The sequence below is a fragment of the Nymphaea colorata genome, chromosome 4, assembly GCF_008831285.2.
Source record: "Nymphaea colorata isolate Beijing-Zhang1983 chromosome 4, ASM883128v2, whole genome shotgun sequence".
In the NCBI taxonomy this organism is placed as follows: domain Eukaryota; kingdom Viridiplantae; phylum Streptophyta; class Magnoliopsida; order Nymphaeales; family Nymphaeaceae; genus Nymphaea; species Nymphaea colorata.
In genome coordinates, this window is record NC_045141.1 from 17,606,541 (window position 1) to 17,723,310 (window position 116,770).

The following is a 116,770-nucleotide window of genomic DNA, read 5'->3' on the forward strand; positions in this document are numbered from 1 at the left end:
GAAATGAATTAAAATACGAAAAAAATTTCAATAGAAGAGGACAAAGTTAAGTGCAACGTATTGGTGAATTTAAGGACGTCATTTCCGCTGATCATTAAAAGACGTCGCTATTTTCAATTTACTTCAAGGAATTTCATCCATACTTATTGTAGGAAGAAAAACATGTGAAAAATGTACGTGGGCGTCCTGAATCTTGATTTTCTCTTCCACTTTTTTGAGGGACGCGCATTCGCTTTGAGTCCCATCACAATGTTCTAGAACCTTTCTGCAAATTAATTTACTTATTTAGCTCCTTTTCACATGTGTTTACAAGTTTTTGAGACATTTGCGAGCAATGAAATTGATGATCATGTATATTTTGTTTTGGCTTCATATTTTTGTAGTTTTATTCTTTGTAGAAAAGGGTCCCTTCCATTTTCTAGCATGCATGTGGGCGTCTTCTTGTTCAGATTACAAAGCAAAAGAAAATTTTTGTATGAAAGCACGCCTCAATCTTGAGTTGGGATATCAAATCCTGTCAAATCGCTGTTGCGAGTGGCTGAGCCACATGTTTGGTAGGTTTGGGCAGTTGCCTACACCAGCCTCACAAAATTTCTTTATTTTCGTATACAGATATTCAAATATTTGCTGGTTTACGTAAATTAGTGTCTCTAAAAGTATGAAAGCTTTTGGATTGGTATTCCTCGTTGGGTACACTTGATAACTTCTCTCTCTCTCTCTCTCTCTCTATCTATATATATATATATATATATATCAACTTCCCATTACCGAGTATTGGGTATCGAGTTGGAGTTGTCAATACCAAATTAACCATTTGAAAAGCTAATTAAAGAAGAACAAAAAATTATAATATTGTTATGCAAATAACACAACGACCCACTAAATTTTTTTCAATAAAATTTTAAAGAAATCACCTTCATCCTATTTAACATTATATATTTTTAATCACATAGTAAAGTGGTAAAAGCAAAATGTGACACTTAGTAAAGTGGTAATAGTTTTTAAAATTTTCAACATTTGAGAAGACGCATTGAGTTTGAACTTATTTTCAGTCAAAACTTGACAGCTACTCCTAAATTTTCATAGGAGCAACAACGTCGAACATTTTTTTAGTCAAGATTTGGGAGGTACAAAGATTTCGTAGGAGCCTCAATAAAAACCTAGGTGCCTATACCTCTAATTTGGACATTTTTTGATTTCGATAAAAAGAACTAATCTAAAGGGCACAATATTTTTTTACTACTCTATAGTTTTATTTGTACATAAACATGTTTCAACCTTAAAGAAAGAGGATCGCCCCTCTTAGTGGCGTAGCATAACTGGTTTGACTAGCAGATTGGTAGAAGAATGGTCGTTAGTTCAATTCTTGTGGGTGTTATTTCTCTGCACTATAAAAGGGTAAATGTGTGACACTCTGATTGATAGTATATTGTTCTCCACTCTAGTCTTAAAGCAATCAATCCTGAACCCCGGAGGTAGAGGATGAGGCGCTGGAAATTTGATTAAAGATGAGTGCAAAAATGTAAATCAACAGACAGAAGCTCTTATATGTAAAGATGGTACTTGACTCGATATATTTCAAGGTTTGAACCCTGCATTGCTATGAAAGAAGAATTAGACTCAGACTCGCTTGCTTAGCATTTAAAGGTCCTGTAAACAGTAAAAATAACTTCAAATGAGGATTATTGAAGCGATCAAATACATGCAGAGAGTGGCTTTACCTCTGCTTTGCATAAACAACTACGTATATGAAAAATTGAACGGTGCCAGTCCATCTGATCAGGGGTGGAGGGAGGAGGAGGGCCACCTTAGGCCATGGCCCCACCTCAACCAATCGAAAAAAAAAAAATTACATTGAAAAAATTAAAAAAATTTAGTTGCGCCATATATTGTTTGGATTCAAATTCAGTTGGGTACTACCCGAATCCAGAAGTTGAACTATTGGGCTCGCATGCATATGATTAATACAACCAGCCCCACTATGGCAACTCCTCATGTCTAGTGCACAAGCTACGGAAATCTCATCATCGAGCCCTAGTCTAGCAACATGACCACATGTTAATGTGTCATTATAGTGATGGTGATGCACAAAAAGCGGGTGTGATTAGTTACCATCTTGTTTATCATCATCAACTTTTCTCATAAAGCAAGCTTAGAATTGACTTACATGTGGTCATAAAAGCGCCTTTATGTCAAGACTGCAGCTGCTGGTGGTTTGGTCAATGGTTTCAGCCACACGCTGTTGCAGCAAGCTTTCACCAACTAGGGTACAGATAAATGAACCTTTCCTTGTGACAAATAAATGTATAAGCCAGTTTTAAGCTTTCACTTTCCAAGGATGTGGAGAGAAGAGAGAGCGGTAGGCTGCATGTCTAATAAATGTAAGTGGGGATGCAAATGGACCGGATTCAGAATTCGATCAAGATTTAATACAGTTGAAAGTGACAAAATTATCTTATTATACTAATTGGCCTGCCTATTGATCTTAGCTTTATATAGCCGTTTGATGTAGAAAAAAAAAATTAATAAAAAAGGTGGGTTTGAAGTTTTTTGACTTTTTATGCAATATATTTATTAAATTTTAAACGTGCCAAGAAATTCAGGATTTTTCTTCCACAAGGCTCTATTGCATTTAATTGCCTTTGCTTCCCTTCGAGAACCAAGATTAATTGGCCTCACTGTTTATGACAACGCCCCCTTCCTTTCAAATAGTCTTTGGTGGCTTGGAAAACTTTTCTTCCGACGACAAAGTTATGTATCTTTAAAGTACGAACAGGTCATCAATGAAGAACGGAGTTGATGAGCTTCACCTTCCTAACACTCCTTTACTTACAATTACTAAAGGGATCCCAAGGAATTTTCCGGTGCATCAAAACACTGTGCTTAGGAATGAAGGAAAAGATTTTCGTTTCATGATGCTTTGGATGGTTGATTTTAAGGTGTTTATGAAGGAAGGGATAGATTTGAATTGGATATAATTTCACCTACCGCTTTTGAGGAAGATAAATTTTCGCCCTGCAAAGAATGTATGACACAATTTTACCTACCACTTTTGAGGAAGATGAATTTTTGCCTCGAAAAAAGTAGACGGAAACGACGGTGCAATAATTGGGCGAGGTGTATTTGTAGCTATATGGTGAGGGCAAAGGATAGGGAGGGGGCGATAGGCGGCCCCGTATTCATTTTAAATAATCAAGACATCAACTCACCATACTGCAAAAAAGGGGTCACCAACAAATAAGTTAAAGCATGGTGGAAGGAAGCGGCAGGTAGTTTGATGCATTAAAAGCAGACCATGTACCCTACAAGGACGAGGGATTGGATGAAGGCTTTGACCTTATGTTGGGTGGTGGTCTCCCCATTTACTCGAAAAAACTCAACACATTGGCGTCCACTCTAGTTTAGATTTGTAGGCCGGCCTTTGTCGCGGGCTTATCTTCAATCCTCCACCTTATAAATAAGGCATGGCCTTTGTCCAACCAAGGAATGGGCACATAAACTATGGACCTAATTTCAGGGGGGCCGGAGGAAAGCAGTGGAGAAATTCAAATTTTCCATCACCAGCATCCGGTGGCTTGTATGTATTCAGTATTCGGATGGGATTAAATGGGAAAAGAGGCCATGTGAAAGTATAGGGCATTCAATTTTGACATTAAGTTTCAGCAAAAGGGCAACATGTGCCGTTTTCTCTTGTTTTCCTAAACACTTTTTAAGGGTTTGCTTACTTTTAATTACTTTGAAATTTCAACCCAAAAACTCCCTTTTTTTTATTTAAATAGAAAAAACAAATAATAATAAATGACGTTTTTTTTATTAGTGAATACATAACCATGTTCTATTAAACAGTTATCAAAGATGAAAATGTGGGGGCTCGATGATGTGACTTGAATGGTCATGTGAACATCAAAAGAGGCGGAGGGTCACAGAATTTATAACATGTAATAAAAACTGAGTAAGTAATGTACATTTCGAAGCATTAACTTCTTCCAGGCTTAGAGGACGGCAGCCCGCCCCAAACTAAAGATGGAGGTGGACCGGTTGAGCTCAGGTCAAACCCTTGCGGTCAAGCCGGAGCACAACACCGGTGAGCATCAACACCGGTGAGCATCAGCAAGAGGGATAAAGGTCGCCAGGTGGGTAGTTGGAACACATAAAGGCTTGCACAAGGGAGGCGGACAGTTCTCTGCTTGTAATATTTTTTCAACTTCACTTCAAACTCGGGCTCGACTCAAACTCGCTCAGTTAACCTTGACTCGGAAGCTAAATGAGTCAAGTTCGAGCTTAACAGATAACTCAAGTTTGTAAATGAATCGAGTTCGAGTTGGATGAATTTGACTCGATGAAGCTCGATTAGGCTTGTTTAACGCTAATCCTTATTTTTTGTAATTTCAAAAACTTAAAATGACTTAGATAAAAGCATGAAAATTATAAGTAAAAAAATATATATTAAGAGACACAAGCTTAACGAGTGGAGCTCGAGCTCGAGCTCACCTCATGAAGCTTGAGTCGAGCTCGAGCCGAGATATAAGTGAGCGAAGTCAAGCTCGAGCTGTAGCTCGGCTCGCTCGTTGTCCATTTCTATGTAAAACCTCAGGTCTATCTCCACTTTCTCTGAGTCATGTCATGGGCCAACAAGAGCAAGATTTAACTGAAAACCAGCTGCCTACTAGCCACTGGCCGGAACCCCTTGAAGTTTCTTCCTCTTATTCCATCTGATATGATTTGATAGACTAAACCATTCTCTTGGCTTGAAGTCATCCTATGCGTCCAATCTCCTTCCATAACCAAGCTCTTGTTGTGCCATAACATTTTGTTCGGCAAATTACCAAAAACGTTTCCTAGAATAAATTGAAAGTGGAGCGAGCAGATTCACATAATACCTTGTTTCATGAAGCTACATCATTTTAATACACCAATTACATACTCATCAACAAGTCAAAAATCATATATATATATATATATAGCGAGAAAGAGAGGAAGAGGGGCCAAGGTAGGTATGCGTCCATCCTGAGTTAAGAATTTAGAATAAAGAATTCGAATTCAGAGTGGGCCTTACACACCATAAATTCAAAGCTAAAGAGATTTATGATATCCCTGTCTTGAATTTGATTCCTTACCAAAGAATACACGATGCACATATACAATGTCATACAAGTTTGGTCTTAACCGTCTATTTGCGAAGAAACTGATCATACAAAATCGAGTGGATACGGATACCCATTCAAGAAGAGGTTTTGCTGGTGTTTTCTAATATTTTCAAACTTTTACTCTATTTTTTTCTTGCCTTTCTTTTCTAGTTAAACTATTTAAAAATATTATTTTATCAATTTCTAAAATAAATGTGTGTGTGTGTGTACATGCCAAGTAGTATTATATATTGGGGCAAGAAGTGGAGGCAGTTTCAAGTGTCAATCTTTGGAAGGTAGCTAGCGATGGCCCACTTCATGAAGTGGATAGAGACAGAGGCAAAAAGGTAGTGTGGGCAAGTGGGGGGCCATCTCCATCTCCATCTCCATCTGCACCGCCTTGTTTTCATGGTGTTGACGACAAGGCCATATCTATCGCCCTCGCCATTAATGGCTGAGAAAGAAGAGCCTTCACCGGAATCAGACATGATGAAACGCGGCCGGGGAGGAAGAGGAGGAGGAAGAGGAAGAGGAAGAAGCCAAGGAAACTGAAGCAAACACCATCACAATAATAGTGTCAAAAAAGGTGAGAGGGGGTCCATGCGCACCAACCATCCATGTGCCATCATTCATTGCCTTTTCCATCACGCCCAAAACGATTTGTCCAGAAACTCCGATCCGAGACCGTAAATTAATTTCGCTAAACTTTCGCACTGCAAAAAAAGAAAAGAAAATGCAAATGAGCAACTGCTTCAAGTACGTGATTGGGTCTTATTTGAATTTTCTTTACTCTCGTCACCTTAATCATGAGAGTAGGGGTGTACACGAGACGAGTCGAGGCTGCTCGAGCTCGGCTCGATCGAAGCGGTTTGAGTTCGACTCAACAGTTACATGTTGAGTTTCAGCTCAAGTTCAATTAAGGTTCGACAAATTCGTTTGAATAGAATTGATATTCATCGTTACGTGTTGATCTCGAGCTCTACTCGATTGAGGCTCGACAAGCGCGTAAACTCGTTTGAATATATCGACTTGATTATGACTTGACAAACTTCATTAAAGCTCGAGATTGACTCGGCAGTTACGTGTTGAGCTCGAACTCAACTCTATTATTTGAACAAGTCGACTCATGAACTCGAGCTCGACTTGTTAAGCAAATGACTCAGCTCGAACTCATTCACACAAGCTGAGCTTTAACGAGTCGAGCTAGTGTATACCGTCAAGGGCGAAACTAAGGTAGGGTCTGCATGGGCCTTGAAACCACCTCAAAAACTTTTTTTTTAATTACATGTAAATTTTAAAAAAATTCACTAATTTTATATAAAAATTTTGAAAAATGATATTTCGGCCCTAATTAAAATTTAGAAACTTTAATTCAGCTTCGTTCATGAAAAATTTCTTGCTCCGCCATTATATACCATTGTTTGCAATTTAAAGAATGAATGATCATAAAAAATGAATTAACAAACAACCAATGTTTCATGGTCTCATCAATTCGACCAACTACACTACACTTTTCTCATCCACATTCTCATTGGGGAACTTCTCACCAAGATTGGTCGAGAAAACAAAATTGCCCGAAATACTTCAAATACGTATTCATAATGAAATTTTTGTTTGGCGTGATTTTGGCAATAAGCTTCTCATTTGTGGATTTTTTTTTTTCTTTCTTTTCTTTACCTATGATTTATGAAAAATTGTGAACGAAAGCCTCAATTTTTTGTAAATTCAAGCCTCAAATTTGGAAAATCAAAAATGCCAACCGTGTCCCTAAGAGCAAGAATAAGACCCGCCATCTTAGAAAACTTTTTCTGAATTTGTATATTATCCTCGAAACCAAAGCCAGCTGGAAGTTAGGCCTCCTTCCCATCATTTCAAGAATTATCAGTTCCAATATTAAAAATAAATCTTATTTTTAATTACTTTTAAAAGAAACCATTTATTCAAAAATGTTTTTTTTTTTTGTCGTTTCCACCGATTCGTAACCGAGTCAGTGGAACGGTGAATCGGCCGAGTCGACACCTGAATCGGTTCTGACAATGCTGTGGATCCGTTGGCTTTGGATCGATCGTTTCGTTCCTTGTTAATTTGTCATCTTTCGCAGGAAAGAGGGTGGAGATATCCAGAAGGGATGTTTCTGGGCAAATGATGTACTTGGGAACCAAAAAAGAAGCAGCTGCTTTTACCTTTTTGAAATACGAGGCATGCACGGTGCCGATTCACTTGTCCCTTTGCGTGGAAACTAAAAAGAAAGGAAGAGGAGGAGGAAAAAGTCGAGGGTCTTCCTTTTTCTAGACAACTTTTACCTCCATCCAAATCCAACTTTTTCACATTCAAACCAAACCCCACCCAACCTTTATTGAGGAGATAGAAAGGAGTTGGTACAATGTGTTGGTGGACAAACATGGGCCTAATGGCCAAGGGCATTTTATTATGCACATTTATTTTTTAAGAAGCAAAAGATTAACAATCCATCACTAAGTGAGAAAAGTTCGAGACTTTTTCCTACCTCTAAGGTCTTAAAGCCGAGTTGGGGACCTAGGTGGGGTACGATACACTGTCATGATCCCACCATTTGCGGTGTGAGAGGAATAAATAACACCCATGAACTGCTATGCACTCTCTGACTAGTTATGCTACGCTCCTTAAAGCTACTACACACGTTTCAAGGGCAAAAAACATTGGTGAGAAATTTTTCCAACAAAAGTGCAAAGGAAACTTGGAATTTAGCTGTTTTGGAGTAGGTGTAAAAACTTTTGAGCTTGTTGTATATATCGGTGTCTCATGGAGGTGTCATCCGTTCATTTGCATAAGATGAGGGTAGTTCATGCCCATAGAGAAATAGGAGCTGCACCCAATTCTATGTCTTCTTATACAAAAAGTTGCAACTATGACATTGATGGATAAGGGAATCCTTCTAAGCCAAGCAACTTTTGTTGAAAAATGCTTCATGTCTAATGACCTCAAATCTAGAATTTGTCTTCGACCCCAAATTCTCTCCGATTATATATATATATATATAGCCAATGGGTTTTATTGAGGTCTGTTGTTTATGCAATAAGTGTATTAGTAACAAATTTTGTCCAGTTATGTTTTTTCAAAGCTTTTAGCAGCATTCTTGGGATGTTTAGTGACAAATTTTTTTTAAAAAAATATTTAGTAATACTTAACAGGAGACCGCTTAGACAAGGAAGAAAAACTAGACTTACTAAAATTAATTATTAAAGTTTATTTTGCAATGTAACATTATGGATATGATCTTAACAACAATTTGGTGAGAAACATATTTAAATCAATCGCTTTTTACTTTAATAATATGTGTTTAATAATAAAAAAACTGAACAGTTCTTATAACATAAAAAAGAAAGATCAGTTTTGTTTTACTAAATTAAGTTAAACTAGAACATGATTTCTATTAAATTAATATTTATGCAAAACATTAGAAGGTTTACATTTTGTTTAAAATTCTTTTTAACATAAATTTATGAGGCTTGATATCATTTACCGACATGGTCTGCTATTTATCAATTACTATATATGTATATTGGATTCCTTTGGCCATCTAATGTAGAGGATGTTTTAAGCTGAGTGGCGTTTGGCGCAAGGAAAGAGAGGGAAGAATCATGTGAAGGCGAGAAAGGGGAGTGACGTGATGGCTCGCTTTCGACTTTTTGCTCCGCCAGCTTTTTTGGGGCCGTTGCTCTTCTTTACTCATTACTTAATATTATTCCCTTACGCCAAAGGCAAACTTTTGGAACCATCCGCCAGCCTTTCTTTTCTTTTCTGTATTATTTATACTTTTCCGAGGCCAACACGCCACCTCCCGCCTTTTTAGTCGCTTATTTTACCATTGTTGCCTTTTTGTTTGTTGGATTCTGGCTCTGCTTCCTCTCAGAAGATGCGACCCATTGTATAATAAACAACGAGAGAGAGATCCTTTGTATCTTTTCTTTTATTTAATCGTTGCAATGCCGAAACATTTGAAATTTATTTGGTGTTTTTCGTTCTTCAAGTATAAGCGCTTGTGGTACATCAACCCCGAGTTTCCGTTGCCAACAAAATTGACTGTTTAACGAATGAATGTATGCAAAAATGACAAAAGAAAGTTAGTTGAGTAGTATCGCTTTTTATTGACTTTCTCTTGCTACTCATTATAATCATTTAATTTGCATATCAGATTCATAAGATAAGATTGGTGAATACAAGTGCTTTGAGTTTGACAGTGTGATCCAAGTAGTACAACTATTTAAGTCAATCACGTCTCCCAAAGCTCTCTTCATTTGTCAACTTAGTGTATAATACATGATTCCTAGCAACTGAACTCCTTAACCTTCCCTCCCGTAGAGTAAGTAGGGTTTCACACTTCTTCCAAGCATGCTTTCCATGTTATGTGCTAACATCACAAGATATATTGTCATGTTTTGTTAAAGGGTGTTTTGGTAATTTTATAAGGCAAAAAATTTGCTCAATGATTGGGGATGCAAATGACTAGATGGTGATAGAAATTATATTATATATATATGCACTTATATGTTTAGTCGCTGCACCATCGTACTGCACATTATACATGCATTGCTTTCTGCTTGATTCAGCGTTTGATTAGATCTCACATGCTTCTCAAGTAATGCCCAATCAAACCAAGCAGCATCTCATACTACTGGCTTGACTGAGCTAGACATAGTCGGTCCACAACATTCTCCCACCACCAAATCGTCGCTGCCCTCAATGGAAAACTATGTTGTCATCCCCTTTATTTCCTTTAATTGAGCCAACATTCGTTTGATTGACGCACCCACCATGTTGCGGCTACCATAAACTATTGCTTGCGTGAGTATGCCATTGGACATTCGAAAGAAAGGCTAAATAGGAGACGTTAGCCTTCACCAATTCTTACTGCTGCGAAGGTTGAAGTAACAGGGATGGCTGTTCTTTTAGTGTTGAGGGCAAAGAAACAGTCGAGAGCCTTCCCCCTCGCCGTCCGGGACAAAAACGTCCTCATGTTGTCCGTCCGTTGTACAATGCAAGAAAGACAACGCAGAGAACAAAGTTTGCCCCCATCAAAGCGGGACACTTGTGGAGCGACAGGTCGTGTCGGGCACGGTACGAACGATTTGAATCCATACAACCTTCTTGGATATCTGGAAGAGAAAATAGAAGGAGTGAGGTACGCCTTTGTGATCCACAGGGCGCCAGATATCAAAAGCTTGGTGCTCTGGCAAGATGGTGTCCCATCCAAGGGACCAACTCGGACGAGAACCCGAGTTCCAGTCTGAACACGAGTTCTAACGCATGAGTAGAGTGGGGCCATCTGGTTCCCCACATTGACTAGTCCGATCTCTTGGGACAGCATTGCCGTCTGAGTTATGGCCAAACCATTTCCGACCAACTTTGTGTTCAAACGCCAGATGTTTTTGTACAAAACAGCCTTGCACACTGACTAGCGAAGAGGACATCGGATTCCTTTCAAAGCAAGAAACCAGATCTTAAGCTAATTACGTCGCTTAGATCTGGACTCCAACATGAACTGGGTATGGTCCTATTCAGTAGGCCTGCACACGAGCTCAAGTTGATGGACTCCAACATGAACTCGAGCTTTACTCAACTACACAAAATTGAGGTCAAAACTCGAGCTCCAACATGAACTCGGCTCAAAAAACTCGAGCTCAACTCGGCTCTAAAACTCAAGCTTCGAGCTTTTTATAACAAGCTCGAGCTTTATTCAACTACACAAAATTGACTCGTTTAACTTCGTGTAACTTGTAAAACCAATTTTGACAATATTATACAGAGTACCGGGTTGCGAGTCGATTCAAGTATAAACGAGTTGAATTCTTCAAACTCGAAAGCAACTTGTTTATCGCTTTGAGTATCTTTGTATTGAATGTAACACGATTTCCTAGTCAGATGTTATATATATATATATATCATATTTAATGTTTTCAAAATGGTTCAATTAGATATCAAATCCAATCCATTGACGTCTGTATACATAACTCCAAAGCCGTTGACACCCAACTTTCCACCCTATCCTTTTTTCTTGTCCAAAAGAGCATCGTTGTGTAGCGTTTTCGTCAAATCTTTCGGCATACGGCTAATTTCTTCCTCTTCAGGTAAACGATGGTGGTACATTTTATATGGAGAAAAAGTTTCTCAGGAATAGGGAAAAATAAGTCCCAAGTTATGACGAATCCTCTCGTATTCAAAGCATTTCATAAGGTGCCACCAAAAAGGGGGAAATCCTTGATTGAAACGTGAGACTTTATTAAGGGCCCGTTTGTTTCACCCAACCTTCCGTCACAATCTATAATTTTGTCATAGAAATAATTAAGTTTTTTAGTATGTTCAGGCCAATATATTGGTAGGTAGGATAAAATCAACTAAGTAAAAATTTACACCAAACATAGACAGAGCCTTGAAACTTATGGGATAAAGTTTTTTAAAAAAAAACTTCCACTCGTACAGTGGGACAGTCCTACCACTCACACTAATATATATATATACATATATATATATATATCTTATAGATGAGTGCATCAAAATGGTTATTTGGTTTATAAAATCTGCAACCAAATAAATACACTACTTAATAAGGCTATACGCTGATCTCCCAATAAATAAAATTTTTTCCGAATCAAACAGACAAGACGTGACAGAGGTGGCAACTAAAAGCCACCAAAACACATCCGGCGACCGAAAGGCCTTCTTCTCACGCTTTAGGAAAAATATATCTATCCAACTTTTGTTGGCGCAACAAAAAAGCTCTTTAAGCATCATGTTTAGATGAACGCGTGGCGAAGAGGTGAGGACAAAAAGGGAGGAAGGAATACTCGCTTTCTCGAGAAGCGTGTGGATCATTGATTAGCACCGACGCGCGCGGACCTACTTTTGGGTTTTAAAGTCTTACCAGATTTCAACGCGCCTAGTTTGGTGCATGTTGGCGTGGCGTTGACTTGACTTGGCTCACCTTGACCGCAGTTACCTGTTGATGGCCATGTGAGCTGGTGCCTAACTTTTAGTTAGTTACCAGGAACGATGACTAAGGATGTGTATGTTGGAAATACACCACTCAACAACAATATGGGAAGGAGAAAAACTCAACAGGAGGTGGGTCCGAATTCGGTATTTGTCTTTGGATGTATCTTTTACCATATCTAATTTATGTAGGGCTACACATAGGCCGAGTCGAGCTCAAGTTCAAGTTGGGCCAGCTTGATCGCTACTCTACTCAAAAAACTCGAGCTCGAGCTCAACTCGAACTCTCAAGTTCCATGGTGTGGGCTTTAGATCCTCTCAACTATACAATGTCAGACTCGAGCTCGACTCGCTTACTTTGTTTAGCTTGTATATGTTAACCTGTGTTATTACTTTTAGGTCACTTAACTCGTCAACCTGTTTAACTAATTCAAGTATGATGAACTAATTTTACGTAGTCGAGTCGAGTTGAGTTCTTGCAACTCCAGCTCGACTCGTTTATGAGTATAAATTTAAACTCGAATTCAACTCGTTTATAAATGAGTCGAGCTCAAATTGAGTTTTTTCCAGCAAGTTCGAATCGAGAACTTGAGTTGGCTTGACTCGTTGTGCAACCCTAAATTCATGAGATGTTCATTTGTTGAGATTTCAACATTAATTGATCGAAAAAGTTTATGTGTATCTTAATATAATCTATATTAGACTTTCATTTTCAAATACACAACCGAGAATTTAAATCGAGTCTAATTTCTTAATCTAATCGGATATTAAATTCTTTTCCGCCTCAAAGCATTTCAGCTAGATATCCGCACTGATTATGATCTACTGACAACCCCGTCAAAGCCATCCTTTGTTTCTTATGTTTATTTGCGACTTCAATTTCAATCCATGAAGTATTATTCATTGAAGAGAGCTCTGATGGTCGATCAACTACAGGTGCTGCCAGCTTCTGGTAATTTCTGAATTACCCCACGAATAGTAAATGCGTTGAAGTGCATATATACTGTTTCATACAAGTTTTGAGGAAAGATAAAAGTTCATGATCGCTAGAGCCATGATTTCTTCGAAACCCATCACATTCTGTCTCCTTAAATTCTATGCGACGGTACATTTTTGTCTTTCACACAGTTGAATCGCCAAAATGTCCTAAAGTTAGGAAAACTTCAACATCAATTGAAGGATCTCATAAGAGATGTAAAGTTGGATGCTTAATTACGCTTTTATTTTTCGCTTCCAGTCAAAATCTCCATCTCGGTTTGCGCACGTATACGAATTCAATGCAATGTATGAATTCGAGGAGATCATATCTTCAAGGTCTTTAATTCGTCATAGGAATTCAATAATTCTAAAATCTTAGGATATGATAGTACCTAAAGTGAAGATAATTCTCGCAAACAATGGACAACAGACCGTAGTTTTTGGATGTTTATGTTATGCCTACAATGTTTACAAAAATCACAAGTTTGACTCGAATGAAAGTCATTGCATATTTCTCAGCGATCAATCAACTTACAAGGTTTATGATTTTGAAAGTAGGTTGTTGTTCACCACTAGCGACGTCAGATCTTTTAAAAATCGTTTTTCATATAAAATGAAATGCACACTGAACAAGTGATTCTTCTGTTACCATTCAATGATTACGTTTAATGTGAGCATGAGTTTCTTCCAAACCCAAGCAAACCTCTTGTCAACCTTCAAAATGGAAATACTCAGTTTGAACCTCTAAACAATAACCAATCCAATCTAGATGATGGGACCAACCCTAACCTCATTCCTCAAATCAATCGAGCCTACTCATGGTGATTTGGTCAAGTTTCAACCTTTGTCAAAGTCATGCACGACCCTAAATGGTGTGATGCCATGAAAGCCGAAATTAATGCATTAGAAGCCAATCATACCTGAACTATCACGAACGGCAAAACTCCTATAGGCTGCAAATAGGTGTTCAAAATCAAATACCAATCTAATGGTTCTATCAAATGGTACAATGTCTGCCTAGTTGCAATTGATTACAATGAAACTTTTGGTTTGTCCCCCAAGGTCTCTATTATTTAATGCCTTTTGACCATTGCAGCTATTCCAAAGTAGCACCTCTTTCAAGTGGAGGACGACATTCTCTAGATCATATGCAGAGCTCAAGTATATGGCCATGGCTCTCGCCATGTGTGAACTTATTTGGCTAAAGACATTACTCTACAAAGAGCCCAGGACTTTATTCTGTGACAACCAAACTGTTTACAGTCAATCTAGTGTTCCGTGAAAGGACAAAACACAACGAGATTGATTGTCATGTGGTTAGAAATAAGATTCAAAATGGAGTCATTCAAATTCAATTTGTCCCCACAACTAAGCAAGTTGCAGACATGTTCACCAAGCCCTTGTGACGAAAAGCATCCACAATTTAAGAAAGCAAATTGGTGCTCGGCAAAATGGCAGTGTTGGAAAGTTGTTACATTGAGTTTTTCATAAGGAAAATCAATCTTCTTGTTGAGGAATCCTATCTAAGATTAGTTGTTGCTTGATTTTAGGCCAGTTTGTAGGCTTCAAACATATATAGCTGAAGCCAAAGAGATTATATGTATCATAAATTGACAATCAATATAATCAATCTCTCTCTCTCTCTCTCTCTCTCTCTCTTCTTCCACAGAATTTAACAAAGGAAAGCACAAGCATTGAAGTTTGAAGTAGAAATTCGTGACGGTGAAACCGTGAAAGGTAGAGGGCAAGACACATAGATGCTAACACAGCTCACCTATGAGTGCTCCTGATTCCTTCAGAGTTCAGACCTGAGGAAGTGGTTGCCCACCGGCCGGCGATAGGTGACCTGTGACCGGAACGGCACCGGTGGGCAGAGGACCAGCCAAGCCGGCAAAGGGCGTCCTCGCTAGGAGGAGGCTAGGGTTCCAACCCTTTTCAGTTTTTTTTTCTCTTTCAACACTCGCACTGCTCACCTTGTTTTTGTTTTGAAAAAGTAGGTCCAAAAGGCCTTTCCCTCCTTATCAAAGAAAATTCATTTGTGAAAGATTAATCACATGGAGGATGCTGTGGACCCTCTTAATTGAAGTGAAGCCAATGGATTATCAATTTGACGTTTTGAAGTGGAAGAGTTCAAATTTTCGAGTAATGGCTGCAACAATGTTGCCAATAATTTTCACGTGATTTTGCACATGCAGTTCCTGTTTATGCACGTTTACAAGCATGTTTGGCACTTGCTTCTTATTCATATTTCAGACATTCAATGCCTATTCAGTTGAGATTAGGGCCACTGGGCATATGTTGTCGGTAATTGCTTGGCAAACAGTCAGTATCAACAAAATGAAAGGCCTTATCTTTCTTAAGAAAATTTTAAGTTTTGAAGTTCAGTTCAAAATTTGAGTTCAGTTCAAAATTTGAGCATATATAACATAAGATATACAGAAGAAAAGAAAATTAGGAAATGCCATTTTCAAGTTTTCGATATTGTTTTCTGAAATCTTAATATGAATATCGCGATATTTTCGGGAAGAACCCATGTAACTTTTTTGCCAGCCTATGCCTCGTGCAAAATAAAAATATAATCCACATTCATCGTTATACTAATGTTGTGTTTGTTTCACCATAGATATGAGATCGGCGGTCTGAGATACCTAAGATCTAAGATCCATGGATTTAAGATCGAACCTCCTCCCCATCCGACCTTAAATAATCTATGGTGTTTAAGATCTACCATAGGTTTAAAATCCTTGCTACTCAGGTCCTCAATTTGTTTGAACTAAGGATTTCTCGAAACACATCTTTTATGCAGCCTTAGATCTAATATCCGAGGCTATCTAACATAACCTAACGACACAATAGAGAAGACTAAGCAAAACCTTGTCATATGATAAAGGGTTTATACATCTGGACTGACCTAGCCGATGCAAGTCTGTTCCCTTAAAATGTTTAGACTTGGGTTTAGGTTCGCCCTTTATCATATCTAATTCAGTCATGTATGCCTTCATAGTACCTGACTCAGTTGTATTCAAACTTGAGATTTGAAACCGAATCCAGATCCAGCAGGGGTAAGACCTAAGTTTTGTATAATCAAACCAAATCCCTGTTGTAGGTAACGGTATACAGATACAGATACCATCAAATATATCAAATCCAAGTCCATGTTCAAATTTTACCCACCCATTTCCATTCCCCACCTATGGATGACTGCAACCAACCATAGCGGAGACAGCCATTCAATGTTTCTTTATTTTAACATTAACATCCTTGAATATTTGCTCAGTTAAGTGCCCCTTCATATATGAAAATCTTTACCAAAAAATTTTTCTAACTCCGGCACTATATAGAACCATGCAGAACCAGTCAGACTACAGGAAAATTGACCATCCACTATGATCCATACATATACAAACAACTGTTTCTGAAATCTAGAGGGTTTGTTTTGTAGTCTTCTGAATCATGTCAGCCCACCCCTTAGCCTATTTTAGTTCAGCACCTAAAAGTGTTATGGTGTGAAACCGGAATAAGACTCATCGAGAACTTAAATAATCCATTGCTCTCAAGCCCTTCTCAAACATGAAGTGTTCCAACAAATTTAGACAAATCCTTCAGAAATATCAGGATTTGTTCAACTAGTTCATGCTGAATTATTTTTATTTTTCTGTCCCCAACAAACGTTTAGTTGAGGAAAAAAATATCAAAGAAATGCAAGTGTCTGCAAAAAATCTTGTGAGTATTTTATGAATCTACCCTAAATATTGAGATAGATTCATGAACTAGTTGAACAAATATTCCATATAAATTTATATGAATATTTGAGGTGGATTGATGAAGCATTCACACAACATATGAATTCCATGAATCTATCCACATATTTAATATTTAAAACCGAAGCATTCACATGCACAGCCTGCCAAACAGTCCACAACCAAACCGACACTTGTGGCGTTATAAATGAAGTATGGCGAGAGAAAAATATCTCCCATTAATGTGGACAGCCGAGCCAAGATGCCTTTTTTGGTGGTGACTTGCATTCATCGAAGACTGAAGAAATGAAGGCGACGGATTTGAGCTGCCGAAGGAACTCATTCACTTCTGCCATTAAATGTCACCTGCTTCGCCCTTCCTTTCGGGCCCCAGAATCGACACCTCCGTTTTTTGACCGAACACGTGAAGTGAGGAGGAAACGGAAACCCAACTGGCCCGGCCAAGCCAGCCGGCCAGGTGGGGTTGCTCGTCACTGTCCGTCGTATTGTTGGCCACCGTTTCATTCTCGTCGGCGATCATCGCTGCAATCCCGATCGTCACTCACGATTTCGTTCTCGTGGAGCAACTCTTTAAGAACACCTGCCTCCTTTGAGGGACATTTTAGTCCCTCAATAGCCCAAATGTTTAAGTCTGCTACATATCGGGTCTGGTAGCTGCCTGTTTTCTTTTATATATCATATAAACTAGATACGCTAGATCTTGCCATATGATAAAAAAAATTAAAGTCCAAAAACACTACAAACCGTTGCTACAATCACTGTGAATCATTATTGCATCATAAGATGAACCATCGTTTATGATCGTCACATCTCTCATTCCAATCAATTGCTTGTGTTTTTAAAAATGTTTCAAACACAAAAGAGGGCTATGCTTCCTTCAAGTCCTTTCCCGTTTCAAAAAGGGAAGATGCAAAGGAAAAGTTCAGAATTCGCATAAATTTTTGCATAGAAATAATATTTGGTCACACTCCCATAATTCTGACGGTTTCTTTTAAATATTCTAGATAAGAAATGGTTTTGTTTTTTTTAAATCTTATATTTATAGAAAATGGTGTAAGCCCCCGATTCCTAGATCATCTTGGAGATTGAAGTAGTGACATGGTGTTCTCTGGGCATTCGTGCAAAAATGCAAACAGTTGTTGCTTGAGTTTGATCGGGGAATATCAAATTCTGCTTAAATTGGTCTTGCTTTCCAATGTGGGGACTGAGAAAAATGTCTTTGGAGATGAGCCAAATCCAAAATTTGCATGTAATCTCATTTGGATGGGAACTTAACTGGATGATCTGGAACTCAAATTCACATGCAAAAGTTGCAACCTATGCCCATGCATTCAAGTTATAATTTATTAAAGTTTGGCCAGCATGCCGACCATATCTATCGATCCAAACAGGATCTACAAAATAAAAAAGTCATGGTCGAAGCTTTTACAGAGGATCATATGGGTACAGTTCATCAAACAGTAACACCCTATTCCTGTTTCTGTAAAGGCAAACAATAAATTTATTTCAAACCATGTGATATTAATAGTCATTGTTTCATAACATGAACATGTATCATTACCACAAAACGCTACATACTAGATGTTCTCATTAATTAAAACGTCCGATCAACCAAGTAAAATGCTCTGACATCCAAGGCATACCTGCCCATGAAAGAAAATATATAAATAAACAATGCGTTAGAATCATTTTTTCTTCCTTGGAACATTTTACATGCAAAAGAAGGCATGCTTGGGATTTGATCCACAGTCTCCCAACTCGACATCTGTCCCATTCACCTATTTACACTTGTAGTTGTTGGAGTAATTGTCATCATACTACTTTTGTGTATTTAATGGCTACCTTTCTGCTCCAGACCTGTGGATTTCTGTAGTAGTACAGAGATATCGATATTTTTCATTGAAGTTCTGGAATGGCCCATTCCATAAGTGTCTGCTACAGTTTATACATTTGTGATCTTCTGATCTTTCTAGGGCTAAGTGGACAGTTCGTCTAAAGATCAGGTTGCTATAACTCATTTTCCTTTATTGGGTTACCTAACTGTAAGGGCTTATAAAGGAGGGAGGCCTGGCCTCCAGCAGGTGGATTGTAGAACCTAACTGTTAAGGGCTTTCCATTTGATTGACAACCCACAGTGACAACTTTGATTCAATCCATATTTAAAAGTCCAAACATTTACTGGGTGACAGAAAGAGGCGGAGGTTAACATGAGGGCTCATTTCACTTCTTATATTTTTGGGGTCTTGGACTGTGTTGGAACATGAATGAAGAAGTACTGTGTAGCTTTCAACTTGAGTGTTGTGATCCCACTTTTTAGAGTACAAGAGAATAACAGCCATGACAACCGAACGGAGATGGTGTCTTCTGCACACCCACCTGCCAAACCAACCATTATACGCCCTTAAGGCGGTGTTGATCAATCTCATTTCACATTGCTCTTCATTGTTTGGATATGAGATGCCAATGAGTTGAGTCTAGGGGGGTCCATATTATTTAGATGGATCTGGTCAATAGAATAAGTTGGGACTACTTTATCAGATTAAGAGGCAAGAAGCCGAATAAAGTCAAAATCATTAATTAGTCCACTTTATATATGAAAACAGGATCTTTCACACAGTTTACAAGTGAAACCCAGCTTATCCAAAACCTGAACCGATTTGGTCGACTCAGAGCAACTGCTCGTTTAGGAGCAATGGAGCGTGCTTGTATATACGTGCATATATTCTTTTGTATGTAAGCATGCGCTTATCAAAAGCATATCCATGTAAATGATAACTGCTATTCAACTTTTTCACATACAGCATTGTTGGTTTATGCTGCCATATATATTCTATTTTCCTTTAGCCTGAAGACATCCTTTTTGCAACAACCCCCACTTGGGCTTTTTCGATTCTTTTAATTCTTATATATATAGTCCTCTCTCTCTCTCTCTCTCTCTCTCTCTCTCTCTCTCTAGGGCCATGAATAATTTTGACACGGTTTTTTTCTCCTCTGTAGTCTTTTCACTTCTTGTCATGCATAATTTAGACTTTACAGAGCCTAAGCTTCGCTTTCATCGTTTCCATAACCTTTTGCTTGCCTTTGTGTTGTTGATTTTGCATGGTTTGGTTCTCTTTCTATCTTCGTCGCAGAGCGCAATTTAGTCGTTGAGGTTACTGCGGGTTAAATTGCTAAATGAGCAGCATGTGCTTGATGACATTTGATATGTTTAGCCTTTTTCACATTCTTGGACGTGTTCCTTGGAAAAGTGAATGAATGGATGTACTCTCAATCGTGCTCAAAAGCTTATGAATCACTATAAAACTCAATGGTACATTATATATGTTATTGTCATGGATAGTTAAAGTAGAAACACGAAGAAAAAGGTTGAAACTTGGAAACTAATATTGGACTACCTATCACCTTTTTCCCTTTGTTTTTTTTTCAATCATCCATCACAATGGATCGAATGACCCTCATAAGTGAGCTGAATAAATTATGGATGGTCAATCACTATATATATAATGCTAGCAACTAGGGCCATCCATTTAAAATCAGACGGCTCCTGTTGGTGGCTTTCATTCCACCAAATAAACTTATCATTAAAGAACTTCGGTTTCGGTTGATTAACTGAGAAGCTTAATTTGATTCCAGATGATGCCTTCTCATTTGAGCTCACTATCAACTTAGTTAATGCAAATGTTGATCTCTTCTTCACCTTCAAGGTCAAATATAGCATTGTTACCAAAATCGACCTGTACAGGCTGATTCAGATTGAATTGGTGAAGAACCTATTCATTCAGTGGCCGATTCAAGCTTGCCGCATATTTAAAAAGTATATTCTTTTGTTTTTTCCAAAACATGAGTTTTTTAAATATTTTTGTCGATTCAAAACCAATTCTTTTAAACCAGCTGAGTCTAGATCCAGACATGGTCGAGCTTATCCTTCTTGTCTTTTAAATTCGCTGGCGATGAGGACACTCGAGATGCCAACAAAACATGCCCATGAATATGCCACCTTATCCTATACCATGCCTTTTGTTTTGAGTAAAATTAAAAATGAAAAAGATCAAACCATTTATCTTTTGTTTCTGTCTTTATCCCTTATCCGTATATTTGAGTTTTTAATCTGTTGCTCTACATTCGTGTTTCCTTGAGTGAAGGAATATATGTGCGATTTGGAGAAATGGCGCTAATTTGACGGCCATTTGTTTCACCTTGAAAGGTTGTTGTCTCATCGTAAGAACTTCTCTTAAGTTGTTAGTCGAGTAACTTGTGTTCTTAGACCTCCTTTCAACGAGTGGAGGCCTAAGCACAGTTCACTTGAGGGGCCTTTTGATTTCTCTGCATTTCAGTTGAGAATCAGATTTCAAATTAAATCCATAACTGTGGATTTGAGAACTTGAATTTGAATAGCCATTAAGCCTTGAATCCATTAATCTTGAGTCAAAGGGGTCAGATCCGAGAGGCGTAGCATGTTTGGTAGAGTTGGCAAATCGATAAAAATCTGGTCATCAGTTTGATTTCTGGTAGGTACGACTCTCCTGAACTATAGATGCACTACCCTTTTAGTTGACAGTGCCTTGTTTCTGAACTGCAAACGGATGCACTACCTCTAGTTAACAGGTGTCTTTCCATCCAAGGCCCAAAAACAAGGTCTGGACAGTGGGGCAAGGGACAGAGGAGATGAAAAATGAAGGGTTGAAGATACCTCTATACCTTACTCAGATAATGAATTTCGGATCTAAATCAGATATAAACAAACAATCCCCCGGTGCTCTCTCTCCCTCCTCTTTTGTAAAGGCTGAATGCGTCCGCTGCGCTGAACACAACCCAGAAAATATTTTTCAATTGACTTTTTCTCTCTCTCCACCTTTTTGCTCCAGCTCTCTCGTAACCTTTTTTGCCTTCTTTTTCTCTCTCTGCGTATCTTTCCTTTTAGCATTGAGCTTTCTGGAAAGCGTGCACTGCGTTTCGTCGTGGAAGAGGACACGTGAGCCCAACATTTGCCCATGAAATTAACAATAGATTCGTACTCTTTTGGATGTTTTTCCTCAGATTCATTTTCTTCAATCGTCTTGAATCATTCGTCTCATTACTGTGCTTACCCAATTTCTGATATAGAGAGCACGCAAGGGGTTATCCAGGGAATCGTTCTTTGTTTCTTATTCGTTGTCTTTTACCGGAGATGAATCACATTGTAGAAACCATGCTTCCACATTTTGACGGGAAGAAAGAAAGAGAGAGAGGTAACAAGAACTCATTTTTTGTGCTAAGCGCCATGCCTACACATGCCAACCAACCATCTGCGTCCAACCATGCATGCCTGCAGCTTAGCCACTTGCATACGCCAACACTGCTTCACCAAAAGGAGACACGAATTGACGGCTTATGCCCACAAATTTGTGCAAGCAAACTAAATGGATACTCTTCCTTCTATACATTGGACTCTTCCAAGAAGAGTACTGTTGAAGATGTCAGATATAGAGGAAGACCTACAGCCAGAAGAAACGACCTGTTTGTCGTCGGAAAGGTACCCAGATAGGGAATCCTGAATGGAAACTCCCGAAAGGAGAGTAATTTCTGTGGCAGATGGTCGCTGGGTGGCAACTCTAACCAGATAGATAGCAGTAGCGGTCTGATGGCGGACCATGTGATTCCCTGACTTACCACATACTCATGTTAAGATCTCATCACTTTGCTGCACAATTGGCAGAATCGTTTCTTGTTCGCGCGCTTGATTGTCGGGAAAAATAAATGACAGGGTTTCGATCGGAATGAATAGTAAGTACAGCAGACAATGCTGAGCTTGAGGCATACGGACCCTGTTTTTCAGCAAGGCATGCTGTTAAAAATTGGGAGATACCCCCGCTGCTCTTCTTTTTTTCTTGCCTATTCAGGATTGCTTTGGGAGTTGGGTGGGGAGCCCTATACTATCAACTAAAATATGGCACATCAATATGTAGTAGAAGAAAATAACACCCAGCAGTACAGCAAAATAACATCCATAAAAATCAAACGTTCACTAGCAATCCAACCAGCTATGCTACGCCGTTTATACCGTTTATAGATCTGCTAAGATAAAGACTCGTAAGAAACTATAACTACATCGGGTTGCCTCATGTGCTCATCCACGTTCACACAAACACGTGCATTGTGCATGTGCGTAACACACAGGTGTGTGCGAACAAACTGAACGAGATAGCTTACATCAACCTAAAGCTGAAGGCAATACAACTAGTAACTTGTCGACAAAATTTTAATTGTTTTTTGACAGTTCACACACACAAAGTGTGAATCCTTCGGCAGTGCAAACAAGTTGAATTGGATATCACATCAATCTAAAGCTGAAGGGCAATCCAATTGGTAACTTGTCGATAAATTTAAATTTTTTTTTTCAAAATGAACAGAAACAGATGCTGATACTCGATTAACGAGCTTATATAGAAGTCTGACATGGGAGCCTACTTTAGCTTGTGAATGTTATGGACGTTACACTTGGAAGAAGTCAACGACCACTTGATCAGGTGATGTTGGGATTGACTTTGACGGATGTGCATGTGTGTGTGAGAGAGAGAGAGAGAGAGACCTTAAAACAGAAACTCCTTGTATCGTATATACGGGTGTTGTCAAAGCCAGGCAGCTGTAATGGGTTTCTTACAAATAATGACAAACCCAAAGGGCCCAGATCCAACAAGTTCCCTTGTATTCGAGATATGGCTGTTGTCAAAGCCAGAAGTGTGGATTTCTTACAAATAATGACAACCCAAAGGGCCCAGATCCCCTAATTTCCTTTTATTAGTGGGAGAAACCATGTAAGAATAACAGGAAAAAAAATTGAATGCACCTTAGGTCAGCTAATTTATCGACTGCTCTTCATCTTGTTTTGAACGGAATGAGCAGATCCGACTATCATCACACGTAAATTGGGATTCTCTACTCACCTAGGTATGACATTGATGCAGACTTTGTCCCATGCCTACGTAATTCAGTACGTCTCCTGCCTTGGCCTCTCGCAATTTGCAAGCAGCCGCGAGCCGTTTCTATAGGGCTCCAAATCTGTCAAACTGCCATTATCAACCTCACCATCACCACTGCCAAGAAAAGAATGAGCAAAGCCATTGCAGAGGGAGCTAGTTTTCATGTTATACTCAGTTGTAAGAATTTCTCCGTCAGCTGTTTCAAGCTGACCAAAATGATCAGGACTCCGATCCGCTTTATAATTATCCAACGAGTTCCTGTTCATTCCAGCAGCCTTGTCAGAAAAGCCTGGAGCAAAAAGTGGCTTTGGTCTCCTGAACGATCTAAGAAGGCTCTCCTTCGGGGACAATAAAGCATTATCATCTACAAGCCCATCTGTGCAAATCCTTCCGGTTTCAGTAATCCCCTTCTCCACATTCTCATCTACTGGTGGAACAGTGATACGCTCTGTTGCAGACAGTTGACTGGGAATAGAAGACGTAGCTACATGCATTTTTCTACTTAACTCTAGTGATGCAGATGCATGGGAAATTCCATTAACAGATAAATCTCCATAGTTGAACTGACCATAATCCAGTTGCCTCTGATCCTTATGCTTTGATGACATCTCATTGCAGTCATACGAATCCCACATGCTATTGCTGGTTGTGCAACCGTCCACAGGCAGATCATGGTTGGTGTGTCCACCCAAGTCAGGCTCTTCGCTTCTAGAAACAGAAACTTCGGATGACGAAGATGGCCCATTGAAGGTTATACTGCTTGAGTTGTTCTGAGAAGTTGGAACTGCATCCATGCCCATGGTTTTTGGTTTTGCATGAACCAGCACATCCACTGAATCTTCTTTTCCTGTTGCAGAGTCTGGCTGTGATCTTTGGACCTCAATTCCAAGTTCCACACTCCAATCAGGCATTTGTCTTCCTGGAGACATAACATGTAACGGCTCGATGATGCTGACGGAGCTAGTTGTGGGACATGGGAGTTCTTCGATACTAACTGACTGCTCATCATCATTCTTCAACACCTTGAAAGTTTTACCACTAGATGGACGGACAATTATCCTGCAAAAATGTGTTATGCAGAGCATGAGCACAGCTGTTGGCGCAAAGAACATTTGAGTGCTATACGTATACAATGCCATTCTACAAAATTTGAGCAGAATTGTGGATGAAAAATAACACTTTCTCAGGCTGCTAGTGACCAGCTAAAATCTCTAAAATAATATTATGGTAGATGGAGAGCCACCAAGCAAAATCCACAGGAATATCTAACTCTTACATACGTTGCAATATATATATATATAAGGATCCTTACATTATACCTCCCAATCGTACCTCTTGATGTTTTGAAGATGTTTCTAATGAGTGTTTAGAAGTATAGGGACGAAGAAACAAATCAAGAAAAATGTAAGTGAGACAGGGTCAGAAGATTGGCAGTCTCATAAAGCTAGCAGTTATTCTGTGCGCTTGCCTTGAAGATTTATGCAAGTCTTCTCAAGTTTTTATAGCTCAATAAATGTATAAAACCTCAGCCGAGCACACATCAATGAATTGAATAGGGAGCTAACAGTTTCAGTGTATGAACAGACAATTGGCTACAAGCCATACACGGGAAAATATCCATAAAAAAGTACAGAACATGATCTATAAGGAGTATCCATTCCTTTTCCTTCTTCTTTTGCAGAATAAAACACACTTAGCTGTGATACTACATTACGGTTTTCAGTATTTGGAAGACCAAACCATTTTCAGGTATGAACTTGCATATTTGGTTGGAAACCAAGAGATTTGAATATTATAAATAATGTGAATTTGGCTAGCTCTAAACAACGTTAGACTAATAAGAATATTATAAGACTTCCATGTCCAAGAAAGGACTTGTGTAGTATAAAATACAGAAAATGAAGGTGTTTTTTATACTGTGAAAACATACATGCAAGTAAGCTTCACTCTACCAATTCAACATGTGCAAAGCATTGAACATCTTTATGCTCATTCCTTCTATTTCCATGGAAAAGAAAGCAGCTCTCACGGAATGCTTAACATAGGTAGTTGTGCACATTGATAAAAGCACATGCAAATACATGTGCATGTTTATGTGTGTCTGTGTGTGCAACACATACTCTATTAAGGTCTTAATTCCTACTGTTTGAAGCAACTCAAAATCTCAAGCAACTTCCCCGATCTCTGTCCTCATACACGCACATAGAGAAAGAGAGAGTTGTTAAAGTCGTTCCAATAGTTAGTTGTCAGGATCTAGTTACGTACATACTAAATATGTATGACATTGTTTTCTTATATCCTTTTAGGTTGATTTTATAGTACCTCAACATAGCACCAAAACCTTCCCTTTCTATTGATCGCATTGGAAGAAAGAGAAAATAAGGAATAGCTCTCCAATCACAGTTATATGTTTACACACACACCCGCACACACAAATTTGATATGTGCTCAAAGGTTTGACCTGCTATATAGAAGCATATAAGCTCTTTGAGAGAGCACCTCCTCCAGTTCCACTTTCATTACCTGAAATGGCATCAGAGAATATCAGGAAACAGATTAAACATTGAACAGAAAAAAAATCTCCATGAGATTGGACATACAATTACCTTGCAATCATCAATCCTGTACCAATTCCCTTGATTATCCTTGGTATAGCAGATGTAATGCCCAAAAAATGAAGCATTAAGCATGTCAACATGAACGACAATGGCATAGAGTCTGTAAATATTGGTGCCATCACCTGCTTCACTCATGTACGGACCCAGATCTAGAGTTTCAGGAAAAGTCACCCTCTTGTTTAACTTTCCAAATCTTCCACTCTGAAAGTCCCAACATGTAATATCACATAAGAAGCCTCTATTAGACTATTCAAGGATGCACCTTAGGTGATAGTGCAGGAGCAAATAAAACTAACCTGGAATCGCTTTAAAGCAATTGTAAGGACATTTGGAGCCTGATGGACAGTGAGCCGCTTCCATGCTGTCACATAACCATTACATCTGCAAAGAAACAAATGACAGCGTATATCATGAATCTGGGACAAAAGACAGAAAACATAGCCAAGCAATACAAGATGCATAAATGCATACCATTTTAATATCAGTTCACAATAAAGCTTAAAAAACTTGCCCATACATGAATCAGAAAGGTACTTCGAACAGCATCACCTTATATCGGCACCATAATAGCTCATTCAATCAAAAGAAGCAAACAGAATACCCGCCTACAGATGACAAAGATGGTTTCCACCATTACTTTTGTACTCTCATATAACTGACTTTGTGTCCAAGTTCTTTCAATTCATTTAATGTAAGACACAAATGTTCATTTGAATATAAACTTTTCTACACATGGGATAACCCTGTGGAATGAAACTTTTGCTAATTGTGAGAGCGCTTGAAGTTATCTGCCAGATAGAGCACCCCCTATCAAGCAAAATATTGGTCACTCTACTATTTTAAGGACATCACAAATTTTGGCAGCAAAATGTAAACATTTTGAAGCTGAAAGATCTTATATTTCTCCTTAAATACCAAAACCAATAACAGTCAGCATGGTAACAGTGCACATAGCAAGGAGGTGAACCTCTGGTGGTTTTCCCCTGGGTGAATTAATTTCACATCTATGGCATTATATTTGGTATACATAAAGGTAAACAAGTATCTTCTACATCTCCCAAGCAATAGATATGGTATTTACAGAAAAACAAACCCCAATAATTTAACCCACTTAATAAATTGACCATGAGCAATCCACTTCGTTGTCACATGTAGAAAAAAGGAATTTGAAGTGGATGTCCATTAGAATAGGAATTTCTCCTGTAAAACAGGAACTTCAAATGGTGAAACTTGCTCAGCCAATATTAGAAGAAAAGGATGGAAAACATTTTGCTGAAATGCAAAATGTCCATTCTTTTCCAAAATTCAAACATAGAAAGCAAAGTAACGAATTGGAATTGCTGAGTGGTTAGCAAGCCATAACAAGCAGGAGGCTGCCATCCAACAATCTCAAAGAAGCCTTCATAAATCCAGGGTATGCACTTGAACCAACAGTGCAAGGGTATGCACTTGAACCAACAGTGCAATAAAAAAAAAACATTTGGAAGACTAGCATAAACAGAGACAAACAGTAATTCGTCACCGGAGCATCTGGAGAACAGCAAACTTACCCATCGCACTTGTACATATTTTCACCTTCAAGCCATTCCTTTACGGTAAACTGGTTCAGACATTCTTCCAGAGATTCAGCACCTCCTTGAATTTCAACTGTCAAATCCATCATATTCTCATACCGATTTGAAATCTTATTGCATTTTGAGCATATCACCTGCATGTAGAACAAGTTAAGAAGAATTTTGAGCATATATCCTGCATGTAAAACCAGTTAAGCAAACGCTTCAAGAAACATGGGTAAAAGTGACTGTAAGATTGTAAACACTTTGAAGGAGAATTTATTTTAATTAATTCAAACAAGAAAAAAGTGGCACCAAATGCAAGAAAACAGTTACTCTCAGAACTATAACCAGTTGAATGAAGAAATTCCGCATGCAGCAGAAGGATCATCAATGATGAATTGAATTGACCCAAATGAATGATGAACAAGATAAATCTCAATTAATGAATTGATTACCTACTAAGTTAATAGTTCACCGGTCTATCCACATACATGAGTTGGTGTTACTTGTAGCTGCAGAAGGTAACTCAAAAAGTAGACAGACACTTTGCTGTGATGAGTTGATACTCATCAGAAGCAAGTTAGACATTGCCTCTGGACAAGCTAAGCTTGTATTCTTGAGTTCGCAAGTAGGACTTGTACCAAGTCCATGAACAACAATCCTAAACAATTGATGTACCTGGGTTCCAGAAAGCTGCCTAATGTTTCATTGGCATTGTGAACTGTCAACCCTTACCAAAGGTAGAGCTAACAACTACTAAGCTTTATCTTATTTACGACTAGAAAATGACTTCAACAGCAGTAGACTGTTGCTTGGTCCATTTTTAGCACTACATTCAGCAAACATCTTTGCACATGCTTCCATATTTCTTCAGTTCAGAACAACAAGAAGGTGGCATCACTTGCTAGAAATGCCTTACAGCATCTGACGATACATGAAGTGGAACTCCGGGAAGTTTAGAGAGGATAAATATGCACCCACCTGCTATTATTTAGGGCCCATCTTTTCCCGTGTTACATACACACTGCCTACAAATAGGGACATTTGTGTCTAGTGGTTTTGGATACATATACAATATGCTGCACATCATTTTGTACTCTCTCTCTCCCTCTCCTATACAATATGCTGCACACCATTTTGTACTTTCTCTCTCCCTCTCCTCTCACAAAAAAAACGAAAAGGACACACAACAAGTAAAGAAAAGAGCCTCTCCCTTACTAAAGGAGAAGACTATTTGCTTGCCCAAAATACACAAATACTTTTATCTAAAATATGTTATTTTCCTTCTCAAGGAAGAGCTAGTTCCCCGACAAGAATGTTTCTTCGGCTGGGAAATGAGAGTGGAAATTAATGTGTCCCCTTTTCTCCTAATTGTGTCAAAAGGTGAACAGAGGTGAATGGCATAAAAATTACACTCTTTTCTTTTGCAAATTTTAGAAAGAGTTTTTTTCTTTTAAAATTTTTCAACTAAAGTATGAGTTGTTAAAATTGAAATGCATATGTACATGTGTGTGTGTCTGTGTCTCTGGCAATCACAGCTTGTCTACATACCTTCTCAAAGCTTTAGATCTCTCCCCATCCTAACTTATCACGACATTCATTTCCAGCATGTCATTGGAGCTTGAATGAGCCCCAAATCACTCATTACCATACATGTCACATGCACAGTTTGTTGTGAGGAGCATAATCTCATCTAACATGCTGCAAGAGACAGTTCTCTTTGGTTTTTCTAAAATTTTCCTCTTTTTTATGGTTTCCTTAGCTTTTCTTTTTCCATTCAAGAGACATATTTAAAAATGTCAAGGTTGTGAACACATTCAAGCATTGTAAACCCTCCATATTCCACAACAAAAGGTGGGAGCCTATTAACCTCTGGTGTATGCACAAGATACGTCTGCCTCCTTTAACATTCCCAGGTACCCTACTTAATATAGGTTAAGGCACTTTTGACTTGCCTCTTCTTCCATCTTCCTTGCTAGGTTTGCAAAAATGGTATAATGTTGGAAGGTACATTGCTTATTTAGTTTGCAAGCAGAAAGCTATCCATCTGAAAGGGTTGACCTATTTGTCAGTCATGCAGGCCTACTGGAATAGGGAAGCTAACAGAACCTCTAGCAAAGTAGGTAATAGAAGCTGTCAAGTTGATCTTGATTAGAGTTAAGGCCCAAGGATGTATAGAAGTGCAAGACTTGGTATCCTAAAGTATATACCGGAAATCATCCACCATAATTTAGGAAGCCCCACCTATCACAGTTAAGGTTGAGCACCTGCAGCCACTAGGTAATAGAAGTCCCTTCTTCTCTCATACAGGAACCAATCTGCCATGTCCATGTGACCTAGATTTGACTCTAGAGGTAACCTTCTTCTCTCATCTACCTTCCCTTCCTTTAGATTTGTCCATGTTCCTTAGTTTCCTACCGCAAGTTGAGCAGCCACAGACCCTCCTGGAACACAGTTCTGATAGAGGCTCTAGTAGCTTAAATGATAGGCACAAATGATCCATATTTAACATATCAATAAGGTAGAAGCATAAATTGGATTGTGAAAGGATCTAAACACCGAACGAAATGGAAGAATACTCACCTGAGACTGGAGATAACCACCAAATATGTGATGGATAAGAGTTGTTTCTTGACAACTTGGTTCAATGGCCTTTTCCCCCCCAAACTCATCAAGACAAATTGACTGCATTGTATCAATTGCAAATCTGAAAAACAAACTCACATGAGGCTAAACTGGAACTCCAATCCAATGAGAGGATAATACAAAAATGAATATAGCAAATGAGCCATTTCACAAATTTAAATCCATTCCAAAGAAAAATATAGACCTCATAAATTCATGAGCATCTTCCTGTTTCCCATATCCAAGATTTCCACCAATGTTAGGAATGCGAGAAAGGATATTGATTGGTGAAAAAGGATGCACGCTGTGCCTCACTCGATGGACATGGGTTTGAAGTTCACATAGGAAACACCAATCATTCCGACTGCCTGAGAATTATCAAAAGGTGAATCTAACAAGTCTAAAGACATAATAGCACAAGATTCAAACATGAAATAGGATCAATTTACATTCTTTAGAATGATCTCTCTCCAGCAAATAGGCAACCAATGGTCGAGTTGATGCAAGACATTGAAGAACCACATTCGCAAAACAGCTGTACAAAGTAAACAATAGAATCAACTACTAAACAATTAACCTATTAAAACAAACAGAAAAATAAATTAGGTGAGAGAATGGCACAGCAACCTGTTGCCACAATTTAGAAGTCCACAAGGCGGCAATCCAGGTCTATTCCAGTTAAATAGTTCCACAAATTCCTCATAGGGGAATAGAACCTGTCCACTGGAAGCATTAAATGAAATTCTCTATGGTTTCCTCAATAAGGCAATTGATCCAAGAATTCCAAGAAACTGACAAATTACTAAAAGGATTATAGAAATGACAAACAAATAATCCACCTTCCTTGGCTTCTTCGGAGTCCTGCAGATTCCACGGGCAGGCAGTAAAGAACCTGCATTATCAGGATCCTCCAACCCCCTAGTTTGTCTCTTACATCCAGAAGTACTGGTCAGATTTTCATCATTTGTGGTTGCTGCCTGGTTGCATTTCATTTTGTGACCTGCATTCCAGTCCTTACTCTGGCATGTAACAGAGCTACAGAAAAATAAAAAACATGTGAGTTTCCTTCAAACAACTTCATCACAAAAAAATTTGGTCTAAAGGAAAATTCAATACAAGAAACCACAGAGAAATCATCAAAAGTACAGTGTAGCACATCAAAAAATTAGTGATTGTTATTCAAAAATTAATCAGAGAGATTGCAATGATGAACCGTTGCCTCCTCAAACAGAAAATAAACAGGAATGTGGCACACTGGAACGTTTGAAGAAGTAACCAATATTGAAAATTTATCAGGAAGATTGCAATAATGAACTGTTGGTCCCTATTGCAGAAATCAAATGAGAAGGCAACCAAAAATAAAGTCAATAAAGCACCTATAACTCAATTTGTTGGAAAAATAACTGATTCCTTTCCAAGAAAGGATCCAACTATTAACCACATGTGTCGTGTGTGCGTTATAAATGAGGAATGGCTTCAACCAGTCCCATTTTGGCGCTGGTTTTTCCACCCACTTTTTCTCTCTTACTCTCTCACATACTTTTTCTCTCTTCCCCTCTTTTTTCCCCCTCTCCACAACCACCCTTCCCATCCAAGATTAGTGGAACATAGGGAGGGGAGGAAACCTGAAAAACCAGTCCCAAAGTGGGATTGGTTTTACACTTTTACTCATTCCCACAAAATGCATAAAAGCAATTTTCTTAAATCGTAATATGAGGTATCATTATCATAATTCAAAATTTCTTAGTGGTACAAAATTTTATATAAACTTGTTTGCATCTGATAAAAGTACATGTGAATGTAACCGTCAATGCATATCATGCACATACAGCATCATACAAAAATGCTCTGCAGTTAACAGCACTAGGTGGACCTAGTCAGCAAAGCCAACATAATAGGCCTAGCAACACATAGGCAGCACCCAGGCAAAAGCAAGTCACTGGTCAGCCATAACCCATAAGTAAAAACAAAGGAAGAAAAAGAGTGAGGAACAAGATGGGGTTTTCAAATTCCCCTACATCAATGAACACTGAAGACAGAAGCCCAAGAACATGGATTTCCAGAGATAAAAACATACGTCTGGCCCACACACGTGCCACAGCCCAGGCACTTAGCCAAAATAAAAATTGTTTTTGGCTAAAAGATGTTTGTGTATCAAAAAATATGGTATTGTCATTTACAAACTACCAAGATTTATCAAGATTTCTGGGAAACACAATTAACAAAATCCTCTCACTACCTTAAATAAAGGCATGTGCTACAATATTGTGCAGAAAAGGTCTAGAGATCTATATCCCAAAGGCAAAACTTGTCTGCCATCAGATACCATAAGTTTAAACACAAAGATGGTAAAGGGCAACTTTTACAAAGACAAGTGGTTGTATTGCACCTTAATAACCACCTCAATATGATACGAATTTGAAGAATAGATAGTTCTAAAGTACTAAAATATATTTAAAAAGGAAAAAGAAAATAAAAGAAAAAAAGAAAACTATACCGTCATTCTAGTTATTGTTTCTCCCATTGAAAATGTAATTTTCAAAAGAAAAAAAACCTACCGAGATATGAATAAGTTTCGTGAAGTCCTTACAGTTTCACTGTCGACCTCGACATGCATCTTTACCAAAGGTATTGTAGTGACTAGTCTCAAGTTTTGCATCATTGCCAGTACATGCTCCCTTTGTCAACTAAAATTGCATGCAACAAGTACTTTTCCATGTTATGCTCCTAAATTAGGTGAGTTTGCCCCACGCCACAAACTACAAGAGAGACAAGATTTGGACTTCAACCTGACAAGTTAGTTCTTTCTACTCGAAACCAGATAACCATAAGAAGTAAACAGCATGAAACTGGGAGACAAATCGAACTTCTGTCATATCTTGAGGCAATAACATCAGGCTTACACTTGATCCCCAAGAAAGCAATTTCGAGCGCCAAAATATCAAGGCAAACAAGGCATACATAAACCTCCAAATCAACAAAGGAATTAACACCTAACAGAATCTTCGCCTCAACCCAAAACTATGGGTTAAGTGAAAAATAAGAAACATGAGAGTATTCCCCTTGAAGTTTGAAGAACATCACCACAACAATGATGCATGATCATATTGCCAACAACCACGCAAGTCCAAAACCAACAAGCTATGTGGAGTCCGGACAATACCAAATCGAAGTTACTTCATCGAGTTTAGTTAAGCAATTAGGACCTCTGAATATGGTACCAACAAACCAACCAAATCCTCAGCAGGGACAAGGAAATAGCGGATAATAACGAAACCACGAATAGGATCAGTTCAATACCAGGACCACAATTAAACCATGATAAAGAACAAGCACCAATTAGCAGAACTATTCCCCCGAAAAAAGTACTCAACACAAAACGATAAGGAATTAAGAACACCGAAGGCGAAAAAAGGCAAACGACGAATGCATGAAGAGAAAGTAGGAATTCCATTCCGTACCAGTAGCGCACAGCCTTGCACCGCGAGCATTTTTTGGTGGACGGCCTGCGGCAGACGAAGCAGACGCCATTGACTGCCACAGCCATGACGCGTCCGGCCTCCTGCGGCCCCCGCTGTCCGGCGTCGTCCCCCAATCTCCCGACCGTCAGGTACCTGGAGGCTGTATCCCTGACGAGACGGACCGCCGCGGCGCCCACCAAGAGAGCAGTGACGAGGAACTTGAAGAACGTGGAAAAATCGACCCTTGAGATTGCAGAGTTTAGCATCTATATACTAGGGCGTGGCGAGCGAACGGAGGGGAAAGAAGGCGGCCGTCGTCGTCTCTCTCCCCTTCATGGATCGCCTACCAGGAAAGGAATCCCCCTCCCGTCCCCGTTCCTTTCCCAAATGCTCGTTCTCACTCCCTCTCGCCCGTCGTCGTCTTCTCCGTCTCCTTTCTCATCCTCGGAAGAGCGAGAAGCTTCCCTCCGTTCTAATGAAGGATCATTTTCACTTGTGGAAGACGCTTTTGTGCCTAATTTCCCGGGCAGGATCACTGTTGCCCAATATTTTACGTTGTGCGGTGATAATGCGAAATTAAAACCAAAAATACTTTTAAATCTGGGGCCAATTTGGGTGTCACGGCGTTTCATCCTATAACAAGCAACCTCTGTTTAATCCGCCATTGTTAGTAAATAAAAGGTCTGGGTTGAAAGATAAATGCATGAACCAAAAGATATAAAAGAGTAACACATGGAGGAGCAAAAGCAAGAAAAAAAATATTTTTCAAGTATACATCATAAAGTAGGCAATCAATTTCAAGAGAGTACCAAGTTAAAATGAGAGTTATGTACAGCTAGTATAGTAAGTCCACTTGTAGTCCGTCAATAATGAGGGGTAGATTTCATTGCCATAATATGCAAGGTAACCTCCATAAAAGCCTTAAGCATTTCAATTGTGTCATAAAATGACCATAATTTCCATGTTATGCCTATAACACCCAAAACATAGTATAAATTGGGGGACATTTTCCATGCACATTTTTGCTCCATACTAATTTTGCTCTTGTAGTAGAAGAGCTTTCCATTTAATCACATTTTACTAATTTTCAACTCATAATAACATTCACACAATATCATCAGCTAAAAAAATTGTAAAAGCATGCACGTTTTTGAAATCATACAAAAACGGTGGGTGTTTCTAGAATCTTGCGCCATACGTATCTTTGGTCCACCACTTCCTCCACTTTCTGTGTTTTGAGGACATTCAAGTTTTCATTTTTTTTTTCCCTTTTTCTGTCTTGCAACCGCTTTCTTCCTCGAGAATGAAAGTTATTAAAAGGTTGGTAGGTGGCATTCCTGTATATGTGCCTAACAAAACTCATTGAGAATAGTATATTGCATCACATAAGCGACTGGCCTGACTGTATACCAAGGGAGGCAACTTGGTCGTATTTCTATTAAGAAACTTTCAGTAACTGACATAATAAAGAAGAACTTTCAAAATGAAAAAAAAGAATCCTGTTTCCTTTTCATGGTGTAAATATTATATAAGCTTGTTTTTTTCTGGGTGTTCTGTAATGTCCATAAGCAACTCCCCACTTTGGAGTGATCTCCTCCTTTGATCCTTGATTACAAGTAGAACCTCCAAACCAGATGGATTCATAATTTATGATTATCATATCAAATCCAACCTAAACTAAGTTAATATATTTATATTCCGCAGAATGTGAACTGTTTTCTTCCATTTTTTGGGGATACGTAAGTTTGGGTTATGCAGTGTAGATGCTTTGACAGTAGGCCCGGCAGTCTATGGAAAGCGAGGGGAAGGGCAGGGAAGATGCTTTCGCATCTTCCTTGTTACATATAAACTCCTCCTTGGTTATGCAGATATATATATATATATATATATAGAAAGGCTTTCAAGATGACGGTGTTCCCGCTTTCAAGATGACGGTGTTCCCTTAATTATTTTGTTGGTAATCTTTATTACAAACCAAAGAAAATTTTCTCATTGTTTTGAACAAATCCAGTCAAGTTAAACCATAATTGTGCCACCAACTAAAGTGACCCAATTTATTTGGGACAAAAATATTAGGTCGCTCTCCCACCTTTTAGGAGGTTGGACTTAAGACATTCAACCTGAAAGAGGCCAAGAGTTTAATACACAATCATGATTCGTAGCTACCCCAACTTGCAAGAAAGAACAAATAAAACAACACAAAAAGCAAGATAAAAGAAGTTGTTTATACCACCTAGTTTTCCCTCCCCTTTATGATTAATCTTAGAACAATAACAAGAAAGTGACTCTCTCTCCCTCTCATATCTGTTCTTGGTTGGTCCAACTTAACTTGGTTGAATGGCATCCGATTGTTACGTTGTTTTGCTATTGGAGGGTATGATTTCAACCTTTTGGCTGTACCTTCACTTCTTTGCCTCGACTACTAAGCGGTTCAGAACATAATGTCATGTCATGCCATAGACGGATATACAAACAACAACTGCTGAAACCAATGGATGATGAACAGGTCTGTTTAATGATGCAAGAAGTGGACAAGAAGGGTGATCTTCGCCCTGACAGTTTTACAGGTAGCTTCTACAAGCAGTACTTTTGGGGAGGAATTGGGGACAATGGCTGTCAAGCTCTAGAAAGTGATCTCAACAACAGGTGCGTCCTTCCCCAAATAAACAGGAACAAGTATTATTATGATGCCAAGGAAAGAAAACTTTGAGCCATCCACACTTAGGACCATTAATTATGTGTCCTTCTCAACAAATTTATTGTGTCTGATGAGAATCGCAATGCATAAGCTTGTAATTATTTGTCAAAGAGCCTTTTTCTAGAATGGTTGAGGCAGTGTCATTCTCTTTCTCCTTTCTTGTTTCTCTTTGCCATAGAAAGGCTTTATCTGGTTTTGGATGAGGAAGAAAGTGGGTACTTCCATGGATATGAAAATTAATATACCTTTTATCTCCCTTGTCCAGATAAACTCCCAAAGCCTATTGTTCCAGGATATCTGGCAAATTAAATTGAAGGATGTCTAAATCCAAACTCTGTAATTCCTGCAAGTGGAGATCTAAGGCTGTTCATATCGCTCACGAAGTTGCAACTAATGTCTTCCCAAATAGACGATCTCCCAAACAGCATGATTCTATTAGTAGACGATGGACTCTGTTAGAAGAGCGGATTCCTCTTTTTAAATTGATTTGGGAAATGAAAAGTAAATGCCAACGTCTACTTGTAAGTTTGATATCAAGTGTATCAACTGACAACAAAGTTAGCTAAACCCCAGTTCATAAGGGAGCGTTTGGTAGTAGGAACACTCTATCCTTTCGAAGGTCGTGTTTGATTAACCTATCCCAATCTTTGGGACACATTTATAGAAAACTGTGTTTCAAAACACATAGTGTACCTGTTATGAAACGGCTTCTAACAGGGACACTGTGTGAGTGTCATATAAATGTGCCTTAATTGGGGGAATTCGCCCGAGGAGCTTATTCATCGAACATCCATAAAGTGTATAGGAGTCTGCCTACTTACCCCAGCTTATTATCTCCTAGAAAAGAGTACTGAGCAGCCATTTGAGGGGTGTCAACAGATACGACTCACACCAGACCCAGGTGCACCAGACCTGGTCCGAGTATCAAGTACCGCTGATCTAGATAAGAGTTAACGACAACTACACTTTGGTCATGTACCGCACATGCCAATCTTAGTTCCCATCTAATAAAATATTACACCTTTATGTTTTCAACGGAAATTCTGACGGGTTCTTAGTAGAGATGTTAACAGGTTGGATTTAAACCAAATATACCCTTAACCATATCTCTTCTTACGATATTCACATATTTGCATTCAGATTCAAATACAAACAAAAAAAAGTTATATTCGAATCCGAAATCTGATTTCACAATTTGAATCTGATCCAAATCTGATATTTACATTCATATCCGAATCCGAATCTGAATTTTGAACCGATTTAACTGATTTTGAAAATGTAAGAGCATTAGATATAGGATATTTGTTTAAAAATAAATGTGATATGAATCCATATCTGAATCTGATCGAATATTTAAGTATATCTGAATTTGATCGGATGTCATTTTTTAAGTCTGTGATTTCTTAATCAGATATCAAATATTTATTTTCATATCTGATTTTTTCCAAATGGTTCTGTTGGATACCTATATATTGGCATCCCTAGTTGTTAGTCTATCCTGTACATATATCAAACTATGGCTGTGCTCCAAACAGTAATTGGAGGAGATTTTTCTCTCATAGAAAACCCAGATCTATCCTCTTAGATTTAGTACAGGCAGGTTGCCAGTTGAATCCAACCATTGACAAGTACTCGGCTTCGATCCCGAGATTCTGTCACAATTCATGAACAGGGAATATGAAATCATCTCGGCTGATATGTACAAGGGAAATGTAACTTTTAAATCACCTGAAAAATACAAAATGAAGATGGTGGGCCTTTCTCAAATTCAGAAATGGTATGCACCTGATCTTCTCACAGGGCTGATGGCCTGATTCCCAACCTTCAAAGGTCGGACAGGAGTTCTGGCAGCCCCATTATCGTGGAATTCCTCATGGTTCGCAATGAGCGGAGAACAATATGATGGGTTTAGCAGACATGTTTCTAAGCAGAAAAATAAATCTTTTAGTCTGTTGGCTGATGCATGCATGCAGTTAGTTGTGTACTTATAACTTCCTGATTAAGCCGCAAAAAAGAAAAATTAAACATGTGGAGAGTTTTCAAGTTGTATGACTACTAATTGTCATCTGAATTAGAAAGAAAAGGTAGTAAAAGGTGTGCAGCCACATGGGGATAAGGGCAAAACCGCAGAAATACAAAATTACATAAATGTCTTTACAAAAAAATTTCATCCATTAAATATAGATCAAGCTCCACACTCCGACATTTTATCCTGGAATGTGAAATTAAACTTGTGTTGTATGTGGACCAGACATTTTTAGCTTTTTCGCAACATCAAACCATTTGCAGAAATGAACTTGAGTCATGCAAATTATGTGTAAATAAGCAATTCATTTATATGTGCCCATCCTTCATAAGAGTTCCGATGGGTTGTTGCGTTGCTTGTTGCAGGTTCAAAGTTGCGAGCTAGTGCTGCGTTGAGATCCTGGGTGAAGCCACAAAACTACTCCAACCTGTTGGTATTAGAGCTCTTATTATTGAATCTGCAAGCAGCAAACCTATAAGTTACATCTGGCCTTTATCTCTCTCTCTTGTGGGCACATGCACACCATCAGGCTTGTTTATTCTACCATCCTAATAAATATCATAGAGACTCGGTGCCTCAAATAGAGTCCGATTGCGCAAGAGGCTATACATGATTCTATTATCACAAGTGCTTCTGTTATTGCTTTTGAGCAACACTGTACATGCAGTCTAGGCATTATTCATAATAATAGATAGTTTAGATCATGACAAAGTGCATGAACATATTATACTTTGTTTCTCAATCTTCTAGCGTGCTAAAAATCTCAAAACATCAATTATACATTCATGTATAATCTCTCTGCATGTATATCACACGGTTCCGGATTAATAATGAAAGAAAAAAAAGGTACCACACATATATCCCCTGTATGCTAACATGATTGGTATCATTAGCTTTGCTTATAAGCCCCTCTATAATGCATAGACCTAGCATGAAATTTCTGCTTTGTATCTGCAATAAGATTATGAGAAAAAAAAAGGGGGGGATAGTACAAAAGGACCCAAAAAGAAAAAAAAAAAGAGAACCAAGAAATTTGTTTTAAGATGCAATGCTATTATATGCATGAAAAATGGCAAAATCCATATGCTTCTATTCTGGTACTGCACATATAAAGTTCTGCCGTGTTCGTATAGTAAAACAGAAAGGTAGGACAACGTTGTGCCTCTGATTTTCATATATGAAGACCGTTCTGCTCGGTAGCCTAAAAGGTTTTCTTTGTGCATATGTTTGATAGCGTAATCTTTATGCTTCCATCTGAGAAGTGTGCATGTGAAATCTCAAAATTAAAATCATTCAGCTAAGTCTTTGAATGTTTTTCATTCGTTGCTTGCATGTTGCATGATTAACTAGAGAAATTGTTTAGATGAATCCTACATTGTTAGTTCCGTTACTTATTATAACAGAAGACATGCAACATGCTCAGTGGATTCGATAAAAGAACATATCTATATATATATGAAAAAAAAGGGACGCTAGATCACCAAATAAACCATGGAATAGCAATGAGAGCGAAACATATATACATGTGCGTCCGAGAACCTGAAAAAGAGAAGTCAAAAGCCGATGACTCGGCATGTACATAGGCCCACCACTTAAACCACACTACACAGAAGATTTATTATAAAAAGCAAACCAATCTCCCACTCTTCTAGCAGTGAACCCTGAACCATCTTCTAAAAGCTTCACATGATGAGAACAGATGACAGTAGCGCCATGCAACTAAGTGAAAGCCATGCATGCAAGATTTCAAATGACCTGAACCATCAATTCAGGCATATTTCAGAATGTTATTGAATTAAGAAGACCATTTTTATGACCTGAGATCAGATTTAATCTAAATTCCCTCGGATTCCCTCCCTCCTCTCTTCTTCTTCTTCTCTGCCTCCTCCGATATGACAATCTATAACTACGAAATTCGAATCAATCTTTTGTCAACATTTTTTCCCATCCCATCCGCTCTATGACATTGGCACTGACCATGAACTCGATCTTGCAAGTAAGCTATGGAGATGTAGGAGTGGGACCGGGTCACCGTAATGCATCTGCTACTAGTATGTGAGTCCCCAGCGATTTGTAACCTCGTTTGTAGCAAACTTACTAAGCTGAGTAGTCATCCATTAAGGGCTGTTTGGCAACAACAACACACTTCTACTGTCTTATGAATCTTCCTTAGAACATGGAACAGATTCAGAAACACTGTAACAAGGGGAATCAGCCTTTGCCAGAAAAGCTAGATCCGCACACACTTTGAATCTCTTCTTTCGTATTCTCTTTTTCTTCTGGACTAACTGAATTCTAAGGTTTTGGTAACAGGTGTTAACGTGATGGTGGGAGTTGGAATTCTGACTACACCTTTCACCATAAAAGGAGCTGGATGGGCAAGCTTGCTGGTCTTAGCGTGCTTTGCAGCCATGTGTTGCTACACAGGCATCCTCATGGGACGTTGTATGGGAAGCAGAGGAGGCATTGTCAGCTATCCAGACATAGGAGAAGCTGCTTATGGAAAATATGGGCGTTTTTTGGTACTTGTAACTTGAATTGCTCCTGATTTCTCCACCAAGACAATGGTTCTTTTCCTTTTTCTCCACAAATAAATGAGCATCACTCATCTTTTATTTTTTTTATATATATATACACACACTGACACAAACAAATGGTAACATGCACTGAAAATGCAACACTAGTTGGGCAGTTTCTAATTACTGAACAATCACATTTTTGCATTTATGGTTTAGGTGGTTTTGTATCTGGAATTGTATGTAAGTATAATTAAGCCTGGGCACCGGGCCGGGCCGCCGCCGGGTACCCGGTACCCGGCCCGACTCGGTCCCGGGCCCGGGCCTTGCTTTTATAGTAGTCGGCCCGTTAGTTACCGGGCTCGGCCCGGCCCGGTAACTAACGGGCCGGGCGCGGGCCAGCCGCTTTGATCGGCGGCGGCCCGCGAAGCCCGTTGTTTTTTTTTTTTAAATGAACTTCGTTACTCGTTAGGGACCTAGGGTTAAATAAAAATGAACTTGAGCTTAGAGAGTTAGGGTTTACTTTTCGACCTTCCGTCGTCACCGTCGCCGGTCGAGACTCGAGAGATTGCATTTGCGGCATTGCCTCCTCTTCGCCCATCGGCTGCTCCTCCGATCGTCGCCGTCGCCATCGGCTGCCTTCTCCGGTGACCGTGTGCCGGCTGCCGTAAAGGTCTTCAGTCTGTAAACTATCAATGTGCCTATAAAAGAACTTGATACTCCATGGTGTTTCATCATCTGAAGCTGTAAATTGTGTTGCCTCCTGCATTCGTTGTGTCTGAGTTTTTTCAATAACGGACCGGGCCGAAGCCCATCTAAGCCCGCCCGGCCCATTATTAATCGGGCCGGGCCGGGCCTCGGGCCTTGACCGAAGCCCGAGGCCCGATATGACTTGGGCCCGGCCCAGCCCGTTTAGAAACGGGCCGGGCCTCGGGCCGGCCCGTTTAGGTTATTGGGCTTCATTTTTACATTTTTATCGGGCCGGGCCGGCCCGGCCCGGCTCGATGCCCAGCCTTAAGTATAATATGGATGACACACTGCCCGAAGGCCTAAAGGCCCCTCCATTTTCCCTGTCTCTGGGGTCCTAAGCTGCATCGGTATAAACGATAGAACGCTACACCTTTCAACTTGGATGTCGCGCCCTGCCACCTTAAAACATATGAACATAATGCCCACGAGAATCGAACCAAAAACTTGCCTTATACAAGCTCATAACCCGACCAGCTACGCTATGCCCCTTGAGGCGATGACGATGATTCTAGTCGACCATTGTCGTTCTTCTACATGATAACAATTAACTCCATTAACCATGCTCTCTCTCCCTCTCTCTCTCTGCACCTCATAATACTGTGCATCTGCGTGCAATTTAACATCTTGGAAGGTGATAACCTAACAAAGTTATATCAGGGAGCTTCAATTGATTTGGCGGGGATTCACACTTCATTTTTCTTATCTTTTTATGCTTGTGAACAAAGTTTCAAAAAGTGTGGACTCATATTTTTTAATTGACTATTTACCGGGTCTTTCCAAACGTGGAATGCAGCTGGTGGTGTTCTTGCAACAATTTTAATATCCCTTTCAGTGTTTGTTGTGGGTACAACTGGTGGTATAGGACTTCACCAAACCAGCTCCTTTATTAATTGGAATGGTCTTCCGTTTGCAATCGGGGTGTATGGGTTTTGCTACTCTGGACACACGCTATTTCCTAATATCTATCAATCAATGGCACACAAAACTAAATTCAACATGGCGCTACTTATTTGGTAGGTAATTTTTTTTTTTCTATGGACTAGTGTCTCAATATAACATGTTCTCGAAATTGTTTATCTGACGCCGCAGCTTCTTTTTGTGCACTGCAATATATGGTTTTGTTGGAGCGATGGGATATCTCATGTTTGGTCAGAAAACTAGATCCCAAACAACCTTGGACTTGCCAACACATTTTTTTGCTTCAAAAGTTGCAATATGGACGACAGTGAGTGCATCATTGATATGTCTATCCATGTTTTATGGCAAGTCTTGTTGATAGAGAGTTACAAATTAATAATTCATGCTAACGATATTATGTAGGTACTAATCTCTGTTCTTTCATTCTTTTTCTTATTAGGTGATCAATCCCCTCACCAAGTATCCTTTCACTTCTAGTAAAATGAATAGAGTACATGCCAGCAGAATAGATATGCCTTACTTCTTAATCCCTTGGCGAAGGGCTTTGAGAAGTTGCTTCCAGTAGGGAGACAAAATGGGTTGCTCGTTTGCATGCTGATAAGGACAGGACCAGTTATTTCAACCGTCTGTATTGCATTACTTTTACCTTTTTCGGTATGCTTATTGCCACTCATGACTATGGTAGTATTACTTTGAACGTAAGCAAAAGAACTTCACGTATAACACAAGTTTAATTTCACATTCTAGGATAAAATGTCAGGAGTGTGGAGCCTGATCTAATAGAATGGAAGGTATTTTTGTTGGTACTGACGCATGCAAAAACATTTTGTGCACCAGTATAGCGCATATAACACTCTAGAATCTATTTAAATTGTTTGCAATAAAAAGCCCTAATTTTTAATCCTCGGAAATACTTTGGAAATCAAGATTTTCAGCTGAAAAAAGGGGAACTCGCATGCCAATAGAAATCACATATTGATTCAAAGGTTGTTCTTGATAAGTTTTAATGAAACTCCTTCTAGGTCGACCCTAGGATGCTCATAGCTCACAAACCGCATAGAATCTTCCAAAAGTCATGTGACTTCAGTTCTAGGGAAGAACTTCACGCATCGGGCAAGGGAAGAACTTCACGCACGCATCAGGCAAGGGAAGAGGTTACAATGGAAATCAATCACCAAACAATTGCTGGGTTGCGACTTGTAACTGCCTAGGGGGAATCCAAGGACGCAATTATAAAAGCCCAGCATTTTATGTTGAACATTATTAAAGTGTGTCTCCTTATTCTTTAAGCGAACTCGTAAAATGCTTTTAATTATTAGAGGATTTGCCATCTGCATTTATTTTTTTCCGTTGAATTGCATCTTCGACATGTGTAGCGGTGAAGGAATCGTCTCTCCTCTTACTTTTTGTACCTGTCAGGTTCTTCTGGAGAGGCCATTTTTATTTTCTTTGGACATGAATTATAAAAGTTAGTGCTTTTGGGATCTAAATGGTCTTTTGCAAAAGATGGATTAAAAACAATGTTTTGCACTCTTTAACATTTTATACCCTTTTCGTACAAAATGTAGACATAAATCTCGGTCATCAAAACAATAGAAATCTACCTAAATTGGCGTTGCGATGCAGAAATAAGATCTTAAGAGTCAATAACATCCTTTTAAGCTTATAAAACTCACTTTTGTATTGATTTCCAAAATGTAAAACATAAAAATTAATAAGTTTGAGTTAAAATAATAAGTGGTCGTTATGTATATATATGCTTTGTTAATTTTTTTTTGCCTTTCATATTGAAACAGACTTAGACTCATTTGTATAAGATCTGTATTTTTACTGATTAGTTTTTTGTTCAAGTTGTCAAACAAGAACACCATTAATCTAAATCCGAACAGTTCTAGTGAGTAGACAAATTATGATAGTATGCATATGTGTGTGTGTGTGAGAGAGAGAGAGAGAGAGAGAGAGAGAGTACTAAATTTAATGTATTAATGTACCCATTTTATTACATGATGATACATAGCATCATAAGTAATGGGCACCAACATGATTGAAAGTGGAAACAGCCACTGGTGGTTTGCTTAAGCAGTCTCGATGAACTCGACAATGAGAGAGTAGACAGTCTATGGACTTATGATCCAAGACACCAATGCCATCTTCATAGTCGTACATGCACTGGGAGACCCTCGCAATGTTGAGAGCCACGTTCATTAAGGAACGAGAGAAGGAGGTCTATTGCTGTTGCTGCTGAACCGAGAGCAGCTCCCTATTCAGCCTCCTCTATGCATCCATTCGCAAGTCCTTTATGTGTTGTCGTGTTTGCTCCTCGGCTACCGATAAAGTTGAAAGACAACCGTTTTAGAGAGATTTAAGGAAAGAATCTTTGCATGATCAACTAAAATTAATGATAATGGAAAAAAAAATCTTTCCACTTAGTTTTCCATGTTTATCGTTGTCAAGGTTATAATGTTAATGATAGGTTGAAAGGCAACCGTTCTAGAGAAATTTAAAGAAAGAATCTTAGCAAGATCAATCAAAATTAATGATGAAGGAAAAAAAATCTTTTGACAAAAATCAGATTTGGTTTCCCATGTTTATCATTGTCAAAATTATAGGAACTTCAACTATTTAAGCTCGTTCTATGCATTATGAAACCAAGGCTCATGGTAGCCTTCTATGGTGAAAAACCATGCAATTTTAATGAAAAAAAACTTTTTATTGTTGGTTTTTATTTGTTTTACTTTTTCTTTATTTTTTAATTTGGTATCAGAGCAAGATGCTTGACGAAGAAAAATGAAACCAATAGGTGGCCCGCAGACGACCAAATACATCGCTGCCTTCTTCACCAAAGCGAAGACTCAATCACGTGAAGAAAATCCTGAGTGCATGCCAAAGTGTGTCAAATTGAAGTATGTCGAATGCAAAGAGTTGTTGAATGGATAAAATATTAGGAAATTTATTATGAAAATATAGAAATTCTTTATATATTAGTGCTAGGCAAACAAATTCTTTTGCAAATATAGAAAATAGCGATCGGTTCGCTTTAAGTTTCAGACGACATTTCCATGCATGACAGAGTCATTTCTATAGCTTACAGGGAACTAAGAGGGCTTGAAGCTCAAGCTCCCAACGTGGCTTACCTTCATCCGAAAATCGACGGTCTTGGCCTCTGCTCCATAGATGCCCTTCAGGATCTCTGCGAAGACCGGCTTCAACCGCATAGATTCGTCGACCTAGACACCACTTGCCGATGAGGGCGCCGGACCTCCAAGCCTGCTTCCGTCGTTGAGAATCAAGGAAACGATGTGGGCGGAGAACGAGTTGAGCTCGTCTCTGGTTTGCACCCTCAGGAACGAGAGAAGCTGATCAGCTCTCTGTCCTTTTGATTCAGTATTATATTATATAAAATTTAAATCAATTTGATGTTGGATGGTTAAAAATTAATAATATATCACTAAAAGTATCGTAACTTCTTGATAAAAGCATCATGAACCGGTGCTGCACTATAAAGGAAAAGCAAGTACTTTTTCATAATAAATTTCCTAATATTTTAGCCATTCAACAACTCTTTGCATCCGGCATACTTCAATTTGACACACTTTTCATTTGAGGCCAAACAAAACTAGCTTTTGCTTTTCCTTTTTCTTTTATGGCAACTGAAATCACACTTGATTTTATGCAATTCTAATGTTTCATCATTTGAGTTTTGATGTATTACTAATCATGTAGTTTTGCCTGAAAAATTCTTCTCTTTGCCAAGTGTATGTGTTTTAGCTTCTTCTTAATTTATTTGGTTTAGAATAATGTTTTCACAGCAGTTTTTGTGCATGCATAGTTTCATTGTCATATATGTCAATGAGAAAATGCAGGAATTTAAAGTTTGAAAAAATTACAAACCACCAGTCTCAAGTTTTGGGTGAATAACACATAAAGAAAATAAAAGCATCTATATACAAAGAAAATACAAGTGCCAAATACTTATGGCTTAGGCAAGTGTCATAATTCAATGCATTTTATTTATATACAAAGAAAAAAAAATCAAACATTTATAACTTACGCAAATATCATAGTTTAATGTGTTTTATTTATATACAAAGAAAAAAACATCAAACATTTATAGGTTACGCAAAGAACTATATCATCCGTACAAGCGCCCTTTGCTTTATGATTTTGGTTCCTTTGAACCCAAACCGTTTTTATGACTTCAGATCAGATTTAAATTGGGTCACTTTAGTTGGTGGCACAATTATGGTTTAACTTGACTGGATTTGTTCAAAACAATGAGAAAAAATTTCGCTGGTTTGTAGTAAATGTTACCAACAAATAATTAAAGGAACACCATTTTCTTGAAAACATGCATATATATGCATGTATGTGTATATATCTAATTATATAATTTTTAATAAGTTTGATTGCGCATAATCTAGTAGGAGCAGGGGGTGGAGCCATGGTAGGAACCCTGCATGGGCTCTGGCTCCACCTCAATTTAAAAAAAAAAATTACATGTAAATTTTAGAAAAGTTCACTTGTTTTATATAAAAATTTAGAAAAATGATATTTCAGCCCTAGTTAAAATTTAGAAACTTTAATTTTGTCTTCTTCATTAAAAATTTATGGTTCTACCTAGAGTAGAACTGCATAACAAGGAGGAGTTTATATGTAACAAGGAAGATGGAGAGCATCTTTAGTGTAGTATAAAATCAAGTTAGGAAAAATTCTAGGAGAAAGTTTTTGATAAAAGGGAAGAAAACTTTGTTTTACTTCCTTGCAGTTTGCCTGCCTTTGTCAAAACCAACTCAGAAAAACCAGTTTTTTTAGTAGGAACATGGCGTTATGTTTCACAAACTTCATGCATGAGGCACAATGATATTTATTAAAATTCAAGTAATTTCTCAAACGAGGGATCAAGGGGCCTAAGATCAGCTTTCTGTTATACAAGTTAACCCTGGATCTGCCTTTCTTAGCAGTCTCTGGCCAGGCTTATTATACTGGGGTTCTGCATTGCATCCATTCCAAATTTCACCGATATCTGTTAAAATATTTTGATATTGTTGGCGTTTTGGGGATACCTGATCACATTGGCAAGATATTGCAATATTTTCGAAATGTCCCCACAAAATAAATATTGAGGATAATATATATATATAATACAATTTGTATATTTTGTATTTTTATGACTCTTAATCTTTAAAAAAAATTTGTAATTTATTAAAAAGGTATTTTTCTTTATAGTTTTTTTTACTTTTTTATTTTCATTTTTATCTTCTCAAAAAATTTTCTTTAATAGGTATTTTCGTCATGACACTCTAGCACAGAAACCGGATAGAAACGCATTGGGGAAGGGAAGAGGTTATAACAAAATGATCACCAAACAAATGCGTGTAACTACTGCCTACTAGGACGCAAATATAAAAGCCGGCATTCTATGGTGCTGCTGCCAAAGAATGGAGAAGGCGAACGATTTGAAGGCACTGGTGGGGGGCGGGGGAGAAAAGGAGGTGGAGGACGTTGATAAACACGGCAGTAAGAGCTACCGGTGCAATCTCTCAGCTCTTATTCTTATTCTTCTTTTTCTCATTTTGATCTGTAAAATTTATTTTAGCTGCAATGACTACTTTTTGAATCAGAACCGTTTGCGAACATGCTGTATTTTTCTGTGAAGTCAAGACACCGCTAACTTTCTACGTTCGTGATATATACCTTTCTGCCTGGATGATTTTCATGAAGATAATTCAAGGGATATTTATATATCACTCTCTGTATGCAGGGCAGGGCAGGGCTAAAAGTTGTATCATATATATATATATATATATATATATATATATATATATATATATATATATATATATATATATATATATATGCACGTATGGAGTCTGCATAACCAAGGAGGAGTTTATATGTAACAAGGAAGATGCGAGAGCATCTTCCCTGCCCTTCCACTCGCTTTCCATAGACAAGCTCCCTGCCGGGCCTACTGTCAAAGCATCTACACTGCATAACCCAAACTTACGTATCCCCAAAAAATGGAAGAAAACAGTTCACATTCTGCAGAACATAAATATATTAACTTAGTTTAGGTTGGATTTGATATGATAATCATAAATTATGAATCCATCTGGTTTGGAGGTTCAACTTGTAATCAAGGATCAAAGGAGGAGATCACTCCAAAGTGGGGAGTTGCTTATGGACATTGCAGAACACCCAGAAAAAAACAAGCTTATATAATATTTACACCATGAAAAGGAAACAGGATTTTTTTTTTTCATTTTGAAAGTTCTTCTTTATTATGTCAGTTACAGAAAGTTTCTTAATAGAAATACGACCAAGTTGCCTCCCTTGCTATACAGTTAGGCCAGTCGCTTATGTGATGCAAATCATGCAATATACTATTCTCAATGAGTTTTGTTAGGCACATATACAGGAATGCCACCTACCGACCTTTTATTAACTTTCATTCTCCAGGAAGAAAGCCGTTGCAAACAGAGGAGGAAAAAAAAAAGATACGTACGGCGCAAGATTCTAGAAACACCCACCTTTTTTGTAGGATTTTCAAAAACCTGCATGCTTTTACAATTTTTTTAGCTACTGATTTTCCGTGAATGTTATTACATATTATGAGCGGAAAATTACTAAAATGCTCTTGCTGACTAAATGGAATGCTCTTCTACTTCTACTACAAGAGCAAAAGTAGTATGGAGCAAAAATGTCCATGAAAAATGTCCTTCAATTTATACCATGTTTTGGGTGTTATATGCATAACATGGAAATTATCGTCATTTTATGACACAATTGAAATTCCTAAGTCTTTTATGGAGGTTACCTTGCATATTATGGAAATGAAATCCCTCCCTCCTTATTGACGTACAAGGACTTGCTATACTTCTTGTCACGCCCACCTTTACGGGTCATAACTTTCATTTTAGCTTCCTACTCTCTTGAAATTGATTGCCTACTTTATGACTTATACTTGAAACATATTTTCTTTCTTGCTTCTGCTCCTCCATGTGTTACTCTTTTATATCTTTTGGTTCGTGTATTTATCCTTCAACCCATACCTTTATGTACTAACAATCGCGGATTGAACGGACGTTGCTTGTTATAGGATGAAACGCCGTGACACCCAAATTGGCCTCAGATTTAAAAGTATTTTTGGTTTTAATTTCGCCTTATCAACGCACAACGTAAAATATTGGGCAACACTGATCCTGTCTGGGGAATTAGTCACAAAAGCGTCTCTACAAGTGAAAAAATGATCCTTCATTAGAACGGAGGGAAGCTTCTCGCTCCTCCGAGGATGAGAAAGGAGAAGGAGAAGACGACGACGGGCGAGAGGGAGTGAGAACTAGCATTTGAGAAACGAATGCGGAGGGGAGGGGGATTCCTTTCCTCGTAGGCGATCCATGAAGGGGAGAGAGACGATGATGGCCGCCTTTTTTCCCCTCCGATCGTTCGCCACGCCCTAGTATATAGATGCTAAGCTCTGCAATTTCAAGGGTCGATTTTTCCATGTTCTTCAAGTTCCTCGTCACTGCTCTCCTGGGCGCCGCGGCGCTCCGTCTCATCAGGGATACAGCCTCCAGGTACCTGACGGTCGGGAGATTGGGGGGACACCGGAGACCGGGGGCCGCAGGAGGTCGGACGGGTCATGGCGGTGGCAATCAATGCGTCTGCTTCGTCTGCCACAGGCCGTCCACCAAGAAATGCTCGCGGTGCAAGGCTGTGCGCTACTGGTATGGGATGGAATTCCTACTTTCTCTTCATGCATTGGTCGTTTGCCTTTTTTTTCCCTTCGGTGTTCTTAATTCCTTATCGTTTTGTGTTGAGTACTTTTTTTTTTTTGGGGAATAGTTCTGCTAATTGGTCCTAGTATTGGACTGATAATTATCCGGTATTTCCTTGTCCCTGCTGAGGATTTGGTTGATTTGTTGGTACCATATTCCGAGGTCCTAATTACTTAAATAAACTCGATGAAGTGGCTGCCATTTGGTATTGTCCGGATTCCACATGGTTTGTTGGTTTTGGACTTGCGTGGTTGTTGGCAATATGATCATGCATCATTGTTGTGGTGATGTTCTTCAAACTTCAAAGGGAATACTCTCATGTTTCTTATTTTTCACGTAACCCATAGTTTTAGGTTGAGGCGAAGATTCTGTTAGGTGTTAATTCCTTTGTGGATTTGGAGGTTTATGTATGCCGTGCTATTTTGGCGCTCGAAATTGCTTTCTTGGGGTTCAAGTATAAGCCTGGTGTTATTGCCTCAAGATAATGACTGAAGTTTGATTTGTCTCCCAGTTTCATGTTGTTTACTTCTTATGGTTATCTGGTTTCACAAATTTAAATCCATTCCAAAGAAAAATACAGACCTCATAAATTCATGAGCATCTTCCTGTTTCCCATATCCAAGATTTTCACCAATGTTAGGAATGGGAGAAAGGATATTGATTGGTGAAAAAGGGTTGATATATAATTATGGAAAAGCTGATGTTGTTTGTCTGGGAGTTATTGCATGTCTTCTCATAAGCAGCATTCTTATTCACAACTAAGTTTAATAAATGGAGCCAGCATGATCCTGTAATTTCTCCTTTTCCCATTAATAAGAAGTTTTTTTTTTCCCATTGATTGGCAACTAAATCAATTTCTAGAAAGTTTAATAACTTTTTGTTCAAAACTCTCTCTCTTTTCCCCCACCTTGACTATGTACAGCCAGAAGAGTGGCATTTAGCTGAGTTCAAAACAGACTGATTAGTTCTTTGCTGAACAGGCCCTTTGTTGACTGACTTTCCTTCTCTCAGCATCCCCCCATCTCCTCCCATATCTGGTAGGCTGAATGCTTTTCTTTTTAAAATATCCCGAGGTTCTCAAGTGGGAAATTTATTTAACGTTCCTCTGTTTGGTGTCTCGTGAGGCCTAGGGTCCCTCACGGCCATCGAATCCAGAAAGAATGAAATCTTTTTCAACAATCCCCAGAGAAGGGAAAACAATTCCCAAAAATATTTATAGTCCCTCCGACTACTAATCCCTGGTTTTTGAATTCGCTTAACATGGATTTGAGGTATCCAATCTGAAGCTATCAAACATAGCTTCCATACCTTTATAAAGAAAAAGGCTGAGTTGGAAGGGTACTCATCGTGGAAAGTGTTAAACGAAGCATTCAGCCTTCTTTCTGGATTCAGATGGAAAAGATAGTTTAACACTTTCCACGATAAGTACCCTCCTAGCTCAGCCTTTTTCTTTATAAAGGTATGGAAGCTATGTTTGATAGCTTCAGATTGGATACTCAAATCTATGTTAAGCGAATTCAAGAACCAGGGATTAGTAGTCGGAGGGACCATAAATATTTTTGGGAATTGTTTTCCCTTCCCTCGGGATTGTTGAAAAAGATTTCCTTCTTTCTGGATTCGACGGCCATGAGGGACCCTAGGCCTCACGATACACCAAACAGAGGAACGTTAAATAAATTTCCCACTTGAGAACCTCGGGATATTTTAAAAAGAAAAGCATTCAGCCTACCAGATATGGGAGGAGATGGGGGGATGCTGAGAGAAGGAAAGTCAGTCAACAAAGGGCCTGTTCAGCAAAGAAACTAATCAGTCTCTTTTGAACTCAGCTAAATGCCACTCTTCTGGCTGTACATAGTCAAGGTGGGGGAAAAGAGAGAGAGAGTTTTGAACAAAAAGTTATTAAACTTTCTAGACATTGATTTAGTTGTCAATCAATGGGGGAAAAAAAAAACTTCTTATTAATGGGAAAAGAAGAAATTACAGGATCATGCTGGCTCCATTTATTAAACTTAGTTGTGAATAAGAATTCTGCTTATGGGAAGACATGCAATAACTCCCAGACAAACAACATCAGCTTTTCCATAATTATATATTAACTCTTTTTCACCAATCAATATCCTTTCTTGCATTCCTAACATTGGTGGAAATCTTGGATATGGGAAACAGGAAGATGCTCATGAATTTATGAGGTCTGTATTTTTCTTTGGAATGGATTTAAATTTGTGAAACATAACCATAAGAAGTAAACAGCATGAAAACTGGGAGACAAATCAAACTTCTTTCATAACTTGAGGCAATAACACCAGGCTTATACTTGAACCCCAAAAAAGCAATTTCCAGCGCCAAAATAGCAAGGCATACATAAACCTCCAAATCAACAAAGGAACTAACACCTAACAGAATCTTCGCCTCAACCTAAAACTATGGGTTACCTGAAAAATAAGAAACATGAGAGTCCTTTTGAAGTTTGAAGAACATCACCACAACAATGATGCATGATCATATTGCCAACAACCACTCAAGTCCAAAACCAACAAGCTATGTGGAATCCGGACAATACCAAATCGCAGCCACTTCATTGAGTTTATTTAAGTAATTAGGACCTCGGAATATGGTACCAACAAATCAACCAAATCCTCAGCAGGGACAAGCGGATAATAACGAAACCACGAATACGATCAGTCCAATACCAGGACCAATTAGCAGAACTAATCCCCCAAAAAAAGTACTCAACACAAAACCATAAGGAACTAAGAACAACGAAGGCGAAAAAAGGCAAACGACGAATGCATGAAGAGAAAGTAGGAATTCCATCCCATACCAGTAGTGCACAGCCTTGCACCGCTAGCATTTTTTGGTGGACGGCCTGCGGTAGACGAAGCAGACGCCATTGATTACCACTGCATGCGTCCAACCCCCGCTGTCCTGCGTCGTCCCCCAATCTCCCGACCGTCAGGTACCTCGAGGCTGTATCCCTGACGAGACGGACCGCCGCGGCGCCCACCAGGAGAGCAGTGACGAGGAACTTGAAGAACGTGGAAAAATCGACCCTTGAGATTGCAGAGTTTAGCATCTATATACTAGGGTGTGGCGAGCGAACGGAAGGGAGAGAAGGCGGCCGTCGTCGTCTCTCTCCCCTTCATGGATCGCCTACAAGGAAAGGAATCCCCCTCCCCTCCGCGTTCGTTTCCCAAATGCTAGTTCTCACTCCCTCTCGCCCTTCGTCGTCTTCTCCGTCTCCTTTCTCATCCTCGGAGGAGCGAGAAGCTTCCCTCCCTTCTAATGAAGGATCATTTTTCACTTGTGGAAGACGCTTTTCTGACTAATTCCCCGGACAGGATCAGTGTTGCCCAATATTTTACGTTGTGCGGTGATAAGGCGAAATTAAAACCAAAAATACTTTTAAATCTGAGGCCAATTTGGGTGTCACGGCGTTTCATCCTGTAACAAGCAACCTCCGTTCAATCCGCCATTGTTAGTAAATAAAAGGTATGGGTTGAAGGATAAATACACGAACCAAAAGATATAAAAGAGTGACACATGGAGGAGCAGAAGTAAGAAAGAAAATATTTTTCAAGTATAAGGCAATCAATTTCAAGAGAGTAGGAAGCTAAAATGAGAGTTATGGCCCGTAAAGGTGGGCGTGGCAAGTAGTATAGCAAGCATCAATAAGGAGGGATGGATTTCATTTCCATAATATGCAAGGTAACCCCCAAAAAGACTTAGGAATTTCAATTGTGTCATAAAGTGACGATAATTTTCACGTTATGCCTATAACTTCCAAAACATGGTATAAATTGAGGGACATTTTTCATGGACATTTTTGCTCCATACTACTTTTGCTCTTGTAGTAGAAGAGCATTCCTCAGCAGGAGCATTTTAGTAATTTTCAGCTCATAATAAGTAATAACATTTAAAATTGTAAAAGCATGCAGGTTTTTGAAAATCCTACAAAGAAGGTGGGTGTTTCTAGAATCTTGCGCCATACGTATATTTGGTCCTCGACTTCCTCCACTTTCTGTGTTTTGAGGACATTCAAGTTTTCATTTTTTTTTTCCCTTTTGTGTCTTGCAACCGCTTTCTTCCTCGAGAATGAAAGTTATTAAAAGGTTGGTAGGTGGCATTCCTGTATATGTGCCTAACAAAACTCATTGAGAATAGTATATTGCATCACATAAGCGACTGGCCTGGCTGTATACCAAGGGAGGCAACTTGGTCGTATTTCTATTAAGAAACTTTCAGTAACTGACATAATAAAGAAGAACTTTCAAAATGAAAAAAAAAATCCTGTTTCCTTTTCATGGTGTAAATATTATATAAGCTTGTTTTTTTTTGGGTGTTCTGTAATGTCCATAAGCAACTCCCCACTTTGGAGTGACCTCCTCCTTTGATCCTTGATTACAAGTAGAACCTCCAAACCAGATGGATTCATAATTTATGATTATCATATCAAATCCAACCTAAACTAAGTTAATATATTTATGTTCCGCGGAAAGTGAACTGTTTTCTTCCATTTTTTGGGGATACGTAAGTTTGGGTTATGCATTGTAGATGCTTTGACAGTAGGCCCGTCAGGGAGCTTGTCCTTGGTTATGCAGACTCCATATATATATATATATATATATATATATATATATATAAGCTTTCAAGAAGAGGTGTTCCCTTAATTATTTTGTTGGTAATCTTTATTACAAACCAGAGAAAATTTTCTCATTGTTTTGAACAAATCCAGTCAAGTTAAACCATAATTGTGCCACCAACTAAAGTGACCCAATTTATTTCGGACAAAAATATTAGGTCGCCTCCCACCTTTTAGGGGGTTGGACTTAAGACATTCAACTTGAAAGAGGCCAAGAGTTTAATACTCAACCATGATTCATAGCTGCCCCAACTTGCAAGAAAGAACAAATAAAACAAACACAAAAAGAAAGATAAAAGAAGTTGTCAATACCACGGTTACCACCTAGTTTTCCTCCCCTTTATGATTAATCTTAGGAACAATAACAAAAAAGTGACTCTCTCTCCCTCTCATATCTGTTCTTGGTTTGTCCAACTTAACTTGGTTGAATGACATCCGATTGTTACTTTGTTTTGCTATTGGATGCTATGATTTCGACCTTTTAACTGCACCTTCACTTCTTTGCCTCGACTACTAAGCGGTTCAGAACATAATGTCATGTCATGCCTTAAGACAGATATACAGACAACAACTGCTGAAACCAATGGATGATGAACAGGTCTGTTTAATGATGCAAGAAGTGGACAAGAAGGGTGCTCTTCGCCCTGACATGTTTACTGGTCGGTTCTACAAGCAGTACTTTTGGGGAGGAATGGGGGACGATGGCTGCCAACCTCTAGAAAGTGATCTCAACAACAGGTGCATCCTTCACAGAATAAACAGGAACAAGTGTTATTATGATGCCAAGGAAAGAAAACTTTGAGCCATCCACACTTATGACCCATTAATTTATGTGACTTTCTCTACAAATTTATTGTCTGTTGAGAATCGCAATGCATAAGCTTGTAATTATTTGCCAAAAAGCCTTTTTCTAGAAAGGTTGAGGCAGTGTCATCCTGTTTCTCCTTTCTTGTTTCTCTTTGCCATAGAACTGCTTTATCTGGTGTTGGATGAGTAAGAAAGTGAGTACTGGTGAAATTGGGGACGCCTGAGTTGAACCATGGATATGAAAATTAATTTCCTGCGAGTGGAGATCTAAGGATGTTCATATCACTCACGAAGTTGCAACTAATGTCTCCCCAAATAAACGATCTGCCAAACAGCAGGATTCTATTAGTAGACGATGGGCTCTGTTAGAAGAGAGGATTCCTCTTTTTAAATTGATTTGGCGAAATGAAAAGTAGATGCCAACGTCTACTTGTAAGTTTGATATCAAGGGTATCAACTGAACAAAGTTTGCCAAACCCCGGTTCATGTGGGAGCATTTGGTAACAGGAACACTATTCTTTAGGAGGTCTGTTTCATTAACCTATCCCAATCTTTGGGACATATTTATAAAACATTATGTTTCATAAGTGTTCCTGTTATAAAACAGCTTCTAACAGGGACATTGTGTGAGTGTCACACAAATGTGTGGGAATCCACCCCAAGAGCATATTTATGGAACATCCATAAAGTGTTTTTGCTGAAAAATGATCCATGATATATTACTTGTACAACTTGAATCATGGTCTGGTAGGAGTCTGCCTTGTTACCGCAGCTTATTATCTCATAGAAAAGAGTATTGAAGCAGCCATTTGAGGGGTGTCAACAGATGCTACTCGCATCAGACCCAGGTGCACTCGACCTGGTCCGAGTATCAAGTACCGCTGATCTAGATAAGAGTTAGCGACAACTATGCTTGGTCATGCAAGTTCTGCACATGTCAATCTTGGTTCCCATCTAATAAAATATTACACCTTTATGTTTTCAACGGAAATTCTGATGGGTTTTTAGTAAAGATGTCAACACGTCGGATTTAAATCAAATGTACCCTTAACCATATCTGTTTTTAGGATGTTCACACATTTGCATTCAGATTCAAATACAAACAAAGAAAAGTCATATTCGAATATGAAAACCGATTTCACAAATTTGAATCTAATCCAAATCTGATCTTTACATTCATATCCGCATCCGAATTTGAATTTTGAACTGATTTAGCCGATTTTCAAAATGTACGAGCTTTAGATATGGGATATCTGTTTAAAAATAAATATGATATGAATCCATATCCGAATCTGATTGAATATTTAAGTATATCTGAATCTGAACAGATGTCATTTTTTAAGTCTGTGATTTCTTAATCAGATATCAAATTTATTTTCATATCAGATTTTTTTGAAATGATTCGGTTAGATACGTTATCTAAATCCGATATATTGGCTTCCCAAGTTTTTAGTCTATCCTGAAGTAGAATGTGAGTCATGTACAGACTTTTGTCCCACAGATATCAAACCTATGGTGTGCTCCAAACAGTAATTGGAGGAGATTTTTCTCTCATAAAAAAAACCCAGATCCGTCCTCTTAGATTTTGTACAGGCAGGTTGCCAGTTCAACCCAACCATTGGTAAGTACTCGGCTCCGATGCCGAGATTCTTTCACAATTCATGAACAAGGAATATGAAATCATCTCGGCTGATATGTACAAGGGCAATGTAACTTTTAATTCACCTGAAAAATACAGAATGAAGATGGTGGGCCTTTCTCAAATTCAGAAACGGAATGCACCTGATCTTCTCACAGGGCTGATGGCCTGCTTCCCAACCTTTAAAGATCGGACAGGAGCTGTGGCAGACCCCATTATCATGGAATTCCCCATGGTTGACGATAAGCGGAGAACAAATTTGATGGGGTTAGCAGACATGTTTCTAAGCAGAAAAATAAATCGTTTACTCTGTTGGCTGGTGCATGCAATGCAGTTAGTTGTGTACTTCCTGATTAAGCCGCGAAAAAGAAAAATTAAACATGTGGAGAGTTTTCAAGTTGTATGACTACTAATTGTCATCTGAATTAGAAAGAAAAGGTAGTACAAGGTGTGGAGCCACATGGGGACTGGGGCATAACCGCAGAAATACAAAATTACATAAATGTCTTTACAAAAAAAAAAAATCATCTATTAAGTATAGATCAAGCTCCACACTCGGACATTTGATCCTGGAATGTGAAATTAAACTTGTGTTATATGTGAACCAGACATTTTTAGCTTTTTCGCAACATCAAACCATTTGCACAAACGAAACTTGAGTCATGCAAATTATGTGTAAAAAAGCAATTCATTTATATGTGCCCATCCTTCATAAAAGTGAGATAAAGCAGAAACAAAGGTTGACTTAGATATAAACCGTTGAGATCAAGTGAAGCTCTTCACGATCTGAGACAGAGAAGAGTACGTGCCAAGAGCTGCACAGACTGTGCCTGTTCCGATTATTGTGATACAAAGGACGATCTGATAGCAGACAAGGAAAAAATGCAGGAAAAGATGTAATAGATAGCCGAATGGGAGAACCCAAATCTTTTAAAAAGATTGTTTCATATGTGCGTGCATGTGTAAAATATTGCTTGGCGTACTGAAGTACCTCAAATGTTGCCGTCTTCTTTATCTTCAAGAAACAGAGAGGAGGAAAGACGACAGCCTATGATGAGCATAGCAGCAGTCAGCAGACGACATGCGCTCATCAAAAATCAAGAAAAAATGTTCTCCTATAAGTTCATCTAAATTATAAAATGCGCATTTATGATTCACGGTTATTACAGTAAGCGAGCAGAGCAGAGAGCCAAACAATGCCATGAATAGACCTGGAACCATAGCACAGTGGGAAGGAAGGATCATTAGAAGAAGCAGCCAGAATAGTTTAAGTTGGATAGACATGTAAAGCATATACATCAATAGATGGATCATTCGAAATATAAAGAAGAATTGGATTGCTTTCACATGCCAATGAATGTTTTTAACTAACAGTTGAATTATAAGATGCAGAGATTAGTTAATTTTTCCCTAAGTTAAAGTCTAGTGCCCCATGAAAAAACCAATCCTTGAGAGACATTGGATTGCCTAGTTTTAATAGAACAAGTTACTGTTATAAACTTCATTGCAAGGTGGGTATCGCTTGACCTATTAGCAGAAATTTTCTAAACGAGTTTGAGGGAAATTGAGTAAGTCTCTAAATCCTCATGGAAGCAACGTCTATTGGGTGTCTTGTGGAGCTGGGCTATCTCCAGTTATTTGCCAGTATTAGGTGATTCCCAAATCATTAAGAAGTGCCGGATTGCTCCTTCAGCTTTCATGAAGTTCATTCAGTCTCAACACTTTAAATTTTCTATGTCAAACAGACTGTGATTCCTTTGCACTATACCCTAGACTTCATTCACATGTTTAGAACTTGTGTTGTGCAAACCATCTGTTTTTTGTGCTATTAAGCTTTCTTTTGCTTCCGTTTAAAGTAATACTACCATAGTCATGAGTTGGCATACCGAAAAAAGGTAAAAGTAATGCAATAGAGACTGTTGAAATAACTAGTCCTGTCCTTATCAGCATGCAAACGAGCAACCCATTTTGTCTCCCTACTGGAAGCAACTTCTCAAAGCCCCTCGCCAAGGGATTAAGAAGTAAGGCATATCTATTCTGCTGTCAAGGTAAAAAATTCTGAAATTAATCAAACTATTGCGCAAGAAAAGCATGTAATCTATACATTTACGAGAAGTGAAAGGATACTTAGTGAGGGGATTGATCACCTAGGAAGAAAAAGAATAAAAGAACAGAGATTAGTACGGGCTACATAATATCGTTAGCATGAATTATTAATTTGTAACTCTCTATCAACAAGGCTTGATATAAAACATGGATAGACATATCAATGATGTACTCACTGTCGTCCAGATTGCAACTTTTGAAGCAGAAAAATGTGTTGGCAAGTTCAAGGTTATTTGGGATCTAGTTTTCTGACCAAACATTAGATATCCCATCGCTCCAACAAGACCATATATTGCAGTGCACAGAAAGAAGCTGCGGTAACAGATAAACAATTTCGAGAACATATTATATTGAGACACTAGTCCATAGAAAAAAAAAATACCTACCAAATAAGTAGCGCCATGTTGAATTTTGTTTTCTGTGCCATTGATTGATATATATTAGGAAATACTGTGTGTCCAGCGTAGCAAAACCCATACACCCCGATTGCAAACGGAAGACCATTCCAATTAATAAAGGAGCCAGTTTGGTGAAATCCTATACCACCAGTTGTACCCACAACAAACACTGAAAGGGATATTAAAATTGTTGCAAGAACACCACCAGCTGCATTCCACATTTGGAAAGACCCGGTAAATAGTCAATTAAAAAAATATGAGTCCACACTTTCGAAACTTTGTTCACAAGCATAAAAGATAAGAAAATGAAGTTGCACAATACCTGAAAGGTAAGACAAGACTTGGAGATCTTTTAACCAAACTGTGGGAATGACGACTAGGCCAGTTAAGATTCCAAAAAGGTGCGCAGAGCCGACATGAATCCCCGCCAAATCAATTGAAGATCCCGGAAATAACTTTCTTAGGTTATCAGCTTCCAAGATGATAATTTCCACGCAGATGCACTGTATTATGGGGTGCAGAGAGAGAGAGAGAGAGAGAGAGTATGGTCCATGGTGTTAATTGTTATCATGAAGGACAATGGTCAACTAGAATCATCGTCATCCATAACCAGAAATGCCAAAATGTGATTGTTCAGTAATTAGAAACTGTTCAGCTACTGTTGCATTTTCAGTGCATACTGTTGCATTTTCAGTGCATGTTCCCATTTGTCGGTGTGTGCAGGGGCTGAAACAGGATTTTTTTTAGGGGCACACCAAAATCTCTGCAAAAAAAAAAAAAACCTGCTCTCACCCGGGCCATGGCCCAGGTGGCCCCCCTCTCTCCGCCCCTGGGTGTGTGTGTATATATATATAAACAAAATAAAAGAGGAGTGATGCTCATTTCTTTCTGGAGAAAAAGGAAAAGAACCATTGGGTTGGTGGAGAAATCAGGAGCAATTCAAGTTACTTACAAGTACCAAGAAGCGCCCATATTTTCCATAGGCAGCTTCGCCTATATCTGGATAGCTGATAATGCCTCCTCTGTTTCGCATACAACGTCCCATGAGGATGCCTGTGTAGCAACACATGGCTGCAAAGCACGTTAAGACCAGCAAGCTTGCCCATCCAGCTTCTTTTATGGTGAAAGGTGTGGTCAGAATTCCAACTCCCAGCATCACGTTAACACCTGTTACCAAAACCTTAGAATTCAGTTAGTCCAGAAGAAAAAGAGAATACGAAAAAGATTCAAAGTGCGTGCGAATCTAGCTTTTCTGGCAAAGTCTGACTCCCCTTTTCTTTTAACTTGTAATGTGAACCAGAAGCACTATATGATCTGGAAAACAATATGACAGTAGTTTCAGAGTGTTGGTAAGACTATGATACCATTGAAGATGGTCTGGGTCATGCTACATCCTTGAGCATCTTGCCCTTCTCGAGAGGACTGCAAGTTTTGGTCTTCTGCCACAGTGTCTTGATGGGTAGTGGGGGAAGCAGTGATTTCATATGCATCGACCGACTCCCTGTTTGGAAAAATAGCTACGCGTTAAGTGCACGAGATCAATGAATTAGAGGAGGTGCACTTTTGGTGGCTGCCTAGCATGTATAATCAAACAATTTTAGTTTTTCCAGATAATCCTTCTTTCTTCGAGAAATGGTATATGTTTCTACGGGGAAGAGGTTAGAGCAGGCAGGGTCATCCACTGGAAGGGGGCTCCTAGAACACGCAATTTGTGCCCCTTTTCTCATCATGTTTTCATTGTTCCTTCAGATTCTTTTTTTTTCTCCCCATGTACTTATTCTCTTTTTGTGAATTTAGAGACATTGATCAACTTCGTCCTGTGTTTCGTTCCGATGCAGAAAACGATGAAGAAATTGCAAAATACAGCGCAATTTAAACCAAGCAACAAATTGTCATTTAACTTTTGGGCATCAATGTATAAGTGGTTTCAAAGCGCCACTTCATGGAAAAGAAATGTTACTTTTTTTCTTAAATGGTGAAATTATCCCCTCTCAAAAGTAATCCCAGTTTCACAATAATTAATGAAATTTTTTCAAACTTTACTACTCTAGCAAACTTGAACCTAGAAATCGACCTGATTGTTCTTTAATACTACCAAGTAGCCCATGTCCTTCACATGAAACTTAACCACAATTTCTTTTAGACTAAAAAACAACAATACCAGTTTCCTCAAGTCTAGCCACAAATGGTTAGGTTTATTTTTACCTTTCTCTAGCAGAGAACTAATTACTGATTTAAATTGAAATTTCTATTAATTTCATGTTAAGTGCAATTTCCAAAACAGTCACAAACAGGAAATTCTTGAAATCAAGCACTGAACTTCAAAAAAACTGTCTGCAAGCACGTGATTACCCTCTCTACGACGATCTTAAGGAAAGAAAAAGATTTAATGCCAATGTGTTATTAGCTCCAAAGGCTCGCATCAAGGATCAGAAGACGAACAACTAAATTTTATGTAAAGGAAAACTTAATTTCATGGGAACGTTTCTGACAGAGTTACAGGTAAAGTCTGAAGAAAATAGAGGCGATATCAGTAAGGAAACTCTTGATCAAGAAAGAAAGGAGGAAAACAGAGGAAGTCAGCGTTACAATGCCAAAGAGGAAAACAGAGGAGTGAATGAAGAAACTCCAGCCAGCCGTGACAATGAAAACAGTAACGGCTGTAATCACTATAATGCCAACAAGGAAACACCAGCCCATCATGACGCTGGAGACAGTAACGATTATAATCGTTACCATGGAAAGAAGGAAACATTGTCATCTGGCCAACCGTGTGAAGAAAGAAATACAAAGACAATGGCTGGCCAGGCAGCTCTCAAACAGAGAGACACAACTCAACAAAGAAATAACGACTGTAAATCAGATACAGTTTCCTTCTGTAAAGATTGATATAGATCTTGTAATTCAGGAAATAATGATGCTTGTAATTATATTATAAATAGAAGAAAGAACCAGACATATCGTCACCAAGAACGATAGCTGCCCTTGTGGATGTAGGTGTGATTTTACACCGAACCACGTTATATCAGGCGTTAGTCCCTTAAATCTCTGTTTTTCTTTATGGTATCAGAGCAGGACAACCCTATGGCGCAGAACAATTCTTCCTCAAGCATGGCGTCAGCTCCAAGCAAATACCCTTACCCATACAATCTGAACGTTGCCAACTTTGTGTCGATCAAGCTCAATCAAGGAAATTTTCTGCTTTGGCAAACACAGATGATGGGGCTCATCGAGAGCCAAGATATGACTGGTTTCCTAGACGGAGAATACCAGCCGCCCGCACAGTTCCTCACTGCCTCTACTGAAAATACAGTCACAGGACTGAATCCCGACTATCTTGCTTGGCGAAAGTCGGATCGTCTTCTTAAAGGATGGATCACTGGGACTCTTGCAGAGGAAATCCTAGGCATTATCATCGGACAACAAACTGCCATGGAGGTATGGACTACTCTAACTCAGCATTTCGCTAATAAATCTAAGGAGCGAGAAATGTTTCTTATGCAAAAACTTCAAATGCATAAGAAAGGGAACTCGTCCATTGATGAATATGTTCGCAGCTTCAAGAAAATTTCCGATGAGCTCGCTGCTATTGGAAAGCCTATTACAGACGAAACTAAAGTCTTTTGGCTCCTCACTGGCCTCGGAAAAGATTATGAATCTTTTCGAACAACCTTATTGACAACCATGCTGAAACCACCAGCACCCTCATATCTTGAGGTAGTTGCTCTTCTTCAAAATCATGAAACTATGAGGACGTTAGAAGAAGATTCTTCTAGCACCCACGTTACTTTTTTCAGCCACCGTCAACCTAATCAAAGGTACAAGGGAAGCAAAAATCAAACCTTCAATTCTAAAGGACGTGGGTTTGTGCAAGCTAGCCAAAGTGGTTCATGGAACTCAGCCGACAAAAACAAAGATGGCAATATGAACCGATCAGCTCCAGAAAAAGGCATAATATGCCAAATATGCAGCAAAAGAAATCACACCGCTCTCAACTGCTGGCATAGGTTCAATCAAGTGTTTCAGTCACAGAAGGCCCCACAAGCTTTAACCATCACGAAAGCATCTGAAAATCAAGATCAACAATGGTTTCCTGACACCGGTGCATCGGCTCATGTGACGTCTAACGCAGGTATACTCAGTTCTCTATCTAAATATTATGGGACAGATAAAATTATGGTTGGAAATGGAGAAAAATTGGATATTACTCATATAGGGCAGGCTACTATAGCTAATGGGCAACAAAAACTGGTTCTTGATAATGTTTTAGTCGTCCCCAAGATCAAGAAAAACCTTATCTCTGTCAGTCAGTTAACGTCCGATCTTCCTTATGTTTTTGAATTTTCAACTAATGAATTTGCTGTGAAGGAAAAGATGACCAACAAAGTGATAATTACGGGGAAGAGGCATGAAGATCTTTATGCGGTTGAAAATAAGAGAGAAGGCAGCGACCGGATCCATGAAGTTCATTTCTCTACAAGATTTCAAGCAGCAACTAAAGAAGTTTGGCACCAACGTCTAGGTCACATTCATCGTGAGGTAGTAAATTTTCTTGCAAATAAAAAGGCCATTCGTGTGACAGGCCATAGTTCTTTAAACAGCATATGTTCTAGTTGTCAAATGGCAAAAATGTGTCGTCTTCCTTTCTTACCAGTGGATGAGCATTGTGAAAAATTTCTTGATAAAGTTCATTGTGATTTATGGGGACCAGCCCCTGTTATTTCAGTTGCTAAATTTCGATTCTATGCTGTTTTCATTGATGAAGCCACCCGGTTCACTTGGTTCTATCCCTTGCGTTACAAATCTGAGTTATACCAAGTGTTTACGATTTTCCATAAATATGTTGAAAATCAGTTTGATACAAAAATTAAGATATTTCAAAGTGATGAAGGAGGTGAATTCAATAGTCTCAAACTTGCAGCGTATTTACAAGAACATGGTATACATCATCACAAAGCTTGTCCTAAAACGCCACCCCAAAATGGAATGGCAGAACGGCGTCACAGGACCATTGTCGAACTCGGTTTGGCAATGAAGTTCAATGCTAATATACCAGCTCGATATTGGGTTGAAACATTTTCCACTGCAGTTTGGCTTATTAATAGACTACCCACTCCTACATTGAAGATGAAATCTCCTTTTGAATTGGTTTTTGGAAAAAGTCCGTCTTACTCTTGCTTGCGGACATTTGGGACTAGATGTTTTCCATATCTCAGAGATTACGCTCTCAACAAACTTGAACCAAGATCCTTACCTTGTGTATTTTTGGGTTATAGTAATACACATAAGGGATACAAGTGCTTATATCCACCTACAGGGAAAATATATATTTCCCGACATGTTGTCTTTGATGAAAGTATCTTCCCTTATAAACAGCCTGGAGCACTCTTTTCTTCTACATCAACCAGCAACAGTGGGGTGACTTACAGTGATTGGATTGCATTAGATCAATGTTCAGATGGTAACAATGATAATTCATATCAAGTGGTTGATCATCATCTCTTGCATGATGGTTCATCAGACACTGCTTTTGTCCAAGAGCCGCCTAGCAGACACGACAATGTTTCAGCACAAGAGACACATGATATAGGTGCAAATGATCTACTCTCACCAAACAATGAGGCTGGAAGTCAACCACCTACAGAACAACGGCCGTTCCAAGGAACCTCCAATATTCATTCAATGGTAACTCGGGCTAAGGTTGGTACCTTAAAACCAAACCCTAAGTATTTTTTGGCCTTAACGGTACCACTTGAACCCAAAACTGTTAAGCAGGCCTTTAAAGATCCAGGTTGGGTTGCTGCTATGAAAGAAGAGTTACGTGCCTTGGAACAATGCCACACTTGGACGTTGGTACCTCGCCAATCAGGTATGAACGTTGTTTCAACCCGATGGGTCTTTAAAACCAAACTCAAAAGTGATGGAACGGTTGAGCGACTCAAAGCTAGACTGGTTGCGCGCGGGTTCAACCAAGTGCCTGGCATTGACTTTCTAGAAACCTTCTCTCCTGTTATAAAGCCAGCAACTATTAGAATTGTGCTTACTATAGCTCTTTCTCACAACTGGGATATTCGACAAATGGATGTCAAAAATGCCTTCTTGCATGGTGATTTGGATCAAACTGTATTTATTGAACAACCACCAGGATTTCTTGATGATCAAAAACCAAATTATGTGTGCCAGTTACACAAAGCTCTCTATGGTTTACGTCAAGCTCCAAGAGCATGGTACGATCGGTTTGGAACTTATCTTCTCTCAAAAGGTTTCTTCTCCAGCATCTCTGATTCCTCGCTATTTATCTATAAAGAAGGTCGTGGTGTCATACTTTTATTATTGTACGTCGACGATATCATATTAACTGGCAGCAACCCTATGCTACTTGAAGACTTCATTCGAGATATTAGCAAGGAGTTTTCTATGAAGGATCTTGGTTATCTTCATCACTTTCTTGGCATAGAAGTGATCAAATTTTCTGGAGGGCTCTTCCTCAATCAAAAGCGATATGCCTATAGCCTGCTGGAAAGAGCAAATATGACATCGTGCAAACCGGCCGTCACTCCCTTGGTTCAAAATTACAAAAATCTGGTTGATGACATACCTTTTTCCGATCCGACACTCTTTCGAAGCTTGGTGGGAGGCCTCCAATACCTCACGTTCACGCGGCCTGACATCTCCTTCGCTGTGAACTTTATCAGCCAATACATGCAATCACCCATGGTCAGTCACTTTCAACTACTTAAAAGACTCATTCGATATGTTAGTGGTTCCATTGATATCGGATGTCATATACATTCGCAAGCGCAACTCCAACTTCATGCCTTTTCTGACTCTGACTGGGCGGGATGCCAGGCAACACGTCGCTCAACTACTGGTTTTGTTACGTTTATTGGCACTAATCCTATTTCATGGACAGCAAAGAAGCAACCTACAGTGGCCAGATCTACCACCGAGGCTGAGTACCGATCAATGGCATCTGCTGCTGCCGAATTAACCTGGATTACATATATCCTCAAAGACATCGGACTCTATCTCCCAGAACCACCGGTCCTCTACTGTGACAACATGTCTGCACTTCAAGTCTCTATCAAACCGGTTTTTCACTCTCGCATGAAGCATGTCGAATTAGATTATCATTTTCTAAGGGAAAAGGTTGCACTTGGTCTTCTTACGACTCAATTTGTTCCAACGACCCAACAGGTGGCTGACATTTTCACCAAGGCTCTCTCTCGAACCACTTTTGAATTTTTAAGAGGCAAACTAGCGCTTTCCATACTGCCGCCTAGTTTGAGGGAGGCTGAAGAAAATAGAGGCGATATCAGTAAGGAAACTCTTGATCAAGAAAGAAAGGAGGAAAACAGAGGAAGTCAGCGTTACAATGCCAAAGAGGAAAACAGAGGAGTGAATGAAGAAACTCCAGCCAGCCGTGACAATGAAAACAGTAACGGCTGTAATCACTATAATGCCAACAAGGAAACACCAGCCCATCATGACGCTGGAGACAGTAACGATTATAATCGTTACCATGGAAAGAAGGAAACATTGTCATCTGGCCAACCGTGTGAAGAAAGAAATACAAAGACAATGGCTGGCCAGGCAGCTCTCAAACAGAGAGACACAACTCAACAAAGAAATAACGACTGTAAATCAGATACAGTTTCCTTCTGTAAAGATTGATATAGATCTTGTAATTCAGGAAATAATGATGCTTGTAATTATATTATAAATAGAAGAAAGAACCAGACATATCGTCACCAAGAACGATAGCTGCCCTTGTGGATGTAGGTGTGATTTTACACCGAACCACGTTATATCAGGCGTTAGTCCCTTAAATCTCTGTTTTTCTTTAAAGTCAAGCAGGAAATTCTTCTTCAAGAAAAGACTACATAAATAACCGTTAATTTTGAGAAACGAAGAACACAACAAAGTTCTTCGCTCTCCGTTGGATTGCTTAATTATACTGAACATAAGGACCCTCTCCTCATCCGCCATTTTACATAAATTCTCATCCACTAGTCACATGGCATTATTTTCGGATGTTGACGACACAAAACACAGAAAGAAAAAAATGCGATTCTGCACTTGTCCCACATTGTCTAAACTGAAAACGTTTTAACAATTCCACGTTATATTATCTCTTTCGAAAGGCAATAACATGAAAAATACAAAAAATAGCACAAGTGTCTCATATTTGGCTCAATAATCGCACGAACTTTCAGTCGCCCTTCCATAAACCAAAAAACACACCATTCCTCAATGTTACTTTTTTCTTAAATGACTCTCTCTCTCTCTCTCTCTATATATATATATATATATATATATATATATATATATATATATATATATATATATATATATATATATATATATATATATATATATATATATATATATATATATATATATATATATAGACACACACACACACACATTAATTCTATGCTCCCATGTGCACGATGCTTCGTGATTGTTAAAAATTAAAAATTTGCCGTTAAAATGCTACCACCACATGAGAATTAGCAACGGTTTATGAAGCAACAACACTTGGTTAGTTCTTAACAATGATTTATGATGTATTTAGCAATAGTTTTTAATTTTTAACCATCCAAATGTTATATATATATATATATATGATACAACTTTTAGCCCTGCCCTGCCTTGCATACAGAGAGTGATATATAAATATCCCTTGAATTATCTTCATGAAAATCATCCAGGCAGAAAGGTATATATCACGAACGTAGAAAGTTAGCGGTGTCTTGACTTCACAGAAAAACACAGCATGTTCGCAGACGGTTCTGATTCAAAAAGTAGTCATTGCAGCTAAAATAATATTTACAGATCAAAATGAGAAAAAGAAGAACAAGAATAAGAGCTGAGAGATTGCACCGGTAGCTCTGACTGCCGTGTTTATCAACGTCCTCCACCTCCTTTTCTCCCCCGCCCCCCACCAGTGCCTTCAAATCGTTCGCCTTCTCCATTCTTTGCCAGCAGCACCATAGAATGCCGGCTGTTATAGTTGCATCCTTGTAGGCAGTAGTTACACGCATTTGTTTGGTGATCATTTCGTTATAACCTCTTCCCTTGCCCAATGCGTTTCTATCCGGTATCCGGTTTCTATGCTAGAGTGTTACGACGAAAAGACCTATTGAAGAAAATTTTTTGAGAAGATAAAAATGAAAATAAAAAAGTAAAAAAACTGTAAATAAAAATACCTTTTTAATAAATTACAAATTTTTTTTAAAGTTTAAGAGTCATAAAAATACAAAATATAAAAATTGTCTTACATATATATATATATATATATAATCCTCGATATTTATTTTGTGGGGACATTTCGAAAATATTGCAATATCTTGCCAATGTGATCAGCTATCACCAAAACGCCAACAATATCAAAATATTTTAACAGATATCGGTGAAATTTGGAATCGATGCAATGCAGAACCCCAGTATAATAAGCCTGGCCCGAGACTGCTAAGAAAGGCAGATCCAGGGTTAGCTTGTATAACAGAAAGCTGATCTTAGGCCCCTTGATCCCTTGTTTGAGAAATTACCTGAATTTTAATAAATATCATTGTGCCTCGTGCATGAAGTTTGTGAAACATAACGCCATGTTCCTACTAAAAAAACTGGTTTTTCTGAGTTAGTTTTGACAAAGGCAAGCAAACTGCAAGGAAGAAAAACAAAGTTTTCTTCCCTTTTATCAAAAAATTTCTCCTAGAATTTTTCCTAGCTTGATTTGATGCTACACTAAATATGCTCTCCATCTTCCTTGTTACATATAAACTCCTCCTTGTTTATGCGCAGAACCATAAATTTTTCATGAAGAAGACAAAATTAAAGTTTCTAAATTTTATCTAAGGCTGAAATATCATTTTTCTAAATTTTTATATAAAACAAGTAAACTTTTCTAAAATTTACATGTATTTTTTTTTTTAAAATTGAGGTGGAGCCGGAGCCCATGCAGGGTCCCTACCTTGGCTCCACCCCTGCTCCTATGCACAATCAAACTTATTAAAAATTATATAATTAGATATGGACACATACATGCATATATATGTATGTTTTCAAGAAGACGGTGTTCCCTTAATTATTTGTTGGTAATCTTTATTACAAACCAGCGAAATTTTTTCTCATTGTTTTGAACAAATCCAGTCAAGTTAAACCATAATTGTGCCACCAACTAAAGTGACCCAATTTAAATCTGATCTGAGGTCATACAAACGGTCTTATTAATTCAATAACATTCTAAAATGTGCCTGAATTGATTTATCTGGAATACGGTCAGCTCCGCTTGTTCAGAAATAAACTTTTATATTTATTACTAACAAACAAAAACCTATGCAAAAAATTATCTAAAAGACGTAACATATAGAAAAAGACACTTAGGATATCCAATCGAATCAACAAAATGTGTAACTGGTACATAAAAGAATATGATGGATTTGAACTTGATCAATTGATTGACTTTCAGAAGGATTCAAACAATCTTTTGACGGTATATTGGTTTGGGTTCAAAGGAACCATAATCTTAAAAGAAAGGCCGCTTGTAGACGTGACCACGTGAATTGAACTCAAAAGAATTGTGAACGTCGAACTGGTCGTATCCCTTGCAAAGTTGATAGTTTCGGATCACATTCCACCAACTGCAATTGCTTCTATCGAGCGCACAAGAATTAAAATTAGCTTCACACTTGCGGTGTCGAGTGTGACGTGATAAATTAACTCTGAGAAGAACTTGTGACGCGCACCCCGCTTCATTAATCATTATCAATCAAATGCAATCAAGTTCATGAACCGTAACGCAATTGAGTCACATATATAGAAGGAACTAATCAATAAGGTGTGCCACCGTCTGTCTATGCAGGTCTCAAACATTTTCTCGCTTGGAATAACAAGATTCATAATCACACAATTCAGAAGAAATTCAAAAAATTTCAGGGACAACAAATACAAGGAATAAGAAAAGTATGGTAGCAAAATATTGGTTAGAATTGTCCACTCTTGTTCCTAACAGCCAAAAGCTAATGGTAACGCAAAAAATGTGGCCAGATATTCAGAAATCCTTCCCAAGAGAATCACAGCAACACCAACCTTTTCACCCCAAAGCACCTATACAATAGGTCAGCTCCATACATACCCTACCGTAATGCTCAGTTTCCTTTTCACAGCCTTGCAAGCAATGTTTCTTAGGTTTCTAATACTTTTTTCCATATCAGGTAATTGCATTTTCTTCTTTTTTCACCACTACCAGGATATGCCGTTGCCTTTTCAACCAAAACAATTGCGTCTTTGTCAATTGTATATTCAACATCAATGCCTTCCAAGATCAAGTGATAAACAACATCTTCATGCGAACTCCCTACTGACCTGAAAGTTTGACCTACCATGGGTTCATGGTCGTTCTCATCTCTCTCTTTGTTGTTACAAGTAGGAACAACACAACAATGTGGCCTGCTTCTTTGTGACATTGAACGAATGTCCCATGAAAGTATCTGACTGATCAACCTCTGGAATTCAGAGGGAGATGCATAAAATGATTCTTTCCCCTGAGAAGAAGAAAAAAAGTTAAACAGCAAGTTCACTATACAAATCTTTAAACAAGAGGACCACCCAATGTTTCTTCAAAGAAAAAGGCAATGGAAGACAAGAATGAATAAGATTACATTTTGCACAGTCTAAGTGTGACCCCTAAGAGGCTGTATCATTATACAAGGAAGGACAAAGAATAGTGACTTCCAGAAAATTTTCTCAAGATCAAAGAATGAAAGAGCACCATAGTCAAACAAGAAATCTCAAATCACAGAAAGTGATTTTCCCTAAGGTCCAATACTGCAAAATATGGTTGACCTTACTTTTGGCTAATGGCCAGAAATCAACAGCGTCAGCAACTAATATAGTGATACGGAGAAATAATGACCTGTAGAAGGAGATCTATTCACTGTTTGAATGTGAAGCACAAAAAATCTTGTGCCCACTGACTTCATGAGATCTAAGAATCAGTAAAGAGAAAGAGAGAGGAGCACCATTGTCATCCAACAAGTAGTAAGACTGTCATAGAAGGCCATGGAGAAATTCACCCTTGTCACTGCTAATGGACTCGCCTCTCCATCCTGAAAAGAAAGGCTTCTCATGATGGTTGACTAGAGACAAAAACAACCGCACCAGCACAAGAGAGAGAGAGAGAGAGAAAGAAATGTTTCAAATTTCCAATTAGCAACGTAACGAAGGACATACCATAACCCAATCTGGTATACTTGCTTCAGGGACGTCATCAGAATATGGTAGATAAGGTTTGATATCAAGTACCGGCTGTTGACAACATGTGAGAGAACATCAGACAGCCATCTTTACGTCAAGTAATTCAGTTCAGCTACAAAATGAGAAGCAAACATAAAGGTGTCCATGTCTCATGAAATAGTAGGCCCTAATGCTAAATAAGAGAATCTTACCGTACCATCAACCAAATCAATGCCTGAAAGCAGGACCATACGCCCATTCACATCTTCAATCTGAAATACCAACATGTTCATGTTTCATCAAAACATAAAGTTATTCAGCACATTTACAAATGTCAAACAAAAAGTTCAATTTTTTTCGGCATTTGCAAAATGAAAATAGTGATATCTCTTTCACAAAATCCACTAAAAAAGCATGAGATAAAGGATTAAGATTGCTATAATTTTGTATCCTCAAGTTATTATGACATTATTTGTCCAACTTATCATTTAGTGACAACAGTTTGCACATATTGCTCATTCAAGTGTGTTCTATAAATCCTTTCAATGGCTTACATAAGAGGGCGTTTGATGGTCTCAGTCTTGAAATCCTGAGAATGTGAGAACTGTGGATTTAAGATCAGGCCCTCCCCTCTCCGATCTTTAATCCAACCTTTTTCAATGCAAAGAACAAGGATCTTAAATGTGGATCTTACCTAAGATCCTTAATTTGATGATTTGATCTAACCATGGATCTTTTTCCATATCAGCAAAAGCATGCCATATCAGATCCACATCAGTTCCATGGATTTCAAATCCGAAGTAATCAAATGCTCCCTAAAAGATAAAAAGCCAAAACACAAATTTATCCTCAATCAACTTATACTAGCCCATTTGGATGATACTGAATATTTGAAACCATGTAATGCCTGGATCTAGCATCCAAACTAGTTTAAGAGAAATGGCTTTAATGCTAAAAACGAGGTCAAAAGAGATAGTCCCTTAAAATTATAGATAAGATAAAGACTGACTTATACCTATACAGCCCCTATTAGAGAGAGAGAGTGATGCAGTGTGGTTTAGTGACAGATTGGATCCAGTTAGGCTTTAGATTTGGCTTTATTTAGAATTCATGTTATTTTGGATTTGGACCCTTTTTATTAGTGGATCTGAGATCTAATTCGGATTTAGGGTTCAAACCTCTTAAAAAGGCCCTTTTTTTTTGGACTAATTTGATGATGGAAAAAATCCTAATTCCCTTTTGTTATTGAATTTCCCCTCTTGTCATGTGCTTGCCCTTTCATTCTTTTCTTTTTGGTGCTTTTACTGTGGGAATTACAGTGAGGAACTCTAATCACTGGACAAGAGAGAGAGAGAGAGAGAGAGAGACCTTTGCAAGAGTAAGACCAATAGGGCAAGGACGATGTGGTGACCTTGTTGCAAAAACTCCCACTTTACCACCATCAAGTCTCGGAACTCTTACCTGAACGATCGCAGAAGATTAGACATACTAAGCTATGAAAATTCGTTGATTTAAGATCTAAGAATGGAAGACAAACCTTTGCTTTTAACTTCATACTGGATGAAGTCTCCCATAACCTTTCCAGGTCTGTATTCAAATGAAATATATAAAGGATCCAGCAATGGGAGTATCCTGAAAGGCCTTCAAGAGCTTCAGTAGGCACATGAGTTTCCAAAACCAAACATGCCCTTGCTAAAGGTACAAGTAGTGGCTGCCGTGGTGTTCCATTTCTACCGTGAAGAAAATGATAGTCATGGAAAGAATAATGAGGGTCATCGTATGAAAAGCATGAACAGCCCCGCCAAGTTCATATTATACATCATAGAAAAAGACAGAGTACACACCCAAAAGACATGCCTCATGCTAGAGGAATCAAATGATCTTAAGGCTGAGTAATAAAAACATGTCATTGACGTAATGCCAATTGCCAAATACCTGGTGGAAAAGCAAGACTCCACAACACCAATAGGTCTAAGTGGGTATGAAACTATCTCCGACTTATTAGATCCATGCAGCATAACTGCTCTTCTTAATTCCTGTAAGGTTCAAATGTTGCATTGCCATCAAATTTATGCATAACGATCATTTTCTCTTAAGAAGAAAGGTTTTCTTCTTCAAGGCGTTAAGATTGAAACATCAGAAATGTCAGATCTTCTCATAGGGTCAGAAATAATTGCTCAAAGTCTAGAACCATTATAAACACAAGCCTTGTCTGGTAGCCCTTTATTCTGGTTCCGCAAGCACATTTTCCTTCAGATTCAACTCTAGTCTATCTAGGAAGAACGGACGACTAGATCGAAGTGAAATAAATGGAACCCTTAATGACAAAAGCTGCATTCAGAAAATAAGACAAGTGATCTTTCATAAGCAACAGATCTTCCAACGCGAAACACTATCAACAAACTTTGGGCAACTGCTGTGTTATTCTCACATTTAAACAACACATAGTCCATCCATCAATATCATAAAATGCGATGCTAATTTCCCGAATCGATTTGACAATATAAGAACTTTATCCTCACTTCGTTGAGATTGACAAGCAGAATGGAAGTGATATCCGCTTAATCAATGTTGAATGTAAAACGCCACCAACGACTGCATCTCTACATGTTTGGCTTGCAAGTGTAGGACTGGTGATGGTGCATCAACCAGGAAATCTGATCCGGTGGTGTTGCACATTCGCCTATTGACCTAGTAAATGTACAACACTAGGGAACAAGTGTCCACTGTCAGATAGTCAAGATACTTCTATGGTACACTAATTAGGAACCTGTACAATCCTGATGATATTTCAGTATGAACTGACCTCGCTTGAAAGTTCACCACATACTGTGTCCAGTGATTTGGGAGAAAAGAATTGTCAAAGAGAAGTTCGAGTAATTGTAGACTATTCGAAAGCAATAGCAGAATGACCGGAAGAACAAGGCCTATAGAAAAAGCAATTCATAACAGCAGAACTAAGTTCATGAATAGATTCCCGAATCAACCTGCTGCGCTCGAATCCGACCTCGCCTCTCGGCGGCGCATTTCCCCAATGCCGATTCCAAGGACTTCTGTAACTCCCGAACCCGGTTTTCCAACTCTCTATGCCTCTTCCACCAGAGAAGAACTGCATATCGAAGAACAGAACAACAAGCGTAAACCCTAAGTTCCAATCGTTTAACTGCCCAACAGATAAGAAACAAGCTAAATGCTCAATCACGAACTTTAGGGCTTCATTCAAATATTGAATTGAGAGAGAGAGAGAGAGAGAGAGTCTCCGACATGACAGAGACGCGGAGGCAGATAGCGCTGCAGCAGCGATGGCGATCATCGGCCACCACCATTTGGAACTTGCACAGCTACTGGCCATCAGTCACCGCCACCGCCTCCACCACCACGACACGCGCCGGAGTTCTCCCACTGCGTTTCGCGCGCGCGGCAAAAAGGAGACATTACATTACCCGGTGGTCCGGCAAATTACAGCTCCAAGATCACCACCGTCCGTTTTCATGAGCAACGGACAATACGGCAGAGTCCGACGCTCTTCAAACGGATATTTGCACGCAACCCGGATCATTTTAGGCTCGAAGTCCAAAATGTTGACCCGGATGAGAAAGAAACCAGATGTAAACGTGTTGGGTTCAAGTCCGCTGTCAGATCGAATTCCGAATCTGTCTATATGTATAGGAATGGGAGATCGAAATGGAAACGGGTCAGGTACAGAATTCTACCAAATCCAAGCTGATTACGCAATCTGGGATTCCATGCATGCTACCATATTGTTTAGTTTGCTTTTCAGTCCACATTTAGTTGAGTATAAACATAATTCTGATGTTTTTATTTTAAAAGATGCTAAGTTACGTTTGATAATTTCACATCTGCATTAAAAAGTGTGATTCTTAGTTTAAACATAGATCTTAAATCTATGTTATCTGTTAAAAAAACTGTGGATCTAAGGTTGGATGAGAAGGAGGGACCAACCTTAAATCCACATATCTGAGATGCTAGTGACAAAACCTTAGGCACATAAACAGTTTGGATTTGGGCAGCATTCAGACTTTACCAAATTCACTTTCATCTGATTTTGTGTAATCAAACTTAAACGCTTTAACAAAGCAGGGCTTAAATGCAAGTAGCATAGGATATGACATTTATATGTATTCCTCGGATATCAGACTCAGATCTAAATTCGGTTACAAGGCTGCGTACCACATCGAACTCAATGACCAGTTAAATACTAAAGAGATCCATTGATGTTTATTAAATTCGTAGTTTGGCCATAGTTTATGGACTTGGATCTCGTGTTGTGATCCAAACCAGGTTAGGCGCTTGTGCCGAGGATTTCACGGCTGTTTTTGGGGAGTTGACTAAATGAAGTTTACAATTGTTTTTGTTACGTCTTTACAATTTTCTCCGAGTTGGTCTAGGAAGACGAGCAGTAATTCCGTCTTCTTGCGAGTCGCCGACGCTATTTGCATCTGTCATTCTTGGATCTATGATTCTGTTTATTCATGGACTTGTTATTACTTGTCTGTATTTAATTTGTAGTTTACTTTTGCCATTTTTTTGATTTTTTTAGTCGATTGGTAGCTTTCTCCGCTAGAAAACACGGAGGCTTTGTGTTTTCCTTTTTCGTTTTTTCTCCCTTTTATTTTTTAGATTTTTCTTCCCCATCGCCCCGAACTTCTCGGTGGCACGTGAAGCGACCTCTCCACGATAGCAGCATTTCCTTCTTCTCCTTTTATTCTTTTTCTTCTCTCTTCTCCCTTTTTTCTTCTTTGCTCAATGGAAATTGGGTGGTACAGTTTAAATCACTGAGGTGAATGTCTTTCCTTATCTTCTGGAAATTTATATTGCTCTTTATAGATTTAGGATGTTCTAGTTACGAATGGTGCATTTCATGAGAGATTGGTGGAAGATTTAAGCATAATTTCTGTATCGGGTGGTTGTCTGTTTTGCTCGTTCGTCCTCGGAGTAATGGGATTCTTGTCGAAATTTAGGGTTTAGGGCTTCTGGTTCTACGATTTATTCACGTAGTTTTAGTTATATTGGTGAACGTAGATGGATGATAAATCCTGGAGGGTGCGTTTATCCGGTTGATTGGACTGATGTGCGGTCCTGACCTGCAGATATAAAAGAGCCGCGTCGATTGTAGTTGGAGCCGTCTAAGCTTTGGATTCTGGAAGATGTAGTAAATTGACAATAGGTGACCATAATTGTAACTACATTTAGTTACTGAACATTGTGCATTATTTTCTTTTCATCCACTTTTGGGCCCTTATTGAATCTGATTTATTTGCGGGAGCTTGAATTTTCTTTATCTAATGGGGATTGTTCAATTTTGTTGTTTGGCGAAGATAGATGTATGAATTTGCTTCAAGTTGATATTATAAGGAGACAGGTGTTCTACGTTATATAATGGCACGAACTATGGTTTTAAAAGAAATATAAAAATGGCCGAAAAATTCTTGGTTGTCCGGACAAAAAGGCCTCTCATGGATGTTTTTTGATAAATTTGACATTATATCTCGACTTTGTGAAGGCGTTCTAACTTTCTTAATGTTTACCATATGTTTTTTGTGTGCTTCCTATTTGTCTAAAGGTAGAAGACTTAGAATTGTAATGACAGAGAGAATTGTTTTATACGTCAATTAGTAAATGGGATATGTGCTGCATTTCTTATATTGTCGTGTTTGTGCATGTGGCCCTTTTTCCTTTTCTTTTATTAATTTGTTCATGGGAAACGTTCTCTAATGTGCTATCGACCTAAAATTGTTTTCAGGCTAACTGGGTATATTGTGCATGTTTAGTGACTTTCTAGATAATTCAGATATATGCACTTTTTACCTGGCTGTTATCTCTATAGTCTATTCTAAAAGTGTAATTCTCTGTTTTCATTTTTATCCTGAGAAACATGTTCAAATATGTTATCCAATATAATCTTATAGAGTCTGTTATTTAATCTTTTTTCTTTTCTCCTCGCAGGTTTTAGGTTGGTAGATTGTTAAGTGAACGCCATGGATAATGTTGCTCCTGAAGTTAGTTCTTTCATGAGGTATTTTATGTGATTTTAATAAAGCACATATTGTTTAAAGGACACCCTATATATTCTGATCATTCCAAGGAAGGTATACTTTTTCTGTTACCCGAGAACAGCATGGAGAAACTTCCATTTTGGTTTTTCCTTAACTTTGTTTGTGCCCTTTTCTCTCCCCAGGCAGTCAATTTTAGGACAAAAGCTTGCAAATTAGTTTCTCATGCATATCATTGTGTCCAATCTGCAATTCAGTGACAGCTTAGATAATAAGGTCATAGCACTTGTGCATTGTATCAGAACTTAAATGTTACTAGGACTGAAACCATCAATTAATAATTATAGTGTTTTAACTATTCCTTTCAGTTTCTCAAGCAAAATGGAGCACAAAATGACGGTTACAAATTCCAATTGCTTAGAAGATGCATTTAGTTGAAGACTTGGTGATCTTCAAATATGGATAATATTATATATGATGAGGATAGAAAAAAATCATGAACAACATGGTAAACTTTCCAAGAAGGCTAGAACAATTAAGCAGAAACTATTCTTGTGTACTGAGCATGATTATAATGGCTAGGATTGAAGCTTGAGGATAATCTTGTAGGCCATTAGAGCAAAAAACTACATGAACAGCATAATATGTGTACCAACAAGCCCTGAAACACTTAAACGAATCTATTCTTGAATGTTACTAAGTGCAGAAAGGCTGACTGAAGCTACACCTGTTAGACCTAGGGAAAGTTCTTCTATGTTAAATGTCGAAAGTGTGTGTTTTGATTCTTCATTGGTTAATCTTATTGTTTTACAGTTTTCTATCACCTTGCAGAAATTTTCCTTTATGATTTCTCTACTACTCATTATCTGGTTCCTTTACGTAACTTTTGACTTTATAAATTTTTCTAGGCTTGTAACGATTGACTCATCATGGGTTGCACAACCACATAACAGCTGACTTGCTATTTCTTATGTTGTCATTTATTTTTTGGCCTGAGGTTATTTGTGGTCTGTTTTGTAGCTTGGCTGCGTCTGTGTCCTATGGCATTGCTTCAATGGCTATGGTCTTCATCAACAAGGCTGTTCTCATGGAATATGTGCACTCCATGACGCTTCTTACTCTCCAGGTGTGATTCATACTCCATAATAAAATGTGAAATCCATCTAATGTGCTCAATGTAAGTTTGCTTTAATTTTGTTTTAGCAACTGGCAACAACCTTGTTGATACACTTTGGTCGAGTGTACGGATACACCAAAGCCAGAGGTCTAGAGTCGAAGACTGCAAAGAAGCTTCTCCCACTTTCTCTGTTCTATAATGCAAATGTGGCATTTGCTTTAGCAAGTCTCAAAGGGGTTAATATTCCAATGTACATTGCTTTGAAAAGACTTACACCGCTGGCTGTATTGGTTGCTGGGGTTTTCACTGGAAAAGGGCATCCATCTGTTCAGGTAAAAATTCTAACTTGTTGCTGCTCTCTTTCAGCATATATGAAACACATGCAAATTTGTACAGATGCTCCTAAGTAATATCAGGATTTGAATTTTAATTCTCATGAAGTTACAAGTCAATAAGAAAAGGGACACAAAGTCAGATGGTAGCATATCTTTGATACTTTATAGTGACTTTGATATACAGCTTTCTATTACAAAGTTGACACTTGAAAGTATGATGTATTCTGCTATTTGGTTATACCTTATGCCATTTGGACCCATCCTTTCAGATTTTTTTTTTATCCCATACCAGTTGGTCTGCTGAATTTAGGGGAGTCTGGCTGATCATGATACCTGATGATGAGAGTAGCTGATAGCGAGTTCTGGTATTATTCATTTGTGAGCTGTATTATTCTTCGGATGAATATGGCTTTTCACCTAAATGGCAGCAACCTGATTTGGTAGGAGAATCAGATTTAGCAACGCACCATCTTCACTAAGTTGGATGATGCTTGACTTACAGGAAATCCAAGGAATATGGTGATTGTTAACTTGTTTTGACACCATTTAAGCTCAAATTGCAGTTTAAACTTTAAACTACCTGAAAGAAAGAGTATGCTGACCATGAGCTATTGAACGTAAAGTTTTTTAGACCGTCTTAATCAAAAGATGGGCCTAGATGGTTTCGTAGGTGTGGAGCTTTTTTTTGCTCTAATGTATCAAATTTGGTCCTTTAATGAAAATTCCTTTAGTTTTAGTAATGAAAATTGGACAGTCACATGGATATGGGTGCACATGCGCATCCATATGTATTTATCCAGATGTATAGTTGCCGATGTCTTTGGGCAGTTTGAAAGTTAAAACAAACAATTATGACAACTAAATAATATAATATAATCAAGCTGATGCCCATGTTCGTTCAATGTTTTACACTATTTTCCTATTTAGGATACATTAAGCTTAGGAAGAGAAAGCATTGCAAGGTGTGCTTTGGGGGTACTTGCACAGTCTGACCTTATTGAATTTAATAATATTTTGCATGTTTTGGTTTCACAATCTCATCTTAGTCAACATAATAATTTTGACATGAAATGCAATTTACCGATGAATCCGTCTCTTGTGTATCTATATGTATTTTTGTCTTTAGATTGATGTGCACTCTAGATGTGCTAGTGGTAAAGGAAACTTGATATGCCTGTTTATCAGTTATATTTGGATGAGCAAAACTTTGTTATTTTAAAATACTCTTAGTTGTGGTTGGATGTAAACTGGCAATATAATATCTAACGACTGAACATGGTGGTCATAGCTTATGTGATTCAGTCATTCCCTTTCTTGATTGAAAATGCTCATTTTTGTTTTGCATGTATCCAAATCCGTTCTTGCTTTTGTTTTGTTGTTCAGGTTACTCTTTCAGTTCTCTTGATTGGTCTTGGAGTAATTATTGCGGCATTAGGAGACTTTTCATTTGACTTGTTTGGGTACTCTATGGCTCTTTCTTCCGTCTTTTTCCAGGTTTGGTGGAACCAGCACACGCACATCTTCCCAATACTTGTTGCTATACTGCACATGAAATTTTTTTTGGACCCTATACGATAAATTCCTCATGGTTTATTACTGTTTACGTCTCAGACAATGTATCTCGTTCTGGTGGAAAAGTCTGGTGCAGAGGATGGACTGTCGTCAGTTGAACTAATGTTCTATAATGGATTTCTTTCACTTCCTTTTCTGATATTCCTTATTATAGCTACAGGAGAATTCCCCCATTCGTTGACTGTCTTGTTTGAAAAGGTTAGTCTATTAATTTGTGATTGTAGGCAATGCTAAATTTGACCAACAGCCGGAGCAATTCTATTAGATCTCTCACCAATGTGACATGGGTGCTGCAAATATGTGCCAAACCCTAGTTGGGTATCTGTTGCATGTGTGTGTGTGTGTGTCTGTGTGTGTGTATATATATATACACATAGGCACCTACAACCAAGTTTTTTCTGAAAACTGGCACATGAGCAGCTGCACTCATGTGGCAGTCTTTATCTCCTTTTCTTTCTTGTCAAGGGTTCAAGCATTTGCAAGTGATGACCACTGGGAAGTAAAATGCTCGGCAAGCATTTTTATTCTCTAGTGCCGAGTTTCCCATCTACCTTGTGTATGGTATCTGTACTATCCATCATAATTCACTTTGAAGATGTTCTGTTGCAATAAGATAAGACTGTTGATTATTCCTTACACTGGAAATGCTTCTAGATAGAAATCAAGTTAGTTGCACTTCTTGGCTGGTCGAGTTCATGTGGATTATGAAATTTTCAGAAAACCGAGAGCAGTCTAGAGCACTAGTCATTGCAGAAATGGCTGATAATAAGATTTCATTTTTGGATGGATTGAACTTCCTAACATCAAGTACTGCTGTCTGATTTTTGACAGGCTAATTCTTTTACGTTTTCAATAATCCTCATACTTTCATTGTTGATGGGCATCGTCCTTAACTTCACCATGTTTTTGTGTACAACGGTCAATTCTGCTCTCACCACAACCATAGTTGGAGTACTCAAAGGAGTGGTCTCCACGGTAAATGGCTGGTCTCTTCATGTGGTCTGCGGCTTAACATTTGGCCACGCTCTAATACTGCTCTGTGTCTCTGCAGACTCTTGGCTTTGTGCTGCTAGGTGGTGTAGACGTGCACGTGTTGAACGTGACTGGTTTGGTCATCAATACTGCTGGTGGGATCTGGTACTCTTATGCCAAGTACCAACAGAAGAGGAGCATACCAAGAAAAACCAGCGTAGATGTTGAGTCGAACCACAGGTAATCCCAATCTTGATAAAGACGGCAAATGGCCTAATCTTTTGCTTGTTTTTCAGTGCTGTTGCTTACATCCAATTCAGAAATGGTTAAGGGAAAACCAATAAATGGGAAAAAAATTTATTCTTTTCATTGTCATAATTCTTGTTTTTCGAAGGAAGTTGGCTCTTCTGTGCTGTCATATGGACACTCAGCGGAAAGTACCGCAAAATTTATGTAGTTGCTCGTTGTAAAGGCCACAGTAGAAGCTGACACATGAATAAATCATAATCCATCTATACTTACGTTTTCTTTAGTAGAATTCAACATTTTGCACCATCTGAAAAAACATTCTTGTTTCGTTGTTTGGGATGCAAGTTGCCATATTGCCCCTCTTTCGTACTTGCTTGGTGAAAATAGCACTGGGTTCAGCCCCATGCCCGTATTACTGAAAATGTAGAAAAATTTCCACGTATGTGGTTGCTGAGAAAGTATTGCAAACCAGTCATAGATCTCAAACCTCGGATTTTCTCCTGAAGGAGTAAGAGGAAGATTTTTAAGGAGAAGGTTTTTTCATGGGAAAATGTTAATACATTTAACTCTGAACATACGAGAAAATGTGCAACAATATAGTCAGGGGCAATACTGAAAATTTACATGACATGCAAATCTTTGTCACCCGGACATGTCGTTTTTCGAATTGTGATTTTTCCTTTCAATCATGATAAGGTTGATAGCTCTTCAAGTTTATCGTCTGGATGCGTCTCAGTTTGCCAATAACAGCTTCATACACTGCATTTAAGAGGACCCGAAACATCTTAAATTGAAAAACGTTAAGAATTCTGTAGTCGACATGCTGCCATAGACTGATAGCCTTCTTCCTAACTTCATGTTGCCTGTTATTAAGAAAGGAAAATGTGTTCCTGCGCGAACGGCGTTGGCCGCCTTGGGCAGTTCTGCCATTGCAGTGCTCTAAAAACTGAATTACACTCCCAACGGTTTCCACTCGTCAAATCAAAGCAAACACCAGTACAAATTCATGTTTCTATTCTTGAATTAATTCGTTTATTTTGGAGAATTTGCAACTAACTATTCAACTTTTGACATGATTGCAAAGAACTGCATAATGTTTAAGAAATTACAAACACATGGTTCATGAATGAGAAGCATCAAAACATATTCAATGGCTATTTTAACTCATAATAAAAGGAAAAAGCATCTTCAAGAAAGAAAAGTTTACAAACTATATTGTTTAAGTTGAAATGTCCACAATGTCGACCGTGAAAAGTCCTGATCTAAGTGTACTTTACTTTTATTAGGGATAAAATGATCATTTCAAATGTCTTTGTTTTTTTTCTTTCATGAAGTATGTTTGCGATTAATTTGTTAAATAAGTGATTATTTGTAATCTGTGAAATTTTAGGTATGAATTTATCAATATATCAAAAATTGACTAGTTGTCCGTATTTTCCTCTATTTTATTGTATTTCTTTTATAATGACCAAGCGGCCCCAGTGGCCAAACTAGTATTCAATGGACTTAACCCCTAAGAGTGAGCTTCAACTACCGTAAGTCTGCGAGGCCAACAAGATGGAAGAACTCCGAGGGCAGAACAAACAGTCTTGGAATTGGAACTTGTTCTGATCAGTTCACCTCCGACACCCTTCACATCCCCTTCCGTGGTGCTTGCTCTCAGGCGACAGTATAGATAGTTCGTTCTCCACATCTGGGAACAAGCCATCACCTTTGGATTGCAATACTGTCGTTATCAAGTATCGGTCAATACGATACGGTCCCATCGACAAAATCATGTTTGGTCGACAAGCATAGTATCGCAAATAAATATTTGAATTATTTTAAATTGCTCTAAATTATCTTTGTAATATAATAATAACGAAACCATCCGATACGGGCCAATACGTGACTGCATTGCTTATTGAATGATATGCCATATTATTCAGCGAGACGCTGCGGCCCCGATACGGATACAACAATAGCCGACTGTACTGAATGTTGAGGGCATGCTTTCTTCCTTCCACCTACGTAAGGTTGAAGTGAAAGGGAGATTTTTCATGGTGGCGATGGAGGAAGTAGGTGAAAACCTCACATGGTTTTGAGTGGTTCAGTAACTATATGTTTTTACCACCATCCTCTACCACCTGGATGGTTGAAAACAGAAGTGCGTTTCGTAGATTGAAGGATAAGTTACCATGAAAGTAATAGTAAAACTTTGGATACGTACTTCTATTGTGTTGAAAACTTTACCTTCTCAATAAACGTCAAGTAATTAATCATAAGATAGGCGGTACATCTCCTACCGTTAGCGGACAGTCCCCCATTAAATCGTGTGGTCCTTAAAAGAGTTTCATGTTATAAGAAAGACAGAAAAGAAAAGGATACATGGATGTTGAAGAAATTAATGTACTTTGTGAGAACCCTGACCACCAAAGTTAAAAATTTAATAAAAGTCTCAGTAGATGCAAATAAATTGATCTTTTATCATTTCTAAACTTTCCACTAAGATGTCACTGCCTCACAATAATTGAAGCACACGTCAAAAAGTTGCAGAGGAATCTTTTTAAGAGAACTCAATGGTTCAAGGCTTCGGAGATGGGATAAAGAAAGGAATGGATCCAAAAACCCCAAACAATAGAAAAAAGGATTTCTGTTTCTTTAATCAAAGTTTATGTGAGATCTATATTTGGTCGAGGTTGAGGATAAGTAGGAGCAAGCTTTTACTACGTTTTTATGACAGCAGGGAATCATGGCAGATGTGCTTTAATAAAAGCGAACAACTAAGTCTGTCAGAATACTAATCCTGATGCATAACATGAGAACTTGGTTCTGGTAAATTAAAAACAGTTCCATTTGTTCTGAGCCATGGCCACATGAACACGCACTTCACTGCCGAATAAATAATGGTATTTCTTGCTTCAGACCAAGCATCGCATGCTTCAGATGGCCGGAAAAATCACCGAGTTTAATCGGACTTGTCATTAGATCTACCAATCTATCCAAAATATAGATGAACTTTTTTTGGCTAATTATGATGTGTTCATGGTTGTTCCTCAACGCGAACACTAAGTGCTCCCTTGTTCGCCGGGAAAAGTATTCCGACCACCATCTAAGCTTACGGAAAACAATACATGTTCCATAAACTAAATGCTACTTTTTCTCTCACTTGGAAAATTTTAACTTACCTAAGTTTACACCTTACTGGGGTTTGATATCGTGGCCAGGTTTGGGCTGTTACAAAATAAGTTAAAGTTCACAACCCATAAATGTCGTTTTTTGTAGTAAGCCAAATCACATGCATATATCGGCCTTTAAAAGGTATTTTATAAGGAGAACACTGTGTTCTAAAAATAAATGTTATAAGAATATAATCACATTATTATTTCAAACAAAAAAAACATGGGATGATAGAATGGTGTTTTTATATCCAACAATGGCATAATCATATCATATTTCTTAGAATAAAAAAATGATGTTATTGGAATGCATACTTTAAGAATATGAGTTTCAAGAACACATTGTTCTCCCTATCAAAAGGGCCCAAGGACATGCTAAGAACATGTTTCAAGAACACAACGTTCACCTTTAATGCTGTTAACATTGCGACTACATTTCACTACTTAAAATACACGGTTCCTTTTGTTTCTGTAATGAAAAAAGGGGAAGAAAAAAAAGGAAAGAAAAAGAGAATCCAGAGCCCTTGTGGGTAACCGAGCATCATAAGTGGAGTGCAGAAATATCACCGGTCTGATGGTGCATCATTTATTTGTTCCCGTGAAAGTGGGCAGATCTCTGCAGGCATCTCGCCACCGAGCTCACGCTTCCTGTACAGTTAAGGCCTTTTCCTTTTCTTTCCTTGCTTCTTTCTTTTAAGAACCCTTGGCAAGGTTCTCGCGCCATTTGAAAGAAAGAGATCGAAAGATGGAAAAGCTAAAAGAGTTGCTCTTCAAGTTGTCGCTGTCCTGTACAAGTGTGACGAAGCAGTAACCAAGCGACGGCCATTCAACTGAGCATCTATTGAAATTAATGGCATCCATGACCAGGGCCCATCGTTTTCCGCAGAACACTGTCCCGGAGAAAATCGCATCTTAAAAGAAAGGCTAAAGCGAGAAGCACCATCTCCATTCTAGTGCTTTGCTGCTCCTAAAGTAGGTGAAGGGATCCATGGCCCAGTCTCTCTTTCTCTTGGGGAAAGATTTCAAAAGTGAAAATCAAATCTGAACCAGGTCACATAGTGCGATCGGAATAGTAGTTCTGACTTGTTTCGCCCACCGACTCAGGTTACTGGGTAGTTGCTAGTTCGAGTGCCATGGGTGTCAACCAGTTATACAAGCTAATGTTCTAGGTTCAGACCCTTGGCTCGACGAATTTCAACCCGCCTCTTGGCAATTTCGGCTTCAACTTTAAAAAGGTTAAAACTAAGACAACTATCCTCACAAGTCACAATCTTCAATACAAAACGTGTTACAAACGGGACCTTTGGCTCGAAGGTTCCCATCCAACCGCAGTGGTCAAAATAGTAACCCAACCCCTTTGGATCTAAGGAAAACCTTAACTTGAACTTTCTTGAGCTGTCAAGATTTTTTTTTCTCTTATTTTCTATGCTTATTATTCATATACTTATAATTTTGATTTACCCCATTAGTGAGACCTATGAGAACAAAAAATATTAACTGCCCACATGACATCAATGCATAAATATTGCACCAAAAAAACGCCGTTCTGAATGTAGTGGAGGTCTTTTTAATCCCATTTGCCAATAAAAATACATACATACAAATCCGTACATGTTTTGTTGCTGAATTACTAATTTTCATTTTTTTTTATTTTTTTTGCAATTTGATATGCTCCATTTGTGAATAATTGACACCTGAACTGCTTTCTTTTTCCCAACTTAAAACTACGAATTGGAGCATGGTATAATAATAAAGCCATGCTTTAAAAGCCATAAAGAAAATCCAAGATCCCAATTATTCGTAAGCATGGAGAATCACAATATCTTTTCTAGTAAAAGAATAAGAAATTAATTTGAAGACTGAATATGTATGTATAAAATATCTTAAATTCACGTGCTGTAATCAGGTAATGCAAGTACTTTTTATTATATAATATTATTCGATGTGGAACACCTTTACATGGTCAAACTCCAAGAGAAACTCCATAATGAAGTCTACATGCATCACAATTACATTATAGATATATATATATATACATATCTGCGTGTGTGTGTGTGATATTTTTAACAGTATATATACACACGCTTCCTTGATTGCTCACATATAATGCGTCCAGAGAAAGACAACGATGCGGATCTTAAAGACGAATAAAAATATTAGAGAGAGAGAGAGAGAGAGAGAGAGAGAGAGAACTCTTCTTCTTCTCACGTAAAGAACAATCCCTCTCTGCATAGGGAAGGAATTGGATCCCAGACGCCATTTTTCCACTCATGTCAAAAGCCAGCCTTGTCTTTTACCATCTCATCTCCATTTGGGTGTCTCACCTGGTTGGTGGGGGCCGAGATCCAGACCCGTTTCATCATCGAAAGTGGGGTTCATTGCTTGTAAAGCTTCGGCCTTTGATGTGTAGCTTTCTCTAGTTTATCAATTGACCTCAAAAGTATAGAATGACGTCACTGCCGACTTGTCTTCTAATTCATCTTTTTTTTTTGTTTCTTAACAATGAAAAATCGATTGTTGTGGACAATCTCATTGCTGGATTTGCATCTTCTGATCTTCACCTGCAATAAAATAATGAATGATTTCATAAAGTATTATTTTCTAAATGTCTAGTAAAATAACAAAGCAACTCGAGAATTCCGACGTGATATACTGTAAGACCCTAATTAGGCATGGTCATTTCAAGCATGTTTGCCTTTCATTAGAATGAAAAATCACAACTTAGAAAAGAAGCTTTTTGTTGCGATCAAGAATATAAATGAATACCCTCATTTTGCCTGCTAGTTCCATATTCACAGATGTTCCAGCAACTTTACGTTATAGAGCACAAAACCTCTCGCTGTTAACTATAGTTAAGATTTTTTAACATGCGCTAATGGGGTGTGTGTGGGTTAGGGGCAATTTTTTTGATGGATGCATATGTTGTGTCCACAACCACGTAGAGTTATGCGGGGGCAAGCAAGTGAAAGCTCATCGTCGAGTAGGGTGATGATCAGCCGTCTTGCTTAATAGCATATAGTCGGCAATTGGTTTCGGCTGGGGACTTCCTCTCAATGAAAGTCTACCCCTATCCAGATTTCGTATGAAAATAGATAGGCACTTGAAGGAGTGACGGTGTTCTGACAGGAGCTCATGGTCACTGCTTGCTGATGGTGTGTCGTATGAGATTGATGAAAGCTTACGCTACATTAAAATTAAGTTAAGGTTGACCAAAGGCTTGGAAAACCTTTGGTGGTGTGCGGGCCAAATAAGGCTTAACAAAGTCAGTCCCTGACAAGGACAATCAATCACTTAATAAGCCTATGTTACAAATCATTCAAGATTCCTCACAAGACTAAACTTTTTCAGGTAGACTATTACAATTCACTCTTCCTCATGGTACACTTGTCCATGCATGAGGGACCCCAAGTTCGGGTATTGAACCATTTTTGTATCATTGTGCATCGGGCTTGGGCTTCTTGGTAAGACAGACCCCAATCTACCCCTTAACAGACCTCAATCTACCCCTTAACTGCTTCAGTTTTAATTGAAAAGAAAGTTATGAACCAAAATAATCAATCACTTAACAATTTTCTTTACAAATGGCTTAAGATTCCTCATCATTTTAGATATGAAACTAAACTTTGTAAAGTAAGATGTTGCATAACCAAAATCGTATTGAACTCAAATGCAATTCAAGATTTGACACGAACTATGATATGAAACGCCATGAATTCAGATTTGTACTGTTGGATCTTTCAAACACACTCTTCATCGGTGTGTCACTAACATAAGGTTAATTGATTATAGGGGTGGTAAAGGATACTTGAGGTATGAGTTTTGCCTTTTGGGACCGTACTGAATCAGATTTTATTTGTATCTGATGATCCGAAGCCAACTCAGTTGCAATATTCCCAGCTAATAATTGCTTATAAATTAAATTAAATTGTGGACACATGGTTCTTGTAGAGCTCATTAATGTCATATCCTCTTCACATGCAATCCTTGACAGGGCACTTTGGGTCTGTGCCCTTAAAATTTGGGTCATGGTCCCAAGAACAGCGACCCACCAAAACTGCCCACTATCAAATCCATTCAAGGGAAAATGTATACAAAAATTCACGTAGCGCCTGTCATTTTGTAACTAATCCCATGACAGGGCCTCATGTTTCTTTATGAGCTATTATTTTTCTCACAACAAATTTTCGACGGCGAAAATTAGATGGACATGGCAACTCAGTGGACCGAACCTATGAGAGATAAACTTAGATGACACGACAAGTTCAAAACAAGTTAGTCGTATTAGAGTCATGTTGAATATGTAAAGTTATGTTTGAGATCCAAGACTGTATAAAAAGGTGTAGAAGGATCTTAGTAACATGGATTTTAACTTCATGCTACATATTAAAAATCATGAATTTAAGGTCGGGTTTTTTTTTTTTTGAGGAGGGGGTGAGGAGAATGAGGTTGGTCCGATCTTAAATCTATGGATCTGAGATCACCGCAGGAAATCAAACACAATCTAAAAGTATTATACACTTGAGTCTCATGCTATGGTTTTCATGATTTATATTCCCTTTTTAAAATGCCAACCTTAGCTGGTCATAGCTGAACATTTTAATACAGTTTTGAGCAAGGTTGGTGCCGCTTAATCACTAAGGTTTTGTAAAGAACAGCAAATGAAAGCTGAATGTCAAAAGGTGATAAGATTGGGAGCTCATAACTTCAGTCAAAATGTTCACTACTTAGGACTTGTTTGGCAATAGCAATAGGATCTGACTGACGTATTTATTTGCTCCAAGAATTGGGGCAGGTTCATCAAACACTTTAATATGTATCTGCTCCAAGAATTGGGACAGGTTCATTAAACACTTTAAAAATTATACCATGAATCTATGATAATTTTTACAATTGATACACAAATAGTAACATCATATTATTGTTACCAATTAACTTCTTATGGACTATTAAACATGACTGTTTTGTGAATCTGCCATTTCATAAATATATCCTATTCTTTTGAACGAATTCATGGATTATTCATGAAGTGTTCATAAGACAAATAACCTTTGGAAGTTCTTTGGCAGTACGAACATCATGTGAGTTTTCCACGAATTTTTCCTAATGTTGCATGAATCTACCTTAATTTTTTAGGCAGATTCATGAAACATTCACGTAATGTTTTGGCAATAAGAAAATAACATATTGTTTCATGAGATTGAGCTAAGTTTATGAAATGCTTAGCTACAATGTTCCATGAATCTATCGAAATCTTTGGACAGATACCTGAAGTAGTATATTAATGTTTCAATTGAATCTATCCAAAACTTCGGACAAGTGTTCTATGAATTTGCTAGCAGGAACATTACTACAAAAGTGTTTCATGAATCTACTTCAAGATTCAAGGAACACTACAATCTATGGGCAGATTTTAAAATACTCACACAGTATGACACTTTAGAAATTATTTATCCAGAATATGATTATTTTCATAGTCAGATTTATGAAATAGTAAGTAACTGTCTCAAACAACCCTTTAATAACTCTAGAACATATTGTATATTTCGAAGAAGACAGGATAACATTTGACGGGAGGCAGACACTAACCCGTCTTTCCCCGCAAGTTTGCCCTCAACAACTTTGTACTTGGGTGGTAGGCTAAGCACATGAACCTACTCCATAATTGTGAAAAATTTGTGGCTTGGATCTTTTTTATCCAAAAAAGAAGAAACATGAGATCCCTTTTTAAAATTCATGTGATATTTACATATATTTTTTTTCTTCAAAATGTTACTTGTGTGAAATGCCCAAAATGCCCATGGTCGACATGTGGACCAATTTAAACGATATAATTTCATAATTTTACAACTTCTATATGGAAGAGCCCCGCATGGTCCATTTGTCGCTGACCCTCTCTTGTTGCCCAACTTGGGGGCAAGCACATGAGAGGGCACGTGCGTCTCCAAGCGTGCCAAATTAATAATTTAGCTCACTAGTAGGGTTATTTTATGGACAAAAACTCCAAATTACCAAAAAAAAATAAAATAAAATAAAAAAATGCTCCTTCACAAATATAATAAATGGCAGTCTCATGGATAACGTGAACTTGGAGTGTCGGTGGGTGGACCCACATGTTCAATTTTCCAAAGTGGGGGCAGAAAAATAAAAGGAGACAATTCGAAGTGCCACGGAAAAGTTTTCCCAGCCAATTAAAGCTTTTCTCATCTTTTCCCTTACCGTTTTTCCTATGAACTTTTCCGCACATTTAACGTGGGGGACATAAATAACATCTCAGCATGAGGCTGGATTTAGGTACGTAAACGGGTCGGGTCCGATCTAGTCTTTTGCCGAATTTGTCTTAATCGAATTCTATCCAGCAGACTCATTTGGATCCTTATTTTAAGAAACTGAATTCAAATCCGACTAGCATAATATCCCACATTTATAATAAGTAATGTCAGGATTTAGTGACAAGGCTTGTAGAATTTTTACAATAAATTTACTGTTTTTGAGGGGTTGGCGCTCCAAGGAATGGGAGCTAGAAGGCAGTTAGTTTTTGTTTTAAACTCTTAAAATATTTAACTCTCTGTACTACAAAGGAGGTCATTGATATGCAAGTTGAAGCACGACAGAGTGACATCTCGAGACACAAAAAAAAAACTGCGTACCTTAAGAGCGAGAGGTTGGGTAGAAACTGTAGTCTTCGGAGCAGCCTAAACCCATCTTACCTAAATATAAAAGTACTTTGATATTAGCCAAAAAAAAAAAGCTCAAGATGGTCATAAATGTTAATGCTGACCTCTTTCTGTATATTCAGTTGCTTCTTTCTTTCCAAACACAGATGTCATACTACTAAAGTCCACCTGAGATGTACTTTTGGGTCTTGACTCCCATCTTTATAGTTAACCACAAATAGAAATGTCAACTAATCCGATTCAGATAAGATATATCCTTAATCATACCCGCTTTTTATGATATTCACATATTCGGATTCGAATTTAAGTAAAGAAAAGTCATATCCGAGTCTGAAATCTGTTTTACAATCCGAGTCTGAATTTTGAACCGGATTTTGTCAACTTTTAAAATTTAATAGCATTAGATATTGAATATTTGTCTAAAAATGAATCTGATCTGAATCCGTATTTGAATCCGAACGGATTATCATTTTCTACTTTTCTTTTTCAAAATGTCATTTTGGGGCGTAAGGGGCGCTTCTGTCGCGCCTGATTATCGTTAACTATATTGGTTAATATAGCTCTTATCAGGAAGCCGTTTTTGCATGCTGGCAGATGGTAAGGCTACCATTTTCGAAGGGGATGTGCATGAGAAAATTTTGCTCCTTGTGCAGGGGAAAGTGGGGCATAGGAAAAACAGAGCTTTCGCATTCAATCGAGTATGTCTTCCTGCCGCTTTCTCACCACGTTGTTTGTTTCACTTGTTCAGGGGCAGAGGCAGAAGCAAGGGGGGCCGGTGGGGTCGTGTCGCCTCCTCAGGCTTGGAAAATTTAAACTTTACATGCATAAAATTTTGAAATTTTCTTGTGAGAATTGAAAAAAAAAACATAACAACCCCTTTACCAATTGCTCATCAAGATTAAAATTCTGGCTCTTCCTCTATTCAGGAGAAATCCTATGCATGGGGAATCTCCCTAAAAATTTATTGACCAAACCAATACTTAAGTACAAAAAGAAGTTTGTTTCACTTGTTAAGGGAAAACATTAGTACTCCCAAACAAATTGGTAAAATTCTTCGCTTTTGAGAAGAAGAAAACAAATGCTTCTCGCTTGTCCGAGAAAGCGAAGCCGATACAAAGAAATTATTTTCCCGTGAAGGAGAACATGGTCTCACTTTTCCTAAGAAAATAAGGAGTTGGAAAAATAATAAGGAAGCCTTATTAATAATTTTGTTATTATTATTATTGTTGTTATTATTATTATTTGACAACTATAAAATAATACGAGCCAGGGCATGCTAGCGAACACACTGACAAGATTCTTGAATGCAAGATTTAGGTCCAGAGTGGACAACCCACACTCAAACTGATTGGTAGTGCGTCAATTCTCCCCATTCCAATTCTCAACCTCTATATATATATATATCCCTTCAACATGCTACCTGGTTTTCCTTTTTTGTCCTCTCCATTTTCGTTTATGACACCGGCAAGTGCTCTATCCACTTGGAGCATGGGTTTTATTGATGTTCAACTTGAACAAATTTGACACGCCAATAGTGAGAATGTACTTTTTTACTTTATAAAATAGAAAAAAGTACCATGGGTTTTATCACTTAAAAAGGTTTTTCAAAGGCCAGATCACTTGATAATCATGTTCCTTGGGAGATGAAGCCCGGAAATTCAGTATACCAATCTGTTGATGTCAAAGAAGTGTTAGGATGGTTTTCCTCAAAGAAAAAGATTGTCTGCGAGAAATTACTTTCTGTATAAGAGAACTCAGTGTCGTGTTGAAGTTGAAAAATCTAAATCCGGATGGAATCTAAGGCCCCTTTTGATGCATGTGCATAAAGGAAATTGCAAGTTTTTATGTGGTTTTTTCTTTTCAAATCAAACACATGAAAAATTATCATGAGTTATTAGATGAAAAAAGGTAATTTTACCCTGCAAAAAAGTCGAACCTTTTGAGGTCAAACTTTTTACCATGGATTTTTTTTCATGGTAACTCTAACTTTACAAATTTCACCTTGACATCAAACAGGGCGTAAGAAGACACCGACAGATGATTTGGGTTTATAGAATCACGAGCATTTTTACCTATCCTCTTATGATACTTTTATCTCATTCTTCTGCTTTTAACCAGCGATGGAGCTAGGAATTTTTTGGTTGAGATGCACTTTGAGTATCTAATTCGAGTTTGACGTGGACGTCGCATGTGACTAAAACCGATATGGTTTTATCGCAATGAGATTTTTCAATATACACACCAGCCACAGTGTAGCTCCGCTACTGTCCTCAAGAGTTTGGTAGTTTGTTTTGGAATCCCTTATCCAAGATTTGAAAGTCATAGATCTGATGTGGCATGTTTTCGCTTATGTAACAAAAGATTCACAGTAAAATTTACAACAACCAAGGACCTTAGGTCAGACGTGGGATCCATACTTAAATCTTTTATCTTACTTCGACGGGGAAAATGGCAATAATTCAGTGAAGTTGAGGCCGTGGGAGGAGACCTGGCTGCTAAGCGGGAAATACCCATTTCGAGTCCCTTGACTGTTGTTCTTGAGAAGAGGGGAATGGGAATGCATTCTCACTTTTCAGTCCAAGAGTTCACCAGATTTCCTTTCTTTGTCCTTGCTGTGAGAAAGAGACCAGCTTTAAGAAGAAGAGGTCCCATTTCTTTCCTACGAAAAGGACGCCACCGACCGGTAAAACCAGCAGCCGAAGCCCAGATTTCACGAGAATCGGGAAAAGTTGGTCAAACGTAAACGGTGGAGAGCGTGGGAAAACTCTCTCGGCCGTTCATCTCCCACCGGGGGTTGATGGGATCCGACGTGCGAGAACGCGACACGTGGAAAAGCCTCGTCGCCGGTGGGCGCTGCATGTGAGTGGGGGATGGACTGGAGGTGGCGAATAATTGAGAGGTCGATGTCGGCGCGTTTAATCGGGACTGTCGGCGACCCTTTCGAGGCGATTAATCGGCAGCGGCCTTAGCTTCTTTTTAATATATATATATATATATACGCCCAAGGAAAAGGTTTCATCTCATCATCATTTACCAAAAAGATGCTCATTAAGCAAAAGTTGGCAATCGGCACTTTGCTTTTTAGCGGTTCTGCGTGTCATGAGCATGTGACTGCTCTCAAGAAAAGGTAGACGTAAATAAATTCGGGCTTGTCACATTATTGATGGAGTTTTAATGTTTAATGAATCATGAGCAATTAACATGCGTAATTGTTAATTATAACTTCTTATTAAATGTGATCTAGAAAAGAGATTGGTAAGAAAAATTTTAGGTTTGATTAGCAACATATTTAACAGATAGACAAGTTGTAGGTTTTCAAATAAGGTTGGGCACTTAAAGAGGTTTGTTAAGCAGCAAAGACATTTTGTGAGTATCTCATGAATCTTAAGACAAGTTCATCAAATATTAAAATTATTATTTCAGGAACCTACTCCAATCTTTAAGATAAATTTATAAGATACTTAAAAAGTGTTCATGTTATCAAACTACCTAGGAAAACTTGGGTGAGGTTAATTATATTAATCTATTAACCAACATGGGTCCCAGTGGAGCCAATTAGGTTTGTAGAAAAAATTAAAATCTATATTGCCTCGTTGACCAATCTCTAATGCCATTTATAAGGCACATTTTCGTGGGTCGGGTTTTGGATCCAGCTATTCAAAATGTTGTTCATATCTAAATTCGAATCCAAAACGGTATAGAAATTTGAACAAACCTACCCACACTTAACTCGATTTTTCTTTTTGGACTGTTCAGTTCATATGAATCTGGATCCAATTGGGCATCCACTGTATACCCGACCTGCTAACTGAGTTACCAATCTATCGAGGTTTGAACCGTTTTACTGCTACGTTAAATTAACCATTGGTTGGCATAGTAGAGAACCAGAGGTAGGTGATCCTTGACTGCCGAGAATTTACATGATCAAATACTGTTTAAAGAACAAGAACTTTCAAACAGTCTTAAAGATTTGGAAATGATAAAGATTTGCTGCGTAACTTCATTTAGATTAGTTATTCGTTAGCAACTTATGCAAGAATAGCTTAAATGTATTTTGCAGATTTTAGATGTATTTCCTCAAGTTTTTTCAAAGGGTAAAATAAGAATTTTTATTGAATCTATGAATATCCTCGATTAATCATGGAAAAAATATAGAATCTAAGCAGTGTTCTTAACTTTTGTCAATTCCTTGGGTATGTTTTGAAAAAATTCCTAAAGAATATTCTAAGAGGTGCCGCGAAATTGCCGAGGAATATGCCATCGCCGGTCCATTGGTGCTCCGTGCTCGTGAGATCTGGCTGAAGGATCTCCTGTAATGACACAAATATCCATTTGGGCTTCCCACTCTATGAATTGCACACAGAGAAGTGACCGCAATTTTCCATTTGTAATTTTGTGAACAAAAATGACATTTCATCTGGCTCTGGAGCTCCCCACGGATCTACCATGGCAGCTTAACGCCCCATCACCTTCATTATGCCTACCAAGTTGGCCAATAATCGTGATGAATGGGAGCTTCGTTGTCACACAGAGTTCCTGGTCCCCCGCTCAGTTCGTTTCTGTGATTAACCTTTCTAGTTTTCCTTTTCTCCCTTGATTCTTCATTGGTTTGACATACAAGCTAAATGATAATTTTTCAAGATCTTGGCACAATTCTTAGAGTGAAATCACGAGAATGATCGTTAAAGTTTACCCATCTATCTATCTTATTGGATACATTAAAATCTATTTTTGAAAGCATGGAGTTCAAGCCATGTCTAACAGTCTGGTTAGGCTGGAAGAAACACCATTCTTTTTCAATTATGAGGGAAAAGGAAAAGAAGAAAATTTTGTGTGGGACCAAATAAACTACCATAGTGAACTCTCGTTTTGTTTTCACGCATGGGAGGGCACATGTTCATACACATGGCAGCCATTGTATGCATGACCATGTAACATCTGATGAAGCCCCTCTCCATAATCATTCAATATTTTAACTTTAATTACTCTTGGAAACCGTGCCATTTAGTTTTCTTTTTAAACTATTGACACTGTTGCAGAAGCTCTCTGCTAGTCCACTCTGTTGTGTATTTAGAGAGGGGGCAGGGATGCAGGAGGTTCTCTCGGAGCTACAATTTGGCGAAGATCGAGGTGAGTGGGGATCCGCATTGCTCATTCTTTACTTTCTCCCTTTCTTTCTCTGGTTGTAAAGACATTATCCGAATCTTGTGCTTAACCTCTAAGTGGGTCTTTTGCTGACGCAGTAATTACTTTTACATTTAAACAGTTTTTGGCTCGGTGGGTGATGCTCTTTTTGACCTCTTTTACAGCATGGTAATGTAGTTAAAGGCGTTGTATGGATGTGGAACTGGCATACACATGGTTTTGGAGTTTCATCGCCTGTATAATACTTGCTCCTTCTAGGGTTTTGTTGAGGGGGACATTGCAGAGAAATCTTGGGCATCCCCACTTTCTGTTTGCCCAATGTGCCTGAGGGTGCAGAGTGTGGAAGAAGAAAAGGGGAGATCTGTTTGGTGGTTAATGGTGGGGTTTGCAGGGGTAATGCTAGTGGGATCTTGGTTGTAGGCTGATCTTCCTGGTCTGCAACTTGCGTTTTTTTGCATTCTGGGGGGATTTTGTTTGCTGGGCAGTGAGAGAAGTGGGAGAAAGAAAAATGGCACCAAGCTTTGATTTTCCAGACTGGTGGTCTAAGGAGACAAGGAAGGGTACTCCTGTTGTGGTGACAATGGAGAACCCCAATTTCTCTGTGCTCGAGCTGGATGGGCCTGAAGCCACATTCCGTTCGGCCGAGAAGGATCGCGGCAGGAACGCGAAGCAGTTTACTTGGGTCTTGCTTCTCAAGGCTCACCGGGCTGTCGGCTGCGTCGCTTGGATGGCCATGGCCTTATGGGCGCTGCTTGGCACAATTCAGAAGCGCTTAATCTTCCAACAGGGAGTGGTGGTGGAGTCTGAGAAACCACATAAGAATAGGCTCTTTAGATTCATCAGAGCTTTCTTAGTGATCTCTCTGGCTTTTCTGGTTTTGGAATTGGTCGCCCACTTGAATGGTTGGCATTTCTATAAGCCCAGTTTGCATATGCTGGATGTGTCTGAGATCCAAGGCTTTCTGCACGCAACTTATTTGTTATGGTTGACGTTTCGGGCCGACTACATTGCTCCCCTCATTCTGGCGCTCTCAAAATTTTGTGTTATTCTCTTCCTTATTCAGTCTGCAGATCGAATGGTTCTTTGCCTTGGCTGCTTCTGGATCAAGTATAAGAAGATTAAGCCTCGGATAGATGGTGATCCCTTCAAATCTGAAGATGTAGAGCAGCCTGGGTATGAGTACCCTATGGTTCTCGTTCAGATTCCTATGTGCAATGAAAGGGAGGTAAGAAATGGAGTCTTCTTTGTTTCCCATATGCATTATGCATTGCCCGTTTGTCTCAAGTGTTGCAGTTACACTCCTTGTATATAATTTTTCTAATATATTCTTTTGAACACCAGAGACAACCTTTTATATGAATTACTAAAGAATTTCAGTGTCAATGTGATAGATCTAAAGTTTACATTTCCAGGTTTTACATTTGGCCATAGTTTAATGGTAAAAACGGTTTTGGGGTTTTGAGCTTTCTACAGATTCTTCGAGCAAAATCAAATTGTACTTTTGCTAACCACTGCAGTTCTGTTTCTTTTGTGTTCTGATTGTGAAGCTTTATTGACACAGGTCTACGAGCAATCAATTTCCGCTGTCTGCCAGATTGATTGGCCTAAGGACCGGTTGTTGATTCAAGTTCTTGACGATTCAGATGATGATAGCATTCAGTGTCTGATCAGAGCGGAGGTTATGAAATGGAGCCAACGGGGTGTGAATATTGTCTACCGGCATCGTTTGGTAAGGACTGGCTACAAGGCTGGTAATCTCAAGTCCGCAATGAATTGCGACTATGTCAAGGCCTATGAATTTGTTGCCATCTTTGATGCGGATTTCCAGCCAAATCCTGATTATCTTAAGCAGACAATACCATATTTTAAGGTTCGCTGTTGCCTATTAAATGTTCTGCGGTTTTCATTGTAAATTTATCAAGTAGTTCTAAGTTCTAACTGTAGGTGTCCCTTATTTGTAGAATGATCCGCAACTTGGGTTGGTTCAGGCACGATGGTCATTCGTGAACAGTGATGAGAACTTGCTAACACGCCTCCAGAACATAAATCTCTGTTTTCACTTTGAGGTTGAGCAGCAGGTCAATGGTGTTTTTCTTAACTTCTTTGGATTTAATGGGACTGCGGGTGTGTGGAGGATCAAAGCCCTTGAAGAATCCGGTGGTTGGCTTGAGAGAACTACTGTGGAGGATATGGATATTGCTGTTCGAGCCCATCTAAATGGATGGAAATTTATCTTCCTGAATGATGTTAAAGTACTACACTTTACTCTATGCTTCTGATGCAATTCTAGGCATGGGAATTAGTTAGTTCTTATATGTCTGGTTGCGTTTGTTGCAAGGTCCTTTGTGAAGTTCCAGAATCTTATGAAGCATACCGTAAACAGCAGCACAGGTGGCACTCAGGCCCAATGCAGCTCTTCCGATTATGCCTCCCAGCCATCATAACTTCCAAGGTTTTCTTTCTCGCCATTGTTGTGTTTGTTTTGGTTGATCAGTTTGATAAATAGTTTCTCTAAGACCTTTATGTTTCTTCCATTTTTAATGCAGATATCAATATGGAAGAAGTGCAACTTGATTTTTCTTTTTTTCCTTCTGAGGAAATTGATTCTTCCCTTCTATTCTTTCACATTATTTTGCATTATTCTTCCTCTAACCATGTTCATACCCGAAGCTGAATTACCTTTATGGGTGATCTGTTACGTTCCTGTTGTCATGTCATTCCTCAACATTCTTCCTGCTCTCCGGTCCTTTCCTTTCATTATTCCCTATCTTCTCTTTGAGAACACGATGTCTGTGACCAAGTTCAATGCAATGATTTCTGGGTTGTTCCAGTTGGGCAGTTCTTATGAATGGGTAGTAACCAAAAAAGCTGGTAGATCATCAGAGCCGGACTTGCTGGCTGCAGCTGAGAGGGAGACAAAGAACTTGAACCAGCAGCTTACTCGGGGGGCTTCTGAGAGTGAACTTTCAGAGCTGAACAAGCTGAAGGAGCGAAAATCAGCTCCTTCTAAAAAGAAGATCAATAAGATATACATGAAAGAGCTAACTCTAGCATTTCTTCTCCTCACTGCGTCTGCACGAAGCTTGTTGTCGGCTCAGGGCATCCATTTCTATTTCCTGCTTTTCCAGGGTATTTCCTTCCTCCTTGTAGGTCTTGACCTGATTGGCGAGCAGGTGAGCTGATGCAATTCAAATGGTTGACACCTAGAAAAAAGTGTTTCAGCTCAAGAAGCTCATTATGTACACCAATTGCTCAAGGATGGCAATACATATCCATTTGGGTGTTCGATTCTTCACATTTACTGAAGACAGGTGAGAAAATTTTCCATCTGAACAATAAGCCTTTCTTGTTCTAGCCAAGCGAGGTAGTACTGCAAGTACCCATGTAAGAATTTCCTCTCTTTTCCCGCCTTAGTTCTCTGGATTGCTCGAGCCTTTTTTGCACTCTTTCTCCGTTATACATAGGCATTCATCTCTCATGGGGTATTAGGTAGAACTGGTTTGTATTCTTGTTTAGTTGTGGTTGTGTTCAGATTCGTTTCCCAGTATGTACCTAAAGGGTTCAGCCAAAACCCAGAAAAAGAAAGAAAGAAAGGGAAGAAGAAAAATTGTGGAAGAAGATTCAAAATTGTGAGAGTTGGCTCTGGTTCTCCAATCCAGAAATACTGAGATGTAAACAGTTATCTGTAAAATCAGTTAATTGAGTTGAATTTAAAGTAATTTATCTGATATACATTATGTCTTCTGTGGGTTTTCTTATCCTGTTCTCAATCTGAGGGCCTGAGGCTATGCAGTATCTCTGGTTTTTCTCCCCCATCTTCTGTGCTATCTGGCGGCTGATTGGTCCTCAAGTTTCCTGCTATACTTGACATCTCTCCGTCATGGTTAAAACAGTGTAGCCTTGTGGGGAATTGGCTTTGGACCATGTGGGGTCCTGCTGTCTCTCCAAAGATTTTCTTGCTGATCTTCTTTCTAATATTCATTATTCTAAACTGAGTATAATACTGATCGTAAAGCATCCGATGTTCTCGTAATTGCTAGTTTATTACAGTCGCTTTCCTGAATTAAATTTCAAAAAATTCGTCCCGCACATGTGAGCATCTTCTGTGAACAGTCTTCAGTGGCCCACCTGGCTGTACTACTTGAGCTGACCTGCCAGAGATGCAGGTCATGGTGATGACCTTGACAATAGGCAAATCATCTTCGTCCACCTCTGGGTTGCGTGGGACTGAGATTAACTTTCCAGGCGCTAAGTCCAGGGTTAAAACTGTTCATACTTTTCTCAATTTTGATCTGTTTCTCCATGTTACTTTGCCATTTTCGTCTCAGATCCTTTTTTATCAGGAAAAAGAAAATCTCAAAAGAAAGAGAAGTTTATCGTCAGGCGTAAAACTAACTGGCATGACGAAAAATAAGTAAAAGAATTATGACATTCACGTACATTAAAATTGTCAACATATTGTCTATAATGCGATAAGGATTTAAAAATTCACAATATAAATGTTTTTTTGCTATGTCACACAAGTTCGAATACGGCATTTTTTTTTCAAAGAAAATATGAGTACGGGTAGCAACTCCACCTTTTCCTAACATACCGCTCAAATTTGTACAAACCAGGCGCATGAATGCGCTTGGACAACATATGCACACCAGCACTAAAATTACCAACAAAGAAACAAACACTAGTGCAGGCACCAATTTTGAGCAGCAGCCGTGTTTCCGCTGAAACTGTTTGTTTAGCAAATTGAAAATGTAATCTACAAATCAATTTCTGAAACTCTTAAAGGAATATCCAGTTCTCAACTCTCATATATAAGAATTCAACAAAAGAAAAAATGAAGCCCATCAAGGTACATCCAATTAAAATGTTTACGGAAAAAAAATCAGGAAAAAATCATTTGAAAATCTCTCCATAACAAAAATCTCGCTATTTTACCGTGATTTTTTTTAGAATTAAAAATTTCTTAATTTTTAAAATTTTAAAGGTTTTTTTATAAATTTTTAAAAATTATTGAGATGGTTTTAAGGTGGACAACTTTGCCAAAAAAAAAAACCCCGAAAAAACCTCTCTAATACTTTCCCGAGAACGATATTTGTTAAACCCACAATCTTGAATCAGCCTAACAATAATTTTCATGCCAATGGCGTTCTGTCTTTTACTGAATTTTTTAAAGTTGGTGCCACGCTTCAATTAGTGCCAACAGCGTGCAGCATGGACATTTAAAAAGAAAAGTTGCTAGAGTTCATGGGGTTTTAGTACACCGGCTTAGGCAAGTGACTAGTAAGTGTTCGAATGGCACAGACATTACGCTCCTTGTGTCAATGATGAGAAGCGATGCACTGGTTGACAAGAAGAAACACAGGCTTTAAGGCGAAGGAAGCTTCGGCTCCGGCCACTTGGGCAGGAGGAACTCCTTGAGCTCCCTCAATTGCAAGTTGCTGAGAAAAGTTGAGCATCTTCAATTGTTTATCGTTTCTCACATGCTCATGCTTTCCCTCCCTCCTATTAAAAGGCCACCAACATCAGTCATTTTCCTAAGCATCGTGGGTTCTGCTACACAAGCGGAAGACAAATGCATGTTACACCTCTCCCTATGTGAGCCTGACGTGACAGTAACACTCTCAGGCAACCATCACAATAATTCTTTTTTCTGTCTTTCTAGAGCGCCTTTGTTCTTGAAGGCAATCTTCTTCTTGACAACATTAAGAAGATATCCATGGCTGGGCCGACTAAAGATTCGTTGCTTGGACTGCAGTGTGAACCGCCATGGCAGCCGGAGGATCCAGCAATCTGACCTTTTTGACGAATTTCTAATGTGTAGGACCACCTTTTTTTCTTTTTCTAAAAGCACGAACGATAGTAATTTGGTGGGGAGCAGCATCTAAAACGTAAACGTATAGATGGGGTTCTTAAGGAGGAGCCTCTGCTGGCCAAGGTTGTTCTTTCTTGGGAAAAAGAAATGTATTGATTTTTTTTTTCAAAGAAAAAAAAAAGTGTTGGCAAACTAACAGTAGATTCGCTTACCTTTCTAAGTTTGTATTTTTCTCCAAAAAAATCTGGAGCATGTCGGTTGCTATTTTGCCAAAAGACGAGCGGTTTTATGTAGATTCAAGCTTCATTTGGAGGGGGATTCAATTCAAGGAGAAATTTTCTGATGCATAAGTTTTATTACACAAATAAATTTTTGGATGAGCTAGAAGTTATCCTACTGTCCATCCAAGCGAGAGATGAAGTGCCCCTAAGATTTAATGTTGTTGGTACCAGCGGTGGAATGTAGAGATATGATCATGGGCCATGGCCCCACCTCAGCGAATTGAAAAAAAAAATATTGAAAAAATTAAAAATTTTAAGTTGTGCCATGTATTGTTTGGATTGGAGTTCAGTTTGGTTCCACCCGAATCCAAAGGTTGGATTATTTGGGCTGTTCATGAAAAAAATCCTCACTTCATCCCTGACTATAATGTATCATGGGTTCCAATCTACCCATTTAAGCTATGCCCCTCAAAGTGATAACTAAATTATTATCTCTATTTTGAAGGCAAAAGCAGTTTTCTTTTTTCTTGAAGAGGAAAATTTTTCCTTCCTTTTTTAATAGAACTGTGATAAAAGGAAACTATGATTTGGAGGTGCAATACTTTACCTGTTAATAGATCCTGTAGGAAGAGAGAGAATACCTCCAAAAATAAGGTGAAGTTTCCTCCCCATCCAACCTCTCGCCGTCGCCGATGAGTTGCTTCTTCGGCTCGCATAGTCTTAAGGCTCTCGTGTTCTGCCAGATCAAATTTCTCTATCTAAAAGAAATCCAAACTATTCTTTGTCATTTTGAGAACTGATTTGACTATTATCCTATAATATCCACTACAAAAAGGGTTTCCCATTTGTACTTTTTCTATGGCGCGAGTGACTTTCATTACAACCTTAGGTAAACTTTCTTTGCAACGAAAACCGTCGGGTTGAAGTTTCCCAGCAGTAAAAGTTAAAGGTTAGGTAAAAGATGAAAAGTACAAATTTGACCCATCTTGCTTATAATTTAAGGAAGATGAAAAGTACGACCATGCTTATTGACCTTGCGCCGCTTGGGGGTGCGTGTGTGTATGCATGTGAAAGCAGACTGGTTGAGTTAAATCTAATTTAACCCCATGGCATGTAAAAAGTTAGAAAAGAATAAGTAAATAAATCTCTGTGATGAAGAAATCAAGCAATTATCTCTGTAATGAGTTTGTTTCCCATGCGCAGCTCTATTTTCCATCTGATATCCCAAACAAGTGGCAGAGAATAGCATGATGCACGTTAGAATCTATGCACCAACGGCATGCCCACTAAAAATCTTATAAAGCACGTCTAGAAGCAGAGGAAAAAACTCGTAGCAGGAAAGCAGAGTAGAAGGAAAGAGAGGCACTCTCCTACCAAAAAAGTTCTATGTGAGCATGTGAAAATCAAGTTGGAAACAGAGAAAGAAGTGACGAATGCTTGCCCAATCGCCATGTAAGGGTCTTTTTCGTATTCGGTAGCCGGAGATCTCTCTGTAAAAAAGTCTTTTGTTTATTCAGAAGCATGAGAAAAAGATGGTAGCTGTTTGGAGTTTTCCAATTGTCCGTTTCTAAAGCATGACCAAAGCAGCAAGATAAAAGTCAAAGTTTACATTGAGAAAAATAGAAAGACCTGTATCTGAAAAATCCAATGGGCCAAAATCCATGTTATGCTGTTGGCTTCGCAAAAACAGATATGTTGTCACTTGTCAGTAAATGGATAAAGATGAAGAAAGGTGAAGGCAGGAAGAGAAGAGCTGGCTCGATTTAAGTTACTGCCATGTTTTTTTAGTTTCAAATTTTCTTCTTGAAGGTCACATCTGCAACCTTCCTTGGACGGAATTATGGATTTGTATGTGTGAGAGAGCCTCATAATCAGCTTCCAAATCATACTTTTCTAACATGTAAATAGAATGTCTGGTAATTTTTCAGTTTCTTTTTTTCATAATTTCCGTCTGCCGTCATCGGTATGACCGAACGGGAAAACCTTTCATTTAGAGACCCACCATCAACAACATTTTAACAATCGTCGCCTTAATTGGTGGCTTGAAGGACAACGTTGTGAGCATTCTTAGAAAGACATTTCAGGACCCAACATTTCATACAATGTTATTCATGCCTGACTTCGGAGAGTTAAAGTTCAGTATTATATAATATATCATAAATGCAATTTAGTAAGTTCATTGTATAAAAGGAAATCTAAAATGCCTCAAAAGTATTTTGAGTAAAGTGAAGAGATAAGAAACAACATAAAAAGGTGTGATTCCCTGAAAACTTCCAAAGAGAAAAAGGAGAACATTTTACTTTTTGAGCAAAAACCACCTATCATTTAAACTTGAATACTTACTCAAACAATGGGAATCCGACTACAACTACAATGTAATAGATTAAAATTCGATCTCACATGTAATTCAAATGTATCCTCTCGGCAGTTTAGTTAGTGGAAAAATGTTCTGGCCTGGCCTGGACTTGATAACTGGGTTCGTGCTTCTGCAAACACCATTCTGATACATCAGAACTTACTCCTCGCAGCACAAATTTTTTGATACGTAGCTGAACATTAGACGGACCCTCACCAGATTATGCCAACAAAGACGTACATAGGATATTTAACTTCTAACCTTCTCACCATGAAGTCTGATATCCTAGCTAGGTGGACAAAGCTCTCGTTGGCTTCAAAAGCAAATAAGGCCAACCAAACAATTGCAGTAATCATGTGGTGGGCATGACTTCCGCTTTTCGGTGACAATGAACAGTTCCAAACGTTCAACAGAAACGCCTCCGATGCAGCATGTTGCCTTTTGAGAGATCAGAGGAGAATAGTTTTATGCTTCATCACATCCTTCTCCAAAACTTTTGTTACGTTTCTGCAGGACATGCAAGCACACCATTAAAGATGACCAACAAGCAGTGAAATAACATGATGGACTATTAGCTTCCCGAAAAGAAAAGCCAGTAGGTGGTAATATTTCACCATTAACGAAGAATTTTACATAGATCAAGCCAGTCTAGCATATTAAGTCTGATTGGGGTTGACATAGTGCCAGGGTACACAAGCAATGGACCATTCAAGGGTTTCTTCAGTTTGTCATCACCGGTCCTGCAAAATCATTCTCATGCAACCCTGGTCAACCCAACCAGAACTGTCACGACAGTCCTGCCGTCACTATGAATTTAATATAAAATCATCCAACCAGAAACTGCTGGGCACCATGATCCTTTTTATTTTTGAGAATTTAGTAGAGGAAAACCCGGTCATGGACCTTCACAGGAGTAATGGTAAAACCTCACAGGTCCTCTACCCAGGAGATAATGCCCAGTTTTGGCTCATGCAAGGAGTTGTGCCTATGTGAGTGTCCACCTGAGAGCCATCTCACTACAGATATCCCTTTAACATCTTGTTAGGCTATAATCAGAAAAATGTGGGTTGCAGTTGTACACATTATCTAGATGGTGTAGCATGAGCATTGCACTTTTTCCATGTATCATTGCAACAAGGAGAAAAACAAACCCTGTCCGTATCATGTATGAGAGATAACAGGGGCGAAGCTATCAATTTCTCATTAGGGGGGCCAAACTATCGTTTCACAATTTTGACAGGCATCGAATATAATTTTTCAAAATTTTTATGTAAGCTAAATGTTTTTTTTTAATTACATGTAGGCGGCCCTGTTGGCCTTCCCTTGGCTCCATCCCTGATTGTTACGATGAGAGAAGAAAATCTACAGCACCTGCAAGTACATCATTTGGCACCAGAACCCTGAACACAGCATAATGATGGTTTAAATTTTTTTCTCCATGCAACCGATGAACAGTCCCTAGTGCACCAGCTCCTGAATTTGGGAAAGCAAAAAATATGCGTTTGATCCTCTGATGGAGAAGCGCCATGGCGCACCTTTAATATGAAACAAACGGACGTTCAATTAGAAAGCAAGCAATACGCAGAAGAAGAAGAAAGGCCTTAGCAGAATGTCAGTAACATACAAGCAACAAGGCTCCCATACAAGGTACGCATCAAAACCAGTGCAAAGATATGGCCGTGTTACATGAACTGTTTCTGATGATGCACAACCATTAGCTAGTGCTGTAGCATCTCCACCTGTTGCAATTACGGGGTTATCATCCTGCAACACGACAGAAATGTGTGAGTCATGATGACATCACAATTCAAAAACATAATATGGACAGTCTGATAGAAGATACTTAGAATACAGTTATAACAAAGTTATGAAAAATAGCAATAACTCACTTCTGTTTGGATGCTTACTGCCCATCGATGCCATCCCAATCGGGTGAAATAATGGTGGCTAAGATGGCAAAGAAAGGGAAAAGGATGATTGGTAGAGGATAGCTGGTGGTGCAGGAGTAGATACAGTTATAGATGGCCAGTGAATAGCAAAAGTGAGTGAGCTGTCAAAAGTCAAAAGAAGAGGATGGAAGTGGAACCACCATGGAGGGTGAGGTGGTGGCAAATGACAGGCTAATGGAAATTGTGCTGGCTATGTGATCATTTCAAACTGTCAGATAAAACTTTAGCTTCAGTGGTTTTTTTTTTTTTAAAAAAAAAGAAATACTTCCTTTGAAAAACAACTCTGACTTTTTTCCGGCCATGTCACTTATACTGAGTCCAAGTTCTCTATTAAGCAATGATCTCTTCTAAATTTACCATATTTTCATGTCAACAGGATCGTGTAAACTCACATTTGAAGAATCTCTCTTTTGCCTTTTGGCAGTTAAATTAGCTGGGATCTCAAGGTCATCCTTGTCAATAATCCTTTCACCAGGAAAAAGATCCCTGTCTCTTGCAGCAGCCAGTTCAATTGCCACTATAGCAGCATGGCGCAAAGGGTGCCATGAAGAATGAAATTCAAGCTTTTCTGAAGAATTTGGAGCATGTGCTTGCTCTTGCTCGCTAACCCAGCCCCATGGATTCAGACAAGAAGCAGCAGCGCAAGGTAGAGCTTCACCATTTAAATCACAACTTGACAGCTTTATCATACCACTATCCATCTTATTAGATTGAGAATGTTGATCACCCATCATCACTTGGGATCGAGTGGTCTGCTCCGAAGTGCATTTTGTTGAGAGAACAGGCATTGAACATGTCTGATCACGTGCACAGGCAATCACCTGCCTCACCAGAGGATCAACAATGACCGCAGCATTGACGACCTGCATAATCGAAAATTTGAAAAGTTCTATGCTGATTAAGAAGAAGAGAACGATAGATGCCATCTTCAGATTGCGGTCTTATAAGCAGCTGTAAGCTCATGAGCACACAAAAAGGTCAGATAGGGGCATAGGGCCTGTTGTACAACAGTTATTTCATATAGCTACGCAATTTGATGGGACCTTTAAGCAAATATAAGCAAAAAGGAAAATTTAAAATGAAAGGCCACCAAGGGAATTATTCATTCCTCCCATCTGGGCTTCCGCAGGGTGAGGGCACAATCAGATCAAGCAGTTTGTTGCGGTATGAAATATGAATAGCATTGCTGTGGTTGCTAGGAAGGACAAACAGTGGGTCAACAAGAGAGGCAAGGTCCTCTCACTAGATAATTCTGGAGTGAAGCTCCAATAACCAGCCGTATCCAGCATATTCTGCAGACACTTTTTTTTCATTGTTTCTAATAGGAAGTGAGATCTATCTCTAAGTTCCACTTTTGAAGGGCCAGTCAATAAGTAATACTGTTGTAGGCAACACTTTTATATTGATGACAAAGTGTCAAGCATTGGTACTCTATGAAGAGATCCAAGGAACATTTTATATGCTAGAGATTTGAGATCTTTGGCTGGAAAGAAACCTCAAAAGCAAGCTATTTGGCCTACTCAAAGTATAATGGACGATAATTAGTCCCTAAGAAACGAGTAATTCATAAGCAAGAAACAAGTAATTCATAACAATACAATTTTCTACTGATGAGGACTGGACATTTTTGGTGACTAACTTGAATTCAAAGTTGAAATTTGAGGGAAAGAGTACCTTCTTCATATATGAACCAGATTTTGCCAGCTTTATGGCAAGCTGCATGAAACTAGTGACGATGCTTGTCTCTTCCTCATCAAGCCCACATGTCCCAGTCCTACTGCAAATGGAAGCAAGAAAGAAACATAAGAATTAGGTGGACAAACATAAACAGGACTAGAGATTAGCAAATTTACAATGTTGAAATATTAAAGACGAAGTTCATCTGATTTAACCAATCACACCAAAAAAAGAAAATGAGTTAGGCTGTTAATCCATTCATAATTACAAACTGGCCTCTGACATCAGCTTATTATGGAAGGTCAATCTTTAATCATGTTTTTTAGGGGGTAATTCTTGTTAATATAAATAACTAAAAGCAGCTCTGTGGTACTTCTTCTTGGGATTCAAGAGAATAACAAAAAAATTGATAACCTTTACCACATTTAAGAGTTTAAAACAAGGGTACTTATTTCTACCAACTAAATATGCCAGTGAGATGTCTTATAATCTAATTTTCCTTTCTCTTTTTCCTGAAAGTACAAATTAACATTCTTTTAGACTTCTTCCACTGAGCAAATGAATTAAAATCTTAACCTTACCGTATTTCTCTATTTTAGCTCCATTTTGATAGTTTTTGCATATTAGAAGCACAAGAAAATAGATGTATTGAATGTCAGTATAGTTTAATAAGCCAAAACATTACTCAATTATCATCATGATTTATAAAGTTTTGCCATAATTTAGTGTATAAAGGTTAGTAAATAGCATCGCCTTCACAAATATGATAAGAAGCAATTGTTTGTATTGCAACATGGTCAGGGCATAAGCATATCTTAATATTTCAATAAAAGTGAAGATTGCTGTAGATGGATGGAAACCATCCAAAAATTCAATGTGTAGTAATAAATGAAGCTGGGCTGGTATCGAAATGAGTTGATTGAATAGCCACAGGATCAGGATTTGTCATATTGGAAAAGAGTACAAAAGAACAGATAAAAGTTCAGTTTTGAAAAGAAACTTCTGAAAGGACTAGGAAAGTGGCACAAAGGAGCAGATTTTTATGAGTTCAAGACATACTCAATAGGTGGATGATATGATGTTGGCCAGAATTTGCACTGTTCCTCCCATTCTTCTTTTGTTAAAGCAGCATATTTTGGAACCTGCAACAGCATAAGTTTCACTAGATTAAGCAATCACTTTTCCTTATGAAAGTGCTACTCTATATAGATGTAATGCAGGAAGATTGGAGTTCAAAGTTAGATCACATTGCAAGACAGAAGAAAGTTAGAAGGAACAAATATTAAGCAACCTGCCCACAACAAACATCGTATAACGTTAAGCTTTCATGAGACAGGCCAAAATGCTGAGTAGTTAACAATATCCTAATAGCTTCAGTACTTGATAAAATCCCTATTTATACATGTGCTAAGATTCTAGTTTAGTTTCATTTTTTGTTGCATATTTTATTCATCGAGAAAAACATCAGTCGACAAATATCACACTGAGAATAAAAAAGGATGACTCACTCTCACAACGAAAGGATGCAATTTATGCATGTTTATCAGCTCTACAACGTCACTTGGCATTTCCAGTAACTGGTCACCTTGTTCGTGTGGCTGACATAAAATCACCGTTAATTGAACATTTCCTGCCAGACCAGAAGTGTCACCTTTAAATTAAAAATATTAAGAGAATCGATTAAGGATATCTGAATTCACTGGCGATGAATTCATCTGATCATGAAATCTTATAGGCTATAGTTCATAAAATTTCTGGCAGAAAGCACCAAATGTGTGCAGAATATGGTTACCCATTTTCTGTTAGGACCTGAAAACTAAAGACACTTTGACTAACAACAGCAAACGTGAAGTTGCAGAAATGTAAAAAATCATATTACAAAATAAAAATACTAGCAATTCAAAATGGCTCTTGGAGATGCATATACCATCAACCACACTTCTCCGCACCCGCTTCACATGACGAAGATTCTCAAGTGGGGCTATTTGATTTAGTTGCCTATAAACCAAAAAGCGTTAAGCAATCAACACCAATTTCCAACAAAGCACCATGAGGTTTTCCAGTTACAGATTTGTAAGTACCTAAGGTTACGTACACACACTAACCTTACAAAAGTGTTGGCTAACTTTGGTTCTATAGTAACAGCAAACACATTCACTGCACAAAACAATAGAAAAACTGAGCCCGTCGGTGAATGCCTCAATGGCACCAAAAACGCAGAGACATAGTTGTTCCGAAAGAAGAACAAACAGAAGAAACAAAAACCACTTAACAAATCATAACCAGAAGCAAACAAAAAGGAAAAAGAGCCGTGACGAGTTTAAATTCACAAGAAAATAGTTTACCACATGTTTCTCTATCAGAAGCTGGTAGCTGCCCAGGAACAAAGACCGCCTCCCACTTCGTTCTTCCCTCTCCCACCTCTCCAAAAGACATTTGTCAATATTGTTGGACCTTGGGCCTGGGTCCGCCCGTAACAAGCAGTATGATCCTGGCGTTTCGTTAGAGCGAGAGAGAGAGAGAGGGAGAGGGAGAGGGAGAAGAAAAGATACATGGGAAATGGGGCTGACGGAAGCGGAAAAGACGGTAAAGAAAACTGCAAGGAATTCAACCGGTCAAGGGAAGGCTCAGACTCGAGGGACCAACATCAGCCGTCCGATCTAGAGTGGATGGCTAGCGTTTTAAACAAACGACGGACTTTGCCAAAACTTAGCCCGCAGCCTAAAAACGAACCTTCATTCTACCAACTCATCAAACATGAACAACAAATGTGCTCGAGCTTTGAACCCTACTGGACCAAGATTCCGATGCAAAAGTTCCGTGCTGAACTTGAACCCAGTTAATAACCGGTCAGATATTAGCTATCAAAAAATTGACTAAATTATTTGTTCTATTATAATTAATTTAATGAATTAAATTATATCTATATTAATTGATTTAAATAATTGTAATCACATATTAAAAAATTTATAGATTTAGACTAAACCAGCTTATTTTGCACATCTTTTACCAAACCATTTTTGTGCAGCAGAAGCACTAGAAGCATCCCGACTTGGCAAGGCTACATCTGCTAGGCTAAAACTTGAGCCACAAGGTCAACGGCTCGATAAGCCCAGTAAAAGGAAACCCATGTTGTTACAAAAAAAAAAAAAACAAAGAATGCTTGTTTGTTTTTCATGTGTTTGCAGGAAAAAAAAAACTAGTTTCACTTCTTTCCTTGTGTTTGATTTGTGTTGAATAACTTCAATGGGTATCAAGCAAAACAACACATCAAAATGGTAGGGTCGAAGCTAGAATTTTGTTTTTTATAAGACACTAAATATATACTTAACAAGCAAGTCCACTCAAATCTATGAGGCAATGACCTGGGTCTCGTAGAGCTGTCCCATGGACCTAAGTCCACACAAATCATACTATCAAATTAAGGTTTGAAGTGAGTTCTACTGACAAACGCCATACGGAGACCCCATGTATCTCCGCAATATAACTGAACTATACAAGTGCAAATTTAGAAAAATGAGGAACAAGCTTAATGTTTGTAGGGATATTCGGATTCAGATCACATACTTTGTCAAACTGCTCCCAAAGAAAATCGGACGTCAAAACAAGTTTCAAATTAGCGTTCGAATTTGGATTCACTTTCAAGTAAACATCCTACATTTTAGAAGTCAAATTTCGACATGCCATAATGCAATTCGGATTCAATGATGTATCTTCATATTTGGATTGGATGTTAAAATAAAAGTCAGATTCTGATTGTCAAGTTAAAATCAGATTCGGATACAATATATATATATATATATATATAGTTTGCCTTTCAATTCGAATATATATGCATATTTGGTAAATCAGATATATCCTGTTTAAAAAATGAGATCCATTAACAACCCCAATGAGCGTCTGCTGGATACCCAAACACATATTCACATATTTTTGCACCACAAAAAAAAGGACTAAGGTACCAATGGTTTTTCGCGAGAAAAATGTGACGACATTGGAAAATCCAACAAAGAGCAACACAGTACGTATAGCAAAAATAGAAAGAGCCACTTACGGGGAACAAAAAAAATCATCTCAAAATAAGACAGCAAAGCGCATCTGGTGTAGTGGTATCATAGTACCCTCCCACGGTACTGACCGGGGTTCGATTCCCCGGATGCGCAAGCCTTTTCCCCACACTCTCCGCATATCATGTTCTGTCTCTTTCTTTTTCAACAGCATTGCTGTTAGTTCTCGAATCCAAATTCTATCAAACTCTACAGAGAATTACCATCTCTTGGCAGCCACGGAAACAAACACAAGAAAATATTTTCACCAAACTTTTTGATTAAGACCAGTGATCGCAGAAGAACCAGAACAGAATCAAAATGGGCCAAACGTATGGACGCTTGTAGGAAGACGAAGAAGCGAGGTGATTCTAGGTTGCAGCGAAAGAAAAGGCCGAGAAACTTACCGAGGACAGCAGTCACAGCACCTCTAAGCAACTGGGTATTAGAGATGGACCTCTTTGATGTTGTAAGCTCGTTCCATATTAATGGTCGACCTCTTAACTCCTAATGACGCTAACGGAACCTCCTGCTCATGTTTTTGCTTTGATTGTAAAGAGTGTTTGTGGCTTTATATTGAGCTGCAACAATTGATATCCATAGGATGAGTTTGCAATGAATTTATTTCATGAACAGGAACAAATCCAACGTATCCTTGAGCTGCCAACGTCACTCGAAGATTATTTGCTAATAGGGATGTCAAAGGATTGGATTCGAGTAGTATATCTGATTTTGTATATTCAAATTCCAATTCAGATTTAAACACAAATAAAAGTTTATTCCAAATTAAAATCTGAATCCAAATTCACAATATGAACCTAATCTGAATTCTATTTTTAAATTCACAATTGATTCTGAATCCAATTCTTCGAGTGAACCAAAGCACATTACGATATGTTGAGAACCGACTTTCAAAATGGATGGATGTTAGATATAAGACATTTCCTAAAACTAAATCTGAATGCAATTCCAGTTGTATGTCTACTTAAATTTAAGTTTGGGTCTAATCAAATGTCACTTCTTAAATTCGAATACAACCCTATTTTGTATTGGATGTAATCTTTTTTTTCTCTGTATTGGGATTTTTTGAAGTAATTCGGGCAGATGTCTGATCCCACTCAGATTTATTGACGTCCCTACTTACTAAGCTTGCTTTGTAGAATTTCATCGTTGAGAAGCTTGTCTCCACAGTTGTTGCTGTAAAGGAGGTTACTGTCCTTAGCATATTATTTTATACTGCACATCCTGCTTCAGGGCCGAACTAATTTGTTCAACCATTCCGCTCTTCTACTTGTGGTTGTTACATGGAAATCAGCCTTCGACATTTTCACGCGGTGCTTACTCTTCCACGAAAACAGAAACGGAGATTTCTTATGTACTTCATTCCTGGTATAAGATGGCAACTTGGTTTTCTCTACTCGGAACACTGGTCGAATCTTTTGCAAGTTGAAGTGCAAACTCATAATGCAAGTTGCATGCTAGCGCGGTCTGGGTGAAGGTTTTTCCAGAAATACGGGGATTTCAACCTCTGATGACCTGGGTGATCAGGTTGTTTAGTCTCCTTCAAAGCAAGGCCTGTTCTTGCCATCCAGTGCAGCCTGCAGATTGAAGCTAATCGGTTCAGCCATGACTATGCATGTGCAGGGCTCGGCTGTATCCTTTGATGGCCTGGATATTAATTTTTGGTTGGTTAATCTAAAAGAAAATGTTCTCCGTTTTCAGTAGAACCCTTACATGGCAGGGAGAGAATCCTAAAAATCTGTATAGTACGTCTTAAACCTAGAGAAGCTATAGAAAATTTCTTTAACGAGAATATAACGACCCTTTTTGTCTTCAGAATGGAGTTATCCGAGAAATCGTACTTGCTCTAAATGGTCATGGGGAACAAGTGCAGACCACCGTAAGCACATGGAGTATTGGAGCATGTCAATGTCTAGCCAATGGGTATCATGCCCTTAACATGATGCAACCGCTGCCCACCTTCCAAGGAAGAGCATTGATGTCGCTTGGTACTCCCTGCTTGCTTTCACCTTCATTCCGCTGTAAATATGGAGGCTGGTGTGGCAGGTTTTGAGGTCTTTCCGCCTTGGTGGTTGGTGTGGACAGATAGGAAGAGTATAATATTTATGACGATGATTAGATTTATCTCCACATACATGTATTTCAGAATTCACAATTCGAAAATCTGGAGTTCTTGTATGATTGGCATGCATCAATGGATGTAATTAGGCAAATGAGAAATGAAGAACGCATCCAATGGCTTAGATCGAACAGGAAACAACCTTGCTGGCTCATCAGGTCTGCAAAATTTTCCCAGTGCAGTAGTTTGGAAGTATCTTGCTAGAGACCTTAGCAGCTATGGCATTTTTACACTTCAATGCACTGATCATGTGCCTTTGGAAAGCTGAGTTCTTCCTTATAAATCAGTGAGACAGAGTCTTATGAGCAAATTTACCATCATAGGCAGTGTTAAACCGCTCTGCACCTCTACAATCCAGGTTACTGCAAATTACTTTTCTCAAGCAAGTGGAAACCTGATTCTTGGGAGGAGCACTAAAACCCTCGTGAGTCCACTTCCCCACCCAAGCAAGCAGTTGGCATATGTATCCTTTTTCAACGCTCTGCAGAAATTCGCCTAGTCTTTACAAGATTACTAGGCCTTTTCCCTACCATTTTAAGAGTTGATCCCAAGCCCATGGTGCCCCGAGGACTCCGTCACTCGAGGTCGTCTTCTTTCTTGTTCCATCAGGCATCAGCAAACACCGAAACCAAGGCAAAATCACAAGAATCGGAGAAAGAATCCTGCTTCATTCATTTGAAAGGAATTTTCAATGGAGGACAGATGCTTAACAATGGGATCTTTCCAACTTTCCATTGTTGTTCCATAACTTGCTCAACTTGCAGA

General features: G+C 38.5%; 6 protein-coding genes, 1 non-coding gene and 1 pseudogene across 10 annotated transcripts; 4 read left to right on the forward strand and 4 right to left on the reverse strand.

The window, feature by feature from the left end:
- Nucleotides 1-23,403: 23,403 nt before the first annotated feature.
- On the reverse strand, nucleotides 23,404-34,537 carry LOC116252805 (ubiquitin carboxyl-terminal hydrolase 18-like). The gene is made up of 11 exons (XM_031627346.2): nucleotides 34,054-34,537; nucleotides 31,432-31,627; nucleotides 31,220-31,308; nucleotides 31,042-31,127; nucleotides 30,798-30,960; nucleotides 30,551-30,674; nucleotides 27,962-28,119; nucleotides 26,708-26,792; nucleotides 26,400-26,612; nucleotides 26,255-26,316; nucleotides 23,404-24,852 (listed from the first exon to the last, which is right to left on the reverse strand). Exons 1-11 carry the CDS (start codon nucleotides 34,317-34,319, stop codon nucleotides 23,802-23,804), a joined length of 2,493 nt encoding a protein of 830 aa, XP_031483206.1. The 5' UTR covers nucleotides 34,320-34,537; the 3' UTR covers nucleotides 23,404-23,801.
- A 2,007-nt stretch (nucleotides 34,538-36,544) lies between these two features.
- On the forward strand, nucleotides 36,545-44,172 carry LOC116253211 (amino acid transporter AVT1A-like; annotated as a pseudogene).
- A 14,397-nt stretch (nucleotides 44,173-58,569) lies between these two features.
- LOC116253212 (amino acid transporter AVT1A-like) lies at nucleotides 58,570-69,390 on the reverse strand. The gene is made up of 11 exons (XM_031627980.2): nucleotides 69,215-69,390; nucleotides 61,693-61,829; nucleotides 61,287-61,495; nucleotides 60,651-60,831; nucleotides 60,317-60,536; nucleotides 60,107-60,242; nucleotides 59,952-59,971; nucleotides 59,711-59,856; nucleotides 58,992-59,035; nucleotides 58,816-58,872; nucleotides 58,570-58,685 (listed from the first exon to the last, which is right to left on the reverse strand). The coding sequence occupies exons 1-11, from the start codon at nucleotides 69,388-69,390 to the stop codon at nucleotides 58,590-58,592; spliced, it is 1,422 nt and encodes a 473-aa protein (XP_031483840.1). The 3' UTR covers nucleotides 58,570-58,589.
- Nucleotides 69,391-71,136: 1,746 nt separating this feature from the next.
- Nucleotides 71,137-76,059, reverse strand: LOC116252168 (uncharacterized). Its single transcript, XM_031626272.2, has 9 exons — nucleotides 75,833-76,059; nucleotides 75,556-75,677; nucleotides 74,504-74,604; nucleotides 74,106-74,298; nucleotides 73,937-74,029; nucleotides 72,781-72,840; nucleotides 72,566-72,640; nucleotides 72,355-72,441; nucleotides 71,137-71,877 (listed from the first exon to the last, which is right to left on the reverse strand). The coding sequence occupies exons 1-9, from the start codon at nucleotides 75,918-75,920 to the stop codon at nucleotides 71,518-71,520; spliced, it is 1,179 nt and encodes a 392-aa protein (XP_031482132.1). The 5' UTR covers nucleotides 75,921-76,059; the 3' UTR covers nucleotides 71,137-71,517.
- An 866-nt stretch (nucleotides 76,060-76,925) lies between these two features.
- LOC116252930 (UDP-galactose/UDP-glucose transporter 7) lies at nucleotides 76,926-83,099 on the forward strand. 3 transcript variants are annotated; one of them, XM_031627554.2, is made up of 9 exons: nucleotides 76,927-77,369; nucleotides 77,680-77,756; nucleotides 78,536-78,605; nucleotides 79,603-79,708; nucleotides 79,786-80,031; nucleotides 81,418-81,528; nucleotides 81,646-81,804; nucleotides 82,438-82,581; nucleotides 82,658-83,099. In XM_031627554.2, the coding sequence occupies exons 3-9, from the start codon at nucleotides 78,568-78,570 to the stop codon at nucleotides 82,820-82,822; spliced, it is 969 nt and encodes a 322-aa protein (XP_031483414.1). In that variant the 5' UTR covers nucleotides 76,927-77,369; nucleotides 77,680-77,756; nucleotides 78,536-78,567; the 3' UTR covers nucleotides 82,823-83,099. The 3 variants fall into 3 exon arrangements, with proteins under 3 accessions (XP_031483415.1, XP_031483414.1, XP_049933497.1); XM_031627555.2 differs by lacking the exon at nucleotides 77,680-77,756 and having other exon boundaries at nucleotides 76,926-77,369; XM_050077540.1 differs by having other exon boundaries at nucleotides 76,927-77,756.
- Nucleotides 83,100-97,685: 14,586 nt separating this feature from the next.
- LOC116253033 (probable xyloglucan glycosyltransferase 5) lies at nucleotides 97,686-101,536 on the forward strand. Its single transcript, XM_031627747.2, has 6 exons — nucleotides 97,686-97,789; nucleotides 97,926-99,029; nucleotides 99,366-99,674; nucleotides 99,766-100,056; nucleotides 100,143-100,256; nucleotides 100,351-101,536. Exons 2-6 carry the CDS (start codon nucleotides 98,313-98,315, stop codon nucleotides 100,984-100,986), a joined length of 2,067 nt encoding a protein of 688 aa, XP_031483607.1. The 5' UTR covers nucleotides 97,686-97,789; nucleotides 97,926-98,312; the 3' UTR covers nucleotides 100,987-101,536.
- Nucleotides 101,537-106,161: 4,625 nt separating this feature from the next.
- On the reverse strand, nucleotides 106,162-112,399 carry LOC116252102 (tRNA-specific adenosine deaminase TAD3). Of its 2 annotated transcripts, XM_031626171.2 has the most exons (10): nucleotides 112,165-112,399; nucleotides 111,925-111,976; nucleotides 111,747-111,817; nucleotides 111,328-111,449; nucleotides 110,879-110,961; nucleotides 109,817-109,919; nucleotides 108,535-109,005; nucleotides 107,818-107,957; nucleotides 107,565-107,728; nucleotides 106,162-106,700 (listed from the first exon to the last, which is right to left on the reverse strand). In XM_031626171.2, the coding sequence occupies exons 1-10, from the start codon at nucleotides 112,253-112,255 to the stop codon at nucleotides 106,693-106,695; spliced, it is 1,305 nt and encodes a 434-aa protein (XP_031482031.1). In that variant the 5' UTR covers nucleotides 112,256-112,399; the 3' UTR covers nucleotides 106,162-106,692. The 2 variants fall into 2 exon arrangements, with proteins under 2 accessions (XP_031482031.1, XP_031482029.1); XM_031626169.2 differs by lacking the exon at nucleotides 106,162-106,700 and having other exon boundaries at nucleotides 106,727-107,728.
- A 1,512-nt stretch (nucleotides 112,400-113,911) lies between these two features.
- TRNAG-CCC (transfer RNA glycine (anticodon CCC)) lies at nucleotides 113,912-113,982 on the forward strand. Its single transcript has one exon. It is a non-coding gene; the product is annotated as a tRNA-Gly (tRNA).
- Nucleotides 113,983-116,770: the final 2,788 nt, after the last annotated feature.

What these genes read in the sequence shown, in the direction of transcription:
- LOC116252168 (XM_031626272.2), bottom strand. Translation starts at nt 75,920, where the DNA reads ATGGCCAGTAGCTGTGCAAGTTCCAAATGGTGGTGGCCGATGATCGCC. An exon ending in GAGTCTTGCTTTTCCACCAG is followed by an intron (nt 74,299 to 74,503) that starts GTATTTGGCAAT and finishes TCTTCACGGTAG; the next exon opens with AAATGGAACACCACGGCAGC. An exon ending in TTGATTTGGTTGATGGTACG is followed by an intron (nt 72,641 to 72,780) that starts GTAAGATTCTCT and finishes TGTTGTCAACAG; the next exon opens with CCGGTACTTGATATCAAACC.
- LOC116253212 (XM_031627980.2), bottom strand. Translation starts at nt 69,390, where the DNA reads ATGATCACCAAACAAATGCGTGTAACTACTGCCTACAAGGATGCAACT. An exon ending in GACCCAGACCATCTTCAATG is followed by an intron (nt 61,496 to 61,692) that starts GTATCATAGTCT and finishes TTTTGGTAACAG; the next exon opens with GTGTTAACGTGATGCTGGGA. An exon ending in CTCTGCTCTGCTCGCTTACT is followed by an intron (nt 58,873 to 58,991) that starts GTAATAACCGTG and finishes TGCTCATCATAG; the next exon opens with GCTGTCGTCTTTCCTCCTCT.
- LOC116252930 (XM_031627555.2), top strand. Translation starts at nt 78,568, where the DNA reads ATGGATAATGTTGCTCCTGAAGTTAGTTCTTTCATGAG. An exon ending in AAGGGCATCCATCTGTTCAG is followed by an intron (nt 80,032 to 81,417) that starts GTAAAAATTCTA and finishes TTTGTTGTTCAG; the next exon opens with GTTACTCTTTCAGTTCTCTT. An exon ending in TGACTGTCTTGTTTGAAAAG is followed by an intron (nt 81,805 to 82,437) that starts GTTAGTCTATTA and finishes GATTTTTGACAG; the next exon opens with GCTAATTCTTTTACGTTTTC.
- LOC116252102 (XM_031626169.2), bottom strand. Translation starts at nt 112,255, where the DNA reads ATGTCTTTTGGAGAGGTGGGAGAGGGAAGAACGAAGTGGGAGGCGGTC. An exon ending in TCATATCATCCACCTATTGA is followed by an intron (nt 109,920 to 110,878) that starts GTATGTCTTGAA and finishes TTCCATTTGCAG; the next exon opens with TAGGACTGGGACATGTGGGC. An exon ending in GTATGGGAGCCTTGTTGCTT is followed by an intron (nt 107,729 to 107,817) that starts GTATGTTACTGA and finishes TTCATATTAAAG; the next exon opens with GTGCGCCATGGCGCTTCTCC.
- LOC116253033 (XM_031627747.2), top strand. Translation starts at nt 98,313, where the DNA reads ATGGCACCAAGCTTTGATTTTCCAGACTGGTGGTCTAAGGAGACAAGG. An exon ending in CTATGTGCAATGAAAGGGAG is followed by an intron (nt 99,030 to 99,365) that starts GTAAGAAATGGA and finishes TTATTGACACAG; the next exon opens with GTCTACGAGCAATCAATTTC. An exon ending in CAGCCATCATAACTTCCAAG is followed by an intron (nt 100,257 to 100,350) that starts GTTTTCTTTCTC and finishes TTTTTAATGCAG; the next exon opens with ATATCAATATGGAAGAAGTG.
- LOC116252805 (XM_031627346.2), bottom strand. Translation starts at nt 34,319, where the DNA reads ATGCTAAACTCTGCAATCTCAAGGGTCGATTTTTCCACGTTCTTCAAG. An exon ending in TGCAAGGCTGTGCGCTACTG is followed by an intron (nt 31,628 to 34,053) that starts GTACGGAATGGA and finishes ATTTTTCTGTAG; the next exon opens with CTCTGTTACATGCCAGAGTA. An exon ending in ACAGGATTGATGATTGCAAG is followed by an intron (nt 26,317 to 26,399) that starts GTAATTGTATGT and finishes ATGCCATTTCAG; the next exon opens with GTAATGAAAGTGGAACTGGA.